The following is a 144,179-nucleotide window of genomic DNA, read 5'->3' as shown; positions in this document are numbered from 1 at the left end:
CCTAACTTAAACCTAGATCCTCTAAGTTTCTCACAGCTTCTAACATCTACTGCATGCTTGGAAAGAAGGAGAAACTGGTTCCTTCTACATAAGAACATAACCTTGCTTTGTATTCTGAATCAGAAAAAGGCTGTATCCTCCAGATGTCATTACAAAATTTCACTGCTTCAATTGTGTTTTAGTCCAACATAGCTGAAAGGATGGATACAATGGACAAGATTCCCAAGCTTCATGTGTCTTCATAAGGACATGCAAAAAAATATTACTGTGCCCAGCATGACATGGCACAGTAATTTTCTAATTTTCTAATTTTTAGAAATTAGAATAGGAAATTAGGAACAGAAACCACATGATACCCACCTCTTACTTGAGCAGCTTCTCCTCCTTCGTTCTCTAACTCCTGGTCTCTGTCCCCTCAGACCTTCTCACTTCATTTCCACCATGGTCAGTGCTACTTCTTACCCCTGTGTGAGAAGCCTGTTTTCTGGATGGCAGTAGCAAGCAGAGGTGGTGCCAGAAGGCTGGTGCCAGCAGAGCTCCCCTTCACAGACCAGCCTGATGGATTCTACTTTCACCCAGCTTTTCCTGTGGATCCACTTAGATGCTCCCATACCACAAGCCGCTCTGTGCAACAGGAGCATTTTGGCACCTTCCAAACCGTTTAGCTTCATCGTGTTTGGCATCTTACCATGCAGGCAAGAAACACAGCCAGAACACTTTTGCATTTCTTCTATGACTCCTGTTCCTTAATTTGGCATGAAATCGTGTTTAGCCTCCTCAGTTTTACATAGCCAGCCTGAAATGACGGAGCCTGCCTCTGTGACTTTGAGAAGATAAGGCTACAACAGGAATATAACTTCTCAATTTTGGGCACCTCTTCCACCAAAATAAGGACATTGCTGACTTCCAACCAGAGAGGAAAGACTTCCAGCCATTCTCAAGGCCTGAGCTGTTCTCTGTCTGTGTGTGTAGGAATTGTATCTAGTCAAAACCTTACCTTCAAGGCTATCATACAGGTTTTAGAATCATGTTGTCATTCCCATTCCTTTTCCTCTGTATTACAAAATTGCTATTGGAATTATTATCACCAACAGAGAAAACCCTCCTAACAAATCCCTGCATTTCCAAGGAAGAACATTTCCACAGAAGATTTACATATTGAACATGTAAAGGCTAAATTACAGCTTTAGATGATTGCGAATTGTCATATATAGGGAAAAACTAATCTTTTTCCTCCATAAACTATTACTTGCCACAGAGCTTGTCGGGAGCATGAAGGGTCTGTGAATTGCAAAGCCAGATCAGCTTATTTCAAGGAAAAAGAAGACATCATATAGTAAGAATATGTAATGTTAAAGCACTAAGGATAGATGTACTCTGGAGAACAGGACGAAAGATGCATCAATTTTAGAGAGAAGAGGAGGGTTTGGAAAGTGAATTTAGATGTGGAGAAGAGGTAAGAGATTGTATGGGGGAAAGAATCTAAAAGATTTTAAACACGGGGTTTCCTGACACACAGGTTTCCAAATTGCTCAGTTTTCTTCTTTTCCTCCGGACATGCCAAATCCAAAGCAAGACAACCTTAATCCTGTCCTTTCCTGTCATTTTGGCACTCTGGTAGAGGCAGTCCTAGCTACAGGTTGTGAACTGGGAACTTTGGGCTTTTGATGACCTGGGCGGAAAACTAACCTGAACACCCAAACTGAAACATGGATGCAGAGTAAATCTGTTTTGTGACTGCTTGGTCATTCTGTCTCACATAACAGCTTTCTCATGCTCTTCATCTGTGTTCCTGAGTTAGTGCTCTCAGCACAGTACTGAAAACCTCCAAGTTTTACTCCCAGCTATGATAATTTTTTTGTGCCATTAATTTTACTTCTATTTCTCCACATGTGAATTGTTACTGAGGTTAATTCCATACCTCCCAACTGTGTTTCACTGACATTTTTCAAATCAACGTCTCCTGTCAGAAATCTTTTTAACTACATGAGTGGTTTTTTGTAAATAACTGACCTCACACTAATTTTCTGTTCATTTTTTCTTTAACACATGACAGCATATACTGCCTAAAATTTAGGCCTGCATTGTTTTAAGAAGTTACCAAAATATATTTTGTTACTGAGTTTGCAATAAGTAAATGAAACTTTCTAATGGAATATTTTACCAAAAAAATAAAGAACCCATTTAAACTCTTATAACAAAGGAACTCCAACATTTCTAGAACATTTTTAAATGTTTCTTCTGCAAACACTATTAATAAGAGTGCAGAGAGATTATACATCTCTAAGCATTTTAAAGGTGAAAAATAATTTTTAGAAGTTGAAACATAGCAGCTACCCATGACTTTTACGATAAATGTATACCTTTACTTCATCTATAATCATATAAAATAACTTGCAACTGTGTTAACGTGCTGGCATTCCTTTCTTTTAGCAGGACAAATTAGTATGCATTTATTTAACCTGTCATTACATCATACTGTACATCAGTCACTATGCAATTACAAAGGTAATGGTTACCATGTAATACTGACAAAGCCACTGTTTGGCTCTTGTAATTGGTAGTCAGTAAAATGCATTTTCCACATGATGAATGAAGTAGCCAGCAAAGCAGTCAATGCTGCATGAGATTTGCCAGAACAAAGATTAGTTTTAGAGTCCTGTATGAGCTTGAACATACAATAGCGTGTCTGTTTCTTGTTTTTTCAGTTCTGTTACAAAACTCTATAGAGTGAGTTCAGCAGGGGAGAGCAGTGAAGGGAAAAGGAGCATATTTTGGGGTGGGGAGGGGAGGAAAGAAACTCGAAGGATAAAATTTGCCATGTGTAAAGGTCAGTCCAAGACCCATGTCAGTCTTAAATCATGTTATTTTAATTTAAACCCCTTCTCTTTCTGCAGCAGCTCCAGAGATGCTAGGACCAAAGTGAGCCTTTTAGTAGCTGGAGCTGATGCAACATCCAGTCAGCCTATCTTCCCGCAGGTACATTTATCTCTCTCCCAGACAGATGAGGACAGGCTACCTTTAACTAATAGTTAAACTTGGCTGTCTTCCTCCTGTCTCCTCTTATGAATTTGCTCCTGCAAACAGATAAACCCTCTTGGAATCAGTTCCTTTAAGCATTTGTGAGGGCCATATTCATACCTTTCGCACATACGAGTTGATTCATTGGGGAAATATTGTCATCCTGTAAAATCTATTGAAGAACCAGCTGCAGGGAGGGATTTGGTCTTTTGTCTTGAATTACATTAACCTAATGAGTAAAAGTTATTGATGCTGCAGTGACTTCCATGTTTTGAACAGTAATCTGTGTCAAATTTTAAAAGTAGCTAGGAATCTGATTCCTAATACAAAGTACACGTTGCATGCCTACCTATCTGGATAAGTCTGCTTTTTTGATTTTCACTTAAAATCCATGGAAGCGTGGCACTTTGTGAAATACGTCTGGCTGCTCTGTGACCCGTTGAGCCCACCACCTGTATCACCTGGTGTGCCATTCCCAGAGAGGCACTTGGAGACCTTCCGTGGGGTTCCCCTCAGCTGCCCAACAGAGCAGCTTCACCAAGGGATCAGGATGTTGAAGGCTGTAAAATAGGTGCATGCTGGAGGCGTGGAAGCTGGCAAGCTAACAAGAGAGCTTTCTGCTCCTGTGCTGCAGTGCTGTAAAAGGCTTCACACATCCCAAAGAGAAAAAAGCTGGGAAATGTATTACAGAGTTGCCCAACAGCATCAGTCACTTCTCACAGAGACACACCGTAAGCCATGGAGGCTACTTTCCTAATCTTCAGACTTTCTATAGTATAAAACAGATGACCAGTTCTAGTCCTAAAAGGACCAAACAGACAAAGCTCAACTTTCCCCTTGCAGCAGGTTAAGCCTCCAGTGGCTCTGTCAAACTGCAACCTGACCTCTGTCTTTTGGGGCCCCGGCCACCCATAGCATTATTTGTCCAATTAGGACAAAACTAAGCAGTTAGGAAAAGAGAAACACCTCTCATATCTCCCCCCTTACAGGGCCTGTGGAAGTGCATTTCTTCCAGACAACTTGTGGGTCCCCCTGGGATCTCAAGAGCCAGCTGAGATTAATGCACAATAACCACAATTTTGCTCACAAGGGCCTGACTTGACTAGGATTTTACCTGGTGCATTATTCTTAGACATATTAACTAGGTTTTATATTTGAGCTAAAAGCTATTCTGTCACGTACTCTTCTCAGAATCCTCTTGTTTGGCTTTTCTCTATGTTCCCTAAATCCATCAATGTACAACTGATTTAATTACTACATAAAAAAACAGCAACACTTCTAGCCTCATCTAATTGAGTATTACATCTGTGACAGACATCAAAACTCACTGGTGAAAGACAACTTATAAGAAACAACTGCTTATAGAAAAAATGTTTTCTCTCAGCTTTTCTGATAATCAGTGACTTGGGGAACTGCAGCCATTTGCAGTCACCTCCTGGTTTAATATCCAAGGCTTAATGTACAGAGTTCTGTATTTCTAGGAAAAAACAAGTCTCAAGGAAATGACTTGTCTGTGCAGCCACTGTAAGTTCTATATTTAGCTTTTCGAAATATCTGAAGGCAGCCATGGTACAAAGAAGTATAAAGAAAGAGTGAAAAAGGTATTTTCTAATAAACTGTGTGTCAAATTCCCAAGGTAAAAGGCATATATTTAATTTCATGGGACATCTTAGAACAAGAGCAGTAAAAACACTGAAAATGTGCTGTGGAGTAATGTTGCATTAGCAAGGGGATGGTCTGCATACGCTATTTCGGCTCTTCTGACTCTAATTTACCTGAGTCCACAAATTTTTTTTACTTGGCCTTTGCTTTCATCTCTCGCACTTTGCAGAAAAGCAAAGGATATGAACAGCTTTGGGGAAAGAGGGAGCTTGGAAGATTAAAATGCAGTGTTTGGATTTTGTCTAGAACTAGTCCATAAGGATAGGTTTTTTGAAGACATCTTCAGTGGCATTTCAGTATTATGCATTAAGAATCCATACTTAAATATGCACACAGTTTTCTATGTCTTTTAACAACACTAAACCTAAACTGTAAGCTATTGGCAGTACCTCTTCTGAGCTATTTGCCTGAATTATTTCTGCAGTAAATCTCTAGAAATGTCCACTTAAACAGTAAGGGTCATAAATATCTCCTGGAAGCCATAAAATACAACAGAATTTTGGAAGTCATAATTTTAATGGATAAAACTGTGCTATAAAAGAAGGGCCTCTGGGACCAAGGCTAAAGTAAAATTTATCTAAGCGAGCTGCGATGTTAATCCATCTGCAAGCGATAAATTATCTTATGTCCCAGGTGACATATTATCCAAAGGGTGCCTAGTGATTAAGGGCACAAAGGTATAGATGTGGCTGAGGTCCAAGAAAGCCCTAAGCAATTAGTGGTGAATGGAAATTGTCAACAATTGCTCTGAACGTTTGATAGTTTCCTCTGCGCTCAGGTTTGCCAAGGCACACCACACTCCCGAGCGGCTGTGGTCGGTTTCCAAAGTGTGCACAGGGTGCAGTGGCAGGGCCCGGCTGGGGACCCATGCAGCTCTGGGCAGGATGCTTACAGTCTTTGCGACAAGGTACTACCACACCCCTCCCCGGCTCCTGTTGAAGTCAGAGGGTCAGGCCAAAAATTAGTAAAAAAACAAACAAACAAAAAAAAACCTGGGAGTGTTTTTTTTTAAAAGTACATAAATAGAAATATTACTGTTTGGTCAGAAACAGAAAAAAAAAACTTTAAAAAAGTCCTTTCTATTGTAAAGAAAACAAAAGTAATTCTTGGAAATGCTGAATTGCATTGTGGTATCATTATAAACTACTGTGATTCTGAAAGGTCTTTCGAAGAGGCCAGCACAGTCCCCATAAATTAACAGCAATAAAACATTTAGCCAGCAGGCAGGGTGTGCTGGACTGGATACCCAAATCGGTTCATATCATTATACAAACTGATTATGTTCCAAACAGTAAAAATGGCGAGCTGTTAACGGCAGCAAGCGTGTTTACATAACTTGGTGTCACTGGAGAAATCAGAGACAAACTCCTTGGATTCCCTTATTTGCAGGGAAGATGAACAGGATCCAGATGAACGGCTCCCACGGCAAAACCCTGAGCCCATGCGCTGGAGGAGCCACACCGCTCCCAAAGCAGGCTGCCACTCCGCCAGACGGCTTGGGTGAAGGCAACATCTGGCTGATAAAACACTCATTTCTGGAACAGATCGACTGGATTATCAGCATTATTCAGGGGCTGCAGTGGGGGAGGGAGAGCAGAGACATTTGGGGTTGCACTCGCCAGCCAAGCGCATCTGGTGTGAAGAAGGATGACATGAACTCAGTGGATTAGATGAAGCCTTCATGTTTGAAACCTGTGCTCCAGTTCACACCCAGACCCACACTGCCACACACAGCCAGGTCACACAACAGCCATTTGAAACCCTCCTTGTGTACCAAGTCCGATCCCGGGCAGAGAGGGCTGGCGTGGTGCCTGCTGCGAGCAGCACCTCGGTGCCCACCCCTGCTTCCCCCTGGTGCTCTCACCCAGTTCTCCCACTAACCTACAGCACACGGGCATGACAGCTGCAGCACTGCACGTGTGCTTTGGCCCTCGTGGAGCGTATTGCAGAGGGCACTGTCTGAAACTGGTCCTCACCACTTATATTCCCAAATCTCCATCAAACCAGGATCTGTAACATCTACCATCTGTTTCCAGAACCCATGAGAAGGGAAAGCTTCAAAAGCAGCTCACGGGCAAGACATAACATATGATATTATGAACATACAAAGAGATAACACTGCTTAACTATATGACTAGGTTGGGCTAGATGCAGAGCTAGCTCCCAAACAGAAGAGAGTGCCAGATTCAGCCCCTGTGACAAGGTATTTTCCACCCTTGCTGGAGGATTCAGGATACCCAGCAGACCCAGGATAACATAGTCACACTGAAAGTCACACTTGACATTTGGGAGTTCCCCTCAAACTGCCCATGAGCCTGTCGTAGCTCACAGTTTGGCCTCTCCTCGCCTAAATTGCTAGGTCTCTTCAGACCCTGCCTTAGCCATGTACAGGAGTGCTGACAGCCCAGTCAATGCCTTAACTACCAACAATCTGGCTGCTGTTATTCATCATATGCTTCTCTACCTTTTCACTTTTTACCTGAAATAAGTTGGTCCCTATTTACACGAGAGTATGTTATAGGTCCTATTAGAAGGGTTTGGAGCTGTTTAGCTGCCTTACTGTAGCTTCCCAAACCCCTGCTAACACTAGGGTTCTCATTTCCATACAATCACATAAAAGAGCTGTGCTCCTTTCCCAGGGAAAATGCTACCTATTGCACCGTTCTGCTCTTATACAAACAAAATGACCATCCATCTAAAGACCTTCTGGTAATTCTCACAAAATGGACTTAACTTTGTTCTGTCCTCCTGGGCTTTGACATCCTTGTTGCTACTGATTTCCAGTAACTTAATGTGGATTAGTTCACCCCTAGAAAAATTACCAGCATTTGAAAAGATGCCCTCATTAAACACTAATCAATATGAGGCCGTTTCTGCAGTCATTTTCCATTTAACTCTCTTTTTCCCCAAATAGTCTTGTTCTCTCCTTGCCACAAACTCAGAGTTTTGATTAAAGGCTTCATTATCTTCTGACCTGTCATGGAGACAAAACCACACTGGAAACTTCTTCCCTATCCACTGAGAGTAATCTAGCACAGGTCAAGCTCCCTCCTGGGTGCCAGGGAGCCTGCTGTATGCCCCAAGGGGCTCAGTCACACGGAGAATGCCAGATATCGTGCAGTAATATGGAGAGGCTGAGGAGGAGCTGCTTCAGGGGAAAGCAGGGTCCATGGCTACAGCTCTTCTCTGCACCGCAGAGGAATTCACTCAGTTTTAGGCAGACTGCTTTTGCCACTTTGCTGAGTATGGGTGCCTTCTCTCACCTTTAGGCATCAGGGTAAAGAGGAGTCTGCTTGGATTACTTTTGATTCATATTTTAAATGATGTTTTTTATAAGAAAATCAGCTTCAGTGAAAATTAAAAGATCAAGACCCAGCAATTTCACCCTCTGGTCATCTTACTAGAACTATTTTTAGAAGTGACAGGCTGTGCTGAGGAGGAGAAGGACTCATGGAGAAGAGGAGGGGGGGACTCTGTGTCCTGTCCAAACGCGATGGATTGCCACTTACATCCTGACACAGTTCAGTTTATGAAATGCAAAGGGACCCTTCAGAGGGCTCCATCTGAACCCAGTTTACCAGTATCCTTCCCATGTCAAGTGGCTGAGACCTAATGAAAACAGGTGGGGGTCAGACTACTGCAGAGGGCTAAGCAATCCTCTGGTGCTGCTAACAATCTGCCCACCATGGAGCGGCGTCCACTGAGCAGGGGGACAGGCGAGGCAAGCAGCTGAAGCCCCCGCGTGAGAACTACATGCAGCCATCATTGCTAATCAGTGCCTTTGACCAGATAGAGACACCCTTCTTACCTTGCCTCCGTTTGGTGTAGCTGTGGATATTGTTTGTTCATGCTCCGATACGGAGCTACAGGGCTGCTAAAAGAAAACTTTTCAGGCTGGGTATCAGATCCTCACTGACAGGAGCAAAGAAGATGGGCTATAAGACTGTTAGAGACGTTTCTTTGGGGTGCTTGCATAGCAACTGAGTTGTACTGGATATTTTGGCTTGCATATACCACACAGTTAAAAGTTAAAGATAATGTTTCATTTCATTTACTTCACTCCAGAAACTGGAGGGCTATGTGTAGACCTGAGTGAAGGCATTTTTGGCAAATATAAAATATAAATATAAAATATATCGGCTTGTAATGCAGCTATGAACTGAAAGACTTGCCGCAGTCAAAAAGATGAGGGGAAGATGTAGGCATTTCTAAAGTCTAAATGTTTTGTTTCAGTGGCCTTAAGACAAGAAAGTTTAATTTGTCATTTCAGAACACCAATTTTATTTTGATGTTGGGCTACAATTTTAAGTAAAAGAGATAAGAGTTCAGTTGCCTGAAAGCAAAGTGTTTTATTTTGGGTTCCCACAAAATAATTCCTCTGGTTATTTAGGGGCTGGTTGGCTTTGGCCAGGGACAGTAAACCCTTGCTGTCACTCAAGATCTGGGGAACTGGAATTGCCTTTGCCAGATCCTGGTTCTCCCAGTGACCTGCACAGGGACTTTTCCTGTGTCTCTCCTCCATTTTCTGCTTGCCTAGCTGGGCTGAGAGCTCCCTGGGGATAGGCACTGTTGCCAGACACCTACTCGTGAACCTACTCTGTTTACATAGGTGCTGCTGCAGTGGGAGCACTTTAATAAATGTCTCCCCTTTCATATAAATGGTATTATAACTGCTGAGCATTGTAGAAAGTCCCACACCTGTCCTCTCCCAAGACTTTGAGAAAGAGAAGGGAACAAAAACCAGCTGCAACTGGAAGCCACAAAAGGTTTGATCAGAGTTCATCTCTGAGGTAGCAATACCAACCATGCTATTATAACCAACATTTGAACCTACATTCGTAAACAGAGCTGATATTTGTTCCCAGGAGAGGCTGCTGATATGCCATGCACACATGAGCCATATGGGTGTTTCTTTTGATTCTCACACGCTGGTTACAAAAGGCAAGTAGCAAATCCGAACTGATACCACCTCCCTGCTTCTGTCATGTAGATGCAGCAGGTGGCTGGCGCAGTTGGGTACGTAATGTTTGGATGTCTTCAGTCTTCCAGAATTAGCCATGAGGCTTCACTAAAAGACTCCCTGAACCGTAATATAAAAATAAAATGTCAAACATACGCTATACAAAAAAGGAAACAAAGGAAAGGCTGTAGTTATAAACGTAATATGAGCTTACCAAGGTCCGGGCTGCCACAGACATCACTGCTGTAGGTTTTAATGCGCTTTGAAATAGAAACCATTAGCATCTCATGTATAACAATTCTAAATATACAGTAATTTACAATCTTACCCCAGAATCCATTGCATAAATCATTAATGTATTTTACTACTACTTTTTGTAGGCAGTGGAAGAAGGAATGGGATTCTCCTGCTCTCTGCCACAATCCCCATCACTACCACGATCTCCACGAACACCATGTGACAGAAAAGGACATAAATGGGGCAGAGGAATCCAGTCTAAGCAGCTTTCACTCTTTTGGGTCTTTTATTTTCACAGCCTGTGACCCTTCTGCTTCTCCTACAGCACAAGCACTGGCAATGGGGTCACTAAGCAGGGTGCAAGCAGTCGAGGGGGCCCATTCTCCTTGAGACCTCTGCAACTGCCTTTAGTATTTCAGCAAGTTGGAAAGTATGCAGTTGCAGGACTGTGTTTCAGTGCTCACTGTGGTCCCCTCTGCTGTTTTTGACAAAAGAGAGGAACAGAATAATCTGTCAAGCAGATCCAAAAATGTCCCAGGTCTGGTCCAAACCCAGAAACTCACAACTAAGGGTCAGACTTTAAATCTGGTCCAGAACTGCGGACTGTGAAAAACGTGGTGTGATGGTTGGGAAGAATGTCTGTGCAACCCCTGACAGGACTCTCCTGAAACCGCAAATCCCCCTCAAATCCCACTTAGACGATAAGGTCTCCAGACCATGGAGCATATCTTTTATTTGACTGCAAGACCCCAGGCAAACTTATTAAAAAGCATGGAAAAAAAATCATCAGCTGTGGGCTCTGCCATACCTATTTAATGAAACTTGAAATTGGAACCTTTGTCAGGGAAAACCAGGCCAGTGTGTAGTATTACATACCCTACATGCTGAAAAACAGTGAAATGAGGAAACTTCAGTGGCTTAGCAAGTGACAGCTGTCACAAGAAAGAGGAGAGATATTGTTCTTCCATGTTTTTCCTGCGCCAGACCTAAGCAACCTTCCTTACAGGGTGGCACAACATGATGAGGTCCTTCTGCAAAAACTCATTGAGTTTTCAGATTCAGCTTTTTCCAGAAACGTTTCCTATTTACTACTTGTAAGATCCTCAACCCTCAGTCCACCGCTGCCATCACCCTTCCCCACGGCTCATCACCATGAAGAACATCAGGCTGTTCTCCACCAAATCTCCTTCCCTCTCCCCAGCACAATTGCGGACCTCATTTCATGGGCTCCTATGTCACCTCCTCCAACACAGCTGCCAATTCCTTTCTCTTCTGCCCTGTCCACCCCTCACATCTGCCTTTCTGGCACCTTGCCTCTCCTGCTCTGCTCTGAATTTGGATTCCTCCCTTCAGCTGCTGTCTGAAATTCCTATGTGCTCTCCAAAAAGATTTCAGGGAACCAGGATTGCTTTATGCTGCCCTCTTCCTAGATCATGTCCCTTGGACGCCTATATCCCCTTCTCTGCCTGTCTGTATCCCTTTCCCCACCTCTCATTAGGACAGCCATGGTGGGCATGTTCTCTCCTACGTGGGATGTCTCCTCATGCTTTATCCTCCGCACAGCACTGTCTTGGGCTCCTCCCTGGCCACAGCTTCCTTCTACCTGCCCTTCTTCCAGGTACCCACTTCCCTCCCACCTTCTGGCTGCTGGTTGTCTTCCCTCCTCTCCAGCCATACCATTAAAGACCCAAAGAGGATCCTAGAGGGTCATTTCCTTCTTTTTTTTTCCCTGTAGTCCTCTGGCCCTGGTTTAAGTCCCTCACTCACCAGGATTAGCTGACCTACAAATTCTGCTACGTCTTATCAACACGGACACAAGTTTGGGTGCCTTCTGAATAGTGTTAGAGTGCTACATTGATGATTTCAAAGAGAAATCACTGTTCAGCTCTAAAATTCAGTGCTGTTTGTTTTGGTATGTGATAGCTAAAGACTATTTGGTACTAGTCCATTACAACTGACTTTTTGATTTTTTTTATGATGATGCAATCAGTGTAGTCATGTAGCCACACAGAGAGAAACAGTATAGCACATAGTGAATTTAGCATTCATGCAGGTAAGTAGTGGGCCAGACTGCAATACATTGCATTAACTGTGCTTGTCTGACAGCTCTGATTGAGGCATAAGTCAAAGATATACTCTGACTCTTCCCAGATAAATTATTTCTGTAATTCGTTAAACTGCATGTGCACATAAGTCTGGAGAAGCAAGAATTTCTGAATTTAAAGACTTAAAGAGAAGACTGTATGGCAAAAAAGTAAAGATGTCATGTGTAATGAAGATAAAGTACCTTTGCAATAAATTTAATTATGCAATAAAGTGCCAGTATGGTGTGCAAGGAATTTGCTCAGGGTTCCCAAGGTAGGCTTTCATTCATTTTATCTTGCGTTCTTGAGCACTAGCAGTCAGACTTCCAAGAGAATAGATTAAAGTATGTATATTACCTCCCTTCATTATTTGTCTTTTTAAAATGTACCAGAGACAACGTGTGCAAGTTGGTTAATGCAAACTCTTCAGTTTAAGAATGCAGAAGCCAAGAAGAATTCATTTAAAGATAATTATTTATTTATTTGGTTTCTGCATAACGTATTCAAATACAGCATCTCAGTTTCTTTGAATAAAAGTATCAATGGTTTATGGCATTGTTTACATACTTTTCTACAAACATACTGCCCCAGGTCTTTGGCACTCTGGTTTAGTAATACAGATGTAGATCTCACAGATACTTTATCTGCATGACAAATATGACTGTAAACTCAGTGATAATGATTCTGTTTCTTGTGTATTCAGTAAGCTGCTATGAGTAGACAACTTGGGGAATGGCCATACAGCTTTTACAGAAACAAGATCATAACTGAAATGGATGTGATTTTCCCTATTCATGTAATTTTTAACCACAAGACAACGACAGGCTTGTGCACGTTTTTGGGTACAATGACCCACATTTTATGCTGATATATCCTGGCAGAGCCTCACTGACTTCACTAGAGCTCAAATTAATTTGAACTCCCACGAAATTCAGCCCACTTTTCCCTAGGAGCATTTGTAAATATTCCCCTGAGAAGGCAAAAGTAGTCTCAGCATTTTCCTTGAACACAGTACCATGTGCTCCAGCCCCTTCTGTTACCTGTCATGTTGGTCATTCTAGAAGGTAATCAGGTGGTCTATGGGCATCCCACATTTCGTTCTGCGTTTGGCCTGCAAACTGGTGGTGTTCTGCTGTACAATCTTGTGGCTTGCTATATACGGATTTGGGCTTGGCTTGTACTCACTGTGGTCTAAAGTCATGTAGGAAGGATTAGAACCAGAGTCTCAAGGAAGAAGATATTTTAGAGCCCTATGGAGGTTTTCTCATGGAAGGGGAAAAAACCCTCCCACACAATCATCTCTAAAGAAGGGATTACCTGTTTTCATTTACCACTGAAACAAACCCAAGCATCTCTGAGATGTTTTTGTGGCTAATGCACAGCTGGTATTGTGAGAAATGCTGTAAGTTGTGGCTGAATCCTCCTCTCAGCAATGCCCATGTAAGGCTGAAATGACTACTTTTTGCTGAAGGACTAATCCAGTTTTACACCATCATAACTGAGGGCAGAATTTACCCCAATAGTTGAATGCCTTTGTCCCAGCAAAGAGACTAAACACAGTCAAATCAAAGCAACAAATGAGTACTCCTCAGAGGCGTACTAATTTATATCAGTTAAAACTATCCTTCATATTAGGCCATTGCTCTGGAAAGCATTTGAGCATGTCCTTATCCTACGCCAGCTGAAGGCAGTAAAGCAGGTAAAACACATGCTGAATTTCAAGCTGATGCTCTGAGATTGTAATGCTGATAGTGAAGACTTTTGATGAGCTTCTACCTGTGCTGCAGAGCAATGGAAATCAGGTAAATGTGTTGTGTCACTGCCTGCCCTCCACTCCTGCAAAGCAACCTCTGGACTGAGCACCAGGGGCCAAAGGGACTGCAAGTCAGTTGGAGCCAGCCGAGTCTGCAAGCATGGTAGGATCAGTGGAAGACCCTGGAGGCTGTGGGCAGGGCGGTGGCATGGACCAGTTCTGCCTCACATCTGTAACTGGGAGTGATTTGCTTGGGTTCATGGTATGTTCAGCATGGCATTACTCTGCCCCCTTAGAAAGTCTCTGTATGCTCTGTAGTCTCTTTCCAAGACCCCATTTTCTGGGCACTTGGGAACGTGGTTGCTCCAAAAATGTGGCAGAAGCCATGTCCTTTTTGTTTTCATATAGGACAAGGTATTTGGCTGTGTAATATGGAAAACTCTGTGTCACCCAGGATATTTGACAGCTCTTGCACTGGTGTGTGGGAGTTGGGAGCTGTATTAAACTGAACGTCCAGGCTCCGTGGGCCCATGTTTTGACGCACAGCTGGGACAGGGTTCTCCCGAGCCCATATAAAAAGGAGTTATTCCACTACGCTTTTAGTTTGGTTGCATGCAGTAAATATCCTTCCGTTGAGGAACTGCATCTAGAACTAGCATCAGAGTAGGATTTTGGCAATGTTATGTTCCCTGCAGAGCATAACTCACAACATGAGGATCATTCAGCTTTTGGTATTCAGCCTCTGAAACTCTTTGACAAAGATTTGCGAACCATGGATGTCTGTATAGTTTGGGAGACGTGGCTTTTTATAGATCCATAGGCTGAACTCCTGGATGGCTGTGTATCAACAGCTGAAAAAGAGTTTGCAGTCAATAATATCATGGTTCCTGTCTTTCCCCATCACTAAAAACTGTTAGTGGAAGATATAACCCAGGAGTTATATCTTCCATAGTGGAAGATAACCCAGGTACTATGGAGGCTAGAGATCGGAATGGGTGGGTTATACAACTTTCAAGAGTCCATAAAAATAACTAAATGCTTACCTACACTTTATATCTGAAAAAATAAAATATAATAAATATCTCCATTCCTCTGTGTTAAGCTTTTCCTGTTCCAGCTCTCTCTTCAGCTGACAACATACAGAGATTTTTAGACAAATTTAATAGTCTTTTTGCATCCCTGCCTCTTTCCCAAAGGTAGACTTGACCCTTGTGTAGATGAGGAGCACAGCACTATACTGCTGTGCAGACATGCTTGCTGTGTAAGCAACATATCTACTTGAGATCATGTGTGCTTTAAGTTTCATAACAGGTCAGAGATAAAGCTTGCACACCATGCTGTTTGCAAAACATCTCAGAGTGACTAGAAATGTGCTGGAACAACCATATTATACCCTATGGAGCCACAAAGTTTTTCTTCCAGGAAGTTAGTCCTGTTTGGAACAAGAACTTGCACTGACGATTGTGTAGTAAATTACACATTTTTTCCAGCATAAACCTCATACTTTGGTTTTCCCTTGACACCTCCGATATTTTCACAGGCCGTGACCTGTTTGTGTATCTCATGTAGAGGACTAGTTTTATTACACATGTTAAAATGGTGTCATACTGACTAGGAAGTTTTGACACGTGCTCTGAAATCAGCCTTTGTAACACATCGCAGTACCTTCTTTTTTCAGCACGGACGTTGTAGCAGCATACAGCCGTACATACCAGGGACACTCCTGGGACAGCACAGCACGACGTGCAGTGACCGGCCCAAGACAGTCCATGGTGGGGTATGGTGGCTGTGCTGAAATCCTACCACTTTGCTAGAGCATCCTTTCAAAAACCTTCACAGCCTGACTCAAAGTCTGCTGGGAATCTTTTCAGGGTTTTGCATCAGAGCATCCTGGTTTGATTGTGAATTAAATGTGTTTAGGTGAATGTGCAGTATGGGACCTTTGAGAAAAGTCAAGGTACCACACAAGAACACCCATATCTATTAGGCAAGTAGGCAGGATCAGTGAACTAACTGAACTTTAAGGAGTTACAGTAAAGCATGATTATTTTCATATACATGTTTGAAGGTAAGAAACTAGCTCTGTCTTTCCATACTAGGTTCAATGAGGAAAAAATATAATATATGAACCCAAACATTAATAAATCAGAGGCATCTCTTTTCAAAATTCCCTGTCAGAAAACTGGCAAAATTCTGCTTGTATGGATTTTTGTATATAACAAAGTGCAATAAGATGAAATGTTGTCTTAGGATCAGAGAGACAGGTTCCATGAAATCTCTTTGCAGAAATATGTGTATTTGCTGAGAAATCCATGGAATAGATCACTGTTTTGATGTTTTTGATGACTTCTTTTTGTCCTGCTTGGCTTTAGCATGTACTCCCAGGCACTCAGAGAGTGTTACCATATTGCTTTTGCCCTAGGTTGCATCACGAAAAAAAGGGAAGGTAGTGTTGATGAATCCAGAACACATTTTGTGCAGAAAATTCCTCTCCTTCCCCTTCATGGTGAGGCAGCATGTTGAATTTTGAGGGTGTTTGAATGGCTTTAATGGAGCTGGTGTAAAGGCAGAAGTAGAGTTTATATATAGCAACTTAGAGCAGGGAGGGAAAGCAGCATGTGTGCACTGGAGGGACAAGGACAGAGCTACCCAGAAACATCGTAAATTAACATAGTGTGATGACATACGAAAAAAAGGGACCTTGTTAACGAACCAAATTGTTATTGCAGTGAATGTTTATATTTAGAGTTACAGGAGGTATGTTTTAGAGGCTATTAGTCAAAAAAAAAAAAAAGAAAAAAAGAAGCAGGCAGGGGATTTCGTTCAGCATCTAACCACATGCTTCTGCCTTGCACTGCAGGGAAACAAGGAGAGCATTGGATTTCACAGATAGCACCACAGACAGCTATTAAGGCCTAATCCAGTGTCACATTTCTGCCCAGTCCTGGCTAACTACCAGCCCAATTTGCTGGCTTCTCTCTCCCTGTGTTTCTTCATTGTTTCAAGCCATGCAGAGACTTATCCTAATAATGGGTCAACCCTCAGCCAAATGTGTTCAATTGAAGGCCACCATGGGAGAATGGCAGGATATTGTCTTTCCAACAGCAAGTGAATTTCAGGCAGCTTAAGGCAGTATCCATTTCACTATAATGCTGGTTTATGTTACAGCCCTTTTCAAACTTCTAATTGCCCTGTACTGCTGACATTTATAGACATCCCCGACTTTAAATGAAAACACAACACTGAGGTCAGGAGGAGGTTCTGGGACAGCAGAGATCCCAGGTGAGGCCAAGGGAGGAAATTACTTCAAAACTTCCAAATACCAAACATGTTGGGGTGGGGGGAGGAGAAGAGAGAGGAGAATAAAACCCAGAGGTGAGGGAGACCCTATTCACAGCCCCAGAGGTATGGATGCTTAATAGCAGCTCTTACTTATCCACACATTCGAGGCCTGGAGCACAGCTAGTCCTCTCTCTCCTCAGTTTCTCCTCCCTAGGTATAAACATTTTAAAATATTTATTCATCTGGATGTGTGACTCTATTTTGGCTCAGCTCTTCAGCTGCATTACATTGGTGTAGCTCCAGCGAAGTCAGTGACTTTATGCCAGCCAGGAACCTGGTCTCACTGGAGTGAGAAAGTGCTCTGCCTATTACAGAGGAGAAAACTCCCAGATATTCTTTCTTCTGTCCAGGTATCCTCATCTGAGGGAAACTGATTTAGCAGTGGCTGGTGGCAGGAGATATTGTTACATAGGGTGGTCCTTGCTTTCCAACACACTGCACAACTTGTCGGCCACAATGTGAGGTGAAATCTGAGTTAAAGGGCCAAAATGAAGAAACAAGTTGTGTCTCATTCACGCAGGGATCTGTTAGAGTGGTAGACTTTGTCTGGTCCCATCACATTACCCCTGAGGTGTAAACGGCTCCATTATTCACAGGGAAAAATATCTTGCAAGGACAAGTTATGCTACTATGTTTTTGTGGAGTGTTATTTGTTCCCTTGTATCTACAACTGTTCTTACACATTTCCAGGGGGGCCGAAGCCTGGCCTGTGCTCCCCATCTGCTTGGCACCCCCGGGGCTGAAGGAGGCAGGGCAAGGCAGGGTGGCAGAAAGTGGGGGCTGTACTGAGAAACACACTTTCTTCATTCAGCCTGTTCAAAAGATGCTTATACCTTCAAGGCATCATCCCATCATATGCAAGGGAAACTTGCATCAGTGGGAAATGGTGGAGAAGAAACTCTGCAGAGCCATAGCCTCAGTACCCAGTAAGAAAGGCTACAGCTCCTCGATGGGGCGCAGAAGCAGTGCATGATACCAGGAAAGCTCACAGATCTGTGGAGCAGATGCAAGGGGAGAAGACATGGCAGCTGGAGGGACCCCTTGGCGCTCTATCATGAGTGCCATGGCTCCTCAAGCAGTCTTAACAGGTCACCATTTTGTTCCTGCTGAAGGATTTCCTACTGCATCAACAGGGGATGACCTCTTCCTGCTACTGAATGGAGAGAAATTCAAGGGGAAAAGAAACAGAGAAGAGACTGCAGAGATGATGACCTTGCTAATGCCACTAAGTGATGGTAGCCTGGGAATTTATTCTTTCTCTGTCTTTGATTTAACAAACACAGGCAGGCAAGGAATAAGACTGCAATCCACAATTAGACTGGGAGGAAAGATTATGCCAGGTTGGATGGGGCTTTGAGCAACCTGATCTAGAGGAAGGTATCCCTGCCCATGGCAGGGGGGTTGGAACCAGATGGTCTTTCACGTCCCTTCCAACCCAAACCATTCTGTGGTTCTATGATTGTGTGGTTGAGATGTGAAAAATTCCTGTGCTGTTTGATCTGATGCTTGGTGCTGTGCTTTATTTTTTCCCTTGTGTCACTCTCACTTTTTAAAAGACAGGATTATGAACTATGAGACTGTGATGGAAGATACATGATATTGGACTAGAACTTGGACAATAAACCCAGATTACTATTCTAGAACTGGACAAAATTAAGATAATTGTGTATCAATTATGTGAACATTTGCTAAATGGCAATGTAGACAGATGAATAATGGAAAAAAATCTGGCTTGTGTTTCAAATACATTGTTAAAGATATGTTTAAAATGTTCAATTACATAGTATTTTTTACCTGAAATACAGTCAAGTTTATATATAATTCTATATTTCTGTGATTACAGGTTGATATTACTAATGAATATTTATAATGTTTTTATATAGCAATAAAAAAATCTTCCAGACATAGTCAACTGTGTGCTGATTTTATTATCCTGCCCATAGATACACTTCTACACCTTTCCTGGTGTCTTGAAAATTATCTAGTAGACATGCACCAGCTATTATGCAAGATGTTCAATAGCTGCATGGTGGCAGGTTAGAGTACTTTAGGCTTATTTAGTACTTTATAAGTACTTTAGTACTTATTTAGGTTGCTAATGATGATAATGGTTCAAATGCACCTCCAGTGACTTTCAGTGGGAGACAAGTGACAAAATGTTTTTGAAAATCCTGACAACTGTCTTAATGGGTTTGATTCTGTTGCTCATACACAGATACTTAGTCTCACTCCAGAGACCTTACAGTATCTGAGAGAGGGTATCTGCCAGACAGGACTGGCAGACATAAATAGGACCGCCAAGAGAATCATACATTTCTGGACCAACAGCTTGAATATCTTTATGATAAGGGTGGGGGGAGGTACTCTCCTATGTTTAGGAGAACTGAGCCCTGGATGTCTGACAATGCTTATAGATCTGACCTCTCCTGATCACAGCAAGTTTAAATTTGAAATTATCAACCCAAAGGCAATTTCTGATAGAGAAATGAAGCTTTCATTGTGCAGAAAGATGTTCACTTACTTTTATTCCTCGTGGAAAAGAAGCATCAATGCCACATAGCCAGCCAGTAAAATTCAGAGGAGATCTACTCACTTTAGTGGGGAGATGTTAATCTGCCACACTTACAGAAAGGGCCTGGCAAGATTCCTCTTCCTGGGATTTTTGCAATTATATAGAAATATAGCATGGAATATCATTCAACCTGTTGCAGGGATAGACAATGAGGAGAAACTCAAATTCCTTTGACTTGGTGTTTGCCTCGATTTTGGAAATGCAGTTCAAGTTTTAAATAATATCCTATTAATACAGTGAAGTTTAAGACCTCAGTGAAATTTTTGACCTTATAAAGCAAACCTGGACCTCAAGTAGCTGTTTCTTCCTATGGTTGTATCTGTTCCTATCTCCAGGCATCAGCAGAAGATACTGAAGTAACTCTTTACAGAGAGGACATTGAAGTCCCATGGGACTGGTGTGGTACTTTGCAAGCTGGGACATAGGTTTGAAAGTGACTACTGAGTAGAATGCACAGGACAATCCTCCTTCTCCTTCACTCCTGCAACTGCTCATCATGCTTCTGCTCCTCGCTTACAGAACTGAGACTTAAAAACCTTGTCTGTCTTTCAGCAACGCACTGTTGTGTCAGGGTTAGTCAAGTAACATTCGCGCTATGTTAAGCTTTCAGTGGCTTTTCTGCTGGTACCTTGGAAGGCTTGGGCCACAGCAACCTTGTCCAGCTTTGCTTTCTGCCTGATCCATCCTTGCCTCACACTGCACAGGAAACTCCAGAGCTGGAGAGAGGGAAAGGAGAGGGAGAACTCTTGCAAGTGCATTCATGCAATATCTCATCTTCGACGTTTTTTTCCAGAGTGGTGACAACCTGAGTCTGTGTTATTAGTAGATTCAGTGACTGCAAACAAACTTGCCCGTTATTTTATTTTATTTTTGTGACAGCCGATATTTCCGTTAAAATTTCTCCAACTCAAATTTATTACCGGAGTATAAATTACATTTTTTATTTTCTCTCTCCCCTCTTAATTTCTGCTAAGTGACCATACTGTCTCAGGAGGAAAAATGTCATTTTCCTAATGGGACATGTCAGTTCCCTTAAGCCCTAGTAGGTTTTAGTTGATGCTTTTGTTCCTTTCTTATTCTAGCTGTTCATGAAAAAAAGGTCTCTTCAAAACAATGCTTAACATAAAGATATTTATGAATGGGAAATCCATTTCTAATGCAGCTCCTTGTTCTTACACTATCATTTCTGAGCAGAAACTCTGACCTATGTTTCTACTGTTTTCAGATTTCAGCTTGTTAAGGGGAGTATTTGGTATGCAGCACAACGTTCAGCCAACATTTCATTACATTTTGGGATCCAATTACTCATGCAGAGGGTTTTTTTTGTAACTTGGTGTAAGTTTCCCTTTCCTGGGGAGGTTTTATTTTAATTCCCTTCAGTCTGCAATCTCCTACAAGTATTTAGTGATAATTTTTAAATCGTGGCAGAGCTACAAAATAAATATCTTTTTTTTTTTCCTTCCTTTTTTTTTTTAAACAAATCTGGAAGAGAACCAAATCCAGATGAAATGCATCTCCAAGATTTTTGAGTGAAAGCAACATTAAAGGATATCTAATTAGACCTACAGTAATAACATCACCATCCTAGTTATGGGACATATATGTATCTAAAGGCCTGTGATCTGCTGAGTTAGGAAGTTAGCAAGCTGGAGGGTCTACCACAATTTCTGAGCGCCCAATCAGCTACACCACATATTACACACACCATGGAAATTATAACCTACTCTATAGCGTTTGTGTAATCAATTTGGAATGACCAGATTTGCTCTCAAAACAAGACTTCCAGGATGCAAAAACCACAGATCTGAACAAAACCACAACTCCCTATATGCAAACTATCACATTTTTATATAGTACAGTGAATCTAAAGAATTTAAAACAAGATGCAGAAAATCTGAAATGCCAGCAAACTAGTTGTGCTGTTTACCTATGACCACAGAAAATTACTCTGGATGTCCTATACAGCCTGTAACTTTTTAAAGAACATTTAATGAGTACATAGGAATTGCCATCTATATATTGCCAGGCATATAGCCTCACCAAATCCTAATATAGCATCTCTTCTGCCTGCTGTTGCTTGGCTCCTGAATTCCAACACAATCTTTAAATGATAAACTTCCTTACTCTCTGAAATGTTGATCTGTGCTTGTGAATTTTAAGTAACATCTGTTCTTAAGAATTTCAATTACTTTGCTCAGCACTGATGTAAATTGTTGGGTTTTGTTTTTTTTTTTTTTTAATTTTTCCCTTCTACTGCACCTATTTGCCATTTTATGCAACATTGAGTTTTGATGCTTTTATTAATCTTGGCAAAAGCAAGGAAATTGAATATCATAAATAAGTAAGTCTGGTTAATTTGGAGTAGCCCATGCCTGCCATGCACTGAAGGAGGCATTATGGACCAGTTCTGTTCGAACAAAGGTACTAGGCAGCATCTTACCGTGTAAAAGCCCCATCTATTTTGCCACATTTGTTGCCTTATCCCATATGTTGTGAATATGGTGAAGTTAGTGAAGTGAAAAAGAACACCGGAGGATAAATTTATCCCAGGCATCGCGGAGTCTGCATTCAACCTATATTCTGGACTAAATCTTTTTCTGTTTAACATTTCCGTGCTGAGGTTTTAATAGGGAATGTTACTTGTTTTCACATCCAACAAAGCATTTTTACTCATTAATTTCTCCATAAATAATCTTCTTTCTTTTCCTTTATTTTTGCCTGAGGGATCTAGATTTGAAGCTACCAACTTAAAGCTCCAAAGACCTGGACCTAACTCCCAGGCTCTTAAATAGCCCACTTGTATAGCCTGGGGAAAATCCCTCTGTCTTTATGGACATGGGCAGAAACAGGGGGAGAATGGAGAATGTTGCCCTCCTCTCCTGCACCACACTGTCCTCCTTCTGGCATTAGGAGAGCTGAACCCGTCTGGCCTTTCTGTTTTAAAGATGCAGTCACTGCTGCTGCCTCAGAGGATAGACAGATGTACCTTTGCAGCGCTTGTGAGTGTGGCTTGAAAACTGCAAATAAGGTCTAAGTTACCAGCACTGAGAAGGCTCTAAGACAAACTAAGAGAGCTCATACAGACAGTCATGTCATCCCAGCAAGGAATGTGGCAATAAGCTCTGGTGGGCTTGTGGTAAAAAATTGACAGGGCAGCGAACTGATAAACTACTCTGGCTAGTTAAGTAAAAGTACATCTGCCCATATCCTTGGTTCTTCAAGCATAAATAGGAATTATGTCATTTTCCCTTCTAACACGCATTAAGGATAGAAACTTTGATGCCTGTGGTGGTTCTGTATTACAGGAATAGCGACCATGCTCACTTCTGAAGAGGTACATTTCTGCACAGCAACTGGCCCCCACAATTTTGAGGCCAAATTTTCAGTATTCTAAATTCCACTAATTCACATCACACTAATAGTACCCTCATTTTCAGGCCATTTTATGCTGTTATAAATATTAGAAGTTTCTTAAGGTCATGAAACTCTAGTCATTTGACTATAAATATCTAAACGGTACATATCAGTCCTTGAGCTGCCCATTCTTGCTTCCCTTTACAGCCATTTGGGAGGAAAAAAATATGTTTACAATGGAATTTTTTATGACACATTTTAAAATTGCCCAAATCCCTTCTGCAAGCAGGGATAAGAGAGTGTACAGAAACTAGCTGGCAGTTGTCTTTATATAATTCGTTATCCAAATCTTACCCTCAGAGGCAGCTGGGATGAGGCTTTTGGAAGGGCAATGCTTTGAAGACAGAGGTAGCTGAAACCCTGATCTGAATGGAAGGGCTGCACAGCTATAGGGCCACAACTGCCTCGTGTAATACAGGAGCACCTATTGGCCTAGCTGACGGCTCAGGGAACTAAAGCTCTTTCCTCTCACCTCTGTGATAAATCCGTGCTTGCAAGTTATGGATGCTTTAGATCAGAGAAACAAAAGACAGGGAGCAATAAGTATCTGGTTAGAAAAAATAACCAAGTAACCTGAATCAACTTGCAACAGAGAGGTGTCTATTTTGACACATAATAGCACAGTATTTATAGATCTTTTCTGGGCTCCAGGGAAATATTCTGCTTTCTGTTGAGCTCATTGAAATAGATCTGGATGCTCTGCACCCCTCCTGTTACCACTAATGTATTTAAACATCTAACCCCTTATCTCCATCCTGCTGTGGATCAAAATAACTGAGTGAATGTTCTGAAACTTTAAGCCATTACTCTGGAACTATTAAAAAAAAATATTTGCAGATAGAGCCAATAAGGAAACAGATTTACCACTTTTTAGGAAAATATGATGGAGAGCAGGGGGCAAGATTTCCTTCAGTGTTTGGTCCATACTGGGCCAAAAAATGGTTAAGCCCAAATCATCTCTTCCTCTATCCTGCAGCTATTTAGAGAAATCAGCACTTTTCCTGAGCGCTAACAGGAGGTTCTGATGGCTCACTGTTCTCAGACAAAACTGATTGCCCAAGGCTGGGGATCCAATGGTCTTGTCCTTGGGGCAGAGCTGTCAAGAAGGAAGAGAATTTGCAGAACACTTCTTTGTTTTGCTGAAAGTGTCTCAAATGCATTACATTTTCAAGAAAACAAGTGCACACATTACACAGAGATCACTCTGCCATCAGGAAAATGTTGAAAATGTTGACCGGATGCATTCACAGTAAAGAACAAAGGCATAAAGATAAACAAGACCCTGACAAAGAAAAGTATTTAAACATTTTGAAGTATGTGTTCAGAGTTAAACATCTCCATAGCCACTTTGTTGAAGTGTGTCCAAAATACAAACTTAACCTACTTATTTTTCTAGAAGTGAAGTTGGACGATGTGGTCCCAGTTTTCTTGCATGTCCTGTTGTATCAACCACATAGCCCAAGACAGTACAAAACCTCTGTCAGATGAGAACCATTGCATTTAACATGTAGTTTCAACTCACAGAAATATATCAAGCCCAGCAAACAGTTTTTGCATGCATATATGTTCAAACTCATCTAAACATATTCAGTGTAAATGTGTTTGTGTTACTTCCTAAGCTGTTGCAAGGCATATGAAGACAACACAGTCAAGCAGCCTACCATAGGATATCCCCCTATCAAACAGAATGTGACATAAATAAAAACTGCAGTGTAGCTTCACACAGCTTAAGGAAATGCATTATTTAACGGTGAATTTCCTGGGAGATCTAGTGGAGCCCTAAGGAGGTCCTAAAATTCCTCTTGCACCAGCACCCTGAGTGGTGTTTCCCAGGGTAGCAGCCACACCATTGATCAGTTTATTTGCTCCCACAATAGCTGCACACAACACTGTCATGTCTCTTCTTTATGTCCAGACACTTCCTTTTACCTTGCTGTAATGTACGAAGAACACTCTAGTATGATTTTCATCCTACAAAGGCAAATACTTTAAGGAGATGGTCCTTGTGTAATCCATAAACTCTGAAGTTTTCCTACCACAGGCAGCATCTACTCATTGTGGGCGGGGGGGGGGAGTCTGACCTGCAGCAACCACAGCTCAGTTACACCTTATGTAACCTATCCTTCTGTAGGAATATATGTGGAAAGATGTGAAGGTAATACGTGCAACCTTCCCTACGCTTGCAAACAGTTGCGCTTTCACTCACCCCCCCTGACTTTAGACATCTGCCTCTGGCACTGTTCCTCTCTCTCTCCTCTGACAGAAAAAGAAATTTAGCAAGCCTCTGCCCATAACTTAAGCACCACTGTAAAGGACCTGAAATAAGGTAGGATGATTCCAGGTTTCTGTGATGAACTGCCATGGTCCATCTCCCCTTAAATTTCTAGGTTCAGCTTCAGTAATGAGGTATTTTAATCATTGAAACTGTCCTTGCCCTGCCAAAGATTACACACTGCTACATACCTATTTGTTCATGATGGTCAATGCTGCAAATGAGCCTAGCAGGTAGGCTTGCATGGCACTTCATGATCATGCACCTTGGACACGTATCCTAAGACTTTCTCCTAGCTTTCACGCTGACACAGTAGCTAATTATAAATGCAAACTGTAAACCTATCTGTTTGCCCTTGTCTGTTGCCAAGTAATGTTTAGTTTGACATGTGACAATAGTATCAAGATGCTTGAACCAAGGTTGATATATAATAAGAGAATGATGTTAAGAGGAAACAATTGCAATAAGTAACTTTCCTCATAAGGAAAAGAATCAGAAAACTGTACACAGTCTTAACATTTTAAATGCTCTTTCACTTTAGCAATAGCTTGTATGTTAGAGGATAAATTTTGCTTCATGTACTAAAATTACAACTATAATTTCACTTTCTTTGATGTTTATAAAAAATAAAGAAATATGTAGCTCTCTTTATAGGCTTACAAAAAACCTATAGTTTCTTGAGGGCTAGACATCCAGCCCTGAAAGATCAGGTGAACTTTTTTATTTATAAAACAGAAGAAAAAGAAGAAGAAGAAAATACACTTATAAACTATCCAAGTAAAGTTTTGGATCCATGATTCTAGAGCTGTCTGGTTGCTTTGTCTGTGACTTTGATCCAGCCAATGTCTACAGCTATGCATAATTTTATATATTCTGACCTTCGTGCAGCCAGTGACAAAGAAGATGTAGCTAATGCAAAACCAATTGCAGATTCACATCCTAATCAGTATCTCAGTGCAGCAGAGATCATCCTTTTCACCTTCGTACATCTCTTTGAGTTGTGATAACCTGACTAAAATTAACATACTTTCTAAGGCATCAGAAAGCAAACAAAAATGAAGCCTTGCTCAGAATATGTAGGAATTTTTTGTCTTCAGGATTTCTGGTGAAAAGCTGAATCTACCAATTCCAAAATTTCTGAAACCTTTTCCTAGTTTAGCTATTTATTTTTATATGTGTCATGTTCAGTTTTATATCCTAAACCCCCAAGTTTTTAAATCGAGCCACTTAGAAGCATATGGAAGCATTGACCTGGCATTCCTAGTAATACTACTCCAGTACTGAAAAGTTCCTAACATGCAATCTTTTGCTTTTTAAATTCTACTTGGTTGTCAAACCCAGGCATAGATTAGAATAGTCTGTCCATATATAAACTTCCTAAATTCCCATTCAATTGATAATATCATATTCTTTTGGAAGTCCTGAGAATTGAGAATAATTATTATTTTCCTTGCTTAGCAGTCAAAGGAAATCCCTGTGGCTTCTACTCAAGTCACTGAAACACAGAGGAGAAAAATAAGTGCCACTGTCTGATATTCACATGCCTTTAGTGTCAGGTGATACAAGTGGATCTGGTTTGATGAAAGAATGGTACCAATATCGAGGTGCTGAATGCCTATTAATTTCTAATGGAGGTGCACCGTGGCTTCAAAAAAAAGGAGGAAAGCAAATCTCTTCTTCATTGTCTCCAATTCATAACTGTTTCAGCTATTTAAGGCTTGCTCTTCCCACCCAACCTTCTGGAGGTGTTTTTGTTCCTCCTGACCCTTCAGCACTTTCTCTGGATGCCTCTGCCTGTCAAGAAGAGTAGGATTGGCTTTTGATTTATCAGCTAAGTCCCTGATGGGAATGAAAATACTTTTGCTGTTGTGGGTGAAGCAGGAGTGCTTGCAATGGCTTGACCTGCCCTGACAGCTCTCTGTGTTTAGTAACTTGTCTGAAACATTTGTTTTGGGATGTCAGCCATTTATCTCAATCAGTGTTGAAATTTTTAATACCATACTACTGGAAAATAACTTTCTGTTAGAACTGTTGTACCTTTGCGTAACAAGCAATAAAATACTTAACGTTCATACGGAAAAATCTGAAGCAGAATGGATGATATATTTTAATATTTTACTAACATTATGTATTATTGGGCCATTTCTAATTTAAATGAAAATCTGGGTCCTCACTGCATCCAGAAGAAAAAATACTTTCACCTACACCATGTTATGTACAAAGACACAATAGCAGGTTCAAGAGACAGTACAGTCTATTTCTGGATGGCAGATGCTCTGTAGTATAATCATTATTCATTGGCTGCAGGGATTTTCAGGCAGGCTGCCAAACAGCCCATGTGCCTCTGCTTATTGCCACATTTCTTAAAGGTAGGCTTTTTAATTGGAAAAGAAAGAGATCATGTGTGATTTTCTATGAAGTTCTTGACAAGTAGTTTTTAAAATTAAATGCTATGCTATTTTTTCACATGTGGGAAACTTTGGAGAATGTGATCTGCCTCTCCAACAATCACACATTACACTATAAAGCTCCATAGAACACAACTGTTGATAAGAAGAGAGGAAAACTGGGAAATGATTTACATTGGGCTGCAGTTCGGGCCTTTAGATAAGTGCATGCAAAATGTAATGTACATATCCACCATAAAGAGTAAGCGGTATCTTCACTAATGCATTCCTTTTCCAATGCAAAATGCTCTTACCAGCTACTCTTCATCTCTACCTAGACCTGTATCTTCATCTATACTTTGTACAATATACCCCTCCCATATGGCAGTGGATAAAACACAGATATACAGATTAGTCTAATTCCAGGATTTGATGGGCATGACAAACATATGGTTTGCATCTTCTAGACCCTATCTAAGATTTTACAGCTGTCCAGACCACCAGATCCTTAGGTCTTGATCTGCAGATATAGGATGTAGCCCTGTAGGGACAAAAATATAGGATTTTGTCTTAGAGGAACTAGAATATGGTGAAAAGATGAATACATTTCCTCACTGTGAACCTGAAAGGCCCAGTTTTCACATTTGAATGTCTAGAACCCATAAATCTGTTTTTAGCTTTTAGCTTATTTCAGGTTTGTAAGACTTGCTTTCAGCACCTCCAAGTGAAAATGTCATCCAGATATATAGATGTCTTCATAGGTACCTAGTTGGGCTTCCTCTTACTTCATGTGTGTGTCAGCAGTGTAAATGTGTACACCTGAGCTGGTCATCTAAGCTCTTCTTTTAGACAATCAGAGGAAGAGGCTCCTGTAAGGCACTGCTCATCTCTTCCTGAAGTAGATTTCTAAAGTAAGTCTGTTAACCACACTCTAAAAATGACTTTTTTTTTTTTTTTTAACATAGACAATAAAGAGAAGCTAGGGAACTAGCCCACATGTAGACATCTGCATTGCAGACACTGCACACACCTTGCATACTAATCCACAGGGCGAATGAAACACAACCAAGCTTAAAAACTGGAAGCAAGAGGGACTATCTGTGAGGAAAGACTAGAAGTGTTAACACATTAACACAACCTGCTTAAGCTGTGACACAAGCCCTCCTTCATGTTCTTCAGCATCACAGGTACCAAGAAAGAAAAAGAAATTTTCCTGATGTGCTGGGGTTGCTCAGCTTCGTCTACATCAGCTGACTGGCAATAAGACTGAGCTTGCCTGCAGACTGCTGGGATAGCCCAATCTCTGAATGTGGGAGGAAGGAGACCAGAGGGTACCAGCAGCCCATCTGCACTGTAATGTAGCCATGGGGCCCTGTAGGAGCCACTGCCGCCTCCTGTGCTTGCACCCACTCCTGGGAGCTCCCTTTCACCATCCCTCCTGCATCTATCTTGTGTTTCAGCACCTTATGAAGAGTTTGTGATACGTCACCAGAGGTCAAGAAGCCTGTGCTAAGATATGTAGCTAAAAATAAAGAAGTAGAAATAAGAACAGACAGAATAAGAAAAAAAAAAACTTCCTAAAGCTTCCTAACAGTGAACTCTCAACAGGTATAAAACAGAAGCAGCTCATTACTTACAGACATTTTCTTCAGTGTCTTCAAACCTGACCATCAAAGGCATTATGCAGCAGACAGACACACAGAGCACTCACAGATTTCCAGACCTGGTTGTGATCAAAAGGTGTGAGGTCCCCTGACACTTCTGAAAATATCCCTGCAGGTAATCTGCTGCTTTAGCTGCTTTAATAACTTTAGATATCTGGCACTTTTCTCCACCTTCTTTAAACATACTAGTGCACCTGCTCAATTCTCTTCACAAGATCTCCTGTGAAGCCCCATTAGATTACTGCTTTCCACAAAGTTACTAAGATATGAATAAAGACATCCTGACTCTCATGCTCACTCCCTTTCTGACTTATCCGCTCCTTTTAGGAAAGCTGCCTGACTGAAGCTATTGGTTTAAATTATGTAGACTAAATCTGCTAAGCTTCCAAACAATATTTTATGAATAGGTGTTGTCTTCCTCCCACTTGGAGAACACCACCTTGGTTTTCCTCTTGCTTTTGCACCCTGATTGTTAAGGTTAGGGTATGCCTCAACATAGATTTTTTTAGACCATGTGAAAAATTAGGTGTGTAAAGCCTACAAAGGACGGAGAAGCTCCATTGTAGGGTATGATGCTGAACTGTAACAGGATAAAGTCATAGTGGCCAAAGCTGGGCATCTGGGGGCTGCTGTAGGTTATTCAGTTAGCAGGGATTTTCATGTGTACATTATGGCAGGAAAGCATCTGACAAGTGAAGTGGTGGGACAGAAGCTCTTTCCCATCCTTCTGGGAGCCCACGGGGGTATTGGGGCTGGCGAGGTATGGAAGGAAGAAGGGGGATCAACCCACCAGTCAGGAACATCAGGACCTCCAAGGTGCTGGCCCTGCTCCTCACTTCCCCTGCTAAATAAGGGACCTGAGATGTTCAGGAAGGAAGGAAAGGAACATCTCAGAACAAAAGAGTCTGTGAAATGTTCTCAGATGCCAGAGAAGTCCTTGCAGAAAAAAATAAATTTAAAAAAAAAAAAAAGGGTTGGGTCTGGCTTGAATGATTAAGCAGCTTTTTCCATCTCTAATTTCTATGACTTCATACTTGTGTGTTGAAATCCAGACTCCACTGAAACTGATGATGAAACTCCCACTGAATTCCAGGAGCCAGGCTTTTATCTGCAGTGTCTAAGGAGAACTTATGCTAATTCTAAAAGTCCTAAGTGCTATTTGAGGAATTTCCAGCTGCCATAAAAGCTATTGTGTTCTTCCTAGTACTGCAAGCACAATTCCATTTGAAAAGAGATCTGTACAAGTATAAATATTTGTGTAGGTATAAGGCTCCCTTTCTGTTTCTCATTGGCTTTAACAAGACATATTTCCACTGATCAGTCTGAGAGTTAAAAACTAGTTATCTTACAGATGGGTGACTAAATGTTAATGTGATCACAGATTGTCTCTCCAAGTCTATTTGGTCTGTATGCTACCTACCAGCTTTTTTTATGCTGACAGTTCCCGCTACTCACAGCTGACAGCCTGAAGTGAAGCTCTCAGGCTCCACCAGTCTATAGCTAGAAAGGGAATAAGGGAGATCTGCAGGGAATTTGGAGAAGCCAGTTTGTTCCACACAGACGTGCCCATTGCAACTACTATGAAATGTGGAAAGCAGAAGAATACTTTCAATGCTCTTTTTTGCTCCATGCTAGACTCTCTTCTCAGCACCACTGCAGCACAGATGTCCTTCTGGGTTTGGTTTCCTTCCCTGGCTGAAAAATGGTCACACCACGTCTCCCATGTTCCTGCAATTCTTTCATTTTTGGGAACTAATGAGGGGAATGCAACATATCATTTCCCTTTAGCTGCAGCAGTTTAACTTTTCATTTTAGGAATGAAATATTCATGAACATGGTAAGAAGGAACCAGTATGAGTGCATCTCTGCAGTTTAGTGGCTCTCCCTTGATGATGGAAAGGAGAGTGAGAATACCCCCCTCTTAGGGGCAGGAGGGTATTCAATAATGCTCTTGCTTCTTCAATGCTGTCACCCACAGCATGTTCTCTGAAAAGGGGGAGAAGGACTGTTACCTCTTCCAGTTGTCATGAGGGGGAATGGCTAATGACACTGCCTTGCACAGACCTGGTTTGTGTAGGCTTTTTCTCACCTTTGGGTGAGGAAGGCAAAGCAATGTCCAGCCGTGGATCCCAGGATAATTCAGACCATCAGTCACTTGGGCTTTCTGGGCTTTCTGATTTTCTTAGGACACATATCCTTCTCATAGTGTTTCCCTTTTCACAATGGCAGCAGGCACTGGAGTATTTCCAGTCCATCCTCTGACTCTGGAAATGCTCAGGCTTCCAGTTCTGGAAGGACCCAGCTGTTGTGTGGACCAGCATCAGTCTCTAAAGGGAGGGCAGGCCAATGTTTTCTCATCTGTGCCCAGGTTTCCACTGCCTCCCATGCGACCTGGGTAGCCTTGGAGAAATGGTCGATCTCAGCCCCCAAGAAGCAGCAAATGCCTAAAGTAAATCAAAGAAGTTAGGTGTTCTGAGTCATCCTAGTTTGTAATTAAAGATAACAAAAAATACATGTGTAACAATGTTGACACATTGCCACAGCTCAGCCCAGCACTGTAGGGTTGTGCTTGCTGTTGGCTTTATTCAGGCATCATCATTTGGTGGGACTCCTTTCCACATGATCTGTATGGCAGAGTCAATGTCACTTACTGTCCTTTCTCACTGTTGTGGTTTGGATAATATCTGCATAGTTTCACTCCTACAAAATACTAGTGGCTCTTGACATTGATTCTTTGCAAGACACTCTTGCAGGTTCTTTCATTTTTAATTAATTCTCTTCCTTGACTGCCTTGAAAGTTCCCATGTGCTTATAATTGCTTTTAGCAAATCCATGTTCCTTAAAAGAAGCATACAAGTCAGTACACTGTCATGGCCCACAACAAATGGATTGGAAAGTTCTGTTCAAGTTTGTTGAGGTTTCTTTCTTTACTGACAAAAGTGGAAGAGGATACATGAAAAGAGCAAAGCTAACTTCAGAAAATCCTTGTGACAACTGTTCCATCCTGCAAATACCAATTTAATGTGCTATTTTGTTCATCTGATATGTAAAATAGTGTTAAAAAATGGATTTGATCAGAACCGTGTGCACAGCAATATGAATAACAGATTATCTGAATATCATTAATAATCTTTCTATCAAAGGCTTGGGGCTTTTGTTCTTTAGTTTTCCATTTTATATAAATTACTCTTATTGCCTGTTTTTTTTCAGACATCAAGGCCTTCTAAAAAATCCTTAGATAAGGATTGAATTTAACAAGCACAAAGCAAAGCAGATACCTGTTGATGGTGATGTAGAAGAAACACTGTTGTGCAGAAAAGAATCTTGTATTGCAACCAGCCTTCCATTTACATTTCCCAAGATAAATAACTGTAAGGCTACAGTTTTTGACACCTCTAAATTTATTCCTGGTCACCTCTTCCTTAGGTATTTAACATGAGACATACGAATTGATCAAAATGATACATACACACCAACCTTCCGCATATTGTGAAATAATTAATCTAAAATGCCTTAGATTATCACCATATAATTTAGTAATATGTCATTGTCTCAAATGAATTTATATCAATTTGGATGTGCTGCAAGTCTGGCCAAACAAGCAAAAATTCCCTGCTCTGGGAAAATTCCTTGGCATTAGCTCTATTCACATTCTAAGAATAAGCAATTAGTTGCTTGTGTTTAAAACAGCAAAGAAAAAATTCATGGAAGCGAATAGCTCTTCTCCACAAATGCTTACAGACTGAATATTCATGAGACAAATGAGAATATTCAGTAAAATAGCATGAGACAGAAGAATTTTTTTGGCCAGAAAAATCAACAAGAAAACAACAAAAATGATCTCTTGCATGTAACAGAAAGCAGAAGTGCCAGGGAAGATTTTTGCCATATAACAGACTGATTTCTAGCAAGAAGGAAGAGCTGATGTTTATGTAAATAAGTTTATGTAAAATAGTTTATGTAAATAAGTCAAGAAAATAAAGACTAATAAATTAAACTTCATTAACACAAAGTACAAATAAATCCCATATTTATATTTGAATGCTGAAAAAAGTACCGACACTTAAATGAAAAAGAGTTTTTCCGTTGCTATCAGTACTACAGTACCTTAGCAGATTGCCTAGAAAATCATCCAAACAAGACAGCAAAGCCTGCCTGTGCTCACTGGAATCATATTTGCTGGAGAGAACTAGGGTCACACTATTAAACCGAATTAAACTGCTATGGCGGGTTTAGTAGCCAAACAGCAGAGAATACATTGGAAACGTATAGTGTATTTGTCAGCTAGACTGTGGTTTTCTGAATACTTCCAACCTACAGACATGGAAAAAAGCTTCCAGGAAATAAGATCTCGGTATATTTCCCAAAAAACCCAGACAAAATATGGAAAGACATTTATGAAAGGCTTAGATTTCCCTCTTCTATATATTAGTGTTTGGACACAATACCTCTGAGAAGCCCCAAAGAATGTATAGCTTACAAGCTAATATGCCATCTTCATACGCAATTGATTATGATATGGATAAGTTTTACAAATCTCTGTACAGGAAAGTGTACTGTGGTGGCATCAAGATTGTCTGGGAGATCACTTGGCTTCCTTTCCCATGAGACTGTCCCTTCCCTGCAATCCCCTGCTTTGTCTACTACAAACTTGTCATATTCTGCAGCAAAGGAGCCAGGAACCCAAATGGATAAAAACTTTGTTCTTACCATATGATTCTGTTCGAATCTCAGCATACTTATGAGGGCCTGCTTAACCTCTTGATCTGGTTTAGCAAAAAGAGGAGGAAAGGAAAGAAAAATGAAACAATGAAATAATTAAATGAAATAATGAAATGAAATTAAATGAAGTTAAATGAAAGAGAAAGGGAAAAATTCAAACTTTAGGTAGATTTCCCAATGTCTTCTTTAACAAGCATCTTAAAGCAGCCATGTCTGGGAGAATTTTGGTTTTTTCTTTCCTTGTTAAGCAATTTTATTATTTTTTTTAAATTGGGATAACTTCACAGTAGCTTGGTTCATAGTGTGGACCCACAAGTAGCTTTCCCTGGCCTCCCTGAAAGAGTCATGAGCTGCAGTGCAGGATGAGAAGGTGTAATGAGGTAATGAGCATGGGGAAAGGAAGTAGAGAGTATGCATACACTGGCTTCGCCATCAAAACTGTTGTTCATGTAACTGTTCTGAGGAAGTATGATATTCTACCAATACATTTCAGAGATCCTTTAAAATTTTCTGAAGAAGCTGTTTTTTGTGTTGTTATTTTCAGTTCCATTCTCTTGGTGATTTCCAGAGCTACAAGTAAATCCACACACAACCTTCTGGGAAACTTGGACTCACCTATTCTAAATTACTCCCATTCTTGCTCTAATGAATAAAGCTGAGAAAAAACTGGTATTTCTGCTTTATAAGAAATTCAGAAGTTCTGTTATTAGCTTTAATTTAGAATTGCAACAAATGTATTTTTTAATTTCCTATGAAATGCAATTTTTAAAAAACATTGTGATACTTATTTTGTCAGCATGGCAAAACATCGTATCAGAAGTACAAGAATTTTTGAAATCTTTACTAAAATTTGGGTTTCGGCAACACATGACAAAGCTCAGTGGCATCTGTAATTTGTGTAAACCTAATAAATCAGTTGTGCCATACATGACAGATACTTCATTAGCTTCAGTGAGACTTCCTATAAGAGTGGGAATTACTTCACTGATTAAAGGAAAGATAAATACTGAGTGCTGTTCTCAGATATATTAAAACAAATCTGGAATGATTCCAGTTAAAGTCAATCAAATTACTTTAGCTTCCCAAAGAAGTTGCACTGTGATGCAATTGATATCATCACTCAGTTTTCATTCATGCAGAACATAAGAATAATGTCCACAATCTGCAAGTCTCTTCTAAAAAATCTATTCATACAAATCTATATACAAGTGGAAAAGATTTTTGAGGCTTGTAATTAATCATTTTGCTCTCTGAATTGTGAAGTTTTCCTGCATTGTATCATGGCCATGCTTTGCATACCAAGAGATATTAGTAATGGCCATCATTTAAAAAAAAAAAATAAAAAAAAAATTACAAAATCATCGTGACATTTGACAGGATTACCATTTACAAGAAGAGAATTACACAAATGCAAGAAGCTGAAAGGGTGATTGCTTTCTTCATTTCTTTATATTAACTTCATTGGATATTAATCTTCCTACGGTGTTTGCAACACAGGGAATTATGTGGGGGAGACTGTCAAAAGTGTTTTCTGTCTGCTATTAACTGGCTTCTGTTGATGCTCATGAATTTAGACATTCACTTTAATAGCAGACTTTGTCCATCATTTAGCATGTTTGAAAATTGCTTCTGCAAGTTACTAGTGACTGGGAAAAATGTTTTCCTCAGGCTGAGCCCTTCTTTGGTTAAGTATTGTCTCAAAATAGATCCCACAGTGGGACAAATGTGTTTGTTGCTTAGATATGGTCTGCCAGATTTTCATGTGGAATATTTCAAGCTGAGGAGGGAGAATGACCTGTACCGTGCAAGTTCTTCATGGGCGTTTAACACCCACAGTTTGAAACTCTAGCTCTGTTTATTTTCTCAAATAAAAACCAAGGGCTTGTTTCTGGGTCCTAGGTTTGGACCAGACCTCCCTGTCAGTGAGGCCTGGCAGGAATGACTGAATAAGCAACCGCTTTGGGTCATGCTAAAGTAACCCCGGGTTACTGGCTGGAGAGAGCAGCCAGAACTTGCAGTTGCTCCTGGGCTGGCTGACAACTGAAGCCTGTTGTTACTAGCCCTTCCCCTGACCTTCAGCTTGGCTTTTGGCTACCAACTTTGTTTTGGTCCCTGAATCCAGATCTTCATCTTAAACATTGACTTGGACCATATGCTTCCTATTGCTTAAACAAAGGTCATGTGATAGGTTTTTCAAGTGTGGAAAGTATATCTTAAGAGTCTCATGTCTTCAAGGAGTGCTTCAGAATATGCCACCCCTGGTGAATTTAATTCAGGTGCTCCCTGGCATCTGGGTTAGCTGACTGTGGATGTCAACAGCTACAGCAGAAAGCCATCCTCTCATTACTACATCCAGATGTGCACAGCTCTCATATGAGGTGCTAGAACTCATAAGGACAGATCCTGTGACTCACAACGCTGTATGAAGTGGCACTACTCTCAATTGTTTTCATGATGTATTAGGAGAGACCCTGTTCCTTTCCAGATGCCTGCGCTGAAGTGCTCACAGCCCACCAACTCAGTAACATTTCCTTCTTATTTGTTATGCTCCATATTTCTGTCTAGGACTTTTATTCTAACAGATGGCAAGACACAGACTCTACAGACCTGTTCTAGCTGTTGACATTAATCCAGCTTTCATTTTGTAGCCCCAGAGCAGATTTTGTGATGTGAGGTGTACAGTAGAGCAACCTGGCATCCAAAGAAGGCAGCTTGGCTTTGTTAAGAAGATTACACAGATTACAAGTGGATACAGCAGGTTTTAATAACTACAGCATTTCCTCGTGCTGATTGTCAATATTGGAACAGAGTGCCAGTACTGTATCACCGTGCTTTCTGGGGTAGCCTTTAAGAAGCTGCATGAGGGACAAGCTCCAACCCAGATAAGGATGCACAAATCAGAAAGACCCCATCAAGTCAGACATGGGTGGTTATTAAACATCTCCCTAGAAATTGGCCTCTAAATGGCCAAAAGTTTGCGGTTTACAACAGTTTAGTGCTGACAGTTGCAGGGATTGTAATGAAAGGTGAGCTATTGCTGTGGTATTGGTACTGTTGAAGACATGTAAAATTCCTGAAATCCTCAAACAAATCAAATATCGGGGCTTCCATCTAGTTTGTTGAGCTGAACTTTGTGAGGCAAGAGACAAGGAATGTCTTACTAGCCTACAGTACTAACATTTTGAGGCTGAGGTGGCACTGGAAGAGCTGAATTTAGCCAAGGAACGGGACCTTGGTAGGGGTATAGCTACCTGTGTTTGTACCTCTTTTGAGATTTGATGACAGAGTACACTGAAGACTGAGGAAATTTGTATGTTACCAGAAAACGCTAGAAGTTAATTCTCCAACACACCGACTTGAAATTTTCTGCTGCAAAGGAAATTGCCCCGCACAACTATGCAGGCAGGGATTGAAATTTGGGCTAATAGGAACAGGATGCTAAGTGAGGTTGCAGGAGACCTGTTCATGGCAAGCTGCTGTGGCATTTGTGCACTTTGCAACTGCTTGAGGCTTAAAATGATCTCAGGTCAGCCAGTAGATTGAAATTACACACTGGGCTTCCAACCCAAATTTTCTCTGAAAACTCACGTGAGGTAAAAACAACCCATATGGATCAATACACCTATGCTTGTGCATCTTGCATTTTCACTTGCAAGAATTGCTGTATTTCTATCACTAATGCTTGTATTGTGCTCTGTTTGATACCGTAAACCACTTTTTACATATTTGAAAATGTGGTTTCTCTACTTAGAGGCTGTCCTGAGTCACATCTGCTAGGGATCAAGAGTGAAATAAAGAAAATGGAGGCCCTGCCCTTAACTAAAGCTTCATGTGAAAAATCTCACTTTACCTCAGGGAATATTTTACACTCGAATAAGTGATTTGTCAGTACTAGGCAAAAGCTGGACCAGTTAATGGCCCCCCAGTAAGAGTAAAGACAGTAGTCTCTAGGTTGCTGTGTGGCTGGCTTTTCTCCATTGTCCTCTCCAGTCTGGTCTTCCTTCTTGTCCTTCCAAAGGACAAAGAATCCCAGTTTGGGGTTGTCTTGACTGAAAGCTGCTTACTTCCCTCTGGTCCCAAAGCTGCTAGTGACTCTTCTTGTCTTTCTGCTCCTAGATGAGTTTTAGTAACTCCCATTTTTCAGAATGAAAATGGGCTTTCTTCTTGGGGAAATGGTAAGCAACTGGTCCAGCTCATCATTGTATAGATGGGATCTTAGTGAGATACCAGACAAAACACTGGTCAGGCTTACAGACACCAAGAATGTCAGGTGCAACAGATTTGCAGGGGTGTACCGGGGCAATTCCAAGTGCAAGACAGTACAGGCAGATTATTAGGAACAGTTCTGAGAAAGTCTTGGATGAAGTTCAAATCACTGAAATGACTAATGCTTTTCAGATTTGGCCAAGAAAAGGCATTAAGCCTTCATTTTCAACACAAGGGCACCTACCGTTAAACAACGTGTTCTCTCTGACACATCACTTTTTACCAACTTCACTGTTGCATCAATTTAATCACTAGTTACTTTTACTACCAAAGCAAACTGTTATGTGAGTTTTGTGTGCAGATAGGATGATCCATTTCGTATGTCCAAAATATGTTTGCTGCAGGCTGGGTTTGCTGCTAAGTAGATAAACCACATCTGAAGCGCTAATGCTCTCATAAACTGGCTTGTGCTTTCTGATCATTTCTTTTAAACACAGCTTCTACTCAGCATCAAAAAACATTAGCACTTTTCTGAGAAACCAGATCCCTCAGCTTTGACACATGATTTAGCACTCTGATCATTACACAACACATGGTTTCAAAGTGTCTGTTGCAATTTTAAACATGTGTGATGCTACTTGAACTACACTGTCTTTTTCACAAACTGCCCTGGGGAGTTTATTGAACATATTTTCGACCAGGTTTCCTTGCACTTTAAGTATAGTTTTCTCAAATAGTAGGGAACGTTGAAGCACTACATGAAACAAAATAATGCAGTGTGGACTAAGCAGGTGAAACTTTCATGGCCTGTACTCAGAGGTGTTGTGAATTCACAAGTGTTTTGAGTTATTTCAAGTTGGTTTTGATCTGTCTTATCTCATTTTGCCATCTGGAGAGAGTCTGAAAACGAGTATAACACAAATGCCATGACTGCTGGAAAGCAACAAGAAGTTGCTTCCTGCCACTTTAATTTCCTCCTTCGGTATCCTGAGCCATTTATGGGAGGCAAACTCCTAGCAGAGGCAGATCCAGCACTTCCGAGGTAGCACTTGCTTATACGAGTATGGAGTTTTTCACGGCCAAAGGAGTGGGTGAGAGAGTTTAGTTTGCAGTGGGATGCCCTCTTTGATCCAGCTCACCACAGGCCCACATAAGTGCTAGTGACAGCACTAGGGAGGGATGTGGGAGTGAAAGACTGAGCCCACAGGACAGGATGAGACCACTGCTTTCAGCAGCAGATTAGATTTATACCAGATTCAAATGATCCTGGAGGTGCGGCATGAGTAATACCCATTGCTCATAGCCACTGAAAAACCAAATCAGCCCAGGCTATGCTTATTGCTGAATCAACTCCTGTCTTACAGCTTCAGAAACAGAAAGCTGTGCTGCCTGCCAGCAACAGGAAAGAGCAAAACATGGATCAGAAACTCCAGCCCGCAAGAGGATGAAGATACTGGAGCTCTCTGCTCTCCCGTGAGCATCACTGACTGCAGCACACTGGGAAGAGGAGGCAGGATATCAGGGCTGATGGGAGCAGAGCCACTGTGTTGATCAGCAAATGCTGGCAAGGATTTCTCCTTGACAGCAGGTTTCTATGCTGGCTATCTTGAGTGCTCATCCCTCCCAGTGACAGGTTTTGTGGATCCACAACACTGTGCAACAACTCCCATGCTGCAGGCAGCTGAGGCGACAGGGATCCCAGCACTGCCTCGTGGCACACACCTACCCCATGGCAATGGCCTGGCTGGGGCTATCTGAAAGCCAGCTGGGCACTTCACAGCTGTGAATTGGGCTTTTCTAGCAAAAGCTGTGTTCTGTGAAGCCCCTTGATTGTGTCAGCCTTGCTCACTTCGGCCAGACAAAAGAAACAATGGAACTTCTGCAAAAAAAACTTTTTCTGAGAGCACATTCAGTTCCCACCAACTTCGATACCAAAGTTTGTGCTAAATAAGAGGCAGAATTTAGTCCTACCTATGCTAATTTGGGCAGGTACTATTTCCAGGGCTATTCCAAAGTAAATGGGGTACCTGCCAAAATATCAACCCCCTTCACCTTGTGATTGCTCCCTGGTGTGCCCCTGTTTCAGGAGGAGTAGGTTAATAAGGAAAGAGCCTGCTGCATTACCTTAACCAGCTGAAAGGGGGATACAGTGTCCTGGGGGCTAGCTCCAGTCATCCAAGTTTTCCTGCAGACGCTAATACTAATTGGCCATGAAACCAAAAGACTGAAATGTAGCTTAGCGAGATGAGCAAATCGCCATGGGCTGCTTCAAACCCACTGCTCCAGATCTATAGACAGATGAAGAAAAACCTCTTCCCCTGAAGAACAAAAGCAAATCTCACCTCGTGGGTGAAAGTATGTAATGGTATCATTGTCATTGGTATTTTACTAGACTGAGAGTTCTGTGTTGTGAAGGCTCAGCTGGAAGACATACACTTGCTTTTTTGGAGACTGAAAAGATCTGGTTTATAATCACAAAATAATCAAAAGTTGCAGAAAGATGCACAATTAATTAAATCCAAAATTCTCAAACACTCAGAAAAGTGTTGTTAGTTTGCATACACAAGTAGAATATGAAGGTCTAATCTCAACTGATTTTACCTTTTCTTAGGCAAGACACATAGACCAGGGATCTGCCACTGTGAAACTTTGACAAAAATTGTATTTTGAGTCATGACAATAAAGTCTACTGATCAAGATAAGCTCTGGCACTTTTGGAACATGGTTGCCTGACCCTTGGAAGCACTTCTTGTCACTCTAAAACTTGTTATCCCACTCACACTGTTTTATTCTCTTCCGCTATTTGTCAATAAGGCACATATCACTGTCACCAGTATGCACACAAGTTGACCTGGCATTTTGTTTCTCACATGGGAGAGCTGTTTCATTGTAGGCAGTCATGGTGATATAAGATGATATGGGGTTCAGAAGATAGCAATCATATCAATGGAATCATCATCTGGTTAAAGCAGAAAGCAAAACATATGTGAAATAAATTTTAAACCAGCAGAAAGAAAATCCAGTGCTGTCATCACCCCAGTACTCTATCACCTGTACAGAAACAGTGCATGTGCACTGGGTGTTCTTGCCACCCACCTCATAAAATCGTGTGCATGCTGACCAGTCCTATCGTGCTATCATAAAACAGAATCTACGCATGCTACAGCAACTGTGGCAAGAGCGCAAACCATCCTCATCCAACGTGCTTTCAGAGAATGTGCAGAGAAAACAATCAAAGGCTTTGGAAGGTTTTGGATCAGATTTCTGAGCAAGCAAGAAGCCTACATTCATGAGGGAAGTGTTCTTTGACATAAATAGCTGTATATCTCTTGAGTCTTCTTCCCACCTTCATAACCACTTCTCTGCTCTTGAGGACTGTTACTGTTCTATGGGGAATCCAGCATCTGGGCAGTGGGGTTTAATTATGAGAGAACTACCACGTAATACAGAAGCAGCTATTTTTATTAAGCTTTGGTATCAGGTGTGGGGTTTTTTTTTCCACAAGGGCTGTCGTAGGATGATTGTGAGGCTAATGTAAAAGCCCTGACTGAGTGAGGTGGAGGGCCAGCGGAGCACACAGCACTGAGGCCCTGACCACAGTGTCTGCCTGGAACCGGAGCCAGCTCCTGCTCAGACATTTAACACCTCCACTCCCTTCCAAGCTCCTGCTGTGCCTGGCCATGGGTCCACAATGATAACACCAGATCTGAGCCCTCCCAGCTGATCCACATGCAAACATTTCATCTGGATAAAATGTGGAGATGCGACTCTTCTTCCAACACGTGACCTGGAGCCCATTATTTAAAAATTTTTAGTTTTATGCTTCCAAGGTAGCAATCACAGGACAGACAATGCCTGAGCCACATAAACCTAACTGATGGAAAGATAAGCCAGTGCAATTGACTCAACAAATTGGTATTAGCAAAATTAGTTTGTTCACTATCAAAGTTGATCAGTACTTTGTGTCATGTTTTTGTGGTACCTCTCGAGCTCATAGGAAGAACCCTTAAGATGAGGTTGCTATATGGGCGAACCCCAGCCTCAAGCAAAGTATTGCAGTGCCCAAGCCATAATAAACCCTGTGGACCCCAGTATGCCAGGAGTGCAGAGCAGAGACCTTCATTTTGCCCTGCATGGAATCAGAATAAGCTTGTCAGGGTTTATTACCTGGATCAACATTAGAAAGTGGCTGAGTGGCCTTGGAAGTAGAATAGCTGACTTACTTATTGTGAAGCCTGACTTAATAAATCCTGCTAAATTGGAATTCTTGATGCACGGGCCTGCTCTGGGGTTTCTGCACACATGCCACAGCTAATTAAGAGTCTAGGTAAACCATCCATAGATAAAGACTGGCAAGATCAAAGGTACCCATTTCAAATATCTGCTGTCTCTACCTTCCTATTCATCAGTTTCTTGATATTTCCTCCCGCTTCCGCCGTCTCCAGCATTACTAGCACAGGCATGTGCAGCATGCAGTGCAATGCCTTTGGCATACTGGAGAAAGCAGTTGAGTGGGAAAAGACATCCAGGCAGCACATCCTTCCTCTCCAGCCACAGATATTCCCTGAGAAAAAGGAAAGGATTACTTTGGTACATGCTGTGTTGGCTCCATCTACGCTCTTCTGGGAGGAGACATCAAACCTACAGGCCAGATTCTGCCTGCAAGCCTCTAGCTGAGCATCCCTGCTCTACATGTTAGACCAGTGCTGAAAAGCAAAAGCTTACTAAATAAAGATTTGGGGTTTGTGTAATGAAAGGGAATACAAGAAAAGAAAGGAAACAAAACCCTCTGCATCCTACAGCAAAGACTGTTTAAAGACCCCCATTGATTTTGCACTGGCAGCAATGAGGGCTGTTTCCTCTACCGTTCTGCCCTGGGAAACGCAACTTCCAGACAGACCTTATGCCCTTGCCTTACCTCAGAGCCCACTCGCGTTGCTACATGGCACCATGCAGCACCACGCACAGAGACGATAAACGATGCCAGAAACAAGATAACCAGCGCAGTGCAGCACTGCACTGAGCAGCTTCTCCGAGCACAGCTCATTTGCTTGGGTCCTGTGCCATACCGATGTGGTGACGCTCTTTCTGTTCCTGGAGCAACCTCATCCAGTGCCAGCCCAGACATCTGGCACCGAATCTCATCACACAAGCTTGTGTTAACTGTGAAATTTATGAATGGTAGTTACCAGTCCACATTTCTAATTCACTTTACTACTTATGTGTCCACTAAAAACTAGGGAGGCTTAACCATAGGCCCCCATGGAAGGGCTGTAGTTGGACTTACGTCTCTGAACCTGAAATTTGATGCACACAGTGAAGCTTCATGTCTGTTAATGTTTCTCATATTTCTTCTTCAACCCTTCTTCCTTCTCCCAGCATACGCTGGCCAGATCTTCTCATATAGGCACAAAACCACGCGCAAGAGGCACTGATGTCATTTGTTCATGGAGTTTGCAAGACTGACTCTGGTTTGCTTATAGACACAGCAGAACCAGCAACCAATACAGTCACCGAAAACCTGTACCAGCCTGGTCCGTCTCAGCAGCTCCTATTTCTTATCTCTGAGGTTTCAACCGCACACATTCATTTTACCAAGGCAGGTTCTTTTCTCCACGACACCCACTGAAAACATGTCTGTGACCAGGGCAATGCTCAGCATTGTTATGCCACAAAACATGAAAACATGTCCCTAGGGGATTTTGGCAGCAGTAAAGGCTTGAAAGCTGAAGGAATATATTTACAACGTCACCTATGTGAGAGCCTCACTGGTTTACTGCCTCTCTGAGGAACCCAGCAACCACACAAGCCCAGACGAAGCAGCAGTCTTGAGGTGGACTCTGTCACCAAAGCTTTCTTTCCCCTGTTGATGGTAACATGACTCTCATGTCCTTGAACCTGAGGGCAAACAATCTGTGAAAACCTCTGAGAAATTCGGAAGCGGTGGCAGTGTTTTGCAGCATTGAATGCCAGCGCAGCAAACTCATCTCTGTAAAATGTTCCAACTTCACAATATTTCAGCTACAGACTACTAGAAAGCATCTAATATTAAGCTATACATCACCAGGGGCAGAGGCTTCTCATTCCTTTGCTGCAAAGGCAAAAGTAGGTAACTTGTGTGTGATTTATAGGGAAAACTCTAACTAGATGAGTGCAACACATACCCCATGCCAGCAGCAGTAAATCCAAGTCCTCTGTGCTCTCAAGGGAATGTTTCATACAGTAGCTTGAAAAATATGTGAAATGCCTTTGAAAATCCTGCGGTTGAGGGTTGGTAGAAAATTTCTCACCACCGTCCTATGTGGCTACCTGCCTGTGCTGAGAGACCACTACAACAGCAGCAACTGCAAAAATCAGGCCTTATATCAGACTCACCAAATCACTTTTTCGTATAGTCAGGTTAAAAAGTTTATCTATGTTTATAAAGTCTGTCTTACTAGAAAAAAGAAAAGAGATGATTATATCTAGTCTTGAAAAGAAAGACATTTTAATTGTAAGACTGAAATGCTTAAAAGTGTTACTCCAGGACTTTGGAAAAGTCCTGTTCAAATTACTAAGAGGAGAGCAAAACAAGCTCTGAGGCTGGTAAAGGACTAGCCTTAAAAGACAAGTATCAGTATAACACATTTTTCTCCAGCAGGGTCCTGAGAATGTGGAACCAATGAGCAGGTAAATTGGCTGGAGCAGGAAGCACAATGTACTGGGGAAGAGGAGGAATTCAGCTGGCTGTCATCAACTGTAAGTTGTTTTCCATTTTTATTTATGGAAATGGGTTAAAAAAAAAATTTTTTTTAAACTCTGCTCAGACCTGAGTAAGAAAAGGAGCCCTTGCCATCTAAATAATGCCCACAAAGAGTGAAGGGAAACCCGGGAGGTGAATGACTTGTCCAAAGTCAAGCTGTGAGACAGCAGAAGAGCTAAGGAGCAAGCAGATCAAGCAAGCTCAGCATCCTGATGCAGGATGTGTCTCCACCACCTCCAGCAGCCAGGCTGCAGCGGGGCAGGTCATCCTCGGGACGGAGAGGCAGCAAGGCAGCTGCCTCCCACCCTCCCCAAAGGAAAGGTCTGGCCCTGCTGGGTTCAGAGGCTGCTGCCTCCACTTCTGCTCCTGCAGTGAGGGTTAATTTCTCCCTCTGCCCAGAACAGACTGCTCCAGGTACAGTCTCCTGGGAAGATAAAGTAGACACCAGTCTTTAGAGTAATGGCATTTGCCCCCACCCGGAGCAATATAACCCCTGCAAAGGGGAAGGAAAAATTAAACCACTCTCAGAAATCTGGGAGATGGCAGGTGTTAGACTCTTTAATAGGAGTAATAAAAATAATGACTTCTATTAATATGAGGTATCTGATTTCCAGTGTTGAACAAGAAAAGTGCAATACCTGCCATTTTAAATTACTCTGTCATGTTTTCATTCCTTCCTTTCCTCCTGGGATTTAAAAAATCTTGATGAAATGTGTATGCACTCTTCAAATATTTCCTGAGGCCAGCAGGGTCCATATGTTCTTAGGAACAAGTTTTTCACTCTATGGGTCATTCCTGATGACATTTAGATTTTCTGATTGGTATATATTGGCAGCACAGCGCTAGAAGATGATGGGGATTTCCCCTTGCAAATATAATGCAGTATTTTATATAGTTTAAGGGCAGCACAAAAGTAATATAGCATTTTACAAAGATTAAGCAGAACACTTCAGTGTTTGCATTTTGATTACAGCCATGGCTCCTAAATTAGAGTGTCATTGTCAAGGTAAGAATGATATTTTATTTAAACTGCTGCTGAACATATGGTGTTATTTATGCCTCAGACATCCACAGCAGAAAGAATTTTCTAAGTCTAATTTATGCTGTTAGCCAGCAAAAAGATGAGACCTCACTGTTTTTACTAGCTAACAGAGTGCTGTTTTAGATTAAAATAGTTAAGGGATGTATTTTTTTGAAGGAAAAAAAAATTCTACACAGATTTGTACAGAAACCATGACTAATGTAAGTGTAGATCTGTATCCTTCCTCTGCTGTCAGATCTTGCCCATGACACCATCTCTGGTTGTCCTCAGCTACCCATTGCACATCATAGCCTGTGACCTTCCCCTCTGTCAGTAGGTTTTGATGAAAGTATTATTTGAACAGGTTGGGGCGGGTTATGTGTGTCAGGGGATGGACATGTCCATATTCATCTGTGCACGTGCTGCGAATCATTTACTCTTTTGCTTATACAGAAGATGAAACTGAGCTGAAGTCGAATTTCGGGTCAACTTTACTCCTAAGTAGTGGCAAATGGTGTAGGAGGTTTTGTGAGCCGGTGCACTCCGGGGAATTTTTTTTTTTTTCCAGAAAAACAGGAAATGAGAGAGTACTTTAGCCTTATTTTTTATAAACAATTTAAATATATTTCAGTTCTGAGTCCTCTCTGCCTTCCTCACCTTCCCAGTACTGAGGGAGGACTTGAGCCTGTATATTTCACCTTAACGCACTTCTTAACTCAGCTTTGTAGTTGGCCTTTAGAGCTACAAATCTCACTTCATTCAAAGCTTGATCCACCTAATCGCTTCCAGCAGAAAACAGATTTATTTTGTTTAAATGTTAGCACTTGCTCATATTAGAGAGCTAGATAGGGATCTACAATACAACAGACTATGCTAAAGAAAAGCTTGATGCAAAGTTGCAATATAGATCATTCAAAGGGAGCTGCTAAGGGTGCAAACAGGTGGGAACGGACATAAGAACTTTACTTTTCAGCCAGAACTTCTAAGTATTATCTTGATTTACATTTTTTTTATATTTTAGTTATGTAGAAAACTTATGTATGCATGTATTGAAAAAAAAGTTTTAATTTAGGCTGTCCACCATACCATTAATTTGCACTATGCAGTGGCCAGGTGGGCTGGGGAAGAGGGACAGGCAGGAGAGGCAGCGAGACAGAGGTCCCTGAGCTGGCCCTGCCATGAAAGGTGTCCATGAAACTGCACCTCCTGTGGGGCACATAACAGGTCAAGAGCTGGATTTGGTGCTGCCCTCATGCTCCCAGATATGGCCCTAACTTCTAGAGCAAGGGCTTCTAGCCCTTTTCCACTTGCAGGCTCACTGGTGGCCATCCCCCTGCCCATGCACCATCCCACCATGGGCGCAGGGAAGCGCCAGGCTTGCAGCAGGGCATTGCCACCTCCATCCTTGGCCAGCATGGAGAAAAGTCAGTGAGGACCAGCCAAAATGACCAGCGGGACTGGGTAGCTCAAAGTTTCTAAAGTACGTTTTGTCAAGAGAGCCTGTTCATAAAAAACAGGTATAGCGTTTCTGCCTGTTGTTTAAAAGAAAAAGCACATGTTATTGCCACTTATTTCAGCTAATCTTTGCAAAGTGCTTAAGTTTCATGTTCAAAGACATTAAGCACATGTTTATATCCAATTCCGCACCATTATTAAGAATTTTCAACAGGACACGAGCAAAGTCAATAAATCTGGAAAGCAGCCATTTGACAAGTCCTACGACTTGCAGTAAGGACATCCAGTAATAACACAGTAATAACATTCCAGTAATAAAGGGGCTGTGATGCTTTCAAAGCCAGTGTATGGTAACACCAGACTACGTCAGTAGGTAGTGTTATTACCCCAACACACACGTGGGCCAGCACACTGTCTCTTTCTCACAGCATCCAGAGATAAGGACTTTATTTCTCAAATTACTGTGTTGAATGAAGTGACTTTGGGCTAAATTCTCTAGTCCATTTCTTAGCAGGCTCCCAGCTCCATCAGAAATGGTTTTGCTCAGGTACCAGAACTAAGAGGAGCGGGACTGGACATCCCATCAGCTCTGAGAATGAATCCAGACCCCACTTTCTTGCTGCTTTTTCACATTCTTTTTTTTTTCCTGTTTGTTCCCCTATCCTTATCATTCTTCTTCAAAGCCTTCTAAAAAGGTCTTTTTATTTCTTTAGAAAGCATTTGTTCAAAATTCTACTGCACAGGATATGCTTTCCAAGTCACTTATCCTCAAATTCTGTGTGTACAGAGCAAGTGTGAGACACAGATGCGTGCCTGTGCACGAAGCAGATGTACACCTGCAGACTTGGGCAGAGGGAGTCTCTCAAACTGGTATTTCACACACCATGGTCTGTGTAAAATGGCCAAATTTCATCAGAATCTGCAGTTTTATTTATGCCAAGGCCACTATCTTTTAAAATACTTGATTATTTTAAACTCTAGTATGTGTTTATATTTTTTGCTGTCATTTAGACTCATGTAAGCCCCAAATAACTTCACTGAAGCAGATGTTGGTGAAAATCTGTAATAGGTCAGATCTGGCTCTGACAAACCTCCTTGGCTCTAGAGGTGAATAATGGTTTAATTCTGCCATGAGATGCCAGTTCCCCTGTTTGTTTCCCATGCTTTGATGAGTGGGGATGAATCCGGGGCTTTGTTCTGACAGCAAAGGCCTGATAGCGCTAAAGCCATTTGCAAACAGCCCCTGACTTCCAGCCTACAAAACGCGAGCTATTCCCATCCTGAACTTCTCCCCGGCAGATTTTGCCAATCATGACAAATTGTGTGAAATTTGTGGTGAATTTGTGATGTGGAGAAAAGTCCACTAGGGACTAATTTGACACCATCAGATGCAATTTTCCTTTATTACCCTAAGGCAAGATTTAAACTAGTTTCCAGGGGTGAGAGGTTACTCCATTAACCCACAACGCTCGCCCCAGCAGGCTGCCACCTAGACAGTCTGCAGCATCGTTAAGTGGATGTATTTCTCCTGTTTCCTCGGTCTTTTCTGGGGTTTTCATTTTAGGGTGGCACTTTTATTCTTAGCCTTCAGATGGACACCTCTTTTCACAGTCAGACCAACCTCTACCAAAGCCTTTTCTGCAGCCTTTTTTTGCAGGAGAAAACTAAAATTTAGGCTCAGTCATTCCAACAGATCCAGTTAACCCTGTGTTGTCTGGAGAGGGGAGTGGGGAGTGAGGAGGGCAGGGATGCGAAGCCCCAGATGAAGCTCAAAATATAGGGAGGCAGAGATGGGCGGGGGTGTATGGAGACATGCAGCAGAGTCAGCTCAGGTCCCGTGGGGCACTGTCAGCCATCCCAAACTGAAGCCGCCTCTGCATGCACTTACCCCATGAGTATATGGGTGCCCGGCAGGAGACCAGAGCTTTTGCACCGGGCCAGGCTTCAGCTGAGCATCTGCCTTCGTGTGACCTTGTGCCTGAGGCACTAAATCCCCTGGCGTCCTGGGTCAGTGCCAGGCTCTCCAAGCAGGCTCCCTGCAGCACCAGCCCAGGCCCAGCAGGGCTTCCGAGTTTGGGGCTCATCCTCAACCAAAGCCGCTACTTTGCTTCTGGATCCCAGCAGGCGCTGGAAGCGGTACAGCTGTATTCTCTTGAAATCACCCCTGAGTCATAAATCTTTAGCTTGGTGTTTGTTTGTGTGTCTGTTTATCCATGCCCCAGTTACCCTGTTATCCACGTAAACTGCAGACCAATAACAAATAACTGTGCAGATATTAATGCTGACCAACACCAGGTGAGATTGCAGAATCATGTGCAATACCCATCTTATACCCATTCAGGACCCAGTTCCACCAAAGTCCACCATAAAAAGTCAATACCACAAGTAAGAATGGCACTTGCAAAAGAGCTCAGGTCGCATATGCTTTTTTTTTTCCTTCTGTTTCTTCAGGGTTTTTTCCTCTTTCCTTCAACTTCAAAAAAGTTGAGTTTAGTTTAGTTCTGAGTCCTTGTGCTTCTCCCTTTCACACAGGCACTGACTGCTAGGGGACATGTTGCTTATGTGAGATTTTGCAAAGGACAGGGATTTCAGTAATGAATCAGAAAAGCAAGGACAAAAAACTGAGAACTTTCCTCTTTAAGCCTGGGTATGAAACAGGCTCTTCTTAGGATGCTGTGTGTAAAAGTGGTTTAGCTGAACCAGGGACTTCTGGTGCAGCAGAGGCATAACTACCCGGAATCTGCAGATATTGCAGTGTTTGTCTTTGGCAATAATTTGGAAAAGGCACTGCAGAGGCAGGAACAAGAATCCCCATGAGGGCAGATGCAACATTCTCCATGGTTTTAATAGTTGGCATAAATCCCGAATGGTGAGGTAGTTCCGCCTCTTTTAAAATGCCTTTTTAATTGTCAGGGAGAGCTCTTATGTGAATCAAAATGAACTCGTTTTAAGAAATGAAATAAAAATATTTATGTAGGGGCTTGGATGGGTTTGATTTCACCTCTTTAACTAAATTAGGTGAAGGCAAAATGTTGGGGACTGATGATTATTGCAAAATAATTTGGATGAAGACTGGTTATAAATTTAAAGTTAATTAGCTATCCCTAAATGGTTTTATACACACATGGACATTCTTGTCCTGAGGCAGACAACTGGAAAGGCTCTGCAGGCTGGATCACCTGAGAGTAGATATCTGGGCCACAGTACTCCTGATGACAACATTGCATTTCTATCATTAACTAGAACCTCATGAGTCTAATGCTACTCACTGTCCTTCGAGAACTGCCCAACGTCCCCAATTTTTGCCACATGCCCCTGCCTTTTTCCCCCTCCAAGGCCCTCTGGGAGGCAGGTCCCATTGCCATGTAAGAGTGTGTGCAACACTCTCCTCCAGGAGAGAGAACACAGGCTTGGAGGCATCTGCTTTCAAGATCAACAATTGCTTTGGGAGAAAAAGAAAAAAAAAAAAGCAAACAGGAAAAGCCATTTAAACTGAATTACTGGCACTACTATTTTCACCTCTCCACAACCTAGCCATGACTTACAGAGCATCCTGAGTAAGAGTTCAGAATTCCAGCTGAACTTAATGGGAGTATTTACACAAGAATTATGTTGCAATACCTAATATGCTTGGTTGTGGGCAAGTCTGTTTTGCTGCGTCTGTACTGATTTTGGTCCAAAGAACGTTCTCACTGCTGATGTTCCACCAATAGGTAGGAATAATTGTAACACTGCTGTAACTGATCACTGCTAATTCAACATCTATGTCGTGTAATCGTGGCCCAGGGCAGACTGCAGTGTTTGCAATCCATGCTGGTGGCTGTTGCTGGCTTGTCCACACCAGATCTCCCATCATCAGTACCACAACAGAAGTTCTGCTGGTGCATAAGTTGTAAGGAAAATGTGATTTTTGTCAGGTCCTCGCTGTCTCTGTTTTCTTCATGAACACGATAGCAGTAATGATATTTCTCAAGGTTACTATGAAGACTAATGATTAAATGCTTATAAAGTGCTTTGAAGATGAAAAGTGTGAAATATTCTATTTAGTTATAAATGCATAGGTGAGGCAAAGGCAGCACCCAACCATCTAATTTAAATAAAATATGCTTTTATAACATTATAGTGATGCTGATTTTTGAATGTGACAGAGGGCAGTCAATATCTGTACATATACAATGACAGCAGGAGGTGCACTTCCTCTTCATGAACTTTAGAAAACCTGATCCATCTCATTTAATAACAAAAAGGAAAATAAGGCAAGGAGAGAAAGAAGGAGAGAGACAGAGAATGAAAATATGTTCTTTGAGCCAATATGAGGTGTAGGGTGATGTTTCATATTAACCCCAACTTCCTCTTCATCCAGCTGATTTCTTTGAAAAACACAGCCATAGTTCATCCACTGGTCCTACGGCCCGTGTTGCTCCTCAGGGAGGCTCAATGTTATGGTTAGAAAGAGCTAAAGGAAAAATATTGCTGAGGAATTTAACTAGATTTTTCAATCTAGCAGCTTTGTAAGAAAAGGGGATGCATTGAAGCTAAAGTTTCTAATGGAAATTGTGGGGGTTTTATTGATACTATCAGGAAAGTTTGGACAATTTCCAACCAGGACCAGACAGAAACCATTGGATTGCACTGGGTTGGGTTCAGTTGGATTGGGTTAGGTAGCGTAAGGTACAGTAGGGTAGATTAAGGCACCTTCTGAGGATACAGAGAGCTGGAAATCAACCCTCTGTCCCTCCTGGGTCCAAACAGGAATACCAAGGTGGCTCTCCCCTGCCATAACCACTGATTTCTGACTGTACTTCCTTTTTCCCAAATCAGCTAGGACTTTTCCAGCCAGAAGACTGTCACAGAGGAAGGGAGATCCTCCAGCCTGCAGTGACAGGGATGCTCAGCTGCCATGCAGAGACCTGGTCACCCACCCCTGGTGCTGGTCAGGCAGGCAGTGACAGCAACCGGAGCATTGATGGTAAGCTGCAGATGATAGGCTGGGAAAGCCCATGTCCACGTGATGAACACTGTTAGGTAAGATGTCCTATTCAATTTCTTGCTGCAGGGTCCATAGTAAATGTAATGGCAAAGAGGGACACGAGCATGGTTTTCCCACAGAATAGACAAGCACCCTTGTCACCCTAGGAGGCACAGGCATAAGAGGGGAAGAGAGCAGTGCTTTCCAGGGGTTTCTTCAAAATGCCTCAGGCCTGTGTGAAACAAAGCCGAAAACAATAATTTTGGAAATCAGAAATATCAATGAACTAGAATTTAATTTCCCATACTCGACCAGTTGCCTGACCTTCCCTCTACACATTCCTTTGTCTATACCCAACAGTGCAGAAGGGAAGTTATTTCATCTAACTTCAGGCATTTACATATTTTAGGACACAATTCAACTCAGCTTTTAGACATCTATCACAAGACAAATAAATCAGTTATAAAATACCTGTGTCTTTCCACTGACTACAAAAGCAGTCTAGATGACAAGTTCATATGCAGATATGTGGTCAGATCAATTCTAACCCCCACATCCCTCCCATTTCCCCCATGAAAAAATACAGATCCCCTCACAGCACAAGGCTCAGCACAAGGAGGGCTTTGCTTGCAGTCACACCAGGACGTGTTCATTGATGAGTGAAACCAGGTTGAAATTCAACTGCTAGCTCTGGCCTCCCACTCATTATCTCCGTTGGGTGTTTAGATCTCAGGGAATTTGTGGAGTTTCTGGGTTTCCAGATACCGGAGTCTTTTCCATGAGGCAGTGGGCGTAATTCCTTCAATGATTGTGGAGGAATCTCTAGAAGGGAACCTCATGAGCATTGCTCTCTCTCTCCTCTAAGGGAAGAAATTGAATTCATGGTTTTCTGACAAATGCTTGTTTTCTGCTGTTGTCAGAAAGCCAGGAGACATTTAGCAGCTGTAACTGTGGAAGCTAAATAAAAGCAGAAAATTTCCAGTCTGCTTCTACACTGGATACATACACAAAGTGAGGTTAAAGAGAGGTAGCGCTGCTCCAGGAGAGACTGTCACCCAGAATAATTTTTGAAGTGGCACAGCCCTCCTTCCCCTCCCACCTCGATATAAGTTTAATCCTTAAAAACACAGTTCAGTGACCACTGCAAAGCAAGGATAGATGCATATTCAAACCACAAAACATTGTTAAAAGTGGACTCACTTTTTTAAATAGAATATGTCCACAACCTTCATCCAAGATACTAGTGTGTAATTGATGGGATGTTACATCTGGTTCAGAGTTATGTTTCTAACATGAAGTTATCATGCAATAGACTTAGTGTGTCACCAGATACTGAAGTCATACAAAGCACTGTAGAAAATCACCTCCAGTACAAGCAATACCTCCGCTTCTTTGGGATGTGAAACTCTTCCACTTTCTTTTCTGCTTTTGTTTCCCAGGGCTCAGTTTCCTTCAAAGCTAAAACTGGTATTTGCTGGTCTCAAGGGCTATTTATTGCTGTGACAGTGACGCATCACTCCAAGTAATGCCTCTTAAGTACTATTAGCACATATCTGATCTGAAAATGTACAAACACATTCAAACAAAAATGCTGTATTAATAGACAGCCCTAAAATAAATAAACAGGAAACAAACAGAACTTTTTTAAAAGAAGGAACTGCAGTTGAAATACTTTAAAGACAAATAAACTTTTAGATTTGACTCCCTCTAGAGTATTTTTAAGGAAAAGCTTGGTACAGGAGATTCCTTTTTTGTTGCAGAAATTCTTGCACGGCAGTCCCGCTGAAACGTACTTCTCTCCAAATGCAATGACGCCTTTGTGCCCAGCAGCCTCTCTTCAGCAGAGGCCTCTGGCTGGTGCCGGTCATAGCCAGGCCCAGCAGGGCTCAGCCCAGAGCACCTCAGCGCCTCACTGAGACCAGAAACCAAAGGAAGATCTTCTCTTTTAATAAGAGGTGAAAGAGCCATAATAGTGCATGCCTACATTTTCCAGAAAGGCAACCAAATCCTGCCTGTCTTCATCAACTAAAGGCAGTAGGAGGGCTTTCATTTGGTCTGTAGTGACGAGTCAGAAGATAGTGAATCCATGTCTGTAGGGACCTGTTGTCGTACAGTTCTGTACTGTAGTACAGTTCTCTTTGACCCTTGCGGATTCAAATGAACTCAACACAGTGTTGCGACATCCGCAGATCGGAAATGTCTATTTTTTCTAGAAGGAGGATCAGTTACCTATTTCAAAAGGAGCAGTGCCAATGTAGTTACCAAGGTCTTCACAACCCTTTTAGTTAAACTCCCTCAGTCCCGTTGTGCACGACACAACACCACCAATGTTCAGCCATGCTCTCTATCCACTAATGCTCCCACTACTGCTCACTCTGAGGGAGGCACAAAGGATTACAAGTAGTAGTGACATATTGAACAGTAAAAAAGGTAGCACAGAAAAAGCAACTGAATTTTCAAGAAAGGGCCCAGTGAAAACAAGACACGGAGTCTTCCAAAGCATTTGTATCCATGTTTCTAATGAACAACAAACAGAACAGCAAATACATTCCGTAAGTTTCACATGTAATAACGAAGAGGGAATAAAGGACATGCACAATTTTTTTTCTCTCTTTGCCAGGCAGTAAGATACCTGGAGGAAGAAAATGTATAATATACTATAGCTGTCTGGATCTGGAAACACAGAAACTGGATTTCTTGCTAACTAGCTCCATCAGTTCCCAGCGTGTGATGGGTTCTCAGTTACTAGTTTTCTAAAGCCACAAAAGAAAAAAAAAAAAAAAACAAAAAACAAAAAACCAATATACCAAACGCTAGCATCTTTTTAGCTGCAGAAACATGTAGATAAATTCAGTCTGACTACAACTCATGTACTGCACTGCAGTCCCTCCAGGAATAAATTTGGATCACTATGCCATAGACTCCAAAGGGTCAACATGACATATTGCATCATATCCCCCTACACGAAAAAGAATTCACTAACAAAAATCACTTCCAAAAGTGCTCCTTTATTCCCCTTTCACATTATAGTTTCTTATGAAATATTTTAGTGGATGTCTTTGGTGCTTTGCCACATTTCTCTCAATCTATTTATAAATGTTTGGTTGGAAAGAAAGTAAACATTACAGGACAAACACTTTATAAACCTTTGCTATTTTCATATAATACTCGAACTGGAATTGGTTTTACTTAAAAAACATAATAATGCTGGAGTGCTGTGGAAAATGACATAAAATCTCCCATGCTTGTTAAAATGCAAAAAGGAAAAAAATCAAAACGCATAAATCAAACTATTTATATCTCATCTGAGAACGCAGAAATTATGTCTTTTATGAGGAAAAAAAAAAGGCCTGCCAGGTAGTAGAATTGACTAACATGCCACTAGAAAAGCGGCAGCAACAGTGACGGTGTGATTCCCCCACACACACCTCCCAATAACGGATTAAACAAATGTTTCACACTTTAAGGCCCCGGCTGCATTTGGAAAAGCACAACTGGTTTCTCACAGGCAGAGAAGCACTGGCTAATGTGCATGCTGTTGCAGCGATGGCTGCTAATGCAGCCTTCCCACCCCACATACCCAGTGACTTGCTGCTTGTTTATTTAAATGACACTGTTGTTTGAAATGATGGGGGCTTCTTATCCTCTTGAGTCATGCATTCTCTGTCTGGGATCCTCTGTTTAGGCACTTTTAGCACCTCATTAATTACTAACTGCAACAAAGTCATGCTGTTTTGCAACTCTATTGCCTTTGTTAAGAAATCTCAATCCTGTGTTAGAATGTGAAAGGGGACTGTTATCTACCATATGCCCGGCTTGACTCCATATTACAAAATTAGCTTTCTAGTTCCTGAAATACATATACATGTGCTCTTTACAGCCATACCCCATGGTTAAACAGCCTGGCTTCTGTTAAATAGCCTGCCAGTAACAATTGTAGAAGCTACTGTTGCAGATAAAAACCACTCTTAACTCCACACGTTATAAATAAATGTTTTATCCAGGAAGATACAATTTCTTAACAATGATCGTTAAGTCCTGCTACAAAATGCTACTTTAGAGGCCTTTTTATGAATCTGTGGGTACTAAAACCCTCTCAAACAGTTAACTATTAAAGATAAGTAACTAACAGGTTAGCAGTCGGAGATTTTATTTCACTTTTAGTTGGCAGGTTGGTGGGACAGTGTCACGTAAGGAACCGTGAAACTCTTCCCTGCAATGATGTCCTGCATGTTATTACTGTAAGTGACTCTGCAGGCACATTAAAGCACGTTGGTACGGGGAGTTTGATCCAAACAGGGACTTTGATGGCTATGTAGAAAGCTGCGATCTAAGAATCATCTTCAGCAGCAGCTTAGCCTGGAAGCACCTAATTAAATTCAGTGTTCTTCCTTCTTTGGGGTGAATGCTCCTCGGAGTTCAGCCACTGCAGACACCCAGAGCCAGCCCAGGCAGGGCTCCTGGGTGAGCAGCTTGTGGGCCAAAGCTGAGTGTAGCAGAGCTAAATTCACTGAGGAGCTAGACCCAGCCACCAGCGGGACCAGACCCCTCTCAGCAAGTAATGTGCAATAGCTTCTTTATGAAACAGGGACAGAAAAAAAGAAATGATAATGATAATGCCTTTGCTTAGGGGTTAGGATATATGCAGCCAGGAGATACCAGCTTCTGCTCATAAATTTCCATGAAATGTGAAATGTGCAAGCAATCTTAAAAGAAAAGAGATAGAAATTAAGACTTCCCTTCATGTGCCTTAAAATCTGTTCCTTCTTATGGTCTGATACCAAGAATCTGGTCTCCGTTGCTACATGATGGCACGGCTGCAGCAAGCAGCCTGTGGAGTGACCCCAGCTAAAGAATCCCCTAACCAGGAGCCTAGGGTGCGGGGTGTGATTGCACTCTAAATCACACTTACACTGAAGGTACGCATGGAGCATAGTCCATACTCTGGCCAAGTTTTATTGCCATTGGGCTTTTATACTAAAGGGGACTCTGAAAGAAAAGAGAAAGCTGATGCAATTCTTTGAAAGAAAGGAACTGAATTTCTCCTCTGATGGAGGAGGCTGGCTGGCTTGAGGCATGGCAGATATTCAGCTAGGCAGAAAATCCCAGCTGGGCTGGGTGTTTCCTTATTGCCAGCTCCTGCTGGCTCTCAGTTCAGGATGAATGTTGGTTCTCACAGCAGTCTAGAGGGGTGCACCTATTCCCACAGTTTATTTGGGGAGTTTAGGCACCTAACTGTCGAGTGCTGGATGTCACTTGCAAAGTCATATGCCTAAAATATAAGAATTGTTGTTCCAAGATTGAAGATGCCAGCATTAATTTCATTAAACCTTGGGTTTCAAGTTGTAGCTGTCTGATGCCTGGTTTGTAGCTTGTTCAGTGTAGTAAATGTTGATACTAGCTTAGCAGGAGCTCCATGTCACTAAATCATTGCTGTTCCACGATCAACCATCAGCCCCATAAGACAAAGGACTAAGTCCTGAATTAAAATGCAGAGTGGTTCTTTTCAGTCGTGAGTAGTGGTCAGAAACATGCTGGAAGGTACACAAAAATGGTAAGGCTCTGACTGAGGAAGATATGTCTCTTTGGACAAGTGCAAGGGCTTATTTCAGTTCTGATGATGTCAACACAACATATGTATCTGGTTCATGCTCTCCAGGCATAGGGACTGACATCAGCTTGTGCTTAAAAGTTCTTCTCAACAGAGGACCTTGTCTCTGGTGCACCAGAGTTAAGCAGAGAACATCCTTCTTCAGGACTACTGTTTTGCAGTCTTTCAGGACCTTCAATTTACACCCTGAAATAAGCAACAAGAGCATTTGAGCACAAAAGTGCTTCTTGATTGCTCAGCATTATCTGCTTAATACAATCATATGTTACTGAAATATCTCATAGAATAAGTATCAGTGACACATTTACCAATGTTTAGCGAAGGATCATTTCTTGTAACATTTTAAATCACATAATAATTGTCTTCACCTGATAAAATTCTAATTCAGTGCCACAAAGTATGGCCAGTGGAACAACTTTTCCTCCTGTGCCAACCCTGATGGCTTGTTTAAGAAGGACAGTGCTGCTGTTTCACTATATTTATTAACATGGGACCCAAGACCCATTTCATGTTGCTCAGCCAGATTCCTGTTGCCCTTCCCTGCTAGCACAGGGCAGGGCACCCCATGCTTGGACCCTCTGTGCCTCATGTTGTGACAGTGGCTGTCCAGTCCCTCATCAGAGCGCAGCTACTACCAGCCCCGTAGTACCTCTTATGCCTTCAGGTCACCTGGACTGAACTGCTCCAGGACTTCCTGGCAATGGGATGGAGCTGCTGAGGACAGCTGGAACTGCAGCACATGAACTCCATCCACGCTGTGCACCATCATCCTTCTTCACGCCCACCTGTTCCTTTACATGCACACCAGGCAACACGCCCATCACCCACACTGGGGTGTGAGCACACACATTTAGAAACAGGCTTCTTCTCTACTCCCTGCCTTTCCAAAGGACCCTACATCTGTAATTGCACCTTCAGCAGTGAGATTGCTTCACTGACCCCTTTGAGACACTCCCTGCCTTTACTGTTTTACATGTTAGGCTTTTCATTCCCGTTTCCTCATGGTGAACCAGATCAGGGAACAAAATCCTCTGGAAAGAAGCCTTTTTTTTTTTTTTTTTTTTTTTTGTCCCCAGAATTTCATTTTTTCAGCCCAATATTTCCCTAATCCAGTGTACGACTGCTAATGCTTGGACCAGCACAGCCCAGGAAGTGGGAATGAGCGAGTCTCTTGGGCAGGTGTGGCATCTACTTAGGCTGACATTACCACCAAAGAAATTCACAGGAAACACTGCTGAAGTGAGAAAACAGCTCCTAAGTTAGGTGTTGTGAATCACCCTCCCAAATACTGAAATCATAGAGAAGTCAATGCCTAGACAAATGGATGTGTCAGAGTCCTGTGAAACCTTTGTTGTTGGTTACTCATGTCCTCCAGCTTTACTCAGTTATAGTTCCACCTTATGGGCTGTCACCACAGGAGAAGTATACTTGGGCAAATTGATGTGTGAATTTAAACCAGTGCAGTTATTCTGGTACTGCCTTCTGGGTGGTTAAAGTTAGTCTAGACCAAAAGCTTTTTTTTTTTTTTTCAACTTAGCATACATTACAAAAACACTTATGCTAATCAATTCTGTTCTAGGTTGAGTATTTACACCCAAAATACACAGACACTTCCATGGAAATGCTGAGATTTTTTCTTGTAGATACAGTTGCTCTAGGCACAGATTCTGCAAACACAGAACAAAAAGTTGGTCTGCATCCCAAAGGTTTTACAATCTGATCGCAAGTCCAAGAGATGACCAACTGATAGGTGAATACAGGGAAACAATGACTTAGCGAGGTTTGATCATCCTCATATTAACTGCTAAAACTTCCTTTATGCCAAAAAGTTCTCAGTTTCATTTTGAGGCCTTCCCGTTGTACTTTCTTAGCTGAACTGCATCTGGAAGGATTGTACTGCAGAATTTGCCCATGTGTTTTTCCCACAAATATGCTTTTTTTTTCCTACGTACAATAAAACAACAATTCAGCTCTCTTCCAGTGCGATCCAGAAGATCAGATCCAAACTACTCTCGAACTGATGAAGGGTCAAGCTGACAGCAGCAGGCTTTGGACCCAGCCCAGGCTGAGGGATAGTCCAGACTGACTTGCTAATTCAGGGCCTGATGCTGCAGTCTTTGATTACACTGGAATTTTATTACAATGACGGAATTGCACAAGTTAGAGATGGGAAAAATCAATTAGGTCATCTAGTCTATTTGTTGCCAGTGTGGGATTGTTCCCTACTGCACATGTTGTTAATGTTCTGCCATTACATCTTTTAAATATCTGAAGCATAAAGACATTATTGAAGATATTGGGACTGGATCTTTAAGAACCAGTTTATTTTTTTAAAAAGTACACATATTCTCATAGGTTCAACTTATTGTGAGTAAAGCATTTCTCATCATTCACTTCTTTTGGTTTATTTAGACTATGCAATTATAACCTTCTCTTTGTGATATTAACAGCTTTTGAAAATGCTCATGATGTTACAGAAGATTAACCTCCTAACTGAACATGACTAAAGCACAAATGGGTTATAGTAGGAAACACAGAAAAAGGTAACAACTGTCAGATCTGGAAATACGGAAAAGAGTAGTAACAGACACACACACATACTTACATACATCTGTGTGTGTGTTTGTGTCTGTGTGTCTGTGTGTTTTGGGTAATTTCTTACATATTTATGTCTCTGCATGCCTTGCCCACTCTGTGCCTGCTTCTAAGTTTGTACAGGGAAAAAAAAAAATCTGGGGCAAAGACTATCATGATTTGGGGTCCTGTACAGTGCCAAGAATATTGTTGGTGTTTAACAACTAGTAGACGTGTCGGATTGTGCAACCTTTACTCAAGATGACTGCTCCAGTCCTCTAACCCTTCTCCCTTCAGCAGACATTACTGACCCAGGTCTGCGGGGATGCTACCGTGGATACCTCCTTGGTGATGAAGTCTGACCTATGCTGTCTACACCCTGAGCAGCACCTGAAAAATAAGGATATTGTATTGGACACAGTATGCTTCATTTTCAAGTTATATATCAGTGGTAATCCAAGGCCTTTATTTCTTTACTGTGTTTCCCAAGTTGAAAAGGCAAATTAGTGACCCTTTTGTTCACTTACACAAACTATTTCCAGTCTAGAGAAGAATGACAAAGGGTTAGCATTCAGCTGTCCTGTTCACATGGCTAGTTTTTATGACCAGGGTGCCATTTCAAGCAAGCATAATATCAGCTATTATTTGGATATTATTATCTTATTTTGCATATAATCTGAGCATCTTGAGCCCACCTCCTTTTTCCCCCAATTTGTTAGCTATTCTGAAAACTGAAATTAACTTTTTCTAGCTATGTAAAGTTGCACAGAGAAACCGCTGGGCAGAAATTGCAATAGTGAAACCACCACACACTATTTCTCTTCGATTAACTTCTTTTTTTTAAACAAAAAAACACCACTTAGCTGATTTTACAGTCTCCTGCTGCTGGTTTTAACGTGCTTCAGTAAAACAGAGGGCTCAGACATCTTTGACTTCCCAGCAACAATACTGACCATCAGCCATTCTCCCCCTCCCCACCAGCTTTAATAAACCCCAAAATAGAGAGGCTCACAAAACCACCCTGGGAGCTGTTTCTGATTCACCCGTTTGAGTTGCAAGGAAATACTACGTCCAGCTCCCTTCGCCGTGTGCGCTGCTGCTGGCTCCTCACGTCCCCAGGCCTGGCGAGAGGAGGCTTTTTTGCAAGCCCCCCCAGCGCCGATGCCGGCAGCCCACCGGCCGCAGGCCCGTGCGCAGCTGTGCGGCCCCGCGCAGCCCGGCCCGGCCGCTGGCTCTGCCTCCCGAGGGCTGATGTCAGCCTGAACTTTGCCACCGATATCTCATCAGGATGAGCGACATAAACAGAGAGTTGCACGCCAGAGTTTTGCTCTGGAACAAGCTCCTTCCACACATTTCAGCAACATAAATCTTCTCCTTTTATCGCAGAATGGCAGTAACTGTTTATGTGTTTGGTTTGTTATTGTTGTTGGGTGTTTTTCCCCCCCCAACGGAGCTGGCTTGCTGGGGTAACCTGGCTCTCCGGCATCCTTTTGCCCTGCCTCTTTTCAGATCCCATCTCGAGTCAAGGCACAGCTTTTGTTTTCTCCCGGTCTATGACTCTGCCCCTCTTCCACAGCAAATAAGCGACCTCGCCCGCCCGCCGCTGGTCACTCATGCATACCCTGCCCTTCTGCTTGGCCCTCGGTCGGCACACACACGGCACAAGTCGGTTCCACCAAGGCTCTCGGGCGACCCGTGCGATCCCCGAGACTCCCAACACATCTGCCCCACGCGTCCCCGCTGTCGCAGGAACACATGGAAGGGAAGAGGCTGGAGAGGCAGCGAGCGGAGTTTCTCAGCCGTGCTTTGTCAGGGCAAGGAGAGGGAGTGCACTCTCCGTTTGTTTAATGTTTTCCTTATGTTTCTCGTGGAGCGTTTATTTTTTGACATGCTTTCTCTGCCCACTGGTGCTAATGCTGCTTGAGCGAGCTGGCTGGCTGGCTGCAGGTTGGCTCACACGCGTGTCCCGTCCTTTCTCCACAGCCTTGTTTATTTATGCCACTCGCCTGGCTTGCTCAGAAATTTCCACACAGGCACTAGCACACGAGAAGTCTCCATCTCCAACAAAACAAAACACTGAGGTGAATGCGCTTTCTTCATGTCAGTGTAGCCCCTCGGCTTGTCTGCCGAATGACTTTTATTTTATGCCTCTCTGGCAATCCCACCCCATCCGGCTCAAGTATCCTGGATTAGAAAGACTTTCCCCAGAGTCCTTTTCAAAGGGAGCCTCCCACAGACCTTTAAATCCCCCACATTTTATGGTACAGATATTTAACAGCTCTGAGAGGGGGCAGCGGGGGGGAGAGACTGAGGAAAACAGTTACAAATAGAGTGGCTGCTCCTCACACCACTGAGGTTCCTGATGCGATCAGCGTCGTTTTATCCGGCTTTCTCTCTCATCCCAGCGATAGCCACAGAGATAAGAAACGAAGCAAGAAAGGGTTCAGAGAAGTCGCCGGTTTTCCCCTGAATCAGCTTCACCTCCCCCTTTCTAGCCCTCTCCTTTCCCCCCCAAAAAGAAACCCTTGCCGGAGAAAGGAAACGCGATACCCTTCTGTCAAACAGGCGGCTGTGCCTCGCCCAGGTGCTGCCGAGCTGCGCCTTTGCTGCCGGGCCTCTGGTGAGGGTCCCGCCGGCGGCGGGGAGGCGGCTGCGGGCACCCCAGGCCGCTGGGCTGGGCTCGGCTCGGCTGGGCTCGGCTCGGCTGGGCTCGGCTCGGCACGGCCCTGGCCCGTGGCCCAGCCCCGCATCTCCCCCGCTGCCAGCCGACCGTGGGGACGGCCCCCGGCCCCGACGGGACTCGCAGCTTCGCTCTGCCCCGTCCCGCCGAAGCCACCCCAGAAGATGCCTGTCCCGCGGGGAAAAGGCAACAAGGGACAAAACCCCGAGGAGAAGGAGAGGCTGGAGTGTCCCCAGCCCCTCCCGTCTCCCCGTCTCCATTTGAGCAGGGATGTGGGGGCAGCTTCAGGCAGGAGGGGGGTGCCGCGCTGCGTCCCCCTCCGCGGGGCAGGGGCCGAGCACACCGCCCCGTCCCCCCGCCAAGTGGGGGGCTCCTCCCCACGGAGGGGCCGGGGCGCGGGGGGCAGCGGCATCTCCGCGGGGGCCCCGGGAAGGCCGGCGGCGGCGGGGAGGCGAGCGGAGCCCTCCGGGCGGGGGCTGCCAGCGAGGCTACGGAGCCCGGCCGCCCGCCCCGGCCCCGGCCCCGGCCCCGGCCCCGGCCCCGGCCCCGGGCCCGCCCCGCCCCGCCGCGGGGGGCAGCGCAGCCGCGGGGCCGGCGCGGAGCGGCGTCCCCCGCCCGGCCCCGCCGCTGGAGGATGCTCGGGCGCTGATGCCCCGAGGGGGCTCGGCCGGGCGCGGGGAGCCTCCCCCCGCCGTGCCGGGGCGCTGGGGCTCGCCTCCTCCCGCCCCGCCCCGCCCCGGGGCCTCTCCCCCGGGGCCCCGCTCCGGAGCAGCTCCCGCATGAAGCCCGGGGGCTCCTGGTCGGCGGGCGGGAGAGCCGGGGGGGCCCGGCCCACCTGCGCCCGGCGGCTGGCCGTGCCCGCGGCGCAGAGCGCGGCTGCTCCGGAGCAGCGGCGGCGGCGGGGCTGGGTCCTCCTCCTGCCCCCCCGCCGCTCCCGCCCTCGCACACTCCTCTCCCACCGCCATCCATCCATCCGTCCTGTCGGCACCTCGCCCGCCCGGCGCACACACGGGCGCGCACAGCCGCACGCACCCCGGCACCCCCACAACATGCTGCCGGCCACCGGCCCGGCATGGACCCCGGCGGCGGCTGCTCGGCTCCTCTCCGCTGCTGACTCCCCTCTGAGGTTTGCGGCAGGTAGCGGGGCGGACGGTTGGAAAGTGCAATAGGAAAAGCGGAGGGGAAAAAAAAAAAAAAAAAAAAAAGGAAGACAAAAAAAGGCAAAAGCCATCAAGCCGGCCAAGCCCAGCTTTGGATCCCAGTGCAGGTATTTCTGCTGCTGTGTTCATCCCTTGCCGACTACCACCCCGGTTTATTTTTTTTTTTAAAGGAAAGAAAAAAAGAACGAAAAGGAGAAGTCGAACTCTCAAAGGGTTACTATGCAATTGCGACTGATTTCTTGGTTTTTTATCACTTTGAACTTTATGGAATACATTGGCAGCCAGCACGCCTCCAGGGTACGGCGACAGGGAAGAAGTAAGTGCGAAGAGATTTATACTTTGATAACTTCTGCTTCCTCTCGCTGTGCTGTTCACCTGTCCGGGGGCTCCTGCGCCCCCGCCGCCCCCGCGCTGGGCAGCAAGTCCCCCGCCTGCGGGGCGGCCGAGCGGCTCTGCCGGCAGCGGCATTGAGTTGGAGGGGCTGAAGGCGGTTTTTCATCTCTTTCTGCTTTTCTCTCTCACCTCACCGGGATGAGCAGAGCTGGCTCCGGGAAGATCTGCGTCTGCTCCTTTCTATTTTAATGTCTGGTAAAGGGGAACATCCTTTCTTAGCTCTTTCCATGTCCTAAAGGGAAAGCGCGGTGACACCACAGGTAACTTGTTGCCGTGATGCCCTAAGCGCCTTTCTCCGCGCCGGTCACCATTTAGCGCCCTGGGGGAGGACGGAGAGAGAGAGAAGCCCCCACCCCAAGAGGCAGCGGCACGGATTATCGCTATGGGTTAAGCCTGGCGCCCGGCGATGCGGAGTGGGGGGCTGGGGTGCCGCGGCGCTGCCCGGCCCGCTGACTACCAGCCTTCACTCGCCACCAGTCACTTCGGTGGCAGCGTCCAGGAAGCCCCCGGGTCCATCGGCACTGCCCCGGGTCTGTGGCCCCTGATATTTTATGTTTGGGGTTTTTTTTAAATCCCACGGGATGGAGGGAGTTCGTCCCTTCTGACTTAGCCAGCCCCTGACCAGCGTCGCCTGGGTTGGCAGCCGGGAGGCCCGGGACATCCCCGCAGGTCGGGGGCGAGGGTCAGTAACCGGGGATGCTGGCAGCAGCTCCGTGGGCGCTGCCGTCCGGAGGAGGCGATGTGGGAGAGCGGAGGCCAGGAGAGCCCCCCGGCACCGGGGCAGGGAGAAAACCCAGGCAGAAGCCAGCCGCCCCCTCGGGAAGGCGCTGTCCAGGCGGCGGGGCGCTGCCCGGGGCGGGCGGGCTCTGCCTCCGGCGCGGGGCTCCGGCGTGGCCGGCGGTACCGGGCGGTCCCGGGACCCGGGTCCGCGGGGACCCCCGCGCAGGGCCGCCGGTCGGAGCCCTGCCGGGGCGCCGCAAGGAGCCGGCTGCGGCAGCGGGGGGCAGCGGGACCTGCCCCCGATCCCGCCTCGCCACCCCGTCCGCATCGGACCCGTCGCCGTTTCTGGGGAGGCATTTTCTGGGCACCTCCCGCGGAGGGGCTGCTGACGCCTGTCCGCTGTCCCTGACAGCTGCAGATACCGAGAGATGTCATAAAACACGGCAGCCTGCATTCGATCAGCGAGAAGTAACTGAGTTACTTCCTCAGGGAGGGGACGGGGCATTACTATTATTTTAGTTTTTTTTTTTTTTTTTCTCGCTCAGCGCTCGCTCCCTTTCCCTGCTTGGCATGGCTAGCCCTTGAAAGCCTCCTTTGTATGGTTTGCCTCCTGCACACAAGGTTTGATTCACCTAAAGTGCCCCTAAAGCGGAGCCGAGGACGGGAGAGACCGGGGCTCCAGCCCTCCCATCCCCACGGCCGCGCAGCGAGGGATCACTAAGGGCTAAGTAAAACATGTCAGGGCATCCGATTTATTATCCTTGGCAAGGGAGGGCTCCGCAGCCTCCATCACTTCCCACCCACTCCTTTAACCCCTGGCAGCCGCCGGCCCACGAGCTGCGGCTGCCCCCCCAGCCGCCCCCCACGGGAGCACCCCGACGGGTGGTCGGGGGGCACAGCGGGGGTAGGGGGGCAGGCCCCCCCCCCTCCGTGGGGCGAGGGCCGGGGAGCGGGCCCCCCACCTCCGCCCCGCTTTGCTCCGGCACCTGGGGCTCGCCGCGCCGGGCCAGCGCCGGGCCGGCGGCGACCTCTGCTGTCCTGTGCCGCGGCGGGCAGCCCGCGGTGGCAGGTGCGGCTCCGCTCCGCTCTGCGGCTCGGCACGGCTCGGCACGGCCGCTGCCCCCCTCCCGCGGCCGTCCTTTCGGCGGGGGTGGGCAGGCCGCCCCCCTGCCCCCCGGGCCGGTCGGGGCGCTGGGTGGGCGCAGGGCAGCCGCGATTTCCCGGCACCGGGGCTGCGGCGCGGGGGTGCGGGGCGGTGCGGGGCGGTGCGGCGCGCTCCTCAGGCGAGCACCGGCCCACCTGGGCCCCCTCTTCAGCAGCGTAGTTTTCGGGAAATAGAGGTGGAAGTGTTGGCTGCAAATAATTAGCTGGTTGGGACAACGAGGAGAAGGTACCGAGTACTTGCTCAAAGTTTTCCGGTTGAAATGCAAGACTTAAGTTAAATTCACAGCAGAACAAGTGGCTGAAAAATCACAGCTAGAAAGAGTCAGAATGGAAGTCTGGCTCATTATTTTGGCAGCGAAGACAAATAACCGTCAGAACACCTCACCTGGACGTGGTGTACGTCAGACACTGGCTGAGGTCTTCAAAGCGGGATGGTTGTGAAACACGCTTTGGTATAGCTAGTGGTTATTTGGTGTGAAGCAAAAATCAGAGCGTGAGTGTTTATGAAAGTTATTACAAAAGAGGTTACGGTTGCCACTTGCACTGATCATTTTGGCTTTAAAAATCTATGAACCGCTATTAGTGAATACTGGAACTTGAAAAAAATGATAGCATGCAGATAAGAAAGACACCTGTCAAATTCATCTGTTACATGGGAGACTTTCTCTAGATTTCTATTTCTCCTGCCCAGTTAGACCCCTTTAAGCATAAGTCCTAAACCCATTGCTAGGGAAGTGTTAAGTGCTTTCAAATTTCCATTTAACTTATGTATTTTTAAATACAGTACAAACCAGTTGCCATCAAGCAGTCAGTGAACCAGTGTTCCTTCATTTTGTTTAATACCCAAGTGCCCCATTCTGTGTATTATAGACTCCCACATTTTAAGATAAAGGAGTAATGAAGCCTGAACTAATTCAGAATATGCTGGGCCAGACTCTCAGCCGGTATAAACTGAAGTGTCTTTGTTAATTTACCCCATCAGAAGGACCTGGTCTTGAAGCATTACTTATTTTGTACCTATTGCCAAAGTAATCTGTACCAGAAGAAAAGTCTGGTCTGCAGTCCTTTCACTCCCCAAACTCCTGCTGAAGTTTCTAGTTTGAGCATCCTAAATTTCAGTCTCATGATCAGTAGTAAATGTGTAGTTGGCTGTACAGAGGCAAAACTCCTCTGCAGTCCACTATGGAGTGCAGAGGATTGGGTCCATAATTAGACATAGAAGAAAAGATCAATAAAAGTTCAAAAGCAAACATATCATAAGCAAACAGATTTGTTTTTATTCTGATAAGAGCAATTAAGATTAATAAATGAAGTTGCGTGTTCGGGTCCTACAAGAGAGGTTAATATGCAGCTGAGCATAGACTAGCATACCAATAAATAAGAGGTTCTATGTATCTGCCAGTGATTACAGTTTGCTTAGGAAAAATGTAGGATTAAGTCAATAGTTCCAAAATATTTTGGCTCTGCAGGCCGCCACCAACCCCCAAAACTTAGTACTGACAGTTGTGCACCTTTCTCATTGACCTTTTCACTGACGGAAATGAAGTATTATTTACTATGGGTCTGTGAATGACCGACAGACCATTTGCCATGACCCTGTGGACTACCAGTGAGCCACGGACTAAATTTGGAAGTCGCTAGAATAAGCAAAGTGATAGAAAATTCTGCATTCATACCACAACTCCTACATCTGGGACTAAAACTACCAGTAGGACTTAGTGGAACTGCAATTTGGATGTAGAGCTGCCATGATGTGTATTATTGGTAGCCCATCAGTATCTGATGTTGGCAATCGCCTCCTGCCTTTTGCTGTAATGGCACGTTCGTGATACCTGGTGTTCGTTCATTCCTTCGGTCGCTCCTTCGGTCGCTCTGTTGGTTCCTCTGTTGACGCGGGACTGCAGGTCTTCCAGCATCTGTTTCTGGTCACAGTCACGAGTGGAGGGCTCCACCCTGCAAACCCTCTGTCTCCCTGCCTTGGTTTGCATGCAACTACTCACGAATTCAAAATTAAGCAGATGCGTAACAGCCCGTTTGAAAACATAGCTATATAAAATAAAACAAAACAGGAAAGAACTGACAAAACACAAACTGGTAAAATTATGCCTTCAGTTTTTTTATACCCTTGTGGAGGGTGTCATTCACACGGAGGTAAAATGTCAACAAGAAAAGAGGAATTACGTTATTAGTTAAAATAACACTGCACTTTGGAAGCAATTTTTTTCATAGTTCACTATCTCTATATATTACTGATAGCTACATATATGTTTAGGGTTGGCATGGCACAGATGGTAATGCTACATATTCTATATATAATATAGGTGGTGTTACGAATTTTTTTAGAGAGAAGTGATTTAATATCGGAGTGCAATAATTTAAAGCAGAATTTAGCCAAGCAAGCAGCCATCAAGTAAACTGAATCTGTCCTCGGGTGGGATTAAATTATTCAGTGTTAGTTCTCTTTCGAAGTATTTGTATGCCACTGATAATTTTTTTTTTTCTGTGATGTTTTCATATTAGTATTGTCAGGGTAAATACTTTGCTGGTGACAAGTGCATCTTTTTTTGCAATGAAATTATATTTCTTATTTTTGGATGAGATCCTGTTTGTTTCGAAATAGACTGTAAAATTCCTATTGCAGTCATTAGAAACAAAAGCAGATGGAGAACTGTTACATCGTATTTTCATAAACTGTGAATGTATTTTTTTGTAGCAATATCTTAAATAATTAAGTATTAGAAAATCACTACCCATTGCTGACAACGTTAGGAGCATTTTAGGGATAGCCTGCTTGCGTTGGTTTTTTTATAACTCTATGTGCGTGTAGATCTGTGCTTGAAGTATACCAGCTGCATGTGGAATGATACGTGTTATTATCCCAAGAGACTAAAGGACGTTACAGACCAGTTCCCATTTCATACCTGATATCTGAAAGGGGGATAATTTCAAATTTTGTTTCCTTCAGCTGCTGAAGACATTTCTTATACTATCTAAAGTTTATGTTAAACTGTAGATACATATATTACCACAACTTCTCAAAGCCATTGATGTAGGACGGTATATCAGCAAATATATAAAAAGTCCTATTTCTTTTTGCAGGCAGAATAAAATATTGCTATTATTAATGAGATGGTTTTAGAGCTCGAACCTGCCTCCTTTGCTTTCAGTGGAGAAAGTCCCATGGACTTCACTGGAGCTCGAGAAGGCTCTTTTTCTGCAGGACCTCAGGAAACATTTTGAGTTTGGAAGAATTCCTGTGCTAGAGTACTTGCAAAATTGCATGATCCAAATATGTGCGATACCTATATAGGAAAAAACAATGATCTGTACCTTTCAAAAGTGTGATATATAGCCTGCTTGGGAGGCAATCTCTTTCTTATGCATACAAAACTATTTTACTACTTCCACCTATTGAGCCAACTGAAGTCAATAAAGTTAACTCTGAGATTAATTTCTTCTTTTAAGCTTTGTTATTAGTGTATCAAGCCTTTGCAAATCCCCAGTCTGCTGCTGCTTCTTGCTGTAAATTTTTCACTGAAGATAATGGAAGTTATGCCTAATAAAATCTGAGCTAGGACTTAAAAATCAGACTTAGTCATTATCTCTTGCTTAGCGTGCTCATTTTGCTTTCTGGTTAATAAAGCTAGTGTGCTGGCTTGACCACTGCTGTTTATTGCTAACATTAATAAGCTGTCTACTATTTCATATTCAGTCATTTATAGACAGTGACTACTAGGAAAACTCATCTGTTAAAACTATGGAGGTTCTTAAGAAGTTTTTTCCCCAACAGTAAATTGTCCCTTTTGCTCTTGAAATTAAAGGAAAAGTTGCGAAAGCCTGGTGGAGGAGATATAAAAGCTAATAAAAAAATAATATTTTTGTCTCATTTCTAATTTTGGAGTCTGAACTACTCAAAATCACTTTGCCAATTTTTTACCAAAATAATGCAGAACAAAGCAATCTTATCAGATGACAAAAGGCAGCTGAAACCATGTACGTTTTTATACAAAAGTCTGTCTGTCTATTACCACAAACAATGCCACAGATAAAAATATTCAGAGAATATTTATTCATGAAAAACATGCTATAGCTCTCAAAAAAAACCCCAGAAGAGCTACAACTTTTTTATAAATAATTGAATAACTGAGCTTCTGGCAATGGCAGAACGATTACTTATTAGATGCTTTGTTATAATAAAATCCAACAGATTTTAGTAATGATTACTTTAACCGTGTTTCTGTTGTTAGCAGTGAGCAGTGTGATGAGCAATGCTGCTTTAAAAGAAGGAACGATTGTACTATGGTTATACGATAGCTGACTAATAAACATCGTAGTGTGTTTCAATTTCTAGATTATGAGCTATAGACCATGCATTTTAAAATGTTAGCGTTATTTACTTGTGTGATCAAAAATAGCACCCACCGAAGTGAAGGAGCCACAAAACTTATATCCCTCCTGTGCTGCTAGGGAAAAACTCAGCTATGGGGACCAGAGCTGAACCCCCACCTGCTCCGAGCAGCACCCCGGCATTGCACCAATACTTCAGCTCCACACAACAGAGTAATTAGGGGGAAGAACTATAAAGAAATGCATATAGTGATACTTTTAAATGAAAGTAAAACCCTGAACCACAGGTCTACACCAAGTTCTGGTAGCGCACTGCTATAAACATTATCCTTTCAAGCTTCTTATTGTGTGTCAGTTTTACGTCCTGACACGTTTCATGTTTAAACTTGAAAGGTCCTAGATGGGATTTCAGACGTTTGATATTTCCTGCAGGGTAAAGCAGATTTTGGGGCACTGTAAAATAAAACAGGAGCTCATTGATGGGTGTTGGAATAGCAACGATGTGTGATTCCTGCGGCTTCCTGTAAAGCGCGAGGGCAGACACAGCAAGGCTCAGATCCAAGAACAGGACTTAGGTGCCCAAGGTGTGTCTGGGGCAGGATTTAAACACCTGAGACCCTCACCTTCAAAGCCCTGCTTAATTGCCACCTCATCCCTGACGCACGGGCATGTTTTGTCGTTTCGAACATGAGACTTCAGCTTACTGACATTGAGGGTCCACCTGGCCTGGGAGACTTCTGAGCTCAGGTCCCTTCTGCAGAGACTTTTAGATTTTCTCTTAAAGAAACCCTGGGTAAAAAAGGCAATAAATGAATCGTAACAAATAATAAAAATAGCAATACAAAGTTCTTCCACAGGGAGCACAGGACTCTGCAGGCAATCGCTTACTGACACTGAAATATAGTCACATGCATCCCTGCTCCCGTACCCGGGCCCCCTGAGCCCTTTCCTCTTCTGTGCTAACTAAAATGGTTGCAAGCAAATGACCTGAGATTACTTGCAAATCCAGGTAATAAAAAGTCAGTTTATTAGAGCAGATCAACACAGGCTAGAGTCACGCTAGACAGAAGAATTAATTTAACTTAGATTTTCTACTCCTGGCCGAATATTTTAGCTGCTAAGGTTTCAGATATGTTAAGGGCAGGAAGGCTGCTGCTCCCTTCTTGGTGTGTTTCAAAAGAAAAGAGTGAGGTCTCCTTTCTTTTGTTAAAGAACATATTGGCTTGCAGGGCTGGGTAGCAGTGCCAGGGCACCTAAACCCCCTGGACAGCCAGGATTTGAGACAGTTTCTGACCCCAGCATTTCCACGTGACTAGGCTGAAAATCCCTTGTTCAGCTTGCTGGGTTTTGTCCATCCCTTTTGGAGGCACCCAACTCTTCCCACTTACTGAAAGGCAACCCAAATGCCTCGCTCAGGGCTGCCAACTGTATTTTGATGGAGGCGTCGATGGAGGGCATCGCTACACAAAGCAGGGATGTTCAGAATAGCATAAATCCTTTATCGAGCACCAGCTCATCCACCCCACTTCTCTTCAAATAACTAACCAGGTGTGCAGCTTCTCTGGTGATAGCATTTTGGTGGGAAGTTACAGCAGAGGTAGGGCTTGAGCCCTTTTTCCTCATCTCCTCTACAAAGTGAGGTTCTGTTTCAGGGGGAAGGAAGAGGAGAAGGCTCTCATGTGAATCAGAAACGTAGCAGCAACCAGCTGGTGGAACAAGATTTCTATTGCATTTCTCGACTAACATTTACAATCATCCACATGAACCAGAGCTACTAAAACCTGACACTTTAATATGTTTACAAAGTTTATGTATGTTATCAGCACATGTAATACTCCCAACAGGATTTATTACAGGTTTCTTTAGCAACAACATTTTTTATTCATAACAGCTCAACTGGTCAGAGAGAGGAAAACAGCCAGTTTCTTCAGAGCAGGCCTCCCACGCACACTTGCCCTGCATTATTGCATTGCTTATTCATGAAGATTACAAACACCAGTGTCGGCAAGTGTTTCATAACCTTGTTTCCTTTTCCTAGAATGTTCATAATTAATTTCACTTTTTTCTATGCCACTGAATAAGGAGTTGCTGGTTTTATTTTACTTTATGTTACGCTGCCGAGTGAAGAATTACCCCTCCAAAATAGAACCAAGTGGGACCAAAGGATATTTATTTAACATGGGAGTCAGAAGATGTTAAGTGCATGTATTTAGCAAGTACCTGGAGATGGATGAAGATTCCAGAAAGTTTTAGTATAACACAGAACTGAAAGTAATCAACTAAGATGAGACCTCCTTGTGCTGGGCACAATGGCCACAGATGTCATAAAATCTAATAGACAAGATCTCGAAGACAGAAAAGGTAAATAAATTACACAATGTGGTATTTTGCAAAAAAACAGCTTCTGTTTTGCCATCCAAAATGAAGTCACACATTCGTCTTTTGTGTTTATGTTTTATGAAGAGTTGAGCAATTAATGAGTTTTAGAGTTGAGGGTGTATTAAAAGAGAAAGTAGAATTCTGTAAAAGACTGTAGAATTTATAATTTGTGCTATGTCCTGGACAAGCATTTTTAAGCCCAAGGCCATGGCTTTAGGAATGAAACAACTTAAATGTGCTATTTAAGCTACCCATTGAGGGGAAGCTTCAGTGGTGTAAGAATTTATCAGTAGGATTCAGTTGCGAGTGAATGTCAGCAAGAGGACATCCACATGGCTGCTTAGGTCCTATACTATTTCCTAAGAAAAGACCAAAGTTATTTTGAGGAACAAGTAAATATAAAACCAAATTGACCTGGACAGATTGTGGACACAAATATTTCCTTTTCTCTGTTGGCATCATTTATTTCTGATAACAACCTATAAAATTAGCATGATTTGAGAATGCTTATTGTCTTCCATGACTGGGTACCATGTTCTTTCATCTGACTAATTCACACTTTACACCCCCAGCTTCTTTCAAATGTATGTCTTAGAACAAGTAAGCTGTTGCATTACTAACTCTGAGTTCAGTATATTTCAGGAAATAACATAACAAGTGGTGACATATACTATGGTTCTGTGGTCTCTTGGAGGTCAAAGTGGGCTCAATCACTCCATGGACGTGGAAATTATGGAGGAGGTTTCAAACAGGCTTTCTTTTACAATTTTTCTGTGTACTGTGGATGGATACCCTGATGAACACAAGTCTTCCCAAGCTTTATGGTGGTTAGAAGCACCGGGTGAGGAGCAACTGGAGTTGCGGGGGGTCTTATTCCTATTTGCCAGGATCTGGCTGGCCACAAAGGAAACTGTACCCTTTCAAGATGAGGACAGGCTGCTATTCACCTCTTTCTGAAATCACACCATTTCCCAGCTACCTCGTGAGCAGAGAAGGTCATTTCTTCCTCAGTATAAATCACACCTGAATCCAGATAAATAGATTAATCAAGAGAGTAGTCTTTTCTCGCATTTCCATGCTTCATTGATTATGTAAAAAAGGAGGATTCTAACTACAGCTACCACTAAAAGACCACAAGCATTATAAAAGTCAACCCACAATCCTTTCTGAAGCCTTGCATAGTTTGTTGAAAAATAAGTTATTCATCTATGGAACTTGCTGGTTGAGCCTTCCACTCGGGTTCCCTGACTGACTGTGGTTACTGCTGCGTGCACCAAAAAGGGCCTGTGTTTTTCATCTGGAAGTCCGCAGAGACCTTGGACGCATCTTGTTCAAAAGACATCAGCCACAGAAATTGCAGTACTGCATAAAAGAGAGCTTATTCAGAAGAATCTTCCATCTCATACTCCCTGACTCCTACATAAGCCTTCTCCAGCTTATATACTTCATCCCCTGGAACCTCCTAAGCCTATAGCTGTAGTCCTAGAGCTGGAAAAACTCCTTTACTCAGCCTGTGCCCATGATCCACTAAAAAGACCTTTATGACCACCAGCGTATATAACACTTGACAAAGGTGTCAGAAAACTGTAAACCTACCAAAAGTGCAGGGTGGTGCTTAACACCATTCATAAAATATTGACAAAATTCATAATTTTGATGGCAAATTTAATAACATTTTATAAAATATAAAAATATCATTATCAAATTAAAAATATAAATGATAAATAAAAAGAATACAAATGCTCATACATTTAGTCATTTCTCCCTTCTCCCCTACGCATTCATATCTACATCTGTATATACACATTCACATACATACATACAAATTCACACAGACACAAGCAAGAATTAAAGGTCTTTTCCCTTTGAAATTGTCTTAAAATACAGGTAAAAAGGCTACTGATAACCCCAGACAGAAGAAGTTTTGTTTCAAGCCACACAAAGCCCTTCGGTTTGTCTGAAAACTCCATCTCTTCTCCCACTTCTTATGGTCTGTTCGGTCACAGAAGAAAAAAATCACTAGTTTTATATAGGTTAAACCAAACACTAAATTAAAAAAGAAATGCACGGGAAGCTTGGTAGGGGACCCTCTTCTCTTTCTGTTGAGCCTGGCATGCCTAAAACTACACTAGAAAGTTATATGGATCCTTCCCTTTTCGTTTGTGTACAGGTGAAATCTTTATGGCTTTTCATATGACATGTATCATTAGGCTGGAAATTTTTCTTCAGCCAGTGAGGAGGAAAATAATGTTCCTTAGGCTGGGCTCCGGGCAGGGGAAATCGGTGATGCCAGAGAAGAGCATCTTTCTTTGCCCCCGCAACAACCCAGCAGCATCGCTGCTGATGTTCCCTGGGGAGATGTCCATGCATATGGGTGTATGTGCGTACCTGCATCTGTGCATCTGCTGAAGGAACAGCAAGAAGAGTTAATATTCCTCCCTTTTATCAGAGAACAGAAATGTCATGATCATAAGGCACATGCCAGACTAACACAAGGTTTTCAATTAGAGCCTCTGCATTGTTTTTAACAGGAGTTGGTTTAGGCAGAATAAACATCTCGTAAAGGTTAAGGGATTGATTCTGCTTCCAGTTGCAACACGTGTCAGGAAGCAAATAACTCACAGAGCTCTGCCAGCATAAAATTTGCATGTGCTCAGAATCCAGCCTAAATGTTTATACAAAGCTATTAAAAAAACATGATAGTTGATGGGGGATTTTTGTTCTCACTCACTGAGAAAAGGAGCAGCATTGCAATCTGCACTTCTCTTCCCAAGGTGCTGGTAAAGGACATGAGGGTATTCCACCGTCTTTTGTAAGAGAACAGCTGCAATTTGCCACTTGAAAGTGTGGGAGGGATACTTTTACTACTTTCCCCATACTGTACTTATTCACCCTGCCCAGCACTGTGTACGCATGAGCTTTCTCCTACTTTGCCATCTGCTCAGTTACAATTGTCAAGCTTCCCTCTTCCCTCTTTTCCTGCAGGTACTGGACTCAAGCACTATTTCTCAAAGTAGTGACTGAAGTAATCCACAGAGTGAGAACATACATCAAATCAGACTAGCTAAATAAGTAAGCACAGGGACAGACCCAAAATGCTGCATTTTCTGAAGTGGCAAGTGGTAGAGGAACTCTAGATCAGCTCCACTAGCCTGCCTGATTTAATACAGGCATGGTCCATGTCCTCCTCACTATCCGTAACATGCCTGGATCCAACCCAAGCCCACTGGAAACAAGAACTAGCAGGTGAATGTAGTGAACCAGAGCAGACCTGCCAGAATTCTCATGTGACAATGTTATGTAGGTATATGATAATGTGCCCTTTGTGAAATTATTTTTTTAAATAGTTTTTTTCTCATCATCCTATCAATTTCTGTTCTTCCTTGGTGTCACCCCAAAGGAACACTCCCTTAGTGTTCCCTCTCCCTCACTCCCCTATTCGTACCTATAAGCAAGTTTCCGCCTCGGCACACTTTTCCCTTTTGATGCCAAACCACAACTTATTGCAACTTACAGTTCTGAGCCCAGGGTTTTGAGGAGAAATGGTGGAAAGAGAACGGATGCCCTTGAGCTGTGGTGTGATGACTTGATGATAGCAGCACGTTTCTTGGTGAGAGAAAAGAAGCAGTGAACAGCTTCTTTGATTTACAAAGACCCATTGTAAAAACAAGCTATGAATCTTTGCATATACAAATAGATGTGAATCCTTGGAGCCTTTGTCAGACATGGCCTGGTAGAAGTAAGGAAGGAGCTGGAAAAGTTTGCTTACTGTAATAGAGTACGTAACCCTGAGGTCTATCAAATACAAGAATATGAAGGGTGGAGTTTGGAAAGTGGTGAACTATTCTGAATGTGCGAGTTGACTTCGAACATGGCTATGGCTGTTTGACCAAGCACAGATGCCAAAATATTCACCCAGTTTGTCTACTGCTCTCCAAGCAGCAGTGCAGGACCCTTCAGGGACCAGTGGAAAAAGTTCCCTGTTTACAAAAATATTGGGAGGGGAGGAAAAGTCCCCTCCATAATCCTTTGTATTTCCCCACAACTTTGTCAGGGAGTGCCACGATGGATGGCAGGGCAACTGGCCTCAATTTAGGACAACTTACAAAATCCTCCTCCTCAGCTGCAGAGCTATGCGGTGTCACAGAAGGGATGGGCAGCAGAGTTCATCAACCGAACTGCAATGCGCAGCACTGCTTGCTGCACTCTATAAGCAATTCCCAGTTTCGTAATGTGTGATGGTCCTAACTTTCCCTATGGCATGCCCTTTCTCCAACACATTTAATTCCTCAAAGCTCTGCACATCTCTATTCTCTCTTGTGACAGCATTTGAATAATGTCTACAAATGGAAATATCTATTCCTCTTCTTGGCTTGCTGTGGAGCCATAACCCCCTCCCCCAATATATTCAGTCTAAGTGGATTTACAGAGTTAGTCTGACAGTTTCTGAAATAGAAAACTGCTGGTTAACAGCAGAGCCCAAGCACTGCTCTCTCTATAGGCAAGCCAGTGCTTCTTTCTTCTCTTTAAGATGGACTCCCTCTGATGACGTGGGGACAGAGGAGATACCACAGCTCATCTAGCTGTCGGCCTCTTGCTGAGACAGCTATCATGACTGCCAGTTCTTCTTGAAGCTTTTACAATGCGTACAGTTTCAAACAAACATCAGATGAAAGCAATTTTGAGTCTAAACCAAGCACAGCCAGGTTTGCGTTGGTGATTTATTGGTGAAAATCATCAGCTCCTATTACCTATCTCTTGAGCCATCCAGCTCTTTGGCTTTCAGCCATTTCTAGGGCCTGTTTCTGTTCCTGTTGAAGTTAATGGGAGGTTTTGTCACTGGTTTCAATAGGAGGCCTTTAACTTTCCAACTTTCTGTCTATAGAGGCTTGAAGTGCTTCCAGGTTTCCATCATAGCCTGCGGTTCTCCTCTTTAAGTCAATTGGACATTAACAGATTGCCTGGGCCCACACCTTTGGATATAGGAAAGCTCTAGATCTGATTCAGCTCTCACTCACACACCAGCTTTATATCTCAGTGGAGTCCCTCCTGATTTATACTGGCAGGAGAGCAAGGTCCAACATTACTTATGCGTGGGTCACTGCCAGCAGAATGCAGAGAGAATTCAAGTCACTTGTTATCCCTTTCCCTGCACCTCTCAATCACAGCGTATATGTACGTATATATATGTGGATATATTAGAATCATCTGGAGTCTTTTAAGTTATTCACCGTCAAAACTGACTTCAAATTCAAGTTTTAAAGTTGAAATAACAAAGAGGGAAAAAAGAGCCAGAAGGGAGCCAGCTGCAAGGGTACTCACAATTTTCATCAGTCTACGGGACACTCCTAATAACATATTTTACTACTTTGTAGTGAACTTTCTTTGCTTCTGCCATAAATATATTCCCTATGCTGTAAATGAATAGCTTGCAAGCTCAGTAAAGTTAATATAGAAGAATAAATCTTAACTACCTAATGTCAGGTCAGAAATATAAATCTTATCTAATATGCCAGGTCAGAAGGAAAGAATACTTTTAGCTGAAAAAAGCAAATACTTTCTAGTGCAGAGTAGGAACTTATTTTTCTCTTTAAAAAAATATGCTGCCCCTAATAAGATGAGTTGAACAGTCTTCTTTTAGAATCTCCAAAAGAAAAATAAACACATAGAGCAGAGTTAATTTATAAAATGCTCCAAAGTTTATCTTGGCAGAACAGTTTTAGGCAGTGAGATTTCTCTCCCTCTCACACATGCATTCATACACATACACACTGACACACACACGTCTCAAAATTAGGACAGGCCCTTACAATAGCAAATACTACAGAAAACTTCTATATCTGGATAAATTCACAGGTCCTTATTCAGGCAAAGCTCTCACTTTCAAATCAATGGAAATTTTTCCAAAGCAAGACAACAATCCTTCAAGCATTTTTGTCTAAGTACAGACCTGCTGTGTCACAGTGGGAGATAGTGAGCCACACAAGTGCCTCCTGTCTCAGGTCCCCCTCCCATGCGCCAGCACTTCTGCCAGCTGTAAAGCAGCGATGCAGCCGCCATCCCCTCCTCCTGCCTGCCCGGGGCCCCATTTGTTGGGCACAGCTGGATAGCCTGGTGGGTGATCTGCCAGCCAGCTGCTGCTGGCACATGGGTTCCCCCCAGGAGCCACAGGCTCCCATTGCTGCCCATCTTCTTCTTCCTCCTCTGCACCTTCCTCACACACAACTTGCACATCAGAGCCAAGGCAACTTCAGAGGCTGTGGAGGTGAAGCCCACCAAAGGCTTGCTTTCAGCCTCATGGGCTTAGCATTTTGTTTTTTTTTTTTATAGTCTGTGCACCTGCAATCAGCCTGTGCCAGGGAGCCACAACAACTGGGGAATACTGCAGGCTCCAGATCTAACAGCTAAGAGACTGCCCAAGTGCAGCCAACAGCAAACAGCACCGTGCCCTGTGCTGACACCCCCAAACCGTCTGGAGCTCCTCCACCTCTTGCAGCAGCCACTGGCCTTTCAGTTTATTTACTTCAGGGTCTGCAAAACAAACAGTCACTTCCCTCAAGATTAGAAAGAATAGAGGCAGTTTTACGTGGCTGAAGCACAACTCGAGGCTTGTGCGTGCACAATTCTCTGGACCATCCTTGCTCAGTGCCACCGAGTTACAGAATGCAGACCCCGACTTACTAAAACCCCACAGAGAATGCAACCACGAGTAGGTTTTTCTCCTCTTCTCTTCTCTTCTCTTCTCTTCTCTTCTCTTCTCTTCTCTTCTCTTCTCTTCTCTTCTCTTCTCTTCTCTTCTCTTCTCTTCTCTTCTCTTCTCTTCTCTTCTCTTCTCTTCTCTTCTCTTCTCTTCTCTTCTCTTCTCTTCTCTCTTTTTTCTCTTCTCTCTTCTCTCTCTTCTCTTTTCTCTTCTCTTTTCTCTTCTCTTTTCTCTTTCCTTTTTGGCTGCTGGGAAGTTGCCAGTAATTTCCAGCATTTGGTCTGACAACTGTAAATATTTAGAAGAATCCATTAGAGATTAAACAAAGTGTAAGTAACTGCTCCTAAGTGATAGCTCTTATTAATGTTTGCAGCAATAGGCGCTTTACAAACGTGTATGAAAGTCCTGCCTCTAGGCTGCTTGTAGGAAAGGGCAAGATAGAAGGCAGCAGCCACAACACAGTGTAATTTGAGCATCAGTGTGTTATCATAAATAATCAGGGCAGAGACAGCATTCTGTAACGTGTGCACCATGCTTGCAGATCTTCTAGACAGCAACGGGTAGAGTCTGCTATCCTGACCAATGTATTTTCAATGATCTGTATCAGGCTGCAAAAGTACTCAGAGCCCCAGTTTGGACTCCTTTGCCTTTCTCTGGTCTGCCCCAAAAATATTAAAAAAAAACAAACCAAAAACCCCAAGCTCCCTTCCACCCCAAAAGGTATCAAGAATCATTGTGTGTTACAGGGGAAAAGACAAGCACTGCTCTCGTGGAATTTGTAACTTTTATTGTATTCTAAAATTATCCTGACTATATGGTATCCTAAATGTTCACTGCTCAGTGTGATATTAGTAGCAGAGAAGGGATAAACACTAACAGTGTTCTGGGGCTGACGATGAGATACTTAAGAAGTAATGCTGACAGAAGTCACTTTCCAGTGGACTGAATTTTGAGGATAAAAAAGGCTGTATTTACCACAAACTGAGATGAATGAAGATGTATAAATGCATCTACACTCCATCCAATTCCTTTGCTGAAAAAATACGTAATATTCTAGGAACACAATGAACATCAGGTATATGTCTATGCATGTGCATACCATAGCAGAATTTTCTATCCCAACAAAGGTTGGTGATACTGATTTTTTTTTATTTAAATTACATTATATATTGTCAGTTTGCGGTGAGTAGAGTGTGCTGGTTCCAATACAGAAGAGGTAAAAAACGGATCACAAGACTTGGCTTCAGTGTCCACCTGGCACTGGTTAGGTCCTGCAAGCAAAAAGGATGCTGCTTTCCTACGGTGGTATGTCTGATACTCAGAAATAATGCATGTAAGGCATCATTTCTAATTTTTCAAGCTGGCAGCCCTCTTCTACTTTCCTGTCCCCTTTCTTAAAGAAAAGGCCTAGATAGTCTCTAGGAGTTATCTGTGTTGTTCATTCTTTCATTTTAGTTCCATAGCCACATCTGACTTTTCAAACTTAGAGTCACCATTTTCTGTATGTGAGTTTAGACCTTTACTGAAGAAATAAATAAAAGCAAGCTGGGTAACTGGGAGAGATGGGTGTGAGCTGCTGAGGAGGAACATGCTGACTTGTCAGGTACTCCCATCACTGATCGTGGTGGCTTATGGAGTTGCTGGATTCAGTGTCACAGCAGGGAAGAAGAATGAAACTTGTTAAGGTAAATTTTGGTGCTGCAGGTTTCCCATAGAAAGAAAAGGGGAAGATACAATGCTTGCGATCACTTGAAGCAGGCTTCAGCAAGTTAAACAGAAAGGGTGGTGGCAAAAGTTGTTATTAACAGCCTCCTCACTAGTTCAGATGTTGGGCTGATGTCAAGAGTGAAGAGGAGGGTAACATTTGCTCCAGCTTCCCCTCTGCAGTTAACTAGTACCCAGCACATTTACATGAAGTAAATGTGTTGTTATCACCAGTTCCCAAGCATGAGATGGACTCGAAGCATAGGCAACGATGTGCCTGACTCCAGTGGGTGCAGCACATTTTTTGAGGTGCTGCTGGGGCAGGGCCATCTCTGACATTTGGCTGAAGTCAGTAGCCATCTGCCAGAGAATAACTGCTACAGGCTGGGTCTGGCCTTGCATCATACATCGTTCATGCCCAAAAGCAGGAGACAGAAAGCCATGAAATGTTCTTTAGGCCTTGGTCTTTCTGAACTTGTTTATAGGCTTTCAGGTACCGACACTCTTCCACCTCTAGAGCCAGTAGCCAGCAGGAGGAGAGGGTGAGGCAGCCATCCTGAGCTGCTTGACAGTGGCAAGGATGATGAATGTCAGGTAGGATGTAAGGCGATTTATCTTCTGTACCTCCATGTGTGCATACATGGGAGCTTCAGGAAGACAGGCAGAAGAGATGCTCATGTTCTAGAAAAGCTACAGAGGGGCAGACTAGATGATCTCTTCAAGGAAGAGGAACATTAGTAAGCAGTGTTTCTAGGGCAGTGGGCTTGCATAGATGAGAGCAACTGGAGTTGTTCTGCACAAAACTCCCCAAAGTGACTGTATTCACCTTGAAATAATAACAATAAGAAGCAGCAGCAAGAATGCACCTCTCAAAACCTGTACAAATATCAGTTCATTTTTCATATTAATCTCCTTGACAGGTTTGCAAGAGGGCATTGTCATAATTTTTCAAAAAGTGAATAGGAGGTGGATAAGTTATCTTCCAAGACCAGCCAACTGCAGTGATCTCCTTTTAAGACACACAGATCACTTACTTGCAAATCTTGCTAAATTCCAGGTGGTCAGACCTCTTATGTACCTCAAGGAACAAATCTTCCACTGGATAACTTGGCAGGGCTCTGTTGATTTTTACAGGAGAGTGACATTATTTGACCCAAATAAATAATTTGGCCATCTCCCTTGACTGCAGGCATTGAAAGCATAAACAGCAACAACTGAGCTAGTCATTGGACATTACATGGCAATTTTCAGGCTATCTCATCCTTAGGCAGAGGTTTAAGATAATTCAGATGGACTGAGCCCTTGAAGTGTCTGTTCGCCTCCAATGATTACAAAATCTGGCGTCCCGAAGCCCAGAGGATCTCCCTCTCTCTGTCCATAGAAGAGTTAAACCCAACAAGACCCATGTTGACGCTTGAGGAGCCTGGACATCTGGACCAATCATGGATGTCCAAATCTTCAGTGCCTACAACCAGGGGAGATGAATCCCAGCATGGGTCCCTAAGTGCAGGCACCTTAATTTTTAAAATTAGATAAAAGTCTTTCAGAGGTGCTAAAATGTATTTGGAAGGGAACTGAACCTCCAGAGCTCTTAATTCCTACTCTGGAGCCATGCTTGAATGTTCAAGGGTAGCAGACATTTTAATTACCATAATTTTGGGAGATTGATGGGATATCATTTCCCCTCAAGTTTGTGATGCTGTGGGCCATTCCCACTTATCTTACAATGTAATCATCATGATGAAAACAATTGTTTCTCAAAATTTGCTATTCCATTGCCATATGGTTGGTTACAGCACAAGCACATGCAATTTGAGTGTGAAACTGCCGACTGAGAATAGAAGCACTTTATGGCCACTTAGCCCCGATATGAATGCATACCCCAGGGTCAGCAGGAGGTGGAATCCAGCCCTACACTTCCAGAGCAGGAGCCACAGCGCAATGTGGATGAAAGAAAAGTGTAAAAAGAGAGGCTATAATAATAAAGGTAATTTTTCTTCTTTTGCTCACAGCCAGGCTGGCTGAGGGGATATGCTCTTTAAGGCAATGGTGTCTCCAAGTTCTGTATAAGACAGCACATCAAGCATTCCTCCCAGATGCTAGTTTGAAGAAAAGTGGAATGTATGCTGTAGTTCAGAAAAGACAGGAACAGTGAATAACTTGGCTTGCTATTCCTTCTGCTTTTTGAAAGAGGAGAAGTATTCCACCATTTCACTCCATTTTTACATGAAACAACATTCCATCTTTACATCCTCTTTAAAACACTAATTTATTAGTGCTTTCTTAATTTCCTCTGATATAAAGAATAAACAAACTGAGGAAGAGACCATATTGCAGGAGAATTTTAGATACATGTTTAGGTTTTAAAAAATGAAAAGATACTGTTTTCTTTTGTTTTGCCAGTAATTTCATATGAATATTAAACTGCATTAGACAAGTGGCTAAGACACAGCAAGAGAAAATGATGTGAAATCAAAAGGATACTTTCTTGAGATTCTCCCCTTCTCTCTCCTGCACAAATATATCGTGGTAAAATCAACAAGTCTCTAACCATCTGTTTGCTTACACTGATGCCTCATCCAGCAGATATGCTACATTGAAACCTTATGAGACATAAAAATCCAATTTTGTTCATAAGGCAACAATGTGGAGTTTGTTTTAAGGAAACTGAAGTTTATTTTATTTCTCAAAACTCCTGTGAAGCAAGTAGTTCTCAAATCACAAAGAAAATATTGGATCATCACCCTATATTAAAAATATGGTATTTTTATTTGCTTTTATCTACAATTATTTAATTCTTTTTTTATGTCATCAGAATCAGATTGATAAGCATAACACAACTCACTGCAAGTAAGAAAACGATGATATTGCTGATACTATCTTAAGGCAAAATGCTAACAAACGGCTGGCTTGCCAGTACGTGCAGCCCCTCGCCAGGGGTGAAGCGGCAAGGGATGTCTGAAGGTGCCTAGCAAAAACTGTAGGACCCACTCAGTGGTTGCTTTCTCAGGCACAATAATTTATGGTTAAACTACAGCATGCTTCTAGAAAGATGTCTGACCTCTTATTTGAAGCATACATGTGACTGAGATTATACTGCCTCCCTGAGACTGTTGTAATGATTTAACTGCCAAGGCTTTCTGAAATTTGTCTTGGATAAATGCAGTTGAGACTTACTGATGCCCATTTCCAACCATTGATCCGTTGTATCTTTACTTCCAGTAGCAGATAGCTTTATAGAATTTCATATTTTAGGGGGAACACTTAATTACAGACTGACTTTTTTTTCCACCTAGAGAAAGAAGTGCTGTTGTAGAGTGTGCCTTGGGCAAGGCTGGTTTTGGAGAAAACACTCCACAAAGCTAGATGCAGTTTTCACTATGCTTTTTTATCTCTAAGAACAGGCATGACTGAGGCTTTAGTGTGTCTGATCTCAGCCCTGTTCTATGCCAGCATAACTCTTTTGGCGTTAAACTTTCATGGAGCTGTTCTTTACTTACAAAGTCATAACAGAAGAGTTGGAGCAGGGTCTACCACAGTGCTGTTCCTATGCTGTGACCAAGCAACTGTTTCCCTGATGGAAGCGAAGACCACGAAGACATCCCAGTGCCACTTTGCCTCATGGCTGTGCCCCACCTGCCACCAGCAGCTCTCAGGAATCAACGTAACATCAACACACTTCAAAACTTAGCAATCTTCAGAGGAAGAAAACAGCAGTGAGATGATGCACTGATCCTTCTGAATCCTAGTACTGACCTATTGCTTCAGCATGGGCATTGGGATGGCTATGCCTCCTCCTTGCAATATAAAGCAGAATCAGACCGATAGCAATTATGCTGGGTTTGCTGATAAGAGCCACAATTTCAGCTCCAGAGGTTCCCCAAATGTCTCAGTTCAGACTGGTTATAGCAGCTTTCAAACAGGCGGTGCATTCCTTTTCTTCTCCAAACATGTGTTGTTAAAGAGCTGCTGCAGTCACCTAAGAGAAAGGTAATATGATCCCTAAAGCATTTACTTGCATCATGGAGCTGCATCTTACTTGATTGCTATAAAGTGCCTTGAGGACCACAGGGTGAAAGGTCCTACAGAACTGCACTTATATTTGGAGTCTTACTGTTACTGCTGCTGTTGCTATTTGATTATATCGTGATCTCGGGGTTTTTTAAGGATGGTTGAAATTACAATACTGTTTGCAATAATTATATTTATTCTCTTTTTCACATGTCCGTGAAAAACTCTGTAATCATTTTCCCTGATCATTTGGCCTCCTTTTCACTTGGCTTCCCTTTGAACACCTCTTTCTAATTTTGTGTGAGAACACCTTTGTTGTACTGGCTTTTTTCCATATGGAGTGTTACATATGATGTTGGTATGGAAAGTATTATATAGTAAACAGCAAATTTAAGCTGAAAAAGATACTTTAGAGATTAATGAATGGGCTTTGAGTCTCTCCTTTTATAGGACACCAGTTTGATTCTTACTGAAATCAAAGCAATCTGTTTTCCTTCCTATCAGGATATAGTTTAGTAACCTCTTATAAAATTATTTAATAATCTCAAAGTTGAAAATCTTTATATTAAAAAAAGCAATGAAATTATCATCTGTGTTGGGTCTCCTGCTGAGACACAAAGAAACAGGGCTGCTAACTCCAAGCACTGTAGGAATCTTACTCCCAGATACAATGGCAGTGATTTAAAATGCATGAACGTTAATTTTAAAAAGTTAATAAATTAAAGTAGTACCAGAAGCCTTTCATAAGCCTTTTGAATTCACATAGCTATGCTTTTCTCTGTGGAATTAGGGAAGAGAATTTATTCTTTTAATCTTTTAAAAAAGGAGAAAAGAATAATGTTTTTTCTCTCTGGAACACCATGAAAACATCGTCATTGTGTTGAAAATATTTGATATTTTATTTTCTCTACTACAAAATTGCCTAAAAATATTGAAAAGTTAAAAAATGAGAAATAGTTTAAACTTTGAATTAGTTAACGGCTGAGAAGTTCAAGGCATTATTTTCAAAGTTAGTATGTTAAGAGTTAGGCTGTTGCCTGCTTCAGGACGATATGTGTCTGCTCCAAGCACAAGAGCCTCTATTCAAGAATGTGTCCTTAATTTTAATCAGGTATTTAAGTCTAATTGAAGTCAAGGGGTCTGTAACACATGTGTGAAGGTAACCATATGCTGATGTGCTTTTTCAAATGGGGAGGAATTTAAGCATGGGCTTATATGGTAATTGTTCGGGTTTTCTTTTCAATTGGGTCTGGGTATGCAGAAAGTAGCATAAAAGGGATCAACAAACATTAAAGCTTGTTAACTTGGTGCTCAGTATAGAGGAGAAAAAGGGCCTTTTATTTCCCTGAAATTTCTGACCTTTTTTGTTATTTTTCTTCTCCCTGTTGCTCTTTGCTCACCAACCACAGCTCTCGTTTGCTGTGGACAATTCCCAAAGGGAACATTCCTCGCTGGAGTAACTTACCCAGCTCTTTTCCTTAATTTACAGTGGGTACAGCACCCCTTGCAGAATGCATAGCAGACCCTTTGGCCTCAAGCCAGTGCTAATAACATGTTTTCCAATAATCTAATCTCTTTGGTCACAGAGCAGAAATCAGAAAGTTAAAAGAACTGGCTTCTCAACTTGTTTCAGTCTGCCTTTGAAATCTGTGCATGGAAAGGTTGTGCGAGTGACTACAATAAATTGTTACCACACTTGTGCCCATAACTCAGTAGTTCTGTTCATAACAATCTGATGTATATGAGAGAATCCCGTATAAAGCAAGGTTTAATGCAGTGCCAGGAACAGAATCACACATGAAGGCTTGCATGTGCAAAGAAGCCAGGAATTTCAGCCAAGGCTGAGGACATACTGTAAACATCCATGAATTAAACACCTCAACGCTCCTAAGAGATAGGTATCATTTCTCCTTTGCAGATGAAGAAATTGAAGCCCAAAGATGACAAGGCCAAAACTTTTAAGTTTGGCTCTAGAAGTGAAGCAGCAATCCTTTGATTGGACTCCTAAATAAATAGCTGCATTTTCAGACCTCTGACCATCTGCATCTTTCATAGGCACTCTGAAAATCAGGTTATGTATGTAGGAATGAAGTAGGAGTTTAGTTGTCTCGCTGGAGGCCCTGGGTTTGAAAATGTGAATGCTAATACTTTTAACTTTCCAATGCTAGAAGGGGACTATAAGCAGGCAACTTCACCAACCTTCAAATCCAAGAATCCCTAGCTTTCTCCAAAAGCACATAACTCAGTGGTGCTGTTAGGAGGGTTTCAAATACAGGGAAAGAAAAAGTAACTAGATGTTGAAAGTTCACCTACTGCTTTTATTTTCTTCCCCACTGTTTGTTTCTTTTTTATCTGTACTGGACTGTGTATATGTTTGCTTTGGTGGTGGGGAACTGATACCATGGCAATCATTTTCCCTCATTTCTAACATTATGCAGACCTCTGGTGGTCTACAGATGACAGGTTGATAACTGGGTCCATCACTCTACCCCAAGACAGAATCCCATGTACATACAACTTTGCTTGCTGTCCCTGGGGGCACGTACTTGTGGGCAACTGCTACGTCTCTGTGACAGCAAATTGCTTGACTTGCTTCATGCAACTCCATGAGGTCAAGGAGTCAGTTATGAAGGATGTCTTCATACTAGGGCACAGTTCAACCTTTCCTTTCACTTATTCCGTTTTGGCATCTGCTTGTGTCATTTTTTATCACAATTTTTGCTGCAGCAGCCTGGCATTTGGAGTGGTGTTGTTGCGGTCATCTCATATCCGAGCCCTGTCTCATGGCAGCCCAACGTGGTGCCGCAAGCCACTAGCCACCAGTCAAGCTGCCAAACATTCATCATATTGGATGCTTTAAAAATAACTGCTGTGATTTCATGTTTTTCTAATATCTTGGGGATGTTTGGTTTTCACCAAAGCCTAACTAATTGTTGGTATAGCTTATATTAGACAGTTCTATTTGCAGTAACGGGTTCTATTTCTATCATTTATTCTGCATCAGCTTAACTTAATTATTTTACAGCATGACAAAACAGAACTGAACAGTCTTCTCTCCCTCATTACTGTAGTTTTTAGAAAAATGTTCTTCAACAGAGCTGTGTTGCAACGTGCCAAGGATATTTTGCAAGCTAGCTAAGGTATCTGACACCTGAAAAAGCAGCTCTCTCAGGCCACGAAACAGCAAATGGATCATTTCATTGTGCAGCAGGTTGGGTAGAAAGACTTGTCTCACAAATTTGTACTTGCGCGTGCAGCATAAAGTTAAATATGCGCGCTCAGGATGCTGCTGTGATCCAGCCAAAATTATGTGACTCCTACCATTGTTATTGGTGAAATACTTTAGCAGAAGTCTATTTTTAAGACCACTTGTTCAATTGTGCATAAAAAGTGTCATATATCACTTTGGATGTGCATCAGCAGTATTAAATTAATATATCAGACAACTAAAAACCAGTCATCCCTAGAAGTTATAATTCATAGATTAACCATTAATCTTTCCAAATGTTTTTGTCTTCAGTTTAGGTTAAACTGGTTTTAGAGATACACAAGCCTTTTTTTTTTTTCTTTTTTTTTTGCTGTTGTAGAAAAACATTAAAGTGGCTTCAAAACCTTTGACTTTGCTGTCCTTACTATAAAATGTTTAATAACACTCACAACACTAACACTGAATTTCCTAGATATTTAATTCTTGGTTTTATATATAATTATATAACTTTGTTTGTTTGTTTTTCTTTACCTAGTCTTGTCAATAGGTGGCCTCAGTTTATTTTTTTACTTTAGAATTCCCTTTTTCTTTTAAATTGAAATTCTATATCTTCATTCCTTATCACCTTTTCATTGTTACTATTATTATTTCAAATTAAAGCCACTTGGAGAATCACTGACAGACAAAATTCCATTAGAACACATCACTCTTTAAAAATAGAAATATTTTGTAAAAAAGCTTTGACATAATTTTGTCAAAATTTTATTTCAAATAACTGAAACCAAGTTTTCCCAACAAAGTGAAACAGATTATCTTTTAATCTTTTGTGGAATATTTCACAAATTTTTGCATTTTATGGCAATTTTGCATGAATCCCACTTTTGAAAATCCTTTCAGCCTTAGGTTGCAAGGGAGGTGGTGGCCATGGGCCTCCTCTTAGCAGGAAGAGCATGGGTGAAGGTGGGTATGGGAGACCTGGCTTCATCCTGTGTTGACCCAGCAGCCGTGGGGGGTGTGTTCAACATTGGAGGTTGTGTTCAACATTGGAGGTGGCAGCAAGGGGACAACAGGGCATTTTGGCCTCTGCCCAGACCTCTTTGTGCCACTAAGGCGCACAATAAGATTGCTGCAGGCAAACTAGCTTTAGAGGGAAAGCTGTGATCGATTGGCTTACTGACTGCTGAGGTGATAATGGCACTGCCTGCCATTTACCTGCACGGCGCTCGCCCAGGCTGTGCAACCGCTGGCTACAACGGTCACTAACAACCCCACGCGGTCCGCACCTTCTATTTTCAAATATAGCCTTCAACTAATTTAACTATCTGGAAAGTTTGATGTGTCAGCGTTATCCTGTTAATTGGTTTGGGGATAAAGAACATATTTTTTCAGATGTTACATTAAAAACAAAAAACCCAAGCAGCATTAATTAATTTTAATTCATTTTCTCTTGCGATCAACTGAGATGACTGGCATGCAAACCCTCAGAGAAGTGGTGGTACACCACCACATAAAAAATGAACTATATCCCTGCTTAAGCACAAAATAGATGATAGCCTTGATTTCATCACCAGCATCCCAATAATTCAGCTCAAATACTTCCTTGGCTTTAGCTCAACTGTAAACTGCCTGCTGTGTATCACTGCAGTGATGTTAGAATTATTACGGTTTTGGGGAAGTGAATGATGCTTGGTGTGAGCGCTAAATTTCTTTCATGTGGGTCAGCGTGTGAGGCAGAGAAACCGGTTGGGAGGGGAAGGCTCCAACTTCAAAGGGAGGGCAGCACACAGAAGAGGTGATGAAACAAGCCCTAACTACGTGACATTCGTAGTTTCTTCACAAGAAAAGCCAGGCATGTGGAACTGTTGAATGGAGTCAGTTTCTCGGGAATCAGACGCCTACTTAAATCTCGCCCATCTTATTACTTAATCCCAATCAAAATAGACCATCCAATCATACCGCCCTCTAAAAATCAGATAACTGTACTCCAAACCATGGACTACCCTAAAGCTGATTAACAAATTAGTGAAATACTCACCCCCATCTCTTTGCAGGAGTTTTGCCATTGACTTTGGTGGGCCAGGACTTCTGTCAGTGAGTCCAAGCTGACTGGTGATGAAGTCTCTTGCCCGTTTTCCATCAGAGTTGAATTCGATTTCATATCATACTGTTCATGCTTTGTGCTCAAAAACCTTTGACTTCTTTTATTTAGACTGACAAGGGTCCCAGTGGCATGAGGGAAAGGCGAAAATAGTTGGGTCATCATTTGCTGAGTGTTGATAGCATATGCATCGCTACACAGCACTACAGCAAAGAAGCAGTCACTAGAGCTAGTATTATAATCATTAATTTAAACTTCAAATTTTGAACAGTATTTTGTGTCACTGACAGATGGATGGTCTTGTCAGCCTGGAGGATTTACCCTTTTTCCTTTATGAAAATTTGAGATCAGAGTTTCCCCTTGTGACAAATTGTAGAAAACAATTTTTAGAGACCTTCCAGCACTGTGATACTCCTCAGTATCTATACTCTGGGTTCAAATCTTGATGTAAGACTTGAATTTAAAGAGACAGGTTCCACTTTAATGTTTGCAGGCATTGGTCCAGAACAGTTCCATGGCAAACAACATACTTTGGGGCTTTTAGTTAGCTTCAGTATGGTATGAATTTAATCGTTGCACAGAAAAAATTATTTCATTCAGTACAAATTTTTGATCAGTTCCACTTAGGAAAATACACAAAATTGAGAGGATATTAAGTAATTGACCAAAGGCACATCTGAGCAACGCCAAGGCAGTGGGCTGGCTTGCTGTCTGGCTTATTAATTTTTTAACGCTGTAAACATGGTAGTAGAAAATCATAGCTTCAACATGGGATTACAGGCTTTTGCTGTCTAAACCCTTCTTCCTAGTCCCCAGCATGGAAAGTAAAATCTGTTACATCCTGCTGTTTTTTCTGTGGTTTCTGAAACAAAACTTTGAGAGAAAAACTCTGGTCTCAGAAGACCCTGTGGGAAATGAGAAACTTGCAAATGCTACTGTAGTTGTGTAATGTTGACAGTATGAGCTGAGTGATCCTTATACAGCTTGGAAGTACAAGAGCATCTCTGTAATACGCAACAATAAAAGTCTCCAGTATGTTAAAGGAACAAAACAGGAGAAGCAAACAGGGGCGACAGGCTCTGGTACCACCAGGACAACCTGAGCACCAAGGAGCTTTGTTAGAAACACATAAATGATAGATGGAACGCTAGCATCAAGCAGCAAATCAAGCAGAAAGATTGCATATTTCAAAGAATGAGCATGTGCAATATACAGCTGTGCTTTTTTACTTGATAGACATATGCATCTCTTGTAGGGAAGAGATTGGGGAGTCATGGAATCATGGTGATGTTGACAACTTTGGTTTTAGAGTTCTGTGTGCATACAGTGTAAAATCAACTGGGGATCTTCATGACAACATCTTGCAGGATTAGAGTATTAAAATACTGTCTAAATATATGTGCATCAAATGTAATTTCTTTCCAAAACTCACACCTCCTTTTTTCATCTCAGGACAGATGCTTTATTTGCAAGCAGCTGAGCCTGACAAGTGTCATGATGTGTTGGTTATACAACTATCAGGTTATACAACTATTAGGTTACACAGCTATTAGGTTACTACTCTTTATAGATCCCATACTTTCCCTTCTATAACAGGTCATCTTATCTAGACAATAAGGAGGCCATAAAGTAATTCAGTTTTCCATTTTTAGAGAGTCATAATGTATAGTCTTGAAGGTTGAGTATTTGGAAACAACTACAGCTGACTCTAAAAGTAAGATTTGTAGTTGCTTATTGGATTTAGAACTTGATGTGAGAAGATATTGCGTGACCTGATCCTACCTTTATCGTCACTACCAGAGTACTTAAGGCAACTTGCCTCAGGGATCCTCTTTGGTTCCTATACTGGTTAAACTTCCTGGATCCCTGAATTCTGGTGGTGCTCCATAGTACGTGGGAAAAAAAACTCGATTTCCCTTCTCTCTCCATGAAAAGAATTTTTCAGTTTATTTACAAAACTCTCTGGAATGAGAAGGAGCCATTTGTGGTTGCTGTGGCTGATTTCTGTTGTGCTGAAGATGCTAGGAGACTGCATAAAACCCTGCACCCCGGTGAGATTTTTCAGCCTGTTGATGCTCTTTCTAACCAAATTCAGGGGAAATGTGTTCTGGCAGCCAGTATACTTAATTTTCAGGATCACTTTGCCAGACGTGTGTTTAATAATGATGAGGCATTCTCCAGTGAGATCTTGGCCATTTGGGCTGAGGGCCTCCTTGCTCGTAGACACCACTACAAAATGGTTACAGATACTCCCTGAGCCTGTGGGACAGCTCCATACTCATGTTTCTGTTGCTCTTTAAAACTGTTGACACTTGGTGAGCAAAATAGGTTGGTTTCTTTTTCCTCAGATGGGAAGTGCTTCTTGAGGAGGAAAATATTCTGTCAAGCCAGGCAGATGTTTGAGGAAATTTTTTTCAGTCCTTACGGGATCTTTTGCCTTCAAAACACAGGAGGACACTTGAGGATCTTCTTTGTTATGTGTTTTGTGCCATAGAAGGCAGCAATGCTCTGAAGTAAAACTGAAGTCAGGCAAATCTCTGGAGGAGTTACCATCCTCTTAGAAAGAAATCTTAAAGTGTTTGTGAAGCACAAATCACAAAGAGAAACAGAAGATGTTAAGCCTTTAACAGCTGACTTGTAGACTGATTTTTCATCTTTGCTCCTTTTGCGGCTGCCTGTCCTTTCAAGGCCACCTCAGACTCCTGTAGATCCAGGGGAGGCTGGATGGAGAGTCCACATTCCTCAGCTATCACCACTGGCTCCATTGCATCCCAGAAAACTCATGGCCAATCCAATGTAGCAATTGCGGTGTATGGGTCTATCTTCCCCACAGAGGCCAGCTGCTGCCCCATCAAGTCTCTTGCCTCCCTGTGGATGATTTAAGGCAAAGCGATTAAGCAGAGCTTAGCCTGCAAGACTGAGCTCAGGTTTCACACTGGCCCAGGCTGACTATCTATTTAGCAGTGATAACACAAACTTATCAAACACGTGTACCTGCTCTCCCAGTGCTGTCCCACCACTCCTGGGCTTTCTCCTTACTCCGCACTGCATGTTGGCTACACGTTGGTTCAGTGTTTTTGCCCCACCGTTGTCCGTTCCGCTTCTAATGCATTTCCACGCAGAGAAACACTGTCCAAGAAAGCATCTGAGGAAATACGTTGTGGTTTGCAAACTGAATTCCTTAATGACTTTCTCATTAGAAGAGCTCACTGCCAAATGCTGTTTGTGTTTGCCTAAAGGATGGTCTGCATGATTAAGAGTAGCTCTGCTTTACATGAAGTATTGTTTTCAGGCCGCTGCCACAGGCAGCTGCTTCTCGCTAGGCAAGAGAGAGAGAAATGAACGCCAGTGAACGCGTGGAGTGATCAAGCGACGTGAAAACCCATTGGATATCCCATCCCAAATCCCCCTCACCACAAGGGCTAATGCCCGCATGGGTGCCGCGTGGCGGGTAAAGCCAAGAAAGGTCCTGGGTCTTGCGGTGAGGGCAGCCCAAGCTGGTAGATTGAATTCCAGAGCAGCTCTGCTGTGAAAATATTTCCTGTGAGAACGCGCAAGCCCAAGAAACCAGGATTAGCAGTAGCTCTCTAGCAAGGATGGATTTCATTTGTCTAGCACATCCATTTCAAGAGCGAGCCTCGAAATGTCCATCTTGTCATTGAAGATTGGTGATGAGACAGTGCATCTCAGCTGCAGCAAACGGGCAAAGAATATTCTTCTACCCCGAGCTTTTCCCCTGGCTGTCAGAACACATGCCCACCTGGATTGCTCCTGCATTTTCTTATTTTCTTTTTTTGATTCCATAAATTTGAATCTATACGTAAAGTACAACTGATAGAAAAAATTAATTGCAAAGGTTTTAGAATTTATTTGCTGCATGCCATCAAAATCTTCTGTTGTTTCATTATTGAAAGTTCAGATTCAAATTCAGCTCCTTGTCCCTAACTTTCTATTTTTAGCAGAGAGACCACAACTCATTGTTTCCAGAGCAGGGCTTTGGAAAATATTCTGAGAAAGGAAAATCCCCAGTAATTTCATTGGCTGATGAGGCTTAAAACTAATATCTGGACAAACAGCTTGCACAAAAAAAGCCTCCAAGCCAAAAAGGACTTAAAGCCAGGCAGGGGAAGAGAATCAAGATTAACTTAGTGTCTTCTCTGATCTCCAATACTTAGGTTTTATAAAAATAAAAATGGAGGGATGGATTCTGGACCTAAAGCCGGTCACGAGCCTGCACATACGTACTTTGTACCTGACAAATCAGCAGGCCTGGCTGATGTTTGTGTAAGAGATGAGGAAGAACTTGTCTATGGGTCTCTGTGCTCCCACCACTTGCTTTGCCCATTGCTGTGCTGTATTTTCCATCCTTGAGAGTCTAGGATTTCACTGTGCTCAAAGAGTGTTCAAATACAAGAGAGCAGACTGCTGCATGGCTGGTAGGATCACCTCTAATGACAGACACTGCTCCTAACAGCCCATGCATAGAATACTTCATCCTCATCAAAGTCAGTTCTGAAGGTTGTGGAGAATTTTTTATATTTCATTTTATTTGTCTTTATGATGGAGCAGGTTGCACCAAAGACCAACTGGTTACAAGCGAGAGCATTTCTTGACCTATTCGCAATGCTAAAGCCCAGACCTCCTGGTTCTGCAGCCAGTGCCTAACCCATGAGGCCACAGCACCTGCCCCTCTGCCAAGAGACTGGACCTCTCTCTGTCCCGCTTACCACATCTAAAACTTGTGGCTAACCAACAGGAGCGGTCTGAACTCTCCTAGTGCTTTGTCATATGTAGACTTCAAAGTGTTTCTTAAAGTGGCTATGCATTACTTACCCATTTCTACTGCCGACCTAAGTATAGAAATTTTTAGCAATGCCTAGACCAGGTGTACCGTGGCCAGATTTCACCAGATGGGGTTTATGTTCCCAGCTTGTTGCAGCACATCACTTAAACTCTGAGCTCACAGTGTCTGATATGGGGAAAAAAAGGGGTAAAACTTCTGTTTGCTTCCTCATGGTTATGGTGTGTAGCTGCTGAAGTGCTTGAGATCTGCAGGCACTAACACCTTATTGCAATGAGAGAGGAATAGTAAGGGTCAGTTCTGTACCCAGCAGTGATAAGCTTCCTCCCTGTGGCAGAAAGATGTTTCAGAGCCTCAGTTTGCCCCATTTCCTTCTGGAATCCCTTCAATCCCACTTGGCCTCCTCAGGAGGGGAGGGACTGGCCCCTACATTGCAGGGATCAGGCAAGCACCTGGATCTGAACCGGAGAGAGAGGAGGCTGAGAGGTAACGAGAATGAGATCTTCAGCTGGAACTTGGAGATGCCTTATTTCAAACATGCTGTCTCATTTCCTAGTCACAAATATTTTTCCTCCACTATTTGTTTTCTCCCAGGTTCAATGACAAAGACCAGTGCTGTGCTTTCAAACGGTACCAATTTCTGGAGCACTCGGTTGTCCCTGCTTTGCTTCTTGCCTGAGCCAGAATAAGGGTCTACCTAGCATTCAGAGCAAGCACAATGAGAGACAGTTTTATTACACAGATACAGGGCTCAAAGAAATGCCAGGCACAATAGGAGACAATCAAAAAAGAATCCCTTTAACAGCTTTTAAGAGAAAAAAAAGTCTTTCTTCATTTAAAATGTCAATTCTGACTTTTCAACAAGATGTTGCTCTATGCATTTCCAAGAACAGGAGCTTGTTTTGCTTCACACATTGAGTTATAACATGGCATGAAATCAACCTTTAAATGGAGCCTGACTTACATATTTTAACTTCTTCCTTGCTCCGTAATACTAACAATACGATTCTCCATTTGGAATTACAGTCTTTCTCTTTTTGCCATGTAATTTGTATGAGATGTATGTGGGATGCATGAAAGGAGGTGGAAATCATGAAGATGGCTAGGAGTACACTTTATTTTATACTTAATACTTCTGGAATTAAAGGGGAAATGGAAATTGGCCATGTAACGGATCTTAGCTACAGAGAATTATCATCTTTCGGTAATAAAGTATTGCCTGTCTCAAGGGCTCACACACACAGCTTGACCTCAGAGCAGTTGCACATAATGTTTTCTCTGTCAAGAGAATCTCTTTGTAATAATGTGTCACAGGTGCTCACACATAATATGTTTCCCATCAAAAGTGATCATCCATATTTTATACAGCAGCTTTGATGACAAATATTTTGTACTTCAGCTGCTTTTTCTTCCCTCTGTCAGACTTAATGAAGAAACGTCACGGCTAGTTTTTAAATAATGTCAGCTTCTTAGATCACGTTACTGTGTCCACCTTTGAAAGTAGCTTCATGCAAGAGCCACAAGACCGGGGAGATCGAGACAAGGACATTTTCATTTACTTAACCTTAAAAAGAAAGCCAATTTTTCAGGCTCTTAATTTCAAAATCAATATACTCTGTATCTTTGGAATCTTCTCAGGAAAAAATAGGCTATACTTATTGAGTACTCAATATTTTGAGAGTCAAGTGAAAGCAAGTCTGATAACTGAATTGAGGTTGCAGTTTCTCACTATGCAGAATGATGTTTATTCTCATAGTAGTGGTGTGTCCTGGTGGTAAAAACACTTTCCTCCAGGTTGTTCTACAAAGTGAGTGCCTCAGGGGGTACAGATAATGAGGTTCTTATATTCTCATTGAAATTGTCCGCAGCAGGGCCAAAGTTTGCTCTTCTCCTATGTGTTCAGCCCTACTGAGAGAAACAACCCTCATTCCTCATTCTATTAATGAAAGAGGAAAAGTGAACTTGAACTCCCTTTGCAGTTTCTCAGATTGCGGGACTGGTCATTGAAGCCTCAGAGCATAGAGGAATGCTTTTCCCATTCATGGGGCATGACTTTTCTGCCAAAACTATACGTGAACAAAGTACTTCGTGAACTTCCCTGCCACCAAGCAAACTCCCCTAAGCTAGCAGAGAGTGGTGGCTTTCAACCTGTAAGCCATGGATTCATATGGGCTTCTGGTCTGCCTCCAAGGGATCCACAGAAGGGAGCTGACAAAAGCAAGTTCATTGTGTATGCAAGCTATTTAGCCGTGTCTGCAGATAAATATAAAATCAAAACACTAAAATAGGCAAAGTATGGCATGTGCATGTTTATAAAATTATCACTGGCCTGAGAAGAAGGCAGAACAGGAAGCCAACAGTATTTACAAATAGGATTTACAAACGTAAATGAGGACTGGGTTTCTCTTACATATGAAATATAACCAGATGTCTCAGGTTGAGAGATGAAAGCTTACACTTAGAAAAATACCTGGGTTTTTCATACAAGACAAGGCCAAAAAAGAAGGGACACAGGGTCTGGAGCTATTTGATGCTTAATTATTTTTCAGATCCAACACCTATTTAAGAATGCAACCAAGAAGGAATTAAAAGTAGGTAACAACTTCTAAATTACAGGACGATGCAAAACATTATTCTCTACCACTGAGAAGTAATACACTGATTAATGCCTGCTACTGAAAAGATAGTCTGCAATAACATCCTCTTTTCTGCTAGCCCCAAGCCCCTAAAGAAAAACTGAATAGTGTTAAGCAGTGAGTGTAATAAGTTTTCCTTTCCTTGTCTGAAGAATTAGAACAATTCAATTGAAAGGCAAATATAATCCTACCTATGCTCCATGCTGGGACTGGAGCAGGGTAAATCCCACAGTTAAGTCTGAACATCAGGTTGTAATTGTCAGAGATTAAAAACATGCCAGAAAGAACATTCCAGGGAAAGAAGGAGGGTGAGAAGGATGGCTCTCCTGCGTCTTTTTATTAAGGCAAACTAGCAGCAGATCTTACAGGGGCATACTCCTGCACAGCAGAACTCAATCAAATGGCATTTAGTCAATGAAGGAAATTATACACTGGGTTGATTTTTAATCATCCAGCTAGGAAAAGCAAAGATAAGTGAACATGTATTTATCTGCTGAGCCAAATGCATACAAGGCAGAAAAGCCACTGAAAATAACTAAAAGAAAAATAACTATTCTCTAGGATGCTGCTGTTCCATAAAATCTATTTCAAATATAATTTGCTGTTAGCTTTTTCTGCAAGATGTGAGCACATCAGCTGGGCTTCTCATTTTTATGCAGATGAAATAATCACTGAAATGAAACGTCAGGTCATAAGAGACACAAGAAAAAATGAAGCAATCTTTAAGAGCTGTCAGAGAGGTGGATGGTCCACCCTTCCAAGTACAGAAGAACCATTATTTCACAGCCTTGACTAATATCTTGTTCTCTCACCGTTTTGTTTTGGTTTGTTTTTTGTTGTTTTTTTTTTTTTAATTCTTGTCTTCTCAGTGCATCCTAACGTGAGCCAGGGTTGCCAAGGAGGGTGTGCTACATGTTCTGACTACAACGGATGCCTGTCATGTAAGCCCAGGCTCTTTTTTGTTCTGGAGAGGATTGGCATGAAACAGATCGGAGTATGTCTTTCCTCGTGTCCAAGCGGATACTATGGGACACGGTACCCCGACATTAATAAGTGTGCAAGTAAGTGCTGGGGAAAGGGGAATCACAAGGATTTGTTTGTTCTCTCTTGAATGCTGTGTCCCTTTAGGAGTCAAGTCAACAGAGAAGCAGACGGACAGGCCGTGTCTTTATTTGTTCACTTCTTTTATAGTAGTGCAGTAGATACTAACCCGAGCAAGAAGTTAAAGCGAAAGATCACAAAACGGCCTAAAGCTCAGGGATCCCAGCTCTGCGTGAATGACCTGCCTAGGACCCAGGTGATGGTCTCCTCCTCTACACCCCCATGCGAAAGGGAAGTGCTGGTGGGTGCCAGGCATTGCCCTCCAGCAGCAAGAGGGAGCGGTGGCAGCTCCGAAGAGCGGGGGCCGAGGGATGCCAAATCTCAGTGGCTGGAGCCATTTAACCCACTGTCCTTACCCGCCTGACCCCTGTGACAAGGAGAGAAGATGGCAGGTGGCATTCTTTGGAGATGCGGTTTGCCCTGGTCTCTTTATAGCTTGTTTTACTCTCAGTGTAGTCCTCTAAATGCCTGTAGCAGCTGGCCAAGTTTCAGCCTGATTTGGGGGAAGTTACCGATTCATGTTGCCTCCCAGATGGGAGACAGAGAACCCAACTCTATTTACCGCTCGGGCAACATTTTGACCCCACTATGTATTTTGAAGCATAAATGAACTGGAAAAGATCACAATGTCCTCTCCACTCCTCTTTTTGTTGTTGAATTCACTGTTTTTAATCCCGCAGGTGATATAAAAACATAAGAGCGACGGCCAAGCAACCCTCCCAGTTTTTACCTGGTAATAAAAGTTATTTAATGAACGGACCCCAGAGTAAAGTCTTACAGAGTAACTTGACACTGTAAAGTATTTGCTCACTTCTTAGCAGTGTGTGGCCTTGCATCTCAGACATGAGCTGTGCCATACACAAGTTTTTATGTATTTCTTTTAAAAATATCTGAGAACTGGGAAATATACCACTGATGCTAATTTGGGTAGTCATATAGAGAACACATGAAATACTACAGGACATCTGATTGAACATCAGGGAGTCATTTAAAAAAAGAAAAAGATGTTGATGCAGAACAGTCTTAAGCAGATTCTGAATTCTGGCATATTTTTATTTCTCCTGGATGAATGGAGATAGATGGTGTGGAACTGGCCCAGTACCTGTGCCCTGTGGGGTTAGTTAGTACCTATGCTGTGTCAGTGTAGGGCAGAAGCAGTATATTGTTATTCTGATGTGCTGTGCTCTGTCTTCCATTTGCATAGGTCTGCAAGAAGACAAGCAGTGTGAGGCCGTTCAGCATCAGGCCTTCCTTATTTAATCCTCACTCATGCCAAGGTCACTTGTGGCTGGCCTCACTGTGTGTATAGGCCACGAAGAAGATCTAAATATAAATTGTTTCCTTTGAAGATTGCTTAACTTTGCTAGAACTGTGTGATTCTCGTATATGTGAGAGAGCCCATGGTGTTTCATGGCAAAGAGCAACAACATTGCTGTTTACTGTTTGCATTTCAGAATGTAAAGCTGACTGTGATACCTGCTTCACCAGAAACTTCTGCACAAAGTGTAAAAGTGGGTTTTACTTATACAGTGGAAAGTGCCTTGAAAAGTGCCCTGACGGGCTGGAAGCCAACAATCACACGATGGAGTGCACTAGCATCGGTAAGTCCGCTCCCCCGTGTCCTGCCTGGTTTTCTCACAGGGGATGGGGGATCTAAGGAGGGCATGAGTTGCAAGATCAGTTACACCACCAGGGAAGTGCAACTTAAAATGGCAATGTTCTGCATGACAAGATGTATTCCCAAGCACAACAAACTCAAGGTATTTCCCAAGCCTGCTATTTCACAAGAGGCACAAGCTCAGTTGTGCCCCACAAACACAGCCTTGACGCTAAGGGCAATTCTGCCTCAGGAAATACGGCCTGTTTGGTCTGCCCTGAGGTAGAATGACATCCATCTCTTACTTGCTCTGTTACAGTGTTATGCATCACTGCTAACATCAAAGGTTCAAAAATCCTGAGCCAGACCCCACATGTAGTTGAAAGATTAAAATACTAACTGCTTTGCTTTAGCTCCCTTCTACTACCTGAGCCTTCAAAGCACGCGTGCATCAACATTTTGAAGCTAACCTTCACAAAGGTGAAGGCTAGAAACTAAAACATTAAGGAAAAAAAAAACCACAAAACCCCAAAAGACCCAAAATGGTATATGTGCATAATCACCTGACTCCAGAATTTGAGGATTAAAATAAAACACCAAATGGTGTGGCACTGTCACTGAAGGAATGAGATAGGCGACACTGGTCCTGTGACTCACTGGCTGCGGAGAAGAGACCTGCTTTTGTATCTCTTCAGCCTCTGACTCACAAGCTCCGATTATTCACACCAGAGCAATTTTGGAGGTCACCACACCTAACTGTCTGCTCCATCCCTCTGCCACCCCTCTGGCTGAAAGCAGAACGAGTGATATATTTGCCTCCGGGATGCTGTAGCTGACATCCCCTGCCATGGGCATGCCGAAGCTGCGGCAAGGTTCAGCTTATTTTAGTACGCTGGCTGTGAATTGTGGTGGCTGAGGGCTGCGAACTGCGGTGGAAGCGGTAACCTCTTCAGCCACCAGCAACCAGGGAGCACTTAGGCGCAGTCTGGCCATGATGGAAATCTCCTCCCCCACAGTATCATGCACATAGCTCTCCCTGGCATTGCGTGTTTTGGAGGGGAAATAATGCAGGAATAAAAATAATGTACAGTAGTTTGGCATTTTCCTGCTCAAATATATATTAGTTCAGGTGGTAGTGATGGTTTTTACAGTTTTGTTTTCAAGCAAAGGCTTTCATCTATGAAATAAATTCAAGGGATCATTTTTGTTTCTTGATGGCTGTTTCCAAGTGCTGTAGACTTAGCTGCTTTAACAATGAGTCAGTCTCAACTAGGAAAGCCATTTAAAGCTGCGGACGAAAAACAGAACCTTTTTGCCCACGTGAAGGCCAGTTATTTTAATAGGAGAGCTCCAGTGTAATATGAAAAACAAAATGACCCACATGACAATTCACTGGAGGAAGGCTCAGAGATTGCCTGCGGTCAGTTATATTTTTAGGTTTTGAAAAATTTGGAAGTAAATTCTGGAGCTGGAAAAATGTTGACTTAGAAATTCGTCCTTATAGAGGGGCTGGAATTCTTTCCTTCTTCAGCGGTGGTTTATAGTCTTAAGCACGCATGTGAACAAAAAGTAAATATAAATGTTTACTATCTTTTATCAAGAGAAGGATACTGAGGAAATGGCACAAAAGAAGGATAGTTATTAAAAGCATGTTGTTAAGCTTCCAAGGTTACTCCCATTTTTGTCTACACTGTCTGGACAAGTGTCCAGCTGTACACCTTTTGAGTTCCCAATAGTATGGGACTATTGGGAATAGTATGGCACATTCAGATCACTGTGGTTTATAAACTGTAACCCACACTTTTCTGAAAAACTTCCACCCCCCCAACCCAAATTCACCTCTGCTTTGCCTACTTACGGCTTGAATATGCTACAGATGATGGCTCTTTCACTATTTAAGTTGAATACCAAGCAGCAGATCACCAAAGATACTCGATTCTTAATGTAATGCCTTTCGATATCAGTTGGTCCTTTATAACTCTATTGATTTCCAAATTCAATACCTTTGAGACCAGCTGCAGCAGCATGACCCAATGACTTCACTCTCCTCTCACATAGGCATGACCAAATTTTAATTCCACTGAAGCTACAAGGATTTATACCTCCACAAAACCACAGCAACCTCAGAACAAGCCCCAGTAACTGATTTCATTGAGACCAATTGTGGTGGTGTTGCCTCGTTTCATGAATGGAATTACAAAAGAGTACAAAATAGTAACTGACATAATTATTTGGCATTATTTTGTGCAGTATATCCTCAGCAGTTCAATTTCTGTCAATTCCCTGCTGAAAATCCTGATTAATTCCATTAATTTTTGCCACCTTTTGGCTGCTGCAGAATAAAATTAATGTACCATATTTATCGTGTATACAAAAAGATATTGGCCAGGCTCAGCTTGTCCTATGTTTATTGCAGTGCACTGTGAAGCTAGTGAGTGGAGTCCATGGAGCCCTTGCACAAAGAAAGGAAAAACATGTGGTTTCAAAAGAGGAAATGAAGTAAGGGTCAGAGAGATCGTACAGCATCCGTCAGCAAGGGGCAATCCTTGCCCAGCTACAAGCGAGAGCAGAAAATGTATTGTACAAAGAAAGAGATGTCAGAAGGAAGGAAAAGGTACAACATTATCATCGTCATAATATGAGATTGGTATTGTGCTTGTTTAATAACTCACATCTGAATTGCCAGGCCTCGACTGCAGGCTTCAACAAAGATCCCATTGATGTGGTGTTCTTCGGGCTGGAGAGAGCTGTGCCCTTGCCTGAAGTAAATAAAGTACTAACGCTGCTCAAAAAATGCGCTTTGTGTGATCTAGAGAGGACAGGGTGGGCTGGATGGGAAGGCACATCCTCCCTCCGTTCTGCTGAAAGAGCTGCCAAGATGAGGGCTTGCATGTGGAGCTCAGAACAAAGAGATCCATTGTAAAACATGTCATGGTGGGAGTTGTTTTTTGGGTACCAGGCAGCCAAGTTTCATGCTTCAACCATGGGATTCCTCCAAACCGATTCCTATTTCATGCTTCCCTACAGGTAAGACCATAACTCTTGCAGTTGCAGCGCTGTGGCCTCTCTCCCACCCTGAACTCTTTCTACCAGCTCTGGCTGAACAACATGGCCTGATTCTACCATCTGCACCAGGGTGATGGAGTCCCAGCATGGGAGAAAGACCACAGCACTGTGCAGCAGCCAGGGGAAACTCCACTTGGTTCTACCCAGTAAGCAAGAGTGCCAGCAGAACTGCCCCTCCATGCGAGCCAGCTTGTTGGACTTATTCCCCATCATGGCACCTAGTGAATGGCATCCCACATGTTAAGAATGGGAGATGCTTAAGAAGTCTATGAAATAATAATTTATAAAAATTCTACCCAGCAGAGAGTGTTGTTCCCTTGCTCCTTTTTCTCCCCTTCTTGCAGCAGGGAAGTTACTTGCTCTGTCCCCACTGCAGCCTCTCTGGTTGGCACAGGAGTGTCGATGGAATATTTCCTTTTCCCCCTCCCTCCCATTTTCCCCATCCTTCCCATTTCCCCATGCCTTCTATTTCCCCCTTTCCTCCCAACTCAAAAGCAAGGTTTCACCCCTTTTGAGGATGAGTGGAACAGGTGGAGCAGCTGCCTCTGTGTGAACATCTGTGAGCCATCATGAGCTGCTGGTACCAAGTAGTAACTTACTGTTTCACTGTTACATAGCTGCTAGGGTTGCTGCAGGTTACTTATAGAAATGTTAAAGGGGTTTGGAGCTTGTAATCCTTTTGAAAGTTGGCTTGTTCCCTGGGGATATACCTCATCAGAAGGGAAATAATGTTAGAAGGAGGATCTTATGAACCAGAGAGCTACAGGTGCCTCCCCCTCACCCACGAACTGGCTAGATGTACTGATTTATGGGAACCTATGAGGTAGATGTCACCTCCTCCTCCTTGTGTCAGGCAGTGCCTTGAAGAGGTAGAGAGGTGTATCTGCCTCAGGGGAGCAGCCAAGGCAAGCTATTTAAGGATTCTCTTATGCTTAGAATCTATGTATGTCCAAAATGTCCATGCTTGCTTCTGCTCCTGCACAATGGCACAACTTGAAACACAGCCTCTCATTAGCCCACTGTAACTGGGGGAAGAGTCCTTTTTTTTTCTACCAAAGCTAATTTTGCCAGAGCTGAAAATATAGGACTGAACTGTAATTTTGGAACTGAGAAACTGGGTTTTTCTGGGATGATAATGATGCTGTGTATTTGCTTATGGCAATTTGGCAATCTCTTCAGACTGGACAAGACATTTCTCTTTGAGAAGTGCCTGCTGTTCCTGGGTAGTAAATACTTTAGAAGAAACTACTCACGTATTTTACTGTCAATTCTTATTTCATGGGATCTGAGCCAAACCATACTTGAAAAATACTGCACACCACAAGAATTCGTTCACCATCATGAATCTTTCTTTTTTTTTCCTGCAATGTGCATAAAGGTGGGGTTTTTTCCTTCCTTTTGAGCAAGTCACAGACTATATTCTAGCCTGTTTTACACTCAGTAGACAATTCCTTCAAAATCAATGCAGGCAGATGGAACCTGTGTTCCAACTCTACCCGTGCCCTTGGGATTTGTATGTCTATGTCTGAGAGCCATTTTTTTTTTTTTTAATGTTCTGAAATCCACCATTACTTACTCCTCAGTATCCACAAAAGTCTGTCCCATTCACTTTTATACACCTTCACAGGAAGACGAATTTAAATTTTTTTTTAAAAAAGATAATTCTTAATAAAACTGGGGAAATTCACACATGAAACATTAGGTTAAAATAGCTTTAAGGGATGGATTATGGTGACAAGACAGGAAACTGAGAATTAAGCTAAAAGTTTTCCTTCTGTTGGAACTGGAATGGGGAAATTAAGCTTTCGAATGTAATCTCCAGGCAACTTATCTTCCCTACTGCCACTGTCCCTTATTACACAGAGAGAAACTTCTTTTTCCCTTTGAACAACAGAATAATTGCACGAGAAACCAAGCCAGGCTCTGTTCTTCTGACTAGCTGTGTCCAGTCAGTGCGTGCAGAAGGAGGTAACAACAAAAACACTTTGGGAAAGGGAAGGGAAAGTAAATATGCTTGTATTTACGGTTCAGAAATATTGAAAATGTATTGTACGTCTCCCCATTGCCGCTCAGGCGTTGCTTTGGAGTTTAGCTTTCACAGCATCGGCTTTTGAAAGTCTAGCAGCAGATGCAGCAGTTACCAGCAGTGCTGCTAATCTTTTCTCCGCGGCCATGAGGAGAGGGTTAGCTCAGTCAGCCTCTGCCATTTCCATGTTGAATAGATATCTGTGGCCGAGGGAGTTAGGGCAAAGACCACATGATGACGGGGTATGCTCGTCACAGATGCCTCAATGACTTTGCTCGAGAAGTTGAGGTCAGAGACAGGATGTTAGTCAGTTAGGTCGCTGCTATCACACAGAAGCAAGGACATGTTTCTGGAACGGCTACGCAAAACAAGATAAAATGGATGAAGAGGGGTTTTTTTTGTTTCCATCTGCTGTTGTGTCATTAAAGCTGGTGAGATCTATTACAAATCTTTTTTTCCCTCACTGGCTATAAAATGAAGTTTTACTGGGAGAAGGTGCTAGTATTTTCAGAATGCATGCAAACAAATGGGAATAATGAGGATACAAATAGCCCCACTAACCTAAAAGGTTCTTTTTACTCATTTTAGCACTAAATTAGTTGATCCCAGTGTGTTCTGATGTGGTAATTCCCATGTGTTTCACATACAGGCTCCCTTTATAGTTCATTCCCATGCAAACCTCACTGTAATTTATTTCATAATTCTCCTCTTTTAATCCCATGATGGTGAGTTCTTTTTAGTCTGCATGACTATATGATTTTAAGTTCCAGTTTTTTCTTCCTTTCTTTCCCTCACACTTTTTGTTTTGTTCCCCCAGTGCAGTGCACTGTTACTTTTACCTTCCCACACTTACCTTCTTGGCTCCTACTTTTCACTGACAGACATACGTTGAGAGTCACGTGTTTCCTGTAGCCATGACCATTAATGGCAAATGGCAAATAGATGTATTGGAAAAGCATAACTTGCAGAGCTCTTAAAACACTTCAAATTATCCATCAATATTATTTCTTTGCCTTAATAAATGTGCTCTGGCCAAACACAAGTCCCTGCGGACTGCTGTCCACAAATGTGTGAGATGATTGACTTTTACTGTCCAAAAGACAAATATCAGAATTGCATACAAAAGTATCTGTGGGGAAGGAATTGCATGTTTTCATGCATGAGTAATTCTGCCAAGAAGAGAACATTCACCATGTGACTTTCTGTTGAGTCCCAACTAAACCCCCCAGAGAGCAGACAGTTTAAGTGCTTTCAGAGAACATGTTCTGATCAGTTTGAAGAGACTAAAAACACTCACCAAAAGACTAAGTGCATAGTTATGAACAAGGAAGACATCTTAGAAAGCTGGGTATTATGCAAGCCAATAGATAGGCTACATTGGTTACACAGTTGTATTGTTGTAAACAAATAAATAATACATTTCAATTGTTGCTTGTTCATATATTGATTCATTTGCATGCTGGTGGCATTTAGATGTTCAAAGGAGAGAGCCAATGTTAACTGCATCCAGTTCTGTGCAAACACAGACTAAAAAAAGTTCCTGTTCCTGACAGGCAAAAATTCAAGCATTAGACATGAAGACGTGGTGAGATGAACGTAGAATAGCCTATTTCTTTTTCACTGTGGAGTGTAGGCATTGTCACCTTTTACAGTATGAAAGCAGGATACTGTTATGAAAGAAAGAGGGGCAATTTTAGTCAAAATTCACAAGACTGCAACCCCCTGGAGGCAAGGTAGCTTGTCAGTTAATGGTTTGTGCTGTAAGGAGAATACAGGTATTATGCTGTGACTTTTTTTTAGTGCACGGCAAGAATAAGAGAGAAAGCAGTGTCTTTGAGATGAGGAGATGAATTCTAGATGCAGACTGGCAAACAGAAGGGAACAGGATTTGTTGAGTAGTTTTAATGAGGAAGTGTATATATTTTGGGGAAATAAAGTAAAATAAATTCTTCTATCCTGCATTGCATACATGTGAATATAAAAATCCAGATTTTATTTGAATAGCTTAGAGAACTGAGACTCAGGTCATCTCTGTTGTTAATTTGAACTCCACCCCTTATTGCTATATGTCCGCATAATGCTTCAAACATATTAGCCAGATCATGTCTGAAAATGTCTCCAGTTGGCTATGGTGTGAGGAAGGAATCCTATCAGGCATCCATCAGATTTCCAAAACCACCACTCAGCTAAAAATCCCAAGCCATTCATCAAGAATTTAGCTGAAAACAATGTAACTTAATACTAACAAACTTACTTAAAATATTAGGCAATAAACTAATTTCACTCACATAAACTCATTGAGTTACCCACCCTAATGTACACGGTCTGATGCTGTATGGATCCATGTAACAACGGAGCACAGAGGGCTCTGGAGTCTAAACTAAGTTGCCCCTTTAGTATTTCTCACAAAGAAAAGTTTCTGCAGTTGATCTGCAGTTGAGATGCACTAATTTCATTAACAGTCAGTTATGCTGTCCCAGGCAAAACAGAGAAAGAAAAAGAGAGCCCCTACTAAAATAAAAGATGTGTAAGTTGCATTACATTTTAAAATGTACGTGGATGTACAGTCGTGAAGGAAGCCATTTGAAATCAGTGGGAGTTTCACCATTTCTTTGTACAGGTTTTGAATCATAGCACGTAAAATCAGGGTCTTCACAACCCACAGAAACTCCTGTGTAGCCACTTACGACTTGCCTAAATATGTGCCACATCAATGTGTTTATTCATGTGGTAATATCCATTTTTCCCAAAAAATTCTGGACTGCCAGGTCTCTGGAACAATTGCTTGTGCATTTTGTTAAGCTCTGTTGTCACACTGGACAATCTGAATTTGACGTGGATGCAGTTTTCACAGAGAAGGTTTTGGTATCTGAGAATTCAGACCAGGAATGACAAGCTGGGACTCCACTGAGCTTATGTAGGCTTGGCAAGAGCATGATGGGATTCACTGCACTTAAGCTGGACAGCTGAAAATTAGTTGGTTTTGTCAAAGCAAGGGTCATGTTAACGGTGGGGTTAATACTGCACCTGGGGAGGGCGATCTGTGACACTGTAAGATGGATTCTAAGATGGGCAAAATAATTTGCCTCCTGAAAGTGCCTGTTTTTTCCAATGACTGCTAAGGACAGCCTAGTATGAGTGATCTGGACTTTTACCTGTTAACTTTTAAATTAAAGGGCACATTTTCTCCATCTGCACAGTAATGACTTCGCAACACTGCACAATCTGAACAAAGGTTCACCAAGGCTGACTCTCTAAGCAAGATGAGCATGTTTTAGGGGATCCATGGGTCAGCCACAGTAAAACAAAAAGTAGAGTTGAAAAAGACTCATTCCTAATACTAATTTCATCTAGTGTTGGCAAAATCAGGGTTAGAGCAGCATTTTGTTGTGTTCGTTGATAAACATCTAGTAATGGCTGTACACCTGCCTATTCAAAGGTGAATTGCCCTTTACAGGACAAGCCATGAATAGTCGGTCCCTATACACTCCACACACCAAAGATAAAAGTCTCTTCCCAGGACAATGGAGGCCCACACCAGTCCAATAATTCCTCAGTGTACTATTTTTAAACAAATATTTCTGTTTTTTTTTTTAAAAAAAGGAATTGGGGGACATTCTGGATATTTTTGGTACTGAGTATTTTTACTTAATTACATTTAAGTCCTAAGCATTGCTACATGGGAAAGTAAGATATTCCAATCACAGCTCATCCCAAAAGTCACATCCTCTCCCTCATGTATAGCTCAGTGGCATTTAAAACAAGAGGGCTGGAGCATGTGAGCCGGGGAGACATCACAGTGCACAGTTCGCTCGTGTAACTGTGAGAGATGGGGTGTCCTGTGTGAAGGTCACTCGTGTGGTTATGGTTAATGACCTTACTCCATGGCAGGTCACAGGACTTCTGAAGCCTCAAAATGAACACAAAGCTAATTACTGCATCCCTGTGTTTACATACTGCATACGCCAATGGGTCATAACTCTGTCCTCTGCGAGCTTGAGTTACTATAATTGAGGAGTCTGTCTTGTGAAGAGTTTGGTTGTTTATTTTCTGTTTGGTGCTGCCAAGAGGACCTCTCATTTCCTTTCCTTGCAGGGGTTTTGACTCTTTAACTTTAACACATTTCCAGCCTCCAAGAGTGAGGCTGTTGAGACTGGGAATCCGCTAGTTGCAACATGAAGTGAAATGGTGTCCTGGGGATACCTTGAGCAAGGCAGGGCAGGGACAGCACAGGGCTGCCCACCGCTGCGGGCCAGCAGACAGGGGTGTGATCTAGAAAAGCGATCTGGGTGAGAAAGGTTGAGAGGGGAAAAACGGGACCGATATGAGTCAGAGCCATTTGTGAACCCAAAATAGCTAGTAGTAGAGGAAGTACTGGCTCTACGATTCAAGGGCTAAAAAGTTTGGAAAAAGGCCATTTTTAAACTTTAATCATAGCATTTTTGAAATTTAATCACAGGCAGTTTTGAAAGTCTTATTAGGTTACTACCAGCAAACTGAGACCTTCAAATCTGAACTAATTAACAGTACTATTGTTTTTTGCTACAAGTATGTTTATTTTGTTTGTGTTAGTGTGAACATTAAATTCTTATCATACCTCCCAGTTCTGACAGACATGTATCAACCGTGCAAGCAGGTAATACATACACGCTGTGTGCCTCTGCCCATATGGTACTATACATGTATGCACGCAACGTGTACATGTGCACCGTGCCACAGTTGTATTCTCTGAATAATATGCATCTCGATGAACAGTAAGGCTGAAAATGGCTACGGCTATACACCAACCTGTCAGGCCCTCACGTATCAAGATTGGTTTTAGCCTTGCAGGGTGCTGGGCCGACGCTGTCTCTGTGCTCCTTGAGAGATGTTCTCCTCTCCTGTTGCCAGCTCCTCTCTTGCCACCTTCCACCTCCTCCCTGTCCTGGGGGGCCTGGGAGCAGAGGGGAGGTTGCTCAGCTGCCCTGAGGTCCTCTGGAGCATGCTATAAAAAATGTGCTGGACAGGCTGCTGCTGGTAAACAGCATCAACCTTGTATTAACAGGAATGGTGTCAAAGCTGAGAAAGCAGCGTGTGGTCAATTGCTCCCATAAGGGAAGTGAATCAGAAAAAAGCTGATTGCATTCTTCTGTTAAAATGTGAACGATGTGAGAGCTGTTCTCCTCAGATCACTAAACCAAATAAGGGATAGAAATCATCTCTTTTTCTCTTTCTGATCTTCCCTTCTGGTGCCTCCTTGTGCTCCAGAATTGATTGGCTGGCTGACTATCTTGTAGATGCCTGAGCTCTGTAGGAAAAACAGGAGGGAATACAAACTTCTCACAAACCCCTCTTCCTGCCCCTTCCAAAGTGCCCATCAGGTATTCGTTCAGCACCAAATTTCCAGCACCTGCCTAAAAATCTTCCCTCTTGAATAAAAATGTTTGGGATTGAGAGGAGCAGCTCCAGCTTTAGAAGGTAAAATCCGCAGCTATGTCTATACTGCTAAAGAAAAGCAGGCAAAGGTCTGCTCCTTGGCCACAAGGCCAAGGGCCACCTTCTGGCTTGCATCCAAACTAGCTGGGGCTATTCCATCTGTAGCAGACTTGACTGGGGAAGAGGGACGGCTGTTGCAGGTCAAACAGAGTCCTAACCCAAACTACCAGTTATGCTGTGCAGACACGCAGGGGTCTGCCTGGTCTCTGGCCTTTTTCCCTAGTACAGCTGTATTTTATTTATTCATGGCACCTTCACCTTCAGTGACTTCACATTGTTGAGTTTCAGGGAGAGACAAATAGGAAACCGTGCCTTCTCTCCCCTCTCAGCGCAGGGCAGAGACCATGTGCAAAAGAGCAGAGTATCGTTTTCTCTTACCCCACGTCATTTCCTTGCTCTGCCTGCACGTCCTCACATACTCGTCTTTCTTTCCACACTGGTCTTTCTATCACTTCTTGCAGTCGATGCTTCCAAAGTCCTTGCCCTAACTTCTAGTGCTTTAAGGAGCTCTTTCTGAGGGAGGGACATGTTTGTCACAGCTGGAAGAGGAAACGAGCCTCTTCCAGGCTGCATGCCACAGCAAGACATCTTGACAACTTCTTTCTCTTGATTCTCCAGAAGACCACAGCAAGCTGTTTTCTCACCTTTGGGCAATATTAACACAAAGTAAAGGCAAAGGGAAGTGGCTGCTGACAGCAGGGCTCCCCCAGCCCTTGCCACCTGGAGATCTAAACCCCTCACTATTTTGCCCTGTGTGCCCCGGAAAGAAGAACAAATGCAAGAGAGGAGTTTGCTAGTACATCTATCAAATTTAGTCCAAGAATGCAAAACATTTGGGGTATGTGAGCTACAGAGTAAATCAGGCAGTGGATGTTTCAAGTCTAATGGTGACACAAGCAGCACTGTTTAATCAGCTAAATCCCGGGCTGTGGAACACTTCCATGTATAGCAATGCTGTTATAACACTGCCAGTCATGGACAGCAATGGCACTCATTCACTATTGTATTATAGCTGCCCTTCTTTTAAAGGGCCCGATCCAAGACCCACTGAAATCCCATTGACTTCAGAGTACTTTGGATCTAGCCGTAAAGAAGGGATTTTCAGCATTCCTTTGTAACAAAGTGAAAACAAAGAAGCACTTTTTGGCTGCTGTTTCTCCTCATCTTACTGGATGTTTGTCTGTTCTTCCCCACCCAGGCAGCTCTGTTTGCTTTTCCCCACCCAGGTCTCTGCATCTCCAGTCTCCTCGTCTCTTCTCAGCTCACTCTTCCTGCCAGCTCTGACACCTGATGTAGCCTTTGGTCTGCTTAGGCTGCCACCTCCCAGCTCTCTTCCCACCTCATAACTTTGAAAAAGAAAACACTCACTGCCATAGCTTTCCTTTATAAAGGTCCAAGGGAGCTTCAGAGCATTCCCAATGAGACGATAACATCCAATGTTATTATCAGAGATAGTAAAGATCAGGAGAGAGGTTGTGGGAATCTCCATCATGGGAGATTTTTAAGGAGGTTAGACAAACATCCATCAGAGACAGTTTAAGTATAGTAGTTCAGCCTCATTGCCTAGTAAGGGACCAGATAACGCTTTGATAAGCATTTCTAAAATTGCTACAAAATTTCCACAAAATTTTTTCTTGCCTGTTGCCTTCTGTAAGACTTCCACAGAAAGACAGTGTACTGCACATTTACAGAGCACAAATCCAAGTATCTCTGTCCATTGATATCGATATAAGGCCTCCTGCTGTCTTTACCAAGCTCAGACTTTTATTTGGGCCTGAGTCAAGGAACTGAAACCAACTTTCCTTTCATTTTGTCCAGTTCAGTCATTTGTGTTGCTGAGATATCTGTTCGTGTTCCTCTTTGCATTCATCAGCTTTGAATCATTGTTATAGGAAGAGTATAGGGCTGGATATTCTTACAGAAAATTTCAGTGAACCTGTTACACTAATTCACCAGAGATATAAGCTAGCAACTCTCTGCCAATGAAGTTATACATACTTTAAGAGCAGATGAAGATGTGGCCCATGAGGGTAAAACTGCCGTATGCTTAGGCCTGAAAAGAATAAGCTAATTTTAAGGACTGATGCAAACAAATATTGTTTTTCAGTAATTTTTATTGAAGCAATTTTGCAGTGGCAAGAAATTAAAGAAAAAAATAGACATTTATCAGTTAAAGATGCAGTGGCCATGTAAAGTTCAGAAAAAGCATTTCCTAAACTTTCTATTTTTAGTTTCTTGAAATCCAAAATGATAGCAAAAGAATTAACCAGCAGTCCATGAGTGACACATATACAGGTGATATTTAAGCTAGAATTTAACGGTCAACTGTGGGGATTTTTCTATTGTTTTTTGGTTTACAAGCAAAATGACCCAGTAATGAAATTTCTCAATTCTAATCTAATCCTCCCCAATATCCACGGCAAACAGTAGCCCCAGTAGAAAGATTTACGGCTACAGTTATGTCTCTGCTTTGTTCTTAAGCATGTATTTACTTCTGCCCATTTGCTTTCCGAAATTCTCTCTCTCATTTGTCATCTGAAGAACTCTGTTTAAAAGGAAAACAGGCTTCAGACATGAAACACAGCTACATTCCTGAAACATGAGATGAACAACCTTTAATTCACGCAACCTTTCATTTACAGTAATGTTTAATGGATGAGCCAGTTTCATTATGGACAGTGCCTCTCCCTGTTATTAGCCTGCAGAAAGGTCTAAAACTCTTAAGCATTTAAAGGAACGCTGTTTCAGGCTCTGTACTCTCTCCTTCCCTCCCTCCCCCGCTCCCCATCACCCTTTCTGACCGCCCTTGTTCTAAGTGCATAATCTAAACGCTGTACTCTGCAAATTGCATTTATTGTTGGCTTCGAGCTTCGAAGGACCCTTCTGAACACTTTTTATACAAATCCTAACAAGGTCAGAGTTGGAAAAATCTCAGCTGGTGGACTTGGATCCCATGAGCTAGTGACCATTTATAATTAATATTAATGAATGGCAGACGACAGATGTTTATTGCTTAAGTAGAAATGTGCATTGCTAAACCAAAAGGATTTAGTTTAAATCCAGATGAACTGACTTTATTTCTTGTACGGATGTGGGTGGTGGGAGGGAATGCCAGTGGGTGATCCAGCCCCTGCTACCTTTAAGCATGAGCAAGGAAATGGTACTCTGTAAAGAAGGATCCTGAGCTCTCTGTTTGATTGAAGCACGATGTTTGGTGCTTCAAAACATTAACTGAAGTAAGGAGGAGTCTCTCTGTCCACTTCAGTGGCTCTGACTTGCACCAGTAGTTGTTTTCATCCATAGATCCCAAAGCACTTACCAAAATTAAGGAACTGTCATCTCCATTTTACAGTTGTGGAACATGAGGAAGTCATATGAAGACTGTATTATAAAGAAAAAAAAGGTTCATCACTGAGATGAAGGATCACATTCCCAGCTGCAGTCTATTTTATGTTGCTGTACTTTTTTCCTAGTGGTCTTAAATCAAACTAAAGCTACGATAGATAAATCTCTTAAGTTTAAATGTGACACAAAGGAAGATGCAATATGGAGATGGAAGAGTCTTTGTGAATCCCTCTGAATACTACAGGGCATATTCACATTTAAGGTTGATGGAACCTCTGTTTTCTAACTGAAAGCAACTCACTTTCTCCGAGAACATAAATTAACTTCCCGGACATAGAGACATCTTGGGTAACATTTTCAAAAGCACATGAACAATTTTAAGTACCTTCTTAGAGTTTATGGCTGAGGTTGGGGTAAGGGTCTATTTGCTCTGGATTCTTTGGACAAAGCATCCTGCTCCTTTTAGTATCTTACTACAGTATGTATGCACTAACTGTTTGCTGTTTTCTTGCCCCAGAGATTTCTGCACTTCTGTATGACAGTCTATAAAGTATTTCTGAGCATGTCATACCAGACCCTTGCAAAATATTATTGGTTTTACAGGGTTGGTCTCAGGTGTTACAGAATAGTGCCTAAGAAGTTGCCAGAAAAAGCAGGTGATGCTCAGATTTGTAGAGATAGTGAGTAGTTTCTCTTTTTGACTAACATGAAAGTTCTTGGAGCAGGCAGGAAAGTGATTAGTTACTCAGTTTTAAAGAGAAGCATGAACATATTAGTTGACTAGTGTACAGTGGGCTGCTTCATCTGGAGGCAGGAGGCAGCTGCAAAGAGAGACTGCACAGTCCCAGTTTTCAGAGGCTAGAGAAGGTCCTGACTTGCAATACATTGTAGTACAGAAAATATCACTCACTGAACTTTTGCTTCGGGTTCCCTAGAACCTTTTTGCAGCCCTATAATTTGGCTCCTGTAACCAGCCCCGCCATATGAGCCACACATACCCCACAGGAACACCTGGAAATGTAAAGCCTAGGATTGCGACCAATTTACCAGCATTGCTGTAGCACTCTTAAGACACCAGCCAAGCACGAAGCAGAAAAATAAAACATTCCTATAGCAAGTTTTGCTGAGCTGCCGTTGTATACTGCTGATAGGAATGGTGCTAGACAGGACAGAGGCCAGATCTCCTGGTTGGGTTGCAGACTTTCCTTAGCACTTGGTGGTGCCCTCGGCCATGAGGCTGCTTTCTTATCTCAGTGGGGGCTGGATGTCCTCTAACCTTTGGGCCATCCAACCTTGTTCGTATCCGGTCTAAATGGTGTGGCGGTCAGTTTGTGAAGTATACTAAGTGAAGCAGACTCCAGTGATGCACCGTCACATGGCATACTCATTCTTCACATTCCACTTCAAGCTACTCATAAAGTCGGCTGCTCACTTCAGTGTGCAAAGCCTGTGTTACTACAAACAGCTCTAAATGCACAGTTCATTCCCAGAGGGATTTAAAAAGAATAAACTTATCACATTCTTGGAAAGAAAAAAAGAAGACAAGACAGCCTGGATAAAATTTACATGGACAATTTCGATCTGTGATTCATTTTAAATTGAAGACTTACGGGCAATGTTAAAATATTTGCATTCAAGTTTTTTTCATGCACATCCTCCATGACCCCTACTTAGAAAACTTTTTTTAATATTTTATAGGCCTGAATTTTCCAAAGGAATGGAAAATACCAGATTACCAAAGTCATCACATTTCCCAGAAACTTGCTGATTTCAATGAAGCCAGTGGAAAGTAGGCAGGTTTTGAAACAACTTTGCCTTTGTGTTAGGTTTCTGCCTAGTATCCTGCCAGCTTGTCCATTGGGTTGGCCCTTGGAAACCCACCTGGCAGGCTGACAAGGACTCCAGAGCCTGAAAACCTGAGATCCCTTTGACAGCATCTTAGTCACCCGAGCTCCCAGAACTTCCTAGGACTAAGCCCTGAATCACTTCGGCATAAAAATTTCCTGAGCCTTTTTCAGGGGCAGTCCAAGAGTCTTGGTCATCCCAATCCCCTTCTCCGCAAGCTGCTCTCTACCTGGTGAACCGCCAGGTATCCTCTGAGTAGGTGAGAAAAACTCTTCAGAAACATATGGAGATGGCCAAAGTGATGTGTCATGTCACACTTTTTGAAAGGGGACCTTTGGAGTCCCTGATCTGTATGAAACTTAGAAACCTGACCTGTCATTTTAATCAGGATGAAAATGTATTTGGAAATATCGGCACTACCCAGAGAGAGGAAGATCAATGCTTTGGCCAGCTGAAATAGTACACACACATTGGAGACACAAAACAGAAAGAAACATCCGTTTTTCAACACCTTGTTTTGAGAAGTATCCTTGAAAGCAAATTCTCCCTTCATGTACACCAGAGGACAACCTTGGTGACCTCCATGTGTTTGAGCAAGTACAAGAGAGGGCAGAATCGGGCCTCTGGTGAATTTAAGTAATAGCACCCTGGCTCTGGGCTGATGGTTTTGCTGAGTAGATCCGTCAGGGGCTGCCACCCCCCTGCGTGTCAGCTACTGCCGACTGGCTGATCCATCCGTCAGGCTGGCCTGGGTTACCTGTGGGACACGCACGGGCTCCCGTCTACCTGTCAGCACAGGTGTCACCCCAGGCGGGAACGCAAACAAACTGAGCTTAGAGCGGAGGGGACAAGTGAACCGTGCAGAGCGGGGCCAGAGGTGCATCCTGTTGACTCCTCATCTTCCTTCACCTTCCTGGCACATCGGGAAACTTAAGGAGATGTAAGGAGGGGGCTCCAGGGGGAGCGTGTAGCTGCACCTATACCAGCAAATGAAACGGTGGAAGATGCCCAGGTTCCCTGGCCCTGGCGTCTAGCACCGAGGCAGAACTGCTGGCCTCGCCCAAGCATTAGTTGGCACTCACAAATCCCCTCCAGGATCCATATTCAATCATCAGTATAGCCCAGCTCCAAGCCGTGGTCGTTTAGGGAAAAAGGCATTCTTACGGATGCATTCAAACATTGGGGTCATAGGAGTATCTTCTGAATTGGCAGGTTACATTAATGCAATTGGTTTAAGTAAAGCCAAGGAAAACGGCTTCTCGCATTTATTCCTCCCTTCAGAGCACTCCGAGTACAAATTTGAGTGCTAAAGAAACAAGTTTCTTTGGGTATTTTCTCCTTTTTACTATTGTACTAGAAAGAGTTCAAATGTCTGCTGAGGCGCTAGCATCTGTCTCTTATCATGTATAACTTTTCTTGATTATTTCTAGAGAGGCAGACTAAACATGCAGCTCTGACATAATGCAGCATCACATTTTTATTTCTGGTTTGCTCAAAAGCCTGCACCAGATGAACTAAGTCTCTAAAAAGGACTATATTTATGACCCCAATCTGGGCTAATGGGAGGGCTTAGATTATTGGTGCCTAAAAGGAGAACAAACTATTATCAATTTCTGCCAATATCCTGATGCTCTAACAACAGGGTAAGGTTTTTTGGTACCAATCGCTGCTATTGCCAATCTTTGTATTGGCATCTGATTCCGTTATTCTTAAAAGAGGCATGTACAGTGGACTTGGACACCCACCTACCTTTTTGCAACTCTTAGGAGAGCTGTAAAAATTAAATCCCACTCAGAAGCCATTATTAAAAATCTCAAAGCAAGCTCAGCAAGAAAACGCCACTTTCCTAAATACCAGCATGGTGTGTGTCACTTCCCGTCCTAAGCAATGCGGAGTGGTTTTCTGCTCTCCTAAATAGACTTTGCTTTCTTCTCTTTGGAAGCTGTGTTCGAAGTTTATAAGCTGCAGGATCTTATAAGATGAAAACTGTTATGTAATTATAAAATTGCTGTTGTTAGCACAACATTAGTCCTGATTAAAACAAGGCTGCTAACAAATTCCCTTAGTCCCAACAGACAAGTGCAAAGGAAATAAATCCCCACAGGCTCTGGTTTGAAGAGACAGCAGTAAATGTCTCCACAAACAGTAAACAGAACTCATCATAGAAATCCTCCTCCTCTGGCTGCTTCTTTGACTGGAGGATATTCTTGTATTTTCAGGCACTGGCAATGTCTTTTCTATGGCACAGGAAAGGCAGATCCAACCCATTTCTATTGCAAAGAGGTCATCACAAGATAGTTAAGCCAGGGACTTTCCATAAGCCTTACTTATGAGCTCATGAGTGTAGGAGTGTCATTTCCCAAGCAGCCCATGGAAGAAATGATCCCTTCCTACTTCCCATACACCTAATGGGATACCACTTGCTCTTTATCTGCTACAGCAGCAAAGCCTGACCTCTCCTGCCTCAGCAGAGCTGACCTGCTCAGCCTCCTCTTTCCTCTCTGCTTGCTTTATGCAAATGGCTGTTGTGCAGGCCTGATCTATTCCTGCGTTTAGACACAATGTTCTCATTCCCCCAGACGTGCCTCCCTCAGCATTGCCCTTTTATTGCAAGGACAGGCTAGAACACACGACATAAATAAAAACATTTTCCAAGTGAATGCAATTTAGTAGTCCAGATCCTATTTTCAGAGGCAAATGAAGATCAAGGACCCCAAATCTCATGGAAAGACTACTGTAGGTCTCAGGCTCCAACATCACCTAGAGTCTGCACCTAGAGATGTATTTCCATTTTCAAGAGGAGAAAGGCACATAAGTTAGTCACTAAGTCCCCTAATGCAGTTGCTCAACCATAAGTGTCAATATCTTTTGAGGTATCTTGGGTTATCTAAGATCACCCCATAGGACTGTGGATATGGCACATGTCTTTAAGACCTGTATCCACCTGGACTGGTATGTGGAAGTCAGGTAGGCTGTTCTCATGCATCTCAACAGCAGGAGAACCTATGTTTGGCCAAATTAATTGCTACTTGAATGCCTTTGGACCTTAGCTCCTTTAAAATTTTTACCCAGAATCACTTCAGCAGTTGGTGCACCTTCAAGAGAAAGAAATGCACTGAGCGAGTGTAGTACCTAGGTAATTCTGAAGTTGTTGACCCTCACCATTCTGGTCACCTGAAAATCTAGCCATTATAAAATGGGGCCACTATAACTAGGAAAACAATGATTGCTGATAAGAGCGTTATGCTGTTTAAACTTCAGAAGGACGTACCAGATGAATCAGCCACGAATGGCTTGTGAATGAAAGGAATGTCCTTTGTATCACTGGGCAGTTGGGCATTGGGAGGCTTGTTATCTTGGCAAGCAGCGTGAGTACATGCTACAGCCTGTGTTCCAGAAAAACATGTGTCACTTTTCTTGAAAATGAGAGTGATCTACTCATTTGCATAATACGACATGACTGTATTGTAGACAGAGCTGTAGTAAGTGGTTTGAGAGCCTGGGGCATGCTTGTCTTACTGGTATCTTTGCTCGGCACGGCTTCTTCTGGGTTGTCATGCTGCTGTTGTCCAGGTTGCGTTATAAGGAAAGGGTGACAGACTTATAGTCTAAGAGGGCTAAAAAAAGTCTCTGAGAAGGGTGTGGGTAGCCGGGAAGGAGGGCAACACAGAGTGGTGGCACTTAGCACCCAAGTTTTGTCCCTGTACCTCGTGGGGTACGGAGGTGTTGGAGCACTGGTGCTGGAGCACCGGTGCTGACAGTGCTCCAGTAGCTGGGAAAGTGCAGAGAGGTCAGCCGAGGCTGTGAGGGGTGTGAAAGAACACTGTGGCACGTTACAGCTGTGGCTTGTGGTCTTTTATTATAGCTCTTCAGCTTATTTTGTGGTCCGTGGTGACATGCACAGTAGAAGAGCCAGGACCCTCCCAGATAGGGGCCTGTTATGTCAGTGCCTGCAACCCCACCAGGCGCAGTTCAGTGACTCCTCTTGCCCTTTCTGCTCTCCCAGGGTAAATTTCTTTGTGGGAGTGATTTCTCCAAAAGAAATACAATCATCCCAAATGCCTGACGCCAGATTCTCATCCCTCTGGGGTTTCCATGAGACCTTCCCTGTGACACCCCGCCCCCCCCACCCCAAGCGAAGGAGTTTGCACAACCAGATTTTATGCTTTCCTATGGTGGTTTGGGGTTTCAGTGCCCATGGAAGGGAGAAGTGAACAAATATGCTGCTCTGAGTGTCCTGTAGTAATTACAGCTGAATATAATAGGGTGGGACTAAGTGATAATGCCTACAGTAGATGAAATCCGGAACCTGCGGTAGTTAATCCACGTCAGCTGTGATTTTTTTCAGTAAGTAACTCTCCCTCACATGGTACTCTTAAGTACCGAGTTCTCCTAAGTCATCACCAACCCTTCATCCCTTTACTCCATAAAATACGGCTATAGGTCTAGTGAAAACACCACATCTGATGCAATAACGCAAAGACTTCTCTGAAATACTCTGGCTTGCATACTGAAAGATTTATTCAGACATGGATTGCATAAATAGAGACGCAGGGATTTCTTCGACCAGGGGCTATAAATTAGATTTACGAGAACTCAGCAGCTTTAAGCTGATTTGACATGTAATTATATTGTTCTCTGAATTAGTTTCATGTCTGCGTTTAATTTGAACTACTGCACTTCTCAGAATTATAGCACGTCTGTAGATTTTCTTCAATATACAAAGTTGGTATTATTAAAAGTAGTAAAGTACCCTCTATCTACAAGAAAATTCACTGGGCAGTGCCTACAGACTAACTCCTCCCGTACATGTGGCTGTATGAAGTTTCAGTTCTGGAATAAAATCTATTTTAATGCCAAATAATTACTTCACAGGACCATTAGAATCCCGTGAATCCACATCTTCATGAGCAACACTTTCTTTTGGAAAATATTTTACTATCTCCTATTTAAAAAGACTTACCCTCTTTTTTCTTTTCTTTTTTTTTTTTTTTTTTTTAGTTTTGAAAGGTTTTATTGCATCCATAAGAAGACAAAAACGGTAGTAGCGTTAGCGCATCACTGTAAGAGAATTCTGTAACCCACTAGGAGAAAGCGCGATGTTCCCATGGCGTGGCACAACACGCTGCCTTTTTGGTTTTTACCTCCTCTTCCCGGCATACTAAAAAAAGTTCATCGCGTACGCCGCATAAAGCAAAGGCAGACGCTAGAGCAGCAGGCACAAGGCGGAGGAAGGGGCCTGGACGGGACACACTCGTCCCTAACCCCTCCAAACCCCACAGGCGGGGGGCAGAGAGGGGGAAGCCTCCCCCCGCGGGGACCCGCTTCCCCCCCCCCGGCCGCCGGGGGCCTCCCGCGCGCCGCCGGGCCCGGCGCGGCACCGCGGCGCCCCCCTGCGGGCGGCACCGGCACCGCGCCCCCCCCCGCGCCCGCGGCGTAGCGCAGACACGGGCGCTGACAGACGCACGGACGGACGGACGCGGCACACGTCGCGTGCTCAAAGGCAGGGGGATCTTCTAACCACACCATCCTTCGCAAGGGAGGTGGAAATTTGGGGAGAATCTTTTTCTTCTAAGTTACATCACTTACTGCATCGTTTATGCCTTTGATGAGCTTCCGTTTTAATGCTGCTCTTGCCTTTCCTTCTTCAAATGCAAAGTAGTTCAGAGATGAACTTGTAAACATAATGGCCCATGTCATTTTTTGCGCTTTTCATTTCACAGATAGCCAAATGCCCAGATTTCCAACGAATTTCCAAACTCCTGGCGTCCAGTTCAATGTGCTGTTACGAAGTGGGCTTCAGCAAGTAGTAGTAAGAGGACAAAATATTCAGGAACAAGTCTCTGGGAAGAAGAGAGCAGGGATATGAACAGGGAGAGAGATGCATGCAAGAATGTGGCTCCAGCTACACCCCAATGCTAGCGGATAACTGCGGGTAGAATCTTCCCCTGTGTCTGAACTGAACCAAGGACTGACTGGAAATAACATACTGTCATATAAAAACTCACACTTTTTAAAATAGTGGTGAAAGGAGCTAAACAGCCAGCAAAGATGACCCTTTCTGTGCTTTATTTCATTACCAGAACAGCACAGGTCTAGAGGGCAGATCTTTTCACAAATGGCAACAGCATGGAGATGATGGCATTAAACTGTGTATAAATATTGCACTGAGGACTCCAAACTAGTTATCCTCAGAGCAGAAGAGAATTAGGACTGAGTTTTAAGTACTTTCCAGAGATCAGTTTTGCTTGTCCTTTATAATGACACTAGTCTGATTAAAACAGAAACAGTGAAGCCATGCCTAGATAAGTCTCTAGCTAGACAGAGATAGTGTATTCTTAGTATATTCACACACATACATATAAATACATACATCCTGATCCATGACTGAACGGGAAACCATTAAATGTCATTCCAGCATACTTAAAGAATTGTGGCTAGGAAGTCACAGCTGAAGGATTTTGGCTAATCACCAAGTGAACAATGTCAAACACTGAATGTCTGGACAGTTTCCATTCGAATAACATTTCATCTTGGGCCAACTGTATTTACAAACCACTGGAACGAAATTCCATACTGTCATTATCCATTAGTAAGAGAGAGCATTACAGCTGGGTAAGATGCACGCTCACTTCTGCATGGCACTCTCCCAGCCCTCCCGGCGGCCGTAGCTCTCGCTCATCCTCGCATGCCCGTTCTGCAGGTCTCCCCTGCTCACCTCTGCGCGTCTTAGATGGCATTGCCAAATTCAGATTCAGAGAGGGATTCTGCAGGTATGTGGGCATAGAGTGGGGTGATCTCTGACTGGTTGCCTAAAATTTGAGGAGCCATTTTACATTTAAAGCTTTACTGCATGTTTCAGAAACAACAGATGAGAAAGGCAGATCTGTATCTAAACATCTGTATCTTAACATCTGTATCTAAACCTTCCCTTGCTCTTCAATCTCAGGCAGTGATAGTAAGGAATGGAGAAGCCGTAAAATAAGCCCATAGAGCTACACAACAAGAACAGGACACAGCACATGCTCACACCTTGGTTTTACTCCTTGCTTTCTGCCTTCTCATCACCTCCTCTGAATCTCGCTCCCTTTATCTGACCTGCTTCTCCTTGGATGGTCATCTGTTCTCAGAACAAAGCCCCCGCCCCTGCACCAACTCCCCCACGGTGTCCTACTCCCACAGAGCCCATCGAGGCACCAAAAACTCCCAGCTCTGGTTTTGAGTCTGGAATGGGCACAGTTCCCTGCATTCAAGCACCCTCAAAAGCAAGAGCTGTTGCCAGGTTTGTGTAAACCCCCTAACGTTGGTGTAGGAAAGCCTGGATTATCTCTGCTGATATTTAAAAGCAAAAAGTATTTTTGCTGTGACAAAAAGGGATAGATTATTTTCAGTAGTATCACTACCAGGACATCATAAAACAGAGTTTGGCCAGATGCTTTTCAATACTTGTCCAGAAATTTCTCCATGTAAGGAGGCATACATGTCAGTATGACATTGTATCATGAAAGTCTGAAGCAAGGTTGCTTTTGAAGACACCATTGGGATTCATCTAACCACAGGTGAATTTCAGCTGCATAGCTCAGTAGATGAACCAGTTCCACACAGAAGAAAATCTAATCTGTTTTAGGCTTGTGTGTACATACAAGTTTGATTCAATGTCATGCCTGCATTGGTTTGTAAAGCAAACAGAAGGGATAGAATCATAGAATCACAGAATGGTTTGGGTTGGAAGGGACCTTTGAAGATCAGCTAGTCCACCCCCCACCCCCCCGCCATGGGCAGGGACACCTTTCACTAGAACAGGTTGCTTAAAGCCCCATCCAGCCTGACCTTGAACACTTCCAGGGATGGGGCATCCGCAACTTCTCTGGGCAACCTGTTCCAGTGCCTCACCACATTCAGCATAAAGAATTTCTTCCTTATGTCCAAGCATAAATGCATTATACAGTATCATCTCCACAGCCAATACACAAAAGTTTTAATATTCCTAAGGGGATGGGAAGCTTTATTGGAGAAGTCTGTAGCAGTAACAAAATCCTCAACGTCTTACCTTACCTTATTGTATTTAAAGCAATAAATTACTTGAATACCTAATTTTGTAACAATGGTCTAAAGCTTGACTTTAGACTTGGAACACCATTATTTTAGTCTGAAGAGGGTCACGTAGCTGTGCTGGAGTTGACACTTTGTCGTGGGATTCATGTTGCGATACCAAGAATCCCCTGGGATGTGGGTGTGGTGGGGGTTAAGGGAGGGGAGAGGGATTTTTAAAAGACAAATATGCTGAGCATTGGCAGTGAAGGGGAGTAACATGATGGCTAATTTCCTCTCACCATACGCTCCGGGTCCCACCCCAAGATAAATTTAGACCAGTCGATAGTTAATGCTACCTGGCTTCAGCCATAGATGTCCTCAAACCAGCTGCGTTTTGGTGGAGTACATGGAGCTGTGCCCCTGGCTGTGGGAGACAGGCTATGAGTGTGTGAGACATTTATACCAGCTCTAAAGCACCGGGGCTCCCCAGGGAGTTCTCGGCCCTTTGCTTAGAGTCAGACTGATGGGAGGTGCTAGTCCAGTGGCCGAATTTAGTAGTTTGATGAAGAGTTGGACACTTCCAAACACTAGTACTAGTGTCCAGCTTCTAACAGGAGGTGCTAATCCACGGCCAGTTTTACAGGCTATGGCAAAGTGAAGCAGGCAGAAACTGCAACAGCCTGAGCAAATCTTCTAATGTGCCATCATTTTTTTTTCAGGGAAAAAAAATAGGGAGGAGAAAAGAAAAAAGTCCAACAAAGATGAAAGCAAGGAGTCAAGACAGGAAAGCAAAGGGCGAGCAGCCCGAAGACAAAACCGAGAACAGAGGGAAAACAACAACAAAACGCAGCCGAAGAAAAGAAAAGCCCCAAATAAAGAACAGAACCTGGCACCCGTCGACACTGCACATTAACAGCCCTCCATGATTGTTTAAGTCTTATGATGCTGCTATCTCTACCAGATCGCCCTGACAGGTGCTCCAACTGTTCAGGCCGCAAATGGACAATGCTACCAGTTATTATTAAACTTTAAACAACATTCCAAATACTTCCTATATTCTCCAAGCAACCATAGTTTATTAAAGAGATTGACATGAGCCAAGACAAAAAAAAGTTTAAAAATGGGATACTTTAAAACTGTTATATTATATGCTTCCAGGCATCTGTAAAAGGCAATTAAGAAATTTTGTATATATAAATAATAGGGTATAAAATATAGCAATATAATAATGAAAGACATTCAGATGAACAATGTTCTTTTTCTTTGTAAAATATTTTTCAAGTTATTGTTTAAGTATGAGGCAAGAGATATGTCTAAATCTAAGACGCAAATCGTATCCCTTCATATATTGTACATAAATATTAAGAGAAGGAGGAAAACGTTTCTGAAGAGCCAGTAGGAACCCAAGGTTTTATAACCTCTGGTGGAGCAGGATGGGATTGCCCTGTGGTTCCCTGGTCCGTGCTCCAGACACGGGTGAGAAACACCAGGGGAAAGCCAGCAGGGCTTCACAAGCTGAGGGAAAAGAAGCAGAAGCATCTCCAGCTTTGAAGACTGAATCACTGAGGCAGAAGGCAACGAAGCTGAGTTTGAATAGCGCTCTTATCTGTGGGACAACACAATGTTTTCTGGTTTAAACAGTGGTACCGTGTGTGCTGTTTTATGCTTTTTATACCTATGTGTAACTTAAGTCTACATTTCAAATCTTCTGGTGAATGACCAATCGTATTTGTAGGAGACAACGTTGAGTTAATAAAAACCAGAAAAATAGATCATGTAAGTATGTGTTTTTCACAGTGATGGTGTCGCCTTTTCTACTGGGGGAGACAATAATTTCATAGCTTCACAGACAGAAGAGGACACAACCTACATCCACAACGTGCATCTAGTGAAAGGCTATCCATGACGATAAATCTATTGAAGGATAGAAATTACAAACTTCTGTCCAATTTGACTTAAATTCTTGTTCTAGTTCTTCTATCTGACACAGCAGAGGTGAAAATCTCCACTGTTCAGAGGACAAACCAAACCCCTTGGTACCATTCTGGCTATATTAGTGGCTAGAGCAATCCACAAGTGAAGCACAGGCTATGCTGTACGCTGACTCTTTGCTCAGAAATGGATTTACCCTTTACAGAAACACGTTGAGGAACCAACATACTTCATAGTATGTGTTTTGCTGCCGTGCTTTCCCCAAGGCCAGTTGTCACAGGGCTAACAGCCTGCCCAGTGTCACGTGTGGACTAGAAAACATGGCAGGTGAGCCTTCCCGGCCAGTTCCCATCCCTACTCACTACTTCTGTTTCCCACAATGAGTTTGACCTTAAAAAAGACTCTGCCCAACACTGAAGCCTGTCTCTCAGGCTGAGGAATCCTGAGCGACAGGCTTCAGTGACTTTTGGAGGAAGATCCTAATCATCCAGACAGGGATGCAGGATAGTTTCCTACATTTTGCTTTGTAAGAAAGAGCTTTGTCTCTTAATGATGTGTGTATAGATGTAGTAGTCTAATAACACGGGTGTTTAAGGCTCCCACAGCTTGCCTTCAACTTTCATGAGACTTCTTAGTCAAAACTTCCTGTAACCAGTCCCCAATTATATGCATATATTATATTTTTGCTGGTGAGAAGACCTCAATGCTAAAGAATAAATTTTAGAGAGATGAATATCATGTGCATGTAACACTCATCACATGCAATGAAGTCTGAACAGGTGAGAGAGAAAAGCAGGGTACGCTGAATGCCTGTGAGGGGCACCTAACAGTGGGAAACTGGAGTGGGGGTGGCTATCCTGGGCTCCCAGCTCCATCACATAACTTGTCTCCTCCAGAGTGAGCTGGTCTCAGTCTCCCAGTACCGATCCTGGCAGCAGCAGTCATCTTCCCCCACCAGCATCTTCCCACCTTCTTGGCAGCAGCAAGTGAGGAGAAATTGGTCTCAGAGAAGTGGAGGGTGCAGGGATTGTGCTTAGCACTGAGGCTCTGGGTGATGCTGAAAGGAGGCAGAGGGTGGAAAGAGGAAACCCTGCTGCTGCCAGACTCAGAGGCTGGCACCAAAAAATGAGGTGGAAGCAGCAGTTCTGGGCTGAGGGGTTGGTATCACCACAGAAAGCAGCATTCGGTGCTTCAAACCCTCTCCTGCAGCTGTATCCACCCATCTGTCTGGGGTGCTGGTGGGCAGACGGGGATGTTCAGCTGCTCAGGAAAAATTCACTGCTCCATTTACTTCCTCCAGGGGCAGGTTGTTGGCCAGATGTAGTATCCCTAGTTGGATTCAGCAAACTAGACCACCAGCTGAATCACATGGATAACTGAATCCAGAGGAGCTTTGTCTACAACTCTTAAAACTAACCGGTAGGATTGTGCCTTTTCCCTGCCTTAATTAAAAATAGGAGTTAAATGGCCAGGGGTTTTCAGATGGGAGACAGCTCTTGATAAATGCACAAGCAAAAACTATAAAGATGAACAAGGGTGTTCAGAGGGGAATTAAAAAGAGGAAAAAGCAGAACAAGGAGCTAAATCCAGAAAGTCCCTGACCTCAGTTTTTCTCTACTGCAACATTTGGAGGAGTCAAAGGAATGCCATTTATCTGGCAAAGAGAGACAGAAGACTGGAAAAGCAGTATCAAGTAGTTCAAGAGCTACGGATTGAAGGAAAAACAAGAGGGTGAAAGGAAAAGAAGAGAATTTAGGATACAAATGTGAGCTTTGTTATACACCGCCACGTAAACCTTTATTACAAACTCCAGTGTGCCTCTCCCTGCTTACGCAAGTGGCAGTGACAAGAGAGACGGTTTGTCTTACCGAGAGCAGGACTTGGAATACTATCACCTTTCAGCAAGGGATAAAAATGTAAAAGGAATTTGGCTTGTGGCAGTAATAATTCATAGCAATAGTACCTGAAAAACCATGATACAACCTTTCCTGGAAATGACCAAGGAAGTTGCCGTCATGTTGTTCCCTCCCACACAGGATAATGTTTGATAATATTTCCTGTAGCCATGGTGAAGCACTAAAAAGTACATCCAACTCATCTGGGCAACTAAAATTTTCTCCAGTCCTGTTACTGAGTGTAGACTACCCTGATGGCAGGTGAACTACTCCGCTGGGACTCCCAAGAAACTGAAGAAGAATATGGACCTTTGTACGTCAAATACATATTGCAGTGACGCTTTTTGCCCACCCAATAATAAATATGTAAAATTGGGAGTCAATGATCTTACATGCTAACTGAGTAAGATCTAATGGGGACTCATACAACCTTACTGGAGAAGTTCTGATAAAGTACTGCAAGTAGCTGTCACTACATTTGTGTGAAACTTCTTTCCTGACAATTGCTTCCCAGTTAAAAAATACCTCAAAACCTTAAGAGTCAATTTTACATAATTTCCAGAGGATTATCAACAGAGTAATATTATGAACAATTTTTCTTAAAATGGGAGCTAAATTGAATGAGTGTTAATTGTCTGCCAAATTCATAGTGTGTTAATTATTAAAGAACAGGTCTGGAGTGAAATACTAAATATCAGTTATAGTCAGTAGATAAACACAAATGAGGTGTTGCTTCGGACAGTTAAGCTGCTCAGGGAATTATAATCAGTAACAAAGAGGCAAAGAAATGCAAAAAAGCAACTGTTATGGCCCAGGCTTCAGATCTGTCTGACCAAGCTGTAGCTTGTTCTCTCACCTGGCTCCGTGTTAGTGAAGACCTGAACAAGGGAATCCAGTGTTTAGGTATCATAAACAGTTTATGTTCTGAACTGCTGAACCCTTAATTGAAATTGTCCCAGCAGCTTTATTCTGAGCCACTAGAGCAGAGCTGTCAGGCTGATCAATGCACTAAATAAATGACAGGTTCTGCTACACCCTGTAGCAAAGTGGCAGCAGAAGGACCCATCAGCAGAATGGGACCATCACCAGTCATCCCCCACAATGAAGGTCTTGTGTCATACCCTCTACCAACTGCCTCTGGATACTTGTGGCTGATACGCTGATGGGAAAGCAGCACATGAATATTGGTATTAATTCAGAAGTATTCCTCTATAGCCCTCATGAGTCACTGTCGTTTATTTTTTGTTTCTGTGGTTTTAGGCTCTGAAACTTATTGAAGGCTTAACTTTATGATGCAGCATGAATGTACCATGACTCTTACACTTAATTGCTATGCATTGTTATTTTCAGAGACAGCACTGGGTTTCGTTCGCATGGCTCACATGAAGTTGCAAGAATTCAAACAAAAAAATCTGCACAGCATGACATAACAGTTGATCATGGGAGCCACTCTTCACAGTGACATTCTGCAAGCCTCAGCTGAAGCTGCAGTTTCAGGCTTGCCTAAGTCCAACAGGGAGGGCTTGGGCAGTACTGTCACATTTTCAGGCTCAGATCTGCTACTTCATTGCTGTTACTTAGCACAAAGTGTACACGGTAAAGACCTTGCACTCTTACGCGGCAAGTGTACTCTGCAGTTACACATCCTCAAATAATTCTCCCATATGGCCTCGTTAATGGGGGATTAGATTTTTCCTGCTATTTTGTAATAAATTGGCATAATTTAAAGAGAAGTTAAGTCAACATGTTTGTTCGCCATTATAATAACCCGTGTGTTCCTTACATCTTCCTCTCCTAACTTAGCATTGACATTCCTAGTGGATTTAGGCTTGCTCTTTCAGATCCAGAATGCTAATTGCATTTGCCTTTGAGAAACAGGAGTACCCACTGGTTGGTTTGGCACAGAAATTTCTGTTTTTTCATGGGTGGATGAAATTTTTCTTGATACTGTTCTCTAGAGCATTTCAGAGTACTAATAATGTCCATATCGATCCCTCACACACAAGACAGTCATTCAATTTCTTAAAAAACAACTCTCTGCACTCCTGCAGAAAGCTGGCTGGAAGTGCATCTTGCCTGAAGAACATTTGTTAAACATTTTTTTAGATATAAAGCTGTCCGAGAATGATCATGCATATGTCAGCAAGAGAACGGACCTTTAAGGATCTTTGAAATTGGCCATGTGGTGCTGCTTGTTAGAATTTACTAAGTAGTTCCTAGGAGTAGTCTTAAGACATATTACAGCACCTTGTGGCTCTGTTTCCATCTCAACCTTAACTCATCCAATCTGGGTTGTTCATGGAAAGGTGAATTACAGGTACAGTATTTTCCACCTTCTCTCAATGCACAGGAAGGTCCGCACTTTCACTGTGCATACATCTAAATTACTCTGTCCTGCTTAGCTCACATAGATGCTGTAGATGGATTTGGTTTTGAGTCATTAACCGTTCTCCTTTCTGGATGGCTTTTCTTCAGTTAGGTACACATATCTTCTGAATTTCCTGTCTCCAGCTGAACTTTTGAAGCTCTGGTCATTGTGGTCACACATAAAAGGAAACCGTGGTCTCACATTCACCTCTATTCTTGCTTCTGCCTCCTGTCCTCTCCACTTTCCATCTAAGTGTCCTTTCCTCCCCCTCTCTTCTTCACTACCTCCGTTCCTCTCCTTCTTCTAATCCACCTTGGGTATTCTCACCGACAAATCTAACTGCTACCTGAGTGGCAAACTGAGTGCATTTGACTTCTGAGTCTCCTCATCTTCATACCTCTCCCTTCCTTATCTTACTTCAGTTGTTTCTTCTTATGAAGGCTATGAAGTAAAGTGAAACGAAACTGCCTCGCTACCAGACATGCTTGTAATCATGGAGCCTCTGTCTGGGGAAAGGAGGGTAGGGTGAGCAGCCTCTCTTGGATAAAATTGCAGCACAACTTTTTCTGTAATCAGTACTGTGGGGGCAGAAGAAAATCTGCAGGTACCACAAAAATAGGATGCAATATAACAGGGACAGGAGGAAAAAGAGTTATCAGCTGGTCTGCCACCTTTAAAAGGATGATGTGAACAAAATTAAACTAGCAACAGCAACTGCTTTTTCTTGTATAAAGGGAATAAAGCACTAGGATAAATGATCCCAGAATGAAACCAATAGGTTTCAATTTATTTAGATCTTGATGTGCCTATAGGAGGAAACCAGAGATGAGCAAATTAATGACGGATGGCTGGCTGCAGAGAAGCGAGAAGCTGAAAAACATACTGTCACCATTATTTAATCTATGCATGAAATAATCTCTACTTATTCATAGTCTACTCCAGTGCACCTATGGCTAACCAGGTTAATAAAGTTCTACAGATGTTCGTACAGCCATTATCCAAGGGGAGCCAGTACAGCAATCAATACCTTGCACTAGTGAAACAGGTATTTTCCCAGTGCATGAGATTAAGGAACTGCTTTTGTGATTTTGTTTTTTTTTTTTTGTGACTGAAAAACAGGAGGGCAGTTCCCCTTTCTACTTTATGCTATAGTGCAAAATACCTGGTTTCACAAATGGTTTGATCCTCACTAGATTATCAATGTACCGTATAACTATACATCAGTCCATAAAATAGGCTTCTATGAAAAAGGAAGATGTGGATAAGATTTCTTAGGCAAGTCAACATAACCTGCTCAAGGGTATGTTCCTTTTTTATAAGTCATGACATATTGTTTTATTCTGCTGTCAAAATTAAACAATGGTAGAAACTTTGAAAAACATCCTTCAGCAAAAGCATAATTCAAAATTATAAAGGAAGTTGTTTTTCATGCTGATGTTTTGTTCATAAAAGAAATCTCCAGTGAGTAAATGACAACAAAATCTGTCATATAGCTACTCTAATAATTCTGTTCTCTGGAAACAGGATTTACAGTTTCAGACAGCAGGAGGGGACTAAAAATGGGTAAATTATCTCCACATGACACTGACAGATATCAGTGTACCCCAGCTAGTTATTGGAAAAGTAATGTCCAAAATAATAAATAAACCCAAGGTCATCCTTTTATCACCCCTTTCTCCCCACTGTTAACCCTCAATTAGCTGACAGAAGAGCATCTGGTTTTGCAAGCCAGAGACCTAACAGCTGGGCAAGGAGCTGTCACTCACGCTGTTTTTAAACCAGATTTCTTGAACAGTCGCCGAAGTACACAAAAAATTCTGTCACTTTTGGTGATGATGCCTCCATGTCAGATGCTTATGTCTTGCTGTCACGCTATTCACTAACAGTATCTGAGATATTACTGCTCTTCCAGTGTCTCCTTTCCATTGAAGAGTGACTTTGACTATTCCCAGAGTGTTATGAGCTTCTCTTTTTTTCCAGATTCTAGTTATTTCTTTCTGAAACACATTTCTACCCACCAGCCCCTGCCTTCTGTTCAGTAGATGGCCATATGTAGGATAACTAACCCAGTTCTGCTGAGAACAAGATCGTGTGATCTGGATGTCTCCTGTGCATGTGTATGTGCAGTGGGGTCAGAGATGGAGGACTGGAAGAGACTAGATTTTAGATCAAACCCCTCTAAAAGAGGGAGGACATTAGATGAGCCACCATTATAGTTTTAAACACCTTGAAAGCCTGGGAGGCAGCATTCACACATCTTAGTCTCTTGTAGTCATCCCTGAAATTAATCCCAAGAGCACAGCCTGACCTCTTGGGCTACAGGTTTGGCCCATTTCTACATGTTTGCAATATACCGTGTTATTTCCCTATCACTCTCCTCACCACTAATGCTCAGCTCACTTCCTAATGGGATTTGTAATAAATGAACAGTCTTCCTGAATGTTGTTTACGTTATTGTTAATGAATAGTGAGGGCTGAGCCACTCGCTGTTCTCCACCCTGACAAATCCTCTTCGGAGTATCTTTTGGTGATAGCTCTCCAGATCATCTTAAGTACAAGTACATATTCTACTCTGTATGAGCCCTTTTACCTTACCAGTGTTATCTGAGCTCCAGCAGCGCATCAAGTGATGTAATTAGCATCTCTCATCTGTGGTTTCTTTTCACATCCTGTTTCCTACGACCTTGCATACGCTGCGTCTGATACACTACTGAAGTCTAGACATATTGTGCTTGCTGCTTAGAGGGAAGGAGAAAAGAGAACCAAGGGTTCTCATGGTAGTGGAAATCTTGCTTGAGAGATCAATTTCTTGGTTTGGTTTGGTTTGCTTTTTTATACAAGGGAGAAATGTCAACATAAGAGAATTTCTTAAGCACATGCACCCTGAGACTTACATTTTCAAAATTAATTCCAGGGGAAAGAAAAGAAAGGTAATTAAAAGTAAGTATTCGAAAGTCAGCTGGGCACCTTAAGCTGAGATTCTGGTACACCATTAGGGGGCCATCTCAATATAAGATCTTAAGAATGAAGCTTTTAGAAAGACTTAGAAGTTGTATTCAGCCAAGAAACACTTGCTCAGGGATAAGTAAGAATTCTTTGCAATTTTCTCATGACTCCTGCAGAATCCTAGGAGCAATTTCATACATTAGGAAATGCAGGCCCACTGCACTTTAGTGACTGTCAGTGGGTGGTTAAAAAGCACAATGTCTGCATTGTACCTAAGCTGTAATTAAAGAGGTATCAACTATTTTTCAATATAGAAAGCTTTGTCTTCTGACCACAAGAATAAATAAGTCATCGTTCAGGAATGCTGGATAGTCATAATTTCAGGCCTATAAATCACACTTAGTGTATTTTGTAACCAGCTTTTACTGAAATGTTACTTCATAAAAAATCACACTAGCAGCACCACGCATTGTATTATTTATTACTATGAGTGGGAGCTGCAGAAGCATCCGCATCATCCTTCAGCTATCTCCCCCTGGGGGAGAGCAATAACTGCCATGTTTTGAGAAATAGTTGACAGTATCATGAGGAATTTCAATATTAATTTGAAAAGTGGACATTCTTGGCTTGCTATAAGGTAACAGACAATGCAAAGCATCTAGACAAAGTAGCTAATTTTTTAGAGGATGCACTGACACCACTGCGTATTTTCTTAAACAGCTTTTAACTTGATTTTTTAATACAGTGACACAGATATGTAGTCAAGGTGTCTTTGCATATAATTTTTCGTGTAAGCAATAACAGTGACTTATAATTCCATATAAAGCTGTCAGCGCAAGCGTGTTCCCTTGCACGAGCTCTGCTGAAGCCAGTCTGAAGCTCACAAAATCTCTTTGCCCAGCTAAGCACAAGAATGAGTCTCTCAGAAGGCTGCAAAGGCTGAGAAGGTTCCCATGGGCTGCTGTGAAGCAGCAAGATGAAATTCAAAGGGGAGAATGCAGAGCACTACACGAAGGCAGGAATATACAAATTCACAGAGTAATAAGAAAAGGCCCCTTAGGCAGCAGGGGTAATTCACAGCTGAATGCAAACAGTGTCATGATATCACAAAGAAAGCAAACATCATACTGGGACACACACGCAGGCATATAGCCTGTAATACAGATGAAGCAATTTTTCTGTTCTACTCAGTACTGCTAGAAGTCTCAGCTGAAGTACAGTGTCCCCGTAAGGTACCACAGTTCAAGAAAGAGGTAGTCTACCTAGAAATAGTTCAGGCAAAAGTACTGAGGATGGTCAAAGCTCCAGAAAAATGAGCTCCAGAAAAATGTTCCCACACCTACTTGTATCTATGAAGCAGGTAATAGACATACAGCAACACTGCCAAGGATGAGAGGGATATAGCCACAAATGGGAATCAGCTGAAGGAAACAGAACTAAGGAATTCTTTATATGTATAAATTTCCCCTTTTCTGGATATAATAAACAAATAACACTCACTGAGGGCAGATAGCAAAAAAAAAAAAAAAAAAAAGCAGCACATGGCAAACACACAGAAATCTAGGTAGATAAAACTAAAATATCACTTCCATCCTATCTGTAGCCAGTTCATAATTTTACCTTTTCTCAGGATATGCAGTGCTTGCATTCCTAGCTCCCGTATTCATACATTTAGACAATAATAACGCCTTACCTATTCTTTTCCAAACAAAATTTACCCTCCTTGCTTCCCAGTGACTCAAACGAACTCTGAAGCTTCCAAGTTCAGAAGACAAATACAAACCATAAACTTTATAATCTCCTTTCTAGAGAAGGAACAGAACTTGTGCTGTCATGCTAGCCACCTGGCAGCTAGCTGTCCCAGCAACTTTTCAGCTTGCTGGCCAGTCTCACCCTGATTTGGAAAAAAAAAAATCCAAGAAAATTAAGTTTGTACAAGGTAGGCATTTGACAGACAGATCCTGGGCTGCCAGTCAGCAGGTACAGACTTCTAGACCTGTCTGCAAGGGTGCTGTGCGGAGCATGCAGCAGAGGCAGGGTCACCAGGGGGAAAAGGGAAGGGCTGGGGCTGGAAGACACAAATCCAAAGGAAAACCGGCTTCCTTATTTTTGCTGCTCATTGACTGACTTGTTTTACTTTCTAAACTTAAAATTTTTAATTCATCTTTATGATTTTGGGGGGAGGAAGGGTGCAGGCAAACAACTTATGATTTCTTAAATCCTCAGTAGAATAGCACTATTTCCATACAGAAGATGTGCCACCGGATCAGTGGTACCTGTTAGCAGCCAGGATTGCAGCTTTACATCGTACCTGAAGGACGATGCTTGGAAGAGCAGAGCCCCCTCTACCATTACACGAGCCTACCCCCACGTTCAGCAATAGGAAAGCAATCTCTGGAGGACCCTGTTAATGGCCAAGGCATTACCTTGTGCCACACATGCTGCCACCTTGTCTAGCTCAGGGAAAGCTTCTCCAGTGTGGACTTGTGCCCAGAAGACAGCTAAACGCTGCAGGTCGCTCCAGCTGGCATAAGTGTGAGGGAAGAGACGAGAGAGGGAGCACATTCACATCACCGCTCTACCAGCTCCTCTGGGCACCCACCTCTGTGTGCAATCCCCCCGGTGCCACTCGGCAGAGGAGCTGATGGGGTATGGCAATGCAGAGCCACCCCAGTAGTCCCCCTTTAGGAAGACAGACGAGATTTTAAGAACTGTTGATTCTGCCATCTTAAGATATGTATATATACATTATATTTAAAATTAATGAAAATGAAGGACTATCCTGGATTTCTTGAAAGCCTTGGAGCTAGATTAGAAATCCTTCCTTCCCTGTCACATATGGCACTTCCCAATATCAAGATGGTTTCTGCCCCCGCAGTGTACCCTGAAACCAAGGTCCCTACAGGGATCCTCAGAAAGCAGAGCAAAGAGCTGCCTAACACAGTCAGAATTAAAAAGCAAATTTTGGGACTGAATCCCCAGCTGGGTGCATCAATGCCTACATCCACCCACGCAGGTGTGTCATTTCATGCATATGTTGTGGTCTGGAAGTCAAAGAAACACATGCAAAGGGAGAGACCTCTACTCCAAATACCAAGATCCAGGACAGTGACATTTCACCAGACTAGTAGACAGCTGGGTTCACAGCTGAGTGTCCCAGTTTGGAGCGGAGATGGGAGCAGAGCATCACTCCTACCGTGCGGCTGTCCCAGTTTAGGCCATGCACGCTAAAGCAATTAGGATCACATGGCCAGGAAGTAAAGGGACATCTACTAAAAAAACCCCATCTGTTTCAAGATCTCTTGGACACGTGGGTGGCCTCAGCACCTCAGCAGCATTACATATGCTTACCGGCAAAACATGGGTGTGCAGGGCAGAAAGTGATGTGGCTGAAGAACTGAACTGGGCACAAGTAAGGAGCAGTTTTGAGGAAGGCAGTGGTTAAACGAGCCACTTCAGGAGGCAAAAAAGAGCCTAGTTACTGGTTTCAAGGCTGTGTTGTTCACAACTCACTGTGAAGGCTTATAGATGTTGGCAATGTACAGTGTTAATCTGAGGCAGTGGAGCTGCGGGATGGACGTGTTTATGCACTTGAGCAATCACTGACTTTTAACAGCACTCTTGAAAAGATTACAATTTCTCTAACACAACAAACTTCCCGGTAATACATCCTCTGCCAAAAGACATTTCCTTACATCATAACTGAAAGATATGAATCACAGGAGACAGCCAGTGTCCCAGATCAATACTTATCAGCTCTTCGGCTGGAGGAAGTATTGAGGAAAAATGAAACTACATGAATAACAGATGGGATAGAAAATTTGGTGATAATATGCTGGTAAAACATATTTTACCTGGCATTTCTTTACTACTTGCTCTGGATCATGTTTTTCCCTCAAAGTTTCTCTTACAAAAACAAAAAAGAAACCTATTTATCTTGCTTCTGTTTTGATCCTACCCATACAGGGTATTCCATACTCTTTGCTTAATTAGTTTCAGCCTTAAACCTGGAGATAGGAAGTGAGTGAGTCATGTTAACATTGTTCTCTGTATTTTCGGACTCACTGCAGTTTTGTATTTCAAAATTTGAAGTTGTTTTTGCACCATCAGCCATCTTAGATAATGTAGCAAATTCCTTAGCTGCAGCATTCTCACTCATTTGTTTTCTATAGAAGCTTAGGTGATACTGAACACCTACCAAGGGACTTCTTACTAACTTTTACTATTTGTCACTGTGTCCAGATGATCTGAACAATGTCTTCTTTTTAAATTCAATGATGCATTAATAACACACGTGAAACATAAGATTTATGAAGATCTTGGCCTTAACACCTGACAATAATAAGGATGTGGACAAGTACCTACATACACACACACCTGTGTATTCTTAATTGTAATTTAGAGGGCCTGCTTTGTGGTAGAAACCTTGAAAGATCACCTTTGTCTTTTTTTACTCTATTTTCCATGATTCTATTTAGACACAATGACCAAGACCAAGACTCCCAGCTGCACCCAAAGGAAAGTGAAGTACAACCCTGAATAAGGGCATGAGAAGTGATTTCAGCCTATTTTTATTAGCTCAAAAAAAAATCTGTGACCACTGTTTAGCAGTCAGAGGGCTCCTGTATAGTTTTCTGGTTTCCAGTAACTAACAGAGCATAAGTGACCTCCCAGGGTATTTGAAGTAGATCCCAGTGAGACTTTGTCTTTCCTGGCAATGTCCTGCTTGGCAGGTGGGTAATGAGAGAAGTGTTAGTGACTCAGCTGGCCCACGGGGTGATGTCTCCATAACCAACAGAGAGCCAGGCGAAGCAATCCTTATGTGGGAAAAATCTGAACCACTGATTCAGGGGTTGCTAATTGGGGTTCTGAGACTCAGAGGGGCCTAACACTATCATTTTCTTCATTCTTGTGTTGTGGACTCATAATAATAGCTTAATTATGGTTTTAATTTTGGAAATACAAATTATTGTTCTTCAATGCACAGGCCAGACAGATAATGACTTCTTTGTTGCAAGTCTGGCAGAACACAATGCTTCTTGCTTATAACAGCAACTGGATAATTTATTTGCATACAGGAGGTATTTTGTTCCACTGGATACCCTTTAGCCTTTACTTCTCTATTGTTCAGAAATAACACAATATATTACAATTACAATTATATTACAATAAGCCTTCAATTACTGGGTAAACCAATTTAATCAAACAAGAGCATGGCTCATACATAGCTGTAATTACCTGTAAAGTTATGTGTCCTGGCAGTTAACAATACTGTCTTTCACTGCATCATGAGAAACGGCATCTCCTAATTTAAATATGCTCAACTATCAGCAAGACTTCCATTGTTAAAGAATATTATCGTAATTATTCTATTATGGTGTTATTCCACCTTACTACCCACAGACGGACACTGGAAAGATGAAAACTTTGGTGTCCCTTGTATATGTTGTACAGTCCCCTCACTGCCATCATAGAGCAGAAATTTTTATGTATAGCTCATTATGTATGAAAAAAGATCACAAGTGTAAGCTCATGTGATGCAATTCCTCAGCAACTGCCGTCAGGGCAAAAAAACCTTGGCAGCCTCGACCGATGCAGCAGCTATCATCAGCCCTATTAGCAACAGCCTCTCTTTTGCTCACAGCTGCCCTGAAGACCTTTGGCTTCTACCAGGCATGCAAGCACTCAGGTACGGGCAAGCATAACTGCCAGCAAGAAATGACAGTCCCAGGAGCAGGAGTCGGTGACTCACCAGGGCACAACCCGTTGGCCAAGTCGGCCTCTGTGCGTGACCTGTCTGTTCCAGCGCTGAAGGAAAGGATGAGGTTCAGTCTGAGATGAACATGCCTAATTTTCACTGTCTCTGTGGAGGTGCCTGGACAGGTTAAGTGTCTGAAGTCCTGTTACTGACAAGGGAGAATTGATGAACACAGCCAGTGGAGCCTGAAGGGTGATTCAGTTGTCCAAAGGCAGGTGCCCAGGGCCATTTTACATTCCTTATCAGATCCCATCTGGCTTCCAGACAGCACTCCGGAAAGGGCACAGGTCTCCTGTAAGGCCTGTGTCATATCTGCAATGATGCATTGTTCTCACATACCCTCTGTAATGGTATTAGATGTCACAGCAACTGTTTTCCACCTTTGGTGTCTGCTTTAGGGTAAGCTGAATTGATTCAGAGACTCTTCCAACTGTACTGCCCAGGAGCTCAGTGCAGCTGCCTGAACACCACATCTGAGATGCCATCTGAGATGATCTGGGACACCCTGCCTGGAGTCCAGCTACCGCTGCAGGGGGACACGGGCCAAAAGGCCCTGTGCCGTATCTGCCAGCCCCAAGTGGGTGCCTCAGAAACCCTACAGCATCTCAAAAGGCACAAGACATCTGTACACGGGCACCTGAATCCTACCTACATCTCCACAGACTTAAATGGGTGGCTAGACATGTGGTGTATCTATAGACACCTATGCATAAAGGCTGAAGTGTGTTGAAGACTCATTGAATCTCACCCAGTGAGCTTTGACCTACTTCCTTCTAGTTTAAAAGTTTATACAAAGACAGTTCTGGGCACTCAACGGAGAGTATCAGCTCTTAAGCTGTCATAACTGGATTGTGTGTCTAAACAGTCTAAATCAAGTTAACAATTTTAAATGAGTTTAAAATACGAGTCTTCCCTTCTCTACCCTTCTCAGTCTACTGTCATCCCAGTTGCCTCTCCAATATGAGCTTTCACATGTTCCAGAGAGATCTTGACTGTTACCACATCTTATCTGGGTGACCAGGTAAAGGATGTTCCTTTAGAAATTCTTGCCCTAGGTAAAGCTGGCTCTCTCACGCCCTTATTTTAGCTACAAGAACTTTCTATCCCATTGCTGGAGATAATCAAAAAACAATGTCACAGAATCTGAAGAAGATTCAGCAGCTCTTCAACTAATTGAAGAGGAATGATGATAGATACCACGCACCCCACTGAAGAATGAAGCCTGATTATATCAGGTAAAACTCCAGAATAAGTAATTATACCACTGCCAAACTTTTCAGCAGAAATATCCATTTTCTGCACTTATCCAGCAATCCCAAACTGTCCACCACACCTGTCCAGATACCCCAAGTCCCCAGTACTCCTCTTCAGAGCTGGCAAAGCTTTCTGCTTCTCCTCCAGGGTTCTGTAATTTATCCCTCCTGATGTCATTTTACAGCAAACTAGAAACTGAAGGGGGAGTAATGAGGTATAATAAGCTAGATAATGCAAAGAATTACTCCATCAACACAATTAGTTGACATCACATCAAGCTGAACCAAAACCACTAGTGCTAATTTACCTGCACCTACAGAGAATGTCTGCTTTGCTGGGCCTGAGCATCACAGAAACCTTGCCACAGAACACAAAGCATGAAGCATCCACAACTGTATACAAGAGCACACATTTCTTAAAAATGCATGGATACCTTCCATGCTATGGAAACGCAAATGAAAGTGCAGGTCCATTCATCATCTTCTCTCAAACCAACCGCACTATGTCTCCTATAAAATGTACTGCTTAATCTTTGAAATCTATAGCCTTGTGGAGTCTGTAGTATGAATCAGAAGTAAGTTAACTCATTCATCCATATCTGATCACTTCTTCTGTCCTTACTGCTAGCTCTTAAGACATTACAGTCTGATTCAACTTTGTTTCACTATCCAATTGTGTTGGAGTCTTGGATGAAATCATAGGAATTAATCTGTGGCAGGTGTAACCCAGTGTCAGTTCATTGGAACTCAAGGAGTTATATGTTCTTACAACAGCAATTAATTTAATCCATGCTCAGTGGAACAACATAGTCGCAGCATACTGCTCAAAATGAATAATGGGGGCAGCTCTGAGCCCCCAGGTAAACAGATGTCATAAATTCAGCCCTCGTATAAATCCAGGAATTTATACTGAGGATGGATGCAACCTAGTCATCTTGCCATTCACATGCTCTGTAGTTTAAAGGCTACAATTATTCATTGCTGATGTGAATAGCTGAAAGCCTACTAAACTCCATGGGGAACTGCACTGAGCTATCCTAGCTGTCAGTGTGTCCTTATGGCATGATCCAATACACAGCTAAAGTCAGCAGTGTCGAATGGTGACACAAAATGGAGACATGCAAAATGAGATTTTTCAGAGCTCGTTTCGAAGTTAATGGAAATCGTGTAGCCACTTACTTTACCTGAATTTAAAGAAGCCTGTCACAACTCCCTTGGAGAGAGGACAATGGCAGTGGAAGAAGTGATCATTGTACATCTGAATGAATTAACTGAAATTGGTGAAACTAATTCCAGAGTAAAGTACTATCCAGCAAGAACAAGGGCCAGAGCTGAGCCCAAAGTAACATCCTATTCAAAACCAGGAAGGGTGGTGAACTGAGACTCCTTTGTTTCTAATATGAATGCCTCATGGCTTTTATCAGCACTGCTGGAAGTCAAGAAACAAGAACACCTTATTCCATTGCCCTTTCCCTCAGCTTTCAGTGCTCCATGTAATTTAAACACTTCTAAAAATGCAGCTTGTGTAAGAACTTAGAATAAAATAACAAAATGTCTGATCTATTTACCTTACCCTTCAAAAGAATGCCCATTCTTATATATTAGTGATCCATTAATGCATCAGAAGCTTTTCAGGATTATTAAAACGGACCTAAACCCACAAAAAACTCCCAGCTAACATTACAGATGCACCAAGAGACCCAATTCACACAACAAGAAGCCCTGGAATAGCACTCTTTATCTCACTTAAATTCCAGCAAGACCAGTAATTATGAACTGATGCATACAAAGGCTGAGGCTCAGGTGTAGCAATCCCCAGGGTAGCATCACCACAAACAGAACAAATGAATTTCATCTTGAGATCCTATCAACCTAACTAAAGAGAAAACAATGCAGTAAAGAAAATCCAAGAAGATATAAACTCAAGCATGTATAATAGACAATAAATGGTAAGTAACCACAGTTTAGAAACAACTGCTTTCCTCAGAGGGTCCCCTGATGACACTTAGGAACCTGGAGAGGATTGTGGTGCCAGCACTCTCCCACCTTCAAAGGACTGTATCTAATGAATCGTCACAAGGCCCCTGTGAGACAGGTAAGTATTATAATCCATCCCACAGGTAGATAAGTTGACTACTGGTTTGGTAAAGCTTATGCCAGAGCAGAGATTAGAAAGCTGTACTTCCTGAACTTGGGATCCCAAAGGTACTGTAATCCTTCTGTGAACTTTCCTTCCCTGTCTTCCACTTTCTTTTGCCTGCCCTCTTCTTTTGGGTCCAGAGAAGGAATATAGTATTGCTGCAGCTAATTTTTGTCGTTCAGTGAAATCCACAGAACTGATATGCACACAGTCAGAACAATTAGGACTACCAGAGCAAACACGATGAGCAGGAAATGTCCGAAGTTAAGGCATGAAGCGTACAGAAGGAAAGGGTATTGCACTCTAGACTGCAGAAAATGCATCCCTTCCCTTGAGATTACAAGTCATTTATCTTCTACTGGACTACCTAGGTCTTCGTGATAAATGGTGCTAGCAGGGCAGCCTGCTCATGCCATTTTTAAAGTACTTTGCCAGAGAACTCAACCAGGATGTAGATTTGTCCCTCTCTTCTCCTTGGGGAAGATCTACACAAGGTTTAATTGCACTCTCATGTTTTCAAACCTTTTCTTGTGCCCTTCTATAGGAGAAGGCACAAAACCGTTCATATGTGCCCTGGGCCAATTCAAGCACATTGCAAGGCAGCAGGCAGTTAAACACACACAGATATTCACTTGGGCAGTCTATCCTGCTAGATCTAAAGAAACAACTTGCAAGCATAAATGTAAGGTTGTGTGTAAGTAAGTACTGCTTTGGGGGCTGTGTGGGTAA

The 144,179-nt window shown here is 42.8% G+C and overlaps 1 protein-coding gene across 1 annotated transcript; it reads left to right on the top strand.

Moving 5' to 3' along the window:
* The first annotated feature begins 64,223 nt into the window (after positions 1 to 64,223).
* RSPO3 (R-spondin 3) lies at positions 64,224 to 126,930 on the top strand. Its single transcript, XM_087775608.1, has 6 exons — positions 64,224 to 64,474; positions 64,679 to 64,824; positions 99,539 to 99,730; positions 101,225 to 101,371; positions 103,784 to 103,981; positions 125,878 to 126,930. The coding sequence occupies exons 1-6, from the start codon at positions 64,398 to 64,400 to the stop codon at positions 126,069 to 126,071; spliced, it is 954 nt and encodes a 317-aa protein (XP_087631734.1). The 5' UTR covers positions 64,224 to 64,397; the 3' UTR covers positions 126,072 to 126,930.
* Positions 126,931 to 144,179: the final 17,249 nt, after the last annotated feature.

Source organism: Nipponia nippon, unplaced genomic scaffold (genome assembly GCF_047370975.1).
Source record: "Nipponia nippon isolate SJK-2023a ecotype South Korea unplaced genomic scaffold, ASM4737097v1 scaffold_4, whole genome shotgun sequence".
Taxonomy (NCBI): Eukaryota; Metazoa; Chordata; class Aves; order Pelecaniformes; family Threskiornithidae; genus Nipponia; species Nipponia nippon.
The sequence above is the reverse complement of the archived record's forward strand: the minus strand, read 5'-3'. Positions and strand labels throughout refer to the sequence as shown.

Bases quoted from the DNA above. Each gene is read 5' to 3' on its own strand.
- RSPO3 (XM_087775608.1), top strand. From the start codon at position 64,398: ATGCTGCCGGCCACCGGCCCGGCATGGACCCCGGCGGCGGCTGCTCGG. The intron at 64,825-99,538 runs GTAAGTGCGAAG...TTGTCTTCTCAG, and splicing joins GGTACGGCGACAGGGAAGAA to TGCATCCTAACGTGAGCCAG. The intron at 103,982-125,877 runs GTACAACATTAT...TTTTTTTTTCAG, and splicing joins ATGTCAGAAGGAAGGAAAAG to GGAAAAAAAATAGGGAGGAG.